The following is a 136,264-nucleotide window of genomic DNA, read 5'->3' as shown; positions in this document are numbered from 1 at the left end:
AGTCCGTGGACCACGTGTATATTGGATGTGGGCGTTTGCACTCCCTTTTTGATTTCCTGAAAAACCTTCTCCTCTGTTTTTGGCTGCACTTCAGTCCCACGCTCCTGATCTTTGGGCACCCGGTACGGAGGAAGGAGGGCAGGTCTGAAGACCTCCTCGTGGGTCTGCTCCTGGGCCTGGCCAAACTGGCCATTAACAGGTCCAGGCAGCGGGCCGTGGAGGGGGTTGATAGGGCCGACTGCCTGCCCCTCTTCCGCGGCTACGTTAGAGCCCGGGTGTCCTTGGAGAAGGAGCACGGGGTGTCGACCAACACCCTGGGGTTGTTCAGGGAGAGGTGGGCGCCGCAGGGAGTGGAGTGCATCATTTCTCCCTCCAATTCTATTTTGATTTAGTCCCTACCCTCCCCTTCACTGTTTTGATCACACAGCACTGCCCTTTGATGTGAAGGGCAGTGTTTGTCACTGGCCACCCGGGTGTTTTCCTATCTTCCTGGTGGTGGAAATTGAATAAAGATTGGTGCACTTTGTGTCTTTCACTGTGTCTCACACCTGCACACACACACACCATGGGTGCTGGGGATAAAATAAGCACTACCGCAGTTAGGTGGTAGTGTATAAAAGAGAAAAAGAAAAAAAAATATATATATATAAACAGGAGATAACAGAAGGTTCTTCCTGGTAAAAAAAAATATAAACAGGAGATAACAGAAGGTTCTTCCTGGTGGTGGAAAAAAAGAAAAAAAAAAGAACAGGAGTGTTAAAGGTTCTGTTCACTCAGAGAGCTGGCTCTGAAGGAGCTGGATCAGTGTCAAGGACTCACCATGTGTAAATAAAGAGCGAGTTGGTGATGGGACACTGGTCTCTGTGCAGTTATTTCAGTGGGCAACAGCTTCCTTGTTCTGATTAGGAAGCTAGTTAGAAGCATAATGGTGTATGAGTTTGCAACATCCACAGGCACGTACTGTAATCTCAATCTCTGTAATCTCACTTGGATGACATTTGAGTGCCATTTAACTACTTATCCAATACCTTTTGAACCTGCTTCCAATGCCCTTTCATACTCTGATTTCAAATCGCAACAAAATGCTGAGTAAAATAGTTCTTATTACATGGCCTGTGTCCTCTGGATACAGTTCTTCATTGAGTCCATCAAAAGTTTACATGATTTTGAACATGTCAGTCAAATCTCCCCTCTGGTCTCAAAAGAATATTACCTGCTTCTGCAGTGTCTCCATGGAATTAAAGTCCTTCATTCATTAATCCAGAAATGAAATTGGACCTCAATATATCTCATGCCCATTGATAGCTCCCCATCAATACTGTTCCATGTAGAAATGGTTGCCATCATTTAATTTGATAGTGTAGATCAACATAAGGTTTCTGATTCCCTCAATCTGCCAGAGTTGTGCAATGACCAAAAAATTATTCTCCCTGACGTGCCAAATACATAACATCAACTGATAATTGTTTCACTTTTAACAAGAATTTTAGCCCAGTTGGTTTGAACAGGATGAATCAATATTGGACAGCTTATTTGGAAAATCACTACTTAAGATCACATTAAAACACATCAAGTGTAGGTAAAACCCAACCAACACATGAATGTAAACCATCACAAAACAAGATTTTGGCTCGCTTGATTGGAGTACTTTAAATGTTCCACGTATGCTAACCTGAAAATTGAGAAATGCAGATGAACAGTTTCAAAGCAGTCACACAAGGTTAACAACTGTGGAAATTACAATACACAACTGAAAACAGCCAGGAACAAGTTTCAACAGGCAAGTGCTACAACAAGGTAACTGAACGAGTAAATTTCATTTTCTTTATTAAAAACAGAAAATGCTGGAAGAGGAAACTCAGTATGTTTTGTTAATTCTATTTCTCTCTCTCCATGCAAATGCTGCCAAACCTACTTAGCATATTTGCATTTTTTGTTGTTTTATTTCAGATTCCCAGTATCTACTATAAGATTCCCTACAGTGGGGGAACAGGCCCTTTGGCTCAACCAGTCCACACCGACCCTCCAAAGAGTAACCCACCAAGACTCATTTCCCTCTGACTAATGCACCTAACACTATAAACAATTTAGCTTGGCCAATTCACCTAACCCGCACATTTTTGGACAGTGGAGCGCCTGAAGGAAACCCACACAGACACGGGGAGAATGTGGAAACTCCACACAGCAGTCACCCAAGGCTGGGATCGAACCTGGGTCTCTGGCGCTGTGAAGCCACCATGCCACCCCATATATGCTACTGTTCTTTTTACAGCTGTTTAAAGGGTTTGTTCGTGTGTTTGATCTGTGTTTATCCAGAAGCATTTTTTGATTCCTTTGTGATATACTGTCTATAATTTTGAAGTATTCTAGAAGACTCATGCTTGATCACCTGTCCAATATCTCATTGTGTGCTAAGAAAAGAGATGAGAGGTTATCAGGAAAGGTACTAATGAGTAATTACATCAGTAATGATCTTATGGAAAGACAAGCAGTTTCAAGGAGCCTAATGGTGCACTTTTTTCCCAAAATATTTAGTTCTTTTGTTTATATGTTCATGGGTAGCTGTGACAAATTTTGTCTGAAAGCCCCACTCATAAGCACGTCAGGATGATGTACAATATTTAAGTTATAATGGACAGAATTTTACCAAAAAACAGCCATATGTCAATTTCAGAGTGTTTTATGGAAGATGAGGAGGAGGGCAAATGGAATTTTGCCACTCATTGCGAAAGGAATGGAGTATAAAAGTAGGGAAATGTTTTTTGCAACTGTACAAGACATTGGTGAGACCTCATCTGCAGTGCAGCATACCATTTTTGGTCCCCTTACTTGAGGAAGGAAATAACTGTATTGGGGACAGTTCAGAAAAGTTTCATTTGATTAATTCCAGAGATGAAAGGCTTGGTTTAAGAGAAGAGATTGGGTAGTTTAGGTCTATATGAGCTGGAGTTTAGAAGAATAAGAGGCTATGGTATATTAGGTGCTAATGGGGATAGACAATGTAAGGTAGAGAGAACATTTCCCCCTCTGTGGCAAACGAGAGTGATGTCATCGTTTTAGGCTAAGGAGTAGTAGATTTAAAGCAGAGATAAGGGGGAATTACTTCTCTCAAAGGGTTGTGAATCTGCAGAACTCATTACCGCAGCACATGGTGTACACCAACACAATAAGGAGAAGTAGGCAGTTTTCTACTTAGCAAATAGTTAAAGGATTATGGGAATAGGCAGGAAAGTAGAGACCAACTAAAATGAGATCAGCCATGATCATGTTAAATGGTGGAACGGCTTGAGGGCTTAATTGTCTATTCCTACTTTTCCCAATTCTTATGATTTTATATCTCCCTCTGAGCTTTTGCAAGTTCTCATTGCATTTTCCACAACTTGCTTCATTATGTATGCCTCGATGTCACCCCAGTCGCATCTGCTGGGACCTCTCAAGGGGAATGAAAAATAAATGCCTTTGAGGAAATATATGAGCACAGATGACTCTTCTGTGAATCCAGTGTTGATAGAGCTCAGGTCTGGAGCCTGTCGGGTCCTCAGACCTGTAAGTAGGCTTAAAAGAACGTTATTTGTAATTTTTACAGACTTCGAATTTAGGTTTAAAAGTGTTAGAAGAAATTTTAGAGTAAGATCTGTTGTAGGGAGCTCACAAGGAGTCGCCCAGTGTCGGTGCTATCTTGAATCCCTCCTGGCTCACTCCTGCCATAGTGACTGTGCCTTGCAAGCTGAGGGGTTCTCCATATATCAGATGGACCGCATGGTGTCCTCAGATAAGGCAAAGGGCGGTGGGGACTGTCTCCTAATCTACACCTCGTGGTGTTCAGAAATGGCGACCCTGGTGAGCCACTGCTCACCAGACCTAGAATACCTTACAATGAAATGCCATCATTACTATCTGCCACCTGAGTTCACCTCTACCACCCTGACAGCAGTCTACATCCCACCCCAGGCAGAAGTGAAGAATACCCTGGATGAATTGAATTAAATTGAATTTATTATCACGTGTACCGAGGCACAGTGAAAAGCTTTGTCTTGCGAGCAATACAGGCAGATCACAGAGTTACGTAGCATAGATAAGTAAAAAATAGGTAAACATCAGCAAAAACAAAAACACAGGTGCAGGTGAATGTTAAGAGTTTGTGAGGTTATTCAGTATTCTAACAACAGTAGGGTAGAAACTGTTATGAAACTGGCTGGTGTGGGGGTTCAGGCTTCTGTACCTTCTCCCTGATGGTAGAGGTTGGAGAAAAACATTGTCAGGGTGGGATGGATTTTTGAGAATGCTGGTGGCCCTTCCTTGACAGCGGGCTTGGTAGATGGATTCCATAGATGGGAGGTTGGCCTTTGTGATTGTGCAGGCCGAGTTCACCACTCTTTGTAACCGTCTCCAATCTTGAATGGTACAGTTGCCATATCAGGTAGTGATGCATCCAGACAGAATGCTCTCGATGACGCACCTATAAACATTGGCAAGGGTATTCGCCATCATGCCAAATTTCCTCAGCTGCCTAATGAAGAAGAGACGTTGTTGGGCCTTTGTAACCAGTGCGTCCACACGAACAGTACAAAAAAGCTTGTTGCGGATGACCACACCCAGGAGCTTAACACTCTCCATTCGTTCCACCTCTGTGCTGTTAATGTGTCGGGGAACATGAGTAACATCCCGCCTAAAGTCAATAATGGGTTTCTTGGTTTTGCTGGCATTGAGAGCTAGGTTGTTCTCAGTACACCATTTTTCCAGGTCTTCCACCTCCCGTCTGTAGTCTGTTTTGTTGCCATCTGCGATTCAACTGACTATGGTGGTGTCATCAGCGAACTTGTGAATGGCATTAATCTGGTATTGGCGTCACAGTCATGGGTATGCAGTGAGTACAGTAGGGGGCTGAGTACACACTCCTGGGGGGCTCCAGTGTTGAGTGTTAGTGAGGATGAAATATTGTCCCCAGTCTTCACTGATTGTGGCCTGTGGGTCAGGAAACTGAAGATCCAGTTGCAGAGAATGGGGTTTAGTCCGAGATCACTAAGTTTAGTAATCAGTCTCGAGGGGATAGATTAGATTAGATTAGATTAGATTACTTACAGTGTGGAAACAGGCCCTTCGGCCCAACAAGTCCACACCGCCACGCCGAAGCGCAACCCACCCATACCCCTACTACTAACACTAGGGGGAATTTAGCCTGGTCAATTCACCTAACCTGCACATCTTTGGACTGTGGGAGGAAACCGGAGCACCCGGAGGAAACCCACGCAGACACGGGGAGAACGTGCAAACTCCACACAGTCAGTCGCCTGAGGTGGGAATTGAACCCGGGTCTCTGGCGCTGTGAGGCAGCAGTGCTAACCACTGTGCCACCGTGCCGCCCACAATGAGTACAGTAGGGGGCAGTAATAGTGTTGAAGGCTGAACTGTAGTCAGTGAGTAGCTGCATTAGCTTCTGGGAGTAGACAGGGTCTGCTTGCATTTCGAGCAACAACATATTTACAGACAATGAGTGCTCACTGTACCCAGCTCATATCTATTGGAAATGGCTGTCCACTCGGTCCTGTCTGATTTATTACACCTAACATTGCAATGCTATATCAAGCTGAAGGTCAATTCTTCTGGCCAATAACCACATTTTCATCCTGGGAAAATTATTGCTACTCTCCCAGCTTTTCAGAGTATATCACATCCTTCTTTACCTGCTCCAACTGTGCTGATCTCAGAATGCTAGGGTTACGCAGCACTCTCAGTCTGCTATGTACTGCAAGATCTTCCCAGACCAAACCAGTCATCTTCAGGAGGTCTATTGTCTGCTCCACCATTACCCTGGTAGTTGAGTGGGCTGCAATGTATCTACACTCGGTCTCACTTTGGGGGTTGAATAACAGAATCAACAGCCATGGTCATAGAGAGTAGTCCTTATCTCACAGTAACCGTCCATGTAAGGCACCCATCTACCCTTTAAATGAAGCAAAAACATCAGTGTTCTTAAGAATGTAGACATCTTGTCCACTCACAGGGATTTTTAAAAAATTTATTCACTCATGGAACATAGGCATCGCTGGCTGGCCAGCATTTATTGCCCATCCCTAGCTGCCTTCTTGAATTGCTGCAGTCCACATGCTCCTAGCACAGACCTCTAAGATGTGCTACTAATCTATCTCAAATAATTTGTATATTTGTGGAGAGGAAGGCTTTAAATTGATAAAGACTCCCACTTTGACTTTCATGTCAGGAATAGTTGCTGTTTAGTTTGTGTCAAGCAGATGGGAGAATAGGAAACTGCATATCAAATGAGGTGAGATCAGGTGCTAATGGTATGTAAATACATGCAATAGGCCTCTCGCAGCTCAATAGCGAGACTGTCATCTTCCCATGCAAAACCTGGTTCCCGATTAGGACTTTGTATCGTCACTGTCAAACATCTTGTGTTCCTGACCTCACCATATTTTCCTGACTGACTTGCCATTGTTCATGTCATTCAAGGGCTGGAAAAATTCATTGCAATCAAGGTTTTATGACATTTTTAATCACCCCATACACCACTGGAGGAGGTGAGACTTGAACCTAGGTCTTCCAGGCCAGAGATTATCACACTATCACAATACCACAAGAGCCCTTAACAAATTTCCAGCATTGCCTTCTAGTCAATTCATCCTGCATTTTTTTTTGACAGGGTGTTGACTAACACAGCTGGTCTAAGTAGCCAACATTTTGCAACAAAGACTAAGAAGAATCACTGGACTCAAAACGTTAGCTTAGTTTTCTGTCAACAGATGATGCCAGACCAGCTGACCTACATCGCCATTGAAACATTTTCGGTGTAGTTGCTTTACTCTTGTGGGAAATGGGGGGTAGCCAATTTATTTATAGGAAAATCTCATAAATACCCATGGTCCTACTGGACCAGAGTGCTGTTCTCTCATTAAATAGAGACAACTGGTGGTGATTTAACCCAACGGTCACCACACCTCAGGTGAGGGGAGAGATTGAGAAGAAGAGTCCTTCCTGGTAACATCAGCCAGTGTGGGAATTGAACCAACACTCTTGATATCACTCTGCATTGCAAACCAGCTGTCCAGCAAATGGCAACATGATAGTGAACAGATAATCTGCTGTTTTCTTCTTGTGATGTTAATTGAGAGAGAACTATTCATCAGGACACAGGAGAGAACTCCCCTTCTCTGCTCAAAAAAGGTACCATGGGACTTTTTATATTTACATGAGAGAGCTGGGGTGGGGAGTGGACATCACTTAACATGTCATCTGAAAAACAGGCACTCCCACAGTACTTCCCAGTCAAGCTTAGGAGTAAATGTTCAAATCTTTTCAATCCTTCTTAACCAGAGGCAAAAGCAATACCCACAAAGCCACAGTTGACAGAGCAATTGATTACCAAATAATCTAATTGATCCCAAATTAAATCAACTATTTGAGTCAAATTAGTCATGCAAATTAAACTAATGTTGCAAGAAGCTTTTTTCCATCACTTCTGCTCTTCTGTATATTCTGTTTGTTTCTCACACAATAATTCCCATATTTGAAAGATTTATTCTGCAAGCTAAGCTTAGTTATCCAGCAAGATTGTTAATACAGCTGCATTTGTCGTTTTGCCTCACTGACATAGTGTAGTTTCTCCAACTGACACTACTTCACTTACTCTCAATCCCCTGCTTACACTGTGTCCCCAGGTTACTGTGCTCTGGTGCCTAGAAATATATGTGATTATTAGACTGGGACTCCCGTACAACTATTACACCAGCTTCCCTGATGTTTAATTTCTCAGTGTGGAATTGTGTGTGCTTCGATGTCGCAGTGGTGTCAGAAGACCAATTTCTGCATGGACCAACAGTAACAGTGTAGATGTCATTACTAAACCACACAGAAATGAATCATACACTCTGGCAATGATTCGAACATTTTGTGAATAGATATTGTTAATTACATCAAATTTGATCACCATAAGAGTCACTGCTACTGGTTAACAAGGAATTAAAAACACAATTTGAAATGACTGAAAACTTGGAACAATAAATCTGCAAGGACTGTTAACTAAATATTCTTTTAGAAGAGTTTTGCAGATTTGTTACATACTCCATCAATGGGTTTGGGGTAACTTAATGGCTGTTGTTACACAGAAAGTATGAAGAAGTGAAACATGGTTAGATTGTCATTTTAGGAATACTTGCATGTAAAGTTTCTGTCTCTCAAAGCACCTCATTGAGAAGTGAATGTGTTAAGATATTTCTGAGAGATATTGGAAAGCTTTTAAAAAGTACAAGACCTTCTGGTCAATGTGTTATCACTCTTCTCTGCTTCCTATTGTAGTATTATAGAAAATAATTTCCACATACCTATTATTGAGAAGTTTCAAATGATTTAATCCAAAGTCTGAATCTGGCAATGTCAATATGAACTCCTAACCTGGTAACCTAGAAATTACCAGTAACAGCAATTCGGATTTATGTAGCACTATTAATGTAGCAAAACATCCCAAGGTGCTTCGTAAGAACATTAACAAACAAAATTTGACACTGATCCACATACGAATATATCTGGTCTAGCGACCAAAAGCTGTTTTTTTAAAGATAACCTTAACTGAGTTCAAAATAATTAGAAAGGAAATTCCGAAGATTCTTATTCAGGAAGCTGATGGCATAGTTACCAATGTGGGACTGCACAAAATCACATACAAGATGACGCTATTGAGATTGTAGATAACTAAGACAATTGTAGGGATTAGAAGCAAGTTCAGATATGGCAAAGTTTGTAAGGTGAGATGAAATTACAGGGATAGAAAGTACTGCAGGGGCAAGAGGAGGTTCCAGCGATCAGGAAATTACAGCGATAGGGAGGGATGTAGACTTACAGAGGTTACAGGAACAGGGAGAGTTGTAGGGACCAGTGCAGGTTTCATAAATAGCAAGTACTCTAGGGCCAAGAGACATCACCACCTGCAGGGTCTCCTCCAAGCTACTCACCATCCTGACTTGGAAATATCTCACCGTTCCTTCAGTGTTACCGGGTCAAAATCCTGGAATTCCTCCTTAACAGCATTGTCGGTCAACCTACAGTCCACGGACTACAGTGGTTCGAGAATACAGCTCACCATCACCTTCTCAAGGCAACTAAGTATGGACAATAACTGCTGGTCCAGTCAGCAACACTCATATCCCGCCTGTGACTTGAAATATAATTACAGAGATAGAGAAGGTTCTAGTGAATGGAGGAGGCTCCAGAGATAGGGAGGGCTGTAGAGATGGGAGGATGTTACAGAGACATTCTTGAATGGATTCCTTTGGTATTCTTTCAACATCAGGTGCATTGCGTATTTAATGATACCTTATACTCAGATTGAAATATATTGTAGGTGATATCATGAATTTTCACTTGTTTCCCTAAAGTTACAAAGAATATATTTTTAAAAACTTTTTATTTCTATTTCATCTTTCACAATATCAGATGTCCTAAGGTGCTTTAGAGCCAGTGCAGTACTTTTTTTCCAAGTATAGTCATTGTGGGAAATACAGTTGCCAACCTTTGCACAAGTTCCATCAAAAAGGAATGAAATAGTGATCTGATAATGTTTTGGTGATTTTGGTTGCTAGGTAAATAGAACTCACCCATTCTCTTTTGAAATGGTGACCACTGGTACTTTTACATCCATTTGAATGGCAGAGGGGACTTTTATCTGCACATTACATACAAACAAACACAACCAATACTGCAATATTCCTGCAGTCAGCGTAAGAGCGGAGGCGTAATGCTCAAATCCCTGAGTACGATTTAATTTGATTCAAATGCATAACCTCCTTAACTTGGGGAGAAAGGCAACAGCAACAGAGAGACAGCTCATGCCAAAAATATATTGAAAATACTTTCATATCATACATGCAAAGCCTGTTAATAAAATGAAGCTACAGTGTTGTGGCTCTGGGGAGCTGTCATTCGTTGATCCACTGCAGACTAACGCATTGTCATGAATGACATCAAGTGTCCTGCCCAAAATAAAAATGGAAGATGGATCAAGCCAAAGTCAGCCCTGCGCATTTCATCAAAAGTAATTACAACTGGGCTGCAAACCCCACAGCTCAAATTGAAACTGGCACAAAGCTCTCTGCAAGTGAAATCAGAATGCGATTTATTTGAGCAAATACTCTGTAGACTCATAACCAGACCTCGGCTGCCGCAGCTGCATTAGTTCTGTGCGCTCCTGCAATAAATCTCTTGTTGATTTTAGATGTGCTCTCTCTCCTGAATCAGTCTCTGGGTGAGTTATAGTGAGCAAGCTCCTGACAGAGTTACAGTATCATTCAGCACAAAGAAGGCCATTCGTTCCATTGTGTCTGTGCTGGATTTTTGAAAAGGTATTCAAGAAGGACCCAATCTGCCTGTTCAATAGAGGTATCATTCATGTCACTTAAGTGCCAGAAAATTACAGCGTCTGACAAGAGACAATCTGATCTTGTCTCAATGACATTCAATGGAATTACTCTCATTGAATTCCCCATCACCAACATCGTGGGGAGTTACCTTTGAGGAGAAAATTAACTGACCCAGCCACATAGCTACAGCTACTACAAGAGCAAGTCAATGTTGTATGTAAGTAAATTGCTCTAACTGAGTTAACGATGAATTTGGTCTTAGGCTCTACCCAATCTGATGACGTCTCACAGTCACAAATAGAAAACCAAGGAATCTAACACAAGGTCCCAATGGTGACAGATTTTCATCTTTAGTTTTTATAACATTAGATATTATTACATAAGTTCTTATAACTTTAGTTATTATTACCAATTTGTAAAAATGGCACACCTATTTCCATCTTCTATCATTTGATTTTAGTGCCTGGGAACATTCATGGACTAATATGATCTTTTCAATAAAAGAGAAAATCACTGAATAAAGATAGCAATGGCAATTACCTGACCAGGTTGAACCAAGTTCACAGAACCAACAATGAACAAACCCCAGTTTGAACTGAAATTGACATACCAGCATCTGTACCTCCCATTTCATTTACACTTTTCAGTACATTTCACAGCAAAGAGCTTATCAGCAACAAAAAGTGTGAATTTTCCAAGAAATCTGTTCACTTCTTGGGACATATTATTGGCAAAGATGGGACAAGACCCACAGAACATGAAGTCTGTCAAAAATATCTTCACTTTGAAATCAGTTCATGACCTGCAAAGATTTCTAGCCTGATGAAACACTTGGTGAAATCTTTGCCTCATTTGGCACAGAGGCTGAACAAAGACTGAGGAAAGACCTCAAGAAGATACAGGGATGGTGCTGGGACTTACATCAGGATGACATGATGGCTGAATAGTTAGCACTGCTGCTTCACAGCATAAGGGACCTGGTTCGATTCTATCCTTAGGCGATTGTGTGAAGTTTGCACATTCTCCCCATATCTGCATTGGTTTCCTGCTACAGTCCAAAGATGTGCAGGTTAGGTGCACTGACCATGCTAAATTGCCCATAGTCAAAACCTCTACACATCCATGTGACCATACAGTCATAGGGTCATAGAGATGTACAGCATGGAAACAGACCCTTTGGTCCAACCCCCGACCCCAGGGAAAAGACTTTGCCTATTTATCCTATCCATGTCCCTCATAATTTTGTAAACCTCTATAAGGTCACTCCCCATCCTCCGACGTTCCAGGGAAAACAGCCCCCGCCTGTTCAGCCTCTCCATATAGCTCAAATCCTCCAACCCTGGCAACATCCTTGTAAATCTTTTCTGAACCCTTTCATATGAATTAGAACTTTCTGACATTAGTCTTTTATTTATAATTTAAATTATTGTGCTTTGTCAATTTCAAATGGAGTGAGTTTGTGGAACAGCCTTTTCTGCACCCCTTTAACTCAGACTCCTCTTAACAGAAAGACCTCTTAATTGCCTTTAAACTAAAATCCAGTTTTTTTCAAAGTCTTGTGTTTGAGCTAAAGATTTAGACACGTCTTCACTACATCTACAACACTGAGAACACAACACAAAATCAGGCCATGTGACCTATTGAGTCTGAATGGTTTCTCTCAAAGAGGAATCTGTTTAATCCTATTGGTTCATTTATTTTCAGCAAGATAATTTTCTTATTGTTTTAGAACCAATTACAAATTGGTCAGACACATCTTCCAGGTCATTGTCAAATGGAGTATAATCAAAAAGGCTAATGGAATGTTTATTGTTTCTATATAAATCGTAAGCTATGAACATGTAGAACAAAACTTGTAAGTTGTTTTGTTATAGACATAAGCAAATTTCTAGTTAGACCACATTTTGTAGAGTTCTGGGCATCGCATATTTGAAAACCTTGAATAACCATCCCTGTGCCACGTCTCTGTAATCGCTAAGATATCCCAATCCCATGTTCCCAACTATATCCCGAGTTCATCTGCCTTATCTGTTCGGCCTCTTGCATTGAAATAGTTTATCAGTCATATCTCATTCTCTGCTTTGTTCCTGCCTGCCCTGATTGTTTGACTTGCTCCTTTTCCCCAACTGCACCAGTCTCAGACTGATCTCTTTCCTCACTACCTGTCTTGAACCAATGACCTCAGGATGACAGATTTGTGGCACACTAGTCCTCCACTCTTCCAGCTGTGCTATCGAAGGAGAACCCAACTTTTCCATTCCAATAGGATAATTGCCACCTTCTCTCAGAAACTTCACACTTACTCTGCCACTATACCCAACTCCCACCATGACTCATGCTCTACCGCTCTCAGTATTGTCTACATCTGCCATGCCTTGCTTTCACCTACCCCAACCACCAACACCACTAGCTCTGTACGGTCTTCTGTTGTTGCTGACTCACTCACTCATGACACCTTCCCATCTGCAGATCTAGATTACAACTGATCCAAGTGGCTCTCTGACCATTCTCAAGCCCCTGGGCAGGTATTTGAGGATGCCCTTGACTTACTGTGGTAGGACAACTGACCGGAGACCATCATCCTTGACTTGGCTGAGAGCTGCTGATAACTATGGCAAAATGCCTAGCTTTGTGGCTGTACTAAAAGCCACAGCAATGCTGCAGTACTGGGATAATCTGGTAACTCTGGTTGATGACCAAGATGCAAAGCATCAAGGCAAGGCAGGGATGCTCCAAGAAATCAGGCAAGCTCAAAGTGTGTGAGCACTAGAAGAACAAGTTAACAAGCTTGAGGTACTGCCCAGTCCAGTCCAGAAACTGGTACCTGACACGGAGTACAAAAAGTCCTTGCGGCAGCATTACATTGATGGGTTGCCCTTGGCCCCTGTAGCGCAGTGGTGAAGTGCAAACATTTAAGTGGATTGAAGATGTGCCACAAAGGTTCTTAAAGGCTGGCACAACAGGTGCTAATATTTGTGGATGTGAGTACGTATGGCCAGTGCCCATAGAAGTGTGCCCAAGATGTTTGGTGTTGAGCAGTGTGGAAACGCCTTGCCATCAACAGAGTAGACACCAGTATCTGCTCCAACTTCCACATCATGAATGCTCAGTGTCGGGTTTGTTTGGGGAGATGGGAAACTGCATATTAATGGTGTCCAATAAATGAGGTCATTAACAAGCAATAATCCCCCTTGATAGGCAACTCTCAGCTGCCGAGGGAGAATCCTGCCTTGACGTTCGGCATTTGCAAATTGGAATACTGCATTTGAAATAGACTTCATCGAATCTTGTGCAATTCTGCCACAAATCCCACCATTGTCATGCAGATCTTCACAGAATTCTGCCCAATAAGAGGACAGAATGGAGGAACATGTTCGAGGGGCTGAATGATCTCTCCTGCACCAATGATCCAGGATTCGGGAAGGTGGAAAGAATGGATCCAACAGCCTTTCCTCATTCCAAGCAGTGTAATATTAAAAAGACAGGATTTTGCCATCCACATAGATTTATCCATAGGTTTCGAAACTGCACGTTTGAAATTGGACTTTAGAGCTGAATGCCAATTGACATGAAATACAAAAACACACTTGGAATCATTTGCGCAACATTGAATGTAGAACTTCACAGAAGCGCTTGGACTGTACTTCTGCCCTATGACATCATGTTTGTTTTAACATCACATAGAAAATTAGAAAACTATAATTTGGTTACTTTCATGCAAACCTACTATCCCTTTTCCAGTGGTCAGTGGGTCAATATACACATTATGGCTTTATTTAACCAAAGATAATTATACCCCAAATTGTAGCTTGTGTGTTTAAATCAAACTCTTGTCATTAATTACCTACAGTTGAAAAATTCTTAAGGTTGTTTCGTGTTGGTGAGCTCAGTTCATTAAAACGGAATTCCCATCTTTCTATATTGAATATGTTTGTGAACAGATCAATTAGATTCCCTAGAGTGTGGAAACAGGCCCTTCGGCCCGACAAGTCCACACTAACCCTCGGAACAGTAACCCACCCACACGTATTTCCTGCTGACTAATGCACCTAACACTATGGGCAATTTAGCATGGCCAATTCACCGAACCTGCACATCTTTGGATTGTGGAAGGAAACCGGAGCACCTGGAGGAAACCCAAGCAGACACGGGGAAAATGTGCAAACTCCACACAGTCGCCCAAGACTGGAATCGAACTTGGCTCCCTGGCGCTGTGAGGCAGCACTGCTATCCAGTAAGCCACCATGCCGCCCCAAAATGTCTCATTATATTTCATCTGCACAAATGATATCTTTGTAGTTTCTTGTAACTCTTGTCATCATGGAAGAAACTGCTGTCCATTATTAAAGGGAAGCACACAAAGCTCCCAAGATTATAGAATTTAACATGATATTGGTTGGGCCTTAACCAAAAATCCTTTTCTAAGGGTTCTACTTCAAGATACCAATGGCCAACTTCTGGGCATGGTGTTCAATTTAGTTGAAAATGTGTTGCTGGAGAAGCGCAGCAGGTCAGGCAGCATCCAAGGAACAGGAGAATCGATGTTTCGGGCATAAGCCCTTCTTCCTGAAACGTCGATTCTCCTGTTCCTTGGATGCTGCCTGACCTGCTGCGCTTTTCCAGGAACACATTTTCAGCTCTGATCTCCAGCATCTGCAGCCCTCACTTTCTCCTCGTTCAATTTAGTTGACCTCAGTCTCAAAACGTATGACAACTAAAGGTTAAGAACATACAATTTCTCAGCTAGCTTGTTGGTGTAGTGCACAACTGGGAAAGAAACAAATCTCCTAAGAAAGTTACAAAATTAAAAAGGAGTCATCACTTTTTATTTATCAAGTCAGCAAAACAAAATACCAGGAAGTACAGTATTTACAGATCATTCTAGAAACTAAAGCAGCATCGCTGAGAAGCTGCACTATCAAAATACAGAGGAAGGCCAATCAATTTTGGTAATGTTTACAAGAGTTCATTTCCTCAACCCTTACAGTTGTTTTAAAATTACAACAGGCTTCCAATGTACATCCTAAACAGTCAACTTCGAAAGTATCTTAGATAACAAAAATATTTAAAAGTTTCCTAAACTACAATGTAGACAACAGAAAGAACACAATATACATGGTAATCTGCAATATCCCTGTCTTTTTCACAGAAACTGCTCCCATTTTGCCCCCTGTTTTCAACATGAAAATAGGTGATGTTTAATGAATTGCTTCAAGGAACAGGGTATTTGCTGCTGTTCTCTGAAAGCATCATTTCAAATATACCGTGATCACAATAATATTTCATTTGAAAATGCAAACACCTGGATCCAAACTGAGCTCTAAACAAGTGTGCTAAACTGAAAAGATCATTTAATGAGCAATGAGCTTTCATAACCCATATAGTGATTTAATTAAAGTGTTTTATATAAAACAGGAGTAGAATAAACTGTAAACTTGGCAAACAAAATCTAACCTATGGAATTCTTATTCACGTAAAGTAGTCTCACTACAACATTGTAACACACATCTCCATACAGATGTGTCAGGAAAAAGAAAAGGAAATCTACACAGTTTATGAACAGATATTACTGGTACAGAATGAACATTCAGTAAAGATTAATGCTGAGGTACTGCAAATCATATCACTTTTTGCACCAACTTTTCCTACATTAACAGTAATCGTTAGGACCATTTCTGCTATACAAACAAGTTTTTTTTAAATAATCGATAACCGATAAAAAAAATTTAACCAGATGCATTAGTGCAAGAAAACAATGTACTCTTAGTATGGTAAGGTTTGTTTAATTTTGTGTTAAGCAAAACTTAAATATATGTTGGTGCTTTGAGTGACCTGGGCTCAGTATCTGCCAAATTATAGCAACTGCATCCAACCTGGTCCTTCATTCATGATTTGGAAATGTCTCCATCACTCCATGTTAACACCAGTTTGAAGAGACACTTATAATTCTCCTCTTATCATCGTAAGCCAAACAGGAAGAGAAAACAACACAAGTGATGTTTCCATTTCGCAAGTGTCCCTTTAACTCGTGAGGTACAGTTTATTATCTCTAACTGGGTGCGTGGCTGGACAAGAGTTTGAGCAGTTACAGCTTGCACGGTACGATCAATGGAGAATCAAAATAATCAGTTAAGAATGGTGCTTTGGACATGAATCAAACAAGAATCTTGTACTTGACCAGTTGTAGGCTACAATACAGCAGCTGCAAAGAATGTCCTATTATAACATAAAACTCACTGAATCACAGATGCTTGATTGATCAATTTCCAGGACCCAGTGGATATGCATCAATGGATTGATTGCTGTATCAAAGTCAAAATTTGGGGGTTTATTTGGTTCTCAATGCACACGTTTGATATTTTGATTTTTTTTTAAAAAAGAGCAATATGAAAGATTACTTCAATGAATGTCACAATTGCTAGTGAAGTAATGACATTCCCACAAGACCATACTAAGTTCTTTTCAAAAAAAAACACAACTCACTATATTAATGAGGCAGTGCCCAATATTATTTTTTTCTTTTACACAATTTACTTGGAAAAGAAAAGAACAGGATAGGAAGGGGAGAAGAGTGGAGTAGGTGGGGGCTGGAACCATGGCGGGAGGGGGAAGAGAATGAGAAGGGGCTGGCACAGGAAGGTAGGCAAGGGAAAACCTGAGAAACAAAAGCTGAGAAGTTAGGAGAGAAGAGTGGAGGGAGGAAGAAGGCAGAAGGAAAGGAGAGCAGAGGGATGTGGAGGACTGGAGAGCAGAGAGGTGGGATGGGGGGGATGTGAAGGAGCAAAGGTAGAATGGGGAGTTGAAGGAGGTGGTGTGTGGGGATTTGGTGGGTGAGAGCTAGAGCGAGGATGTTTAGAGAGCGGAGGGGGAAGACGGGAATAGCCCTCCACAGATGGCTCAGTAGGTGAACACCACATGGTATATGACCCAGAGCTACACTGTCCTGAAGTGTTCAAAAAGCTTATTTTCCCCTCTGAGTTAACTGATTTCGCCTAGGAGGCAGCAGAAGGTTCTACAGTTAGTCTCAGACAAGGAAGAGGTAACGATTAGCAGAGTTTCTCGATCTCGATCACACTCCAGTGCCCGTGTGTGGAGACATGGCAGATGGCAGGACTGGGCTGCACTGTGCTTTCACCTGATAGTCGACCAGTACTTACCACTCAGCCTCACACAGGAAGAGCAGACACTTCCATGAGGTACCGATAGGTCGTGTGGATCCATGGAACTTTGCGCCAACATGAACAACCATTTTAGATAAGGAGTGGAGAACACGGGTTGGGGAGGGGGAAATTAGAAGGGAAGAATGAACTTGCACAATGCGTCAAAATACTAACATAGCTCAGACTTTTTGTTTTTGGTCTCAGTATCTAGATCCTGGGAGTTCTCCTTTATTGATGCTATAGAAATTGGACAGGATGGAATGTCCTGGTAAGAGACTTCTGTCTGTAAATTGTCAGCCGAGTCTAAAAGCTCTGTCACTCCTGAAGGTGTAGTGTTATTCTCTTCACTGGTATTCTCTGTTACTAGACTGTTTTCAGTTTTTTGATGGTTGCTCTCACTTAGAGCCCTAGTTTAAAAAAGACAAAATAGTAATGTGAAAGAGATATCACAGGTAAGGTAAAAAGCCATCCAATGCATGTGTCTGCTTAAACCGTGAATTCCTTGAGCATGTTGTGAGACAAGTTTAAGTTCTTACATTTCATGTCGTTGAATATGACGTTCCCAATCAAAACCACGAGCAAATGTTCGTCCGCAGAATTCGCATGGGAATCTTTTCTCATTGTAAATACGTGTGCCACTTCCTGGGCATGTTTCAATCCCTGTAATACAAATGATCTCAAAATTAACAATTAAATTTGTTTTTGAACAAATGCAATGATGCACAGATTACCCAAAGTTTGGAGGGATGGTTGGAATGGTGTGGTACAAATGATCTTTTGAATTAAAAGCAGGTTTAATGAAATTTCCACTTAAACCATTTGTGTGTTTTTTTTTAAATGCCACAAATATGTTCAAACAATGGCTTTGTCATTTGTTCGTTAACAGATTTTTTTTGTTATTACTGGATGGGATGTAGACACCCAGTTCTTAATACAAGTCATGCTGCACAAGGAAATGCTAACAGAAAAAGGTGTCCAGTTACTTTGCACATCTTCTATTTTTATTTTCAGGACATCTGAAAGGGCCTCTGTTCTAATGTGAAAAAACGCAGCAGTCAATTTGGATTCAGGAAAATTCTGCAAATAGTGAGATTATATTAGGTTCCCTACAGTGCGGAAACAGGCCCTTCGACCCAACCAGTCCACACCGATCCTCCAAAGAGTAACCCACCCAGACCCATTCCCCTCTGACTGATGACCTAACACTATGGGCAATTTAGCATGGCCAATTCACCTAACCTGCACATCTGTGGACTGTGGGAGGAAACCGGAGCACCTGGAGGAAACCCACGGAGAATGTGCAAACTCCACACAGACAGTCACCTGAGGTTGCAATCGAACCTGGGACCTTGGTGCTGTGAGGCAGCAGTGCTAACCACTGAGCCACTGTGCCACCCCATAAAACGTTATAAAAATCAGTCAGGGTTTGCTGATCCACTTTGGCTCTAGGTCAAGTGATGTCTCGACTTTAAAATCCTCAAAATGATGTACTGCTCCCTTTATGGTTTCATCACTTTGCAGCTCTGTAATTGAAGGGAGCGAGTGCAATGTCTCTGGACTAATAATCTAGAAATCCCAGTTAATGCTCTGGGGGACAAAACAGTGGGTGGAATTTAAATTACAGCAAACTTTGGATTTAACCAGCACCTTATGAACCAGCACTCCCAACAAACTGGAAAAAAATACACACCTCAAATAGTGCAAGTTTACTGAAACATTGCAATGTCCGAGTAGACAGCTGAGGGTGCGAGTGAGAAGGCTCTCTTGCTGGTAAGGTTATTTAAGGCAAAGTTACACTAAGAGATCTATGCTGTAAATAAAGTAGAACATTGATGTATATACCCCCTGCATTATGTTTCTATTACTTATCGTGTGTTTTACATCAATTATGAGGACCTCTTGATCAGCCAGGACACTGCTGGTCCTTTCGGTGCTGATTTATGAAAAGGTTTATAGTAATTAAAAAAATGGTGTGAATGAAATTTATTATCAATTGGCGGAGGCTGGTACAACTGCAACATTTAAAAAGCATTTGGATGGGTGAATTGGCCTTGCTAAATTGCTCGTAGTGTTAGGTGAAGGGATAAATGTCGGGAATGGGTCTGGGTGGAATGCGCTTCGACGGGTCGGTGTGGACTTGTTGGGCCGAAGGGCCTGTTTCCACACTAAGTAATCTAATCTAATCTAATAAATAGGAAGGGTTTGGAGGGATATGGGCCGGCTGCTGGCAGGTGGGACTAGATTGGGTTGAGATATCTGGTCAGCATGGACTGTTTCACTGCTGTACATCTTGATGACTCTATGACTCTAATTGTCATTAAAAAAAACTTTAGGGAAAGGAATGGACCATCCTCACCTGGTCTGGCTGAAGTGTGATTCTGAATCTACAGCAATCTCAACTGCCCTCTGAAATGGCCTAGTTACTCAGTTCAAGTTCAAGCAGAGGTAGGTTATAAGATTCTGTTTTTTTTTCATCAAAACCCACATCCCATGAAAGAACAAAAAACAAATCCCCTCCAGTCCTACAATCCCCAATGCTACAGAAAGTAGTTGAGACCAAAATATTGACTGTTTCAAAGGTGGTGTTAGGTATAGTTCTTAAGGCTAAAGGGATCAATGCATATAGGGAGAAGGCAGGAACATGGTACAGAGTTGGATGACTAGTCCTGATCATATTAAATGGCAGAGCAGGCTCAATGGCTAAACGCTACTGCTTGTATTTTCTATGTTTAATCACTCCACTTAGCTACTGGACTGTATACTCTGGAATTCCCTCTTTAAACATCCCTTTTTTTGTTTCTTTTGAAATGCTACTTAAAACCCACTGCCTTGACTAAACTAAAAAAGATCTGTGGAATACAGAGATCCGAAATAAAAACCAAAAATGCTTGAGAAATTCAACAGGCATAGCAACATCTGTGGAGAGAAAAACAGTTAACTCTTCTAATCCAGTGACCCTTTGTGACCCTGTTCTGACAAAGGGTCACTGGCCTTGAAACATTTACTCTGTTTTTCTTTCCACAGATGCAGCCAGACCTGCTGAGTTTCTCTAGCACTGTTTTTGTGCCTTGACCAAATCTTTGATGATGTATCCTAATATCGTCTTAGAGCACCTCAAATGCCAAAATTCATTCAATAATGATTTGGAAGGAGCTTGGTCTATTTTATTACACTAAAAAAAGTTTATAAATACAATCTGTTTTAATGGTGTTGGATGAAGGATAACTATTTAGTAGAACTTCTCTATTCTTCAAAATAGCACCACATGATCTGTTACATCCACCCAGGGTCCAGACGGAACATCTCTGAAAAAGTGGGTCACCCAGAATCGTGTTTGTGTCTCCCTGGATTGGGATTTGAACCCATGACCTTTACTCCCAGACTGCTTCCTACTCAGGTACAGCTGGCACTTGGGAAACTATTAGCTGAGGAAGGGGTTGTTTGCTTAAAAAATATATGGTATTAACAGTCCTTCAATATTCATTTAGGGGTTAAATATACTAAAAATGGGTATTGCGCAATCACACTGAAATGAAACCAGGATTCAGTATATCCAATTTAGTAGACTAAAGCTTGTTGCAAGATGCATTGAATTCTGATATTGGTTACAGATATGAGAGGGAAATTGCAATTAGCTACACAAATTAACAGATAATTTATCCTAACATTTCTGTGAACAAGAATGAATACTCTGAATCACTACCAAAAATAGCCTGGCTTCCAAATCGGATATGTAATGCACTGCCTCAGGAGCAGTGGAGCACTTTCAGTCCCCAGGCAGGATACCCTTTACCACCATCTGCCACTCTGTCAGCTTAACAATGTCTGCATACAGTGGCAGCACAACAGTGGAAACACTGGGCTACCCCCATCTGTTGGCCACCTCTGGAAGTGACCAAGATTGATTTAACGCAGACCATTTGTGCTTAGGAATTGTCCCTAGCGATTTATTTGAAGTAGACAATGCAAATAGACGTGGTTCGCTTTGCTCTTTGGAAAGCACACTGTTTGCGACAAGTCTTGCAGGATGTCCCAGTTTTCGTTGAAGCCAGTGACTGGCAGACTGGTCACTGCCAAAAAATATGCGCTTTCCTATGGGTGCTAGGCAGACAATGATATATTTGGATCTGTTTCCTTCTCACCTTCTCTGTATTTACAAACCACCTTGAGACAACATATTCAGTGGGAACACAAGACTAGAATGTCAGGGTAAATTTATTTTTAAAATAAATTCTTGAAAGTACGAACCCCTTTGTTCAACGATGTTGCCCTTTTCCTCCTCTCTAGCCTCTTCTTCACTACTGAGCCAGTCCTTATCTTTAGAATCCAACTGGTCCAAGTTTACACGACCTACCAATTCAAAGTTGCGAACCACCTGAAAATCGAGAAAAGGAGAGCCTACTGAACCTTCAAAGGCTTGAATGGAATTTACAGCAAAGCAACAGGACGTTCAGCTGAACTGGTCTGCACTGGAGTTAGTGTGTCCTCTCATATTCCTCCATTTCATCCAATGTGACAAATGTTTTAAGATTCTCAAAACTCTAAAAATGCATCAACATTACAGATGTGACAAAGAAGCATGTATTTATACAGTACCTTTCTTGACCTCAGGACATCTAAAAACCCTTTACAACCGAGGAAATGCTTTTTGAAATGTAGCGTCTATTATAACGTAAGATAATGTGGCAGTCAAAGTTGTGCAATGCGAGTACCTGCCCCCAAAAAGCAAAGAATCGGTGCAATTAATGACATGATAATTAATTTTGTCATGTGGGTTAACAGATAGATATTGATCTGGAAATGGAGAACTCTCATGGTCCTCTTCAAAACAATGATACACCCAAGGGGGTAATCAGGACATTGGCAGCACTCCCTCAGTACCATACTAGGAATAAAAGCCTGGAAATGGTGTTCAAAGTTTCCAAAGTGAAAGGAATTCTAATCCCTGCCTTATGCTTTTAGCATTACCACACAGTATCAACATCAGGTATGCAAACCCCAAGTCGTTTGCAGAGTCTTAATTAGGGAAACTACAATGGCATGAGGCAAGAGTTGGCTATGACAGATTGGGAAATGTTACTGAAAGGAAAGACAGTGGATAGGCAATGGTAAACATTCAAAGAGCAAATGGCTGAACTAAAAAATTGGTTATTTCCGTTTGGCGGAAAGATGCAAAAAGAACAGTGGCCGAATTATGGCTTACAAGGGAAGGTGGAAATAGTATCAGAGGCAAAAAAAACACATACAAATTGGCAAGAGAATACAATAGACCTGATAATTGAGAACAGTTTAGAAGTCAGCAAAGGAGGGCCAAGGGATTGATTTAGAACAGGAAAATAGATTATGAGAGTAATCTTGCGCGGAACACAAAAACTGACAGTATAACTTCTACAGGTATGTAAAGAGAAAAAGATTATTGAAAACTCATGTCAATCCCTTAAAGTCAGAAACAGGGGTACGGAAAGGGAAGGCTGGTAGGTATAGGGAATGCTGAATGACTAAAGAAATTGAGAGTTTGGTTAAGAAAAAGAAGGAAGCAAATGTCAGGTATAGACAGGATAGATCGAGTGAATCCTTAGAAGAGTATAAAGGCAGTAGGAGTATAGTTGAGAGAGAAATCAGGAGGGCAAAAAGGAGACATGAGATAGCTTTGGCAAATATAGTTAAGGAGAATCCAAAGGATTTTTACAAATACATTAAGGACAAAGGGGTAACTAGGGAGAGAATAGGGCCCCCGCAAAGATCAGCAAGGCGGCCTTTGTGTGGAGCCGCATGGACAAAGTCTTTTCCCTGGGGTGGGGGAGTCCAGAACTAGAGGGCATAGGTTTAGGGTGAGAGGGGAAAGATATCAAAGAGACCTAAGGGACAACTCTTTCAGAGGGTGGTACGTGAATGGAATGAGCTGCCAGAGGAAGTAGTGGAGGCTGGTACAATTGCAACACTTAAAAGGCATCGGGATGGGTATATGAATAGGAAGGGTTTGGAGGGATATGAGCCGGGTGCTGGCAGGTGGGACTAGGTTGGGTTGGGATATCCGGTCGGCATGGAGGAGTTGGATTGAAGGGTCTGTTTCCGTGCTGTACATCTCTATGACTCTATGAATCTATAATGGGGAGCAAAGAAATGGCTGATGAACTGTGTTTATACTTCACTTCAGTCTTCACAAAACAGGACACAAGTATTTTCCCAGTAATGATAGGGAACACAGGGTTTTAGTGAGATGGGAGAACTAAAGTAAAACTGCATTAGTAAAGAAATGGTGCACACAAAATTGATGGGATCAAAGGCTGATAAATCGCCAGGGCCTGATAACCTACAACCGGAGTATGTAAGGAAGTGGTGGATGCATTGGTGGTCACCTTTCAAGATTCTTTAGACTCTAGACTAAATCGTACAGATTGGAGGGTAGCTCATGTAACACCGCAATTTAAAAAGGAAGATAGAGAGAAAACAGAAAATTATAGGCCAGTGAATCTGACATTAGTATTAGTGAAGATACTAGAGTAGATTATCAACGATTTTATAGCAGAGCACTTTGAAACAAAGATAGAATCAACAGTCAGCATGGATTTAGAAAAGGGAAATCATGTTTGACAAACCTACTGGAATTCATTGAGGTTGTAATGAGTGAAGTTGATTGAGGGAGCCAGTGAATGTGGTTTATTTGGATTTTAGGTAGGCTTTTGAAAAAGTCCCACATAAGAGATTAATCTGCAAAATTAAAAGGATGGGATTGGGGGTGGTGCATTGAGATGGACAGAAAATTGGTTAACAGACTTTTCCTGACTAGCAGACAGCAACTAGGAAACGAGGCTATTCACAACATATATTAATGATTTAAATGAGGAAACTAAATGTAATACCGCAAAATTTGCAGATGATACAAAGCTGAAGAAAAGTGAACTGTAAGGAGGATGCAGAGAAGTTGCAGTGTGATTTGGACGGTTGAGTGGGAAAATGCATGGCAGATGTAAAATAATGTGGATGAATTGGAGGTTATCCACTTTGGTAGCAAAAACAGGAAGGTCAATTATTATTTGAATAGCTGTAAACTGAGAGAAGGAAATACTCAGCAAGACATGGATGTCCTTGTGCACCAGTTGCTGAAAGTAAGTGTGGAGGTACAGCAGGCAGTAAAGAAAGCAAATCGTATGTTGGTCTTCAGAGAGAGAGGATTCAAGTACATGAATAAGGATGTCTTTCTGCAACTATACACAGCATTGGTGAGGTCACACTTGAAATACTGTGTGCAGTTTTGTTCTCCTTATCTGAAGAAGAGTGTTTTTGTTTTAGAGAGAGTGCAGCGAAGATTAACCAAATTAATTTTTGGGACAGCAGGGCAGAGTCAGATAGGATTGTATTCACTGGAATTTAGAAGAATGAGGGGAGGAATCTCAGAATGCCATTAAAATTCTAATAGGACTAATCAGGGAGGATGTTCCTAATGTTTGGGGCTGTGCAGAACCAGGGGTCACAGTTTAAGGAATAAGGGGTTAAACTATTAGGGTTGAGATTGAGAAATAAATTCTTCACCCAAAAAGAGTGGCAAATCTGTCGAATTCACTACCACAGAAAGTGGGTGAAGTGGAAACATTGCACATTTTGAAGGAGGAGGATGTAGCTCTTATTGAGCTGAAGGGATCAAGGAATATTGGTGGTGGGGGTGCGCAGGATTAGGGTTTTGAGCTTGATGATCAACCATGATCATATTGAATGGCTGAGCAGGCATTATGAGTCAAATGACCTACTCCTGTTTCTATGTTTCTACATATGTAAGACTATTATATGTGAAAATGTAGCAATTAATTCTGGGAGGCTTTCCAATGCAGATTAGAAAACACTGATTGGCAGAATTATAGCACTAAGTGCCATCACATCAATTACTTTTCCATTGTGTGCTTTCTCATTTTTGTTTTCTTATCAGAAAAATCCTAAATATAGAAATGGAAAGGTTGCCAGCATAAAATAAACACACAAACATTGTCTCTATATTTGTTCATCCAAACAAAATGCCATAGGCAAGGAAGTTATGCCAAACCTTTGTAAATAACTGGTTAGGTTTTAGCTGGAGCATTGTGTTCAATTGTGGGCAGTACATTGTACGAGGAATGTCAACACATTTGAGAAGGTGCTGAGGAGATTTACAAAGTGATACCAGCAATGAGGGACTTCTATTACATGGAAAGACTGTTCCCCTGAAAGGAGAGAAAATTAATGAGATATTTAACAGAGGTGTTCAAAATTATGAAGGGCTTTAATACGGTAAAATAGTTGGTAAAAGACCCAGAAAGGTGATGAGAATCTTTTAATATGTATTGCTATAATGTGGAATACACTGTCTGAAAGGGTGATGGAAACTGATTCAATTGTAACTTTCAGAAGAGAAATTAGGTAAATACTTGAAAAGAAAGCATTTGCAATGTTTTAAGGGGTGATTTAGTTGAAATGTTTCTTCAACCATGGTTCAATTGGAAAACAAGAAAACTGCAACGCTGCATCATTCCTTTTCAAAGCAGCTTTCTTCATGATAAGACTAGGAGGCGGCCATCAGCCGTTCACACTAGTGTTTTTGCTTTGAAAGGCCTATCCATTTAGTCCCACTCCTTGCCAATTTCCCCACAGCTCGGAAAATCTATCTCACCCACCTTTAGAAGTTGCTGTAGCAACTGCTTCCACTCTCCCTTCAAGCAGTGCATTCTAGATCACAGCAAAAAACACTGCATTAAACAAAAGACTTACCTGACTCTGCTTCTTTTGTAAGATTTTATAAGTAACAATTCAGTTTTACCAGTTTATTTTAAGTGGTAATCTCTGACTCAACACTGAGCTGGACAATGCCAAAATATTCATAATTCTGGACAATTCTTCCAAGACAGCACTGTTCTCTAAAACTCAAAAGATTGGATCCTAACTGTGGAAATTAGCCCAAGTTGCATTAATGGCACAAATTGACTGAACTACCAACTTAACCTGCAGAGTTTAAACCCCATAACACACATTTCATTACCCATTTTGTTTAAAGGCTGGTCAATCATTAGTTTTCCCAGTTTTAGTTATCAGACAGAATCAAAAACATAAGAATATATTGAAGGTTCTTGATTCAAATCATACAGAACAGATTTAAACTAACTGGCAAAGTTCCAGATGGGAGTTGATGCAACAAGTCACTACCTGACATTTGTTGCTGGTAAGGGCAGGGGAATGGGACTAATTGGGCAGCTCTTTCAAACAAACAGAGGAACAATGGACTGAGGGACTTCTTTCAGTGATGAATCAGTCCATGATCCTATCATGCCAAGGGGTCATGAAAAGCAAAATACTGCCTTCGCTTCTCAAGGACAAGCATGTAACTTCTGCTATTTTCCCCCCATCTTCCTGAATGAATAATACTAATACTATAATTTTAGGTGCAATTTTGGCAGACTTCTTCTGATATCACGGTCTGAGCATGGAGTTCAGTAAATCCTTGAACTGGCTTTGAACTGCACTGGCCATTCACAAGGCAACTGTAAAGGTTTGTAATTTTCAGACTTCAGGTCATTAATCTGCATTCTTTGTAGCTTTTCCCATCAACCACAGTATGCATTTTTCCCCTATCAATAATGCAGTTACTGAATATAAAGATACTACACATCAGGTGCTTCCAGACCCAATTTTTAAATGCCACGATCTAAAGTTTGGAGTATTTATCTAGGTAAATTATTCCTTTATCTCTACAGTTGTAGCATATAACTTATTTGGGTATAAGGTATACATGCTTCGGGCATGAGCCCTTCTTCAAGAATCCTGAAGAAGGGCTCATGCCCAAAATGTCGATTCTCCTGCTCCTTGGATGCTGCCTGACCTGCTGCGCTTTTTCAGCAACACATTTTCAGCTCTGATCTCCAGCATCTGCAGTCCTCACTTTCTCCTATAAGGTATACATAATAACTAACTATATTACCACACTGTAGTCAAATGAAAAGGGTGCTGAAAGTTACATATGATGTTTGGATAATAGGCTCATAAGTTTAGGTGACATCATTACAAATTAGTCACTACTAAGTCAAAAACTTAGGAGAAATTTCTTTACTCAAGGTCGTTTCAAGATTGTGAAACTCATTAACACATTGAGTTGAGAGAAACAGCAAAATGCATTTGAGAAAGAGCTAGATAAACACAACAGAGAAAGGAATAGCTTTGGGATGCATGGGGGCTCATGTGGAGTGTTAAAACTGGCATTGACCAGTTTCTTTTCGTATGTTCAATGTAAATTTGTGAAGTCACCATTCACTAGTTAAAGCTTGTCAACAATTAATCTGAATTAGTAGGGTGGAGGTAACTTGAAGAGTTCAACGCTGTGCTTAATGGTAGGAAAATACTTAACTGGAGATTGTTAATGGGGTGGTTTAATTACTAAATTATAGACCAGGAGGAAGACACAATCCATAATAATAATCAAAGTTACTTTGTGCTCTTCCTGAAGGTGGTTCTCCAAATCATCATTTATTCTGCTCTCATAATAACACAGTTGGCACTTGTATGGTTTCATTTCCTTGTGTTTTTCCATATGCTGTTGCAGAGTTTCGTCACTGGAGCAGGTGAAGGTACACTTATCACAACGAAAAACAATTCCTTGCAAGTGTCTGGACAGCTTTGAACGACGGACTTCAATGGGCACAACTCTCTCCTCTGTTGAAAGATACAAGATGAAAGAACATACGTCATGACAAGCCTCACAAATTGCCACCTTTAGACCCGAAAGGATGAAATGCTGCTCACAAATGAACACAAAAGCAACGCATTAATTTTTCAAGATTAAGATTATTATGCTCTGGAGGCAAGCATAACATGAAGATTGAAGTCTGCAATTAATTTGAGGCCAGCAATTAGACATACTTATTAAAATCAATGACATGAGAATTCAGTTTCCCCAAGACAAGAATATACTGGCATATTTCGGAGAGTAGTATGATGAGCTGTAAAGGGTCTATTGCTAGCAGAGACAAAACACTTTATTGTCATCAGACTTTACAACTACAAAGTTTTGTCAAGAGAGATGCAATCAGTGTGAAAATATTTCAAAATTCAGAAAAGATAAAGTGTTACAGATGCTCTGGAACACTGACAACCAATTACCCACCCTTTCCCATTCCATTAAAGCTCTGACTTGACTTATCTCATGTCCCACATGCCCTCGCACAAAAGGAACCTCACCTCTGTGAAGGACGATATGATCAATCATGCTGCTTTTGTATTTCGTGTGGTACAGACAGAGAGGACAACGCAGGTCCTTAGGACCCTCAACAGGAGGAGCGGTGTGGCTCCCCTCAACATGCATAGAAAATGTAGACCTGCAACACAAACATAAAACATCACCACTGACTTTTAAAGCCTGAAACAGGAGAGGCGCACCTTCATTTCGCACTTGGCATCTTAAAACATACTTATACAACACAATGGAGGCCATTTGGCTCTTTGTACCCCTTCTGATAGAGCTATTCAATTACTCCCACTCCCCTGGTCTTTACACAGTCCTGAAAGTTTCTCCTTTCAAAAGAGAATTGGTTAAATACTTGAGCTTAGTTACTGAATCTGCTTCCACCACTCTTTGAGGCAATGCATTCCAAATCATAACACAGTGTAAAGTAAAGAATTCCTCATTTATCTTGGTTCTACAAAAGAACACAAGAAATTAGCAACTGTAGATCATACAGCACCTCAATGTCATTACTCTCCTTCCATCTTATTTCCAAATTCCTGCCCTATATCTGCACTGTCCTTTCTTATCTTAAATCCTCTTGGATAATGATCTTCCTACCATTGAAAACAGTTGTCACTATTTACTTTATTAGAACCTTTCAGAACTGGGAACACGTCTATTTAATCTCACTGTGGCTGTATGTGAAACAAAAGAGAGAAAGAATATGATCTTAGCAGCACAGTTCACCCTCCAGAGCCTTAGCAAAAGACATAGGCTCAGAAGGAGGCCATTAAGTCCATCGTGTCTGCTCCACCATTCAACGAGATCATGGCTGATCACGTTTCTACTTTTACCCCATAACCCTCAATTCCCTGAATGATTAAGAGAATCAGTCTAACTTGGTCCTAAATATCCTTCAAATGAGCAAGCCTCAACAGCTCCCTGCAGTAAAGAATCCCATAGATCCATTACTTCTCATAGATGAATTACTTTGCTCCTGGATGTCAGGCTGATAGTACAGAACACGTATGCACAGCAGGATTTAGTCATTGGCAGTGAAGTTACTCACCAACAGTTCATAAATAGAATACACAGTTTACACAGTGGGCTGGAATATAGAAAATTGGTGCTACCGAAGGAGAGCACTTGGCCCACCCTGTCTGTGCCAGCCCAAAAGACAGCCATCAAAGCTAAGCCAACTCTCCAGCTCTTGGTCCATAGCCCTGTAGGTTTACAACATCTCCAAGTGTTTTAAATGTGATGAGGGTTTCCACCTCTCGCAAGTCCCACTTTCAGGTAGCAGGTTCCAGACTGCCACCACCCTCTGAGAAAAATAAATTCTCAACTCCCCTCTTATCCTCTCCACCAATTATGTTTCATTTTGTGCCTCCTGGTTATTGATATCTCTACTAATGGAGAATAGAATGAATAAGATGCCATCTCAGTCCCTCACAATTTTATACCCCTCAGCACTCCTTGTACCAAAGAAAATAACCAACCTTGCCGATCTCTTCTTACAGGTAAAATGTAAATCAAATTACAAATGGGCACAAAATTATTGATTTAATTTGATGTCCAAAATAAAATGTTTGTGTTTGGAAGAAGCACATATATTCCATCTTTATATAACATCCCCCTTGCAAATTTACTGTGATTTTGGATAGCGTTATTCTCAAAAACATCAACAGAACCTAAAATCTGGCAGATTTATCAGCAAGATCTTAGGAATATGAAGGGAGAGTTGTAGTACTAAATAGGGATTTGGCTAAAGAGGTTTCTGTTGAGTAGAGATAGTATAGAATAAAACTAGCTGTAATAAACATCACTTATGGTCTCAATGAATGGTCCAGCAGGCTCAAGGACTGAAAGGACTGCTGCCTTTTATTATAAACACCATACAAAACTTAAAACACGTGTTGTCCTTTTTGCTACTTGCCATCTTATTTTCTTACCTGAACCCCGTGAAGAATGGGCAATCCTTGCATTTGTAGAGTTTCTTGCCGCAATGTCTGTCTCGATAGTGGCGCCTCATACTTTGGATGTATTCAGAATTAAACTGGCAAAACTCACAACTGAAATAGCCCTTGGTTGTCTGTTCACAGGAAGTGGTTGGAGATGGCACCGGGATGGGACTGGATCGGTTTCTTGCCATCGCAGCCGTTTGGTAATGGTTAAGCTGTTGTTGGACATCTGGTGGCTCAGAGTATGAAGAATCTGCACATGAAGAGTTGGTGCACATAAACTGTGTAAAATCCAAAGCTGTCCACAAGCAATTTCCAGCCTCCCCTCACCACTTGCAGATTGTGGATAAAAGCTTGAAGCACAACAACCAAGGCCCCAGACAATCCCATTATCAAACCAATAATGGCCAGTATGAAATATTTGCAACAGAAAGCCTTGGGAAAGCAAGTACAGCATCTGAAACCCTTTGGGAGTTGCAGGAAAAGCAAGGCAGAACAAGGAAGCAGAATCAAACAAAACTGGGAAGAATTTCCCTGTCCCCAATGGACATCAGAGAAATTCCAGCCATTACTCAGGTGAAGAGTGTTCAGAGGGGCAACATACTTTAGGGATTTGAAACAGTTATCAATTTCAATCTAAAAATTGCGTACAGGACAAAGCAGTGCAGACAATTGGTTTTGTTAGGCTGCAGAAGCAATTTGGAAGAGCAGACCATAATTTCATTATTTATTCATATTAATACTGAATTTTGTACAATTGTACATGGCCAATAAGGGATTGTTGACAGATAAAGAAAGCGCAAAACAGAACGTTGACCATCTCCTACCTTTGTTTCTGACGAAGGGAAATTTTAAGAAGGTGGGGTCTGGAATAAGGACACAGAGTAATAACTGGGTCTTACACGATTTCCGAAAATGCTCTTCTAAAATGAGCTAGAAACAATTCTTAACCAAAGAAAACTAAAAATACATCAACAGCAGTAATTGCTTTCCCCATAAGTTTTGAGTTATACAATGTTCACTGAAACATTCTCCTACCCTTTTTAACTCTTTAAAACCAAGAATGCTGTGTCTTATGGTTGGGGTGGTGGTGGGAGGGGAATGTGGCAGAATTTGAACGCAAATTCATGCACAGTTATAATACATAAGATGGAATTTTTTTTCAAAAAAAAAATCACATGCGCCTTGCTTCTGTTCATGAACAGTTTGAAGGCATTTAAAATAACTTCAATTTAAGACTTGCATACATCAGAGATAGCCATGAGCAGCTTACCATCTGATTCTGCTACTCCCTCAGCCTGGGACTGAGTCTGTGTTGGGCTTTCGGCAGAAGTGAAGGCTGCTGGAAGGTCAGTGTGGAGTTTGGACACGGTCAGTACGTGGCCGTGCACTTTCAGTGCATGTTGTTTCAGCTGATTTACCATCAGTGTGGAAAAGGAGCAGTAGGAACAGCTGTACGTGCACTCCACTGGCAAGACACAACAAAATGCAAATGCTTTTTTTGAGAAACAAAATGCTGCTTTGGGCTCCCCTAACTATTCAGATCATTATGTAATTTTGAAGTAGCTATGGGCAAATGGTACGTAAAACTGTTAGTTGGCTTTCAAATGGCAAAACACAGCTCAGGTCACTTTAAATGTCTTTATGTCATCATAAATTCATTGCCTAATTATATTGTAGAATGTAGTAGTGATAGATATAAACACACACCCACACACGTGAATCTTTATCTAAACAATAGAATATGCCCTCTGCTCCCAGGGCACATTTTCAGTTAAACAATTCGCTCAGGGAAGCATATACTCTCAGCGCCAAAGCCAAGAGCAAACAAACAGAGCTTTTGCACATTAGTAAATAGCTAAATTAATGTGCTAGATCCTTTACCTTTACCTTTGACTTTGTATCATGCATTGGTAATGCCTTTTTTTATTCACTCACTGGATGTGGACATCTCTGGCTCAGGCAGCATTTATTGCCCAGTCTTAATTGCCCAGAGGGCATTTGAGAAACAAGCACAATGCTGTGGGTCTGGAGTCACATGTAGGCCAGACCAGGTAAGGATGACAGATTTCATTCCCTAAAGGACATTAGTGAACCACATGGTTTTGGCTGTTTTGGGAAATGTTCTCTTTATGTGCAAAGTGCAATGAATTACTTTTCACAATTTGGATACCTATCTAACTTGATCTTTTCAAAAAAATCAGCTGTTCATATCCCAGCTTGCACCAACTTCTGTGCACCTATCATCTATGCTCACTGTCTGACATTGGCTCCGAGTACTGCATCACCTTAAATCTCTTTAGTTTTAGCCCTCCAGGAATCTCTCTTATTCTCACTCCTTACATTTTCCCAATTTTAAACGCAAGCGTCTTCTCTTTTCCCCATTTGACACACTCCTGAAAAACTACCTCACTGACCAAGCGTTGAGTCATCTGCCCTGACATCTCCACACGCATCTCAGTGTTGTTTTATTTTATAATGCCTCCAATAAGCATCCTGGGATATTTATTGTAGTAAAGTTGATACAGAAATACAAACATATGTTGACCAATGCTCAGTCTTAGACAATTGGCTAAAGATGGAAGAAAAAAATAAAAATCAATAGAGTGCAAAAGATTTCCAAGGTTTATCTACTGTGTCCCCACTCATTAACCACTTGCAGATTCACAAATATATAGAAATTATTCTCTAGTTTCTGTCTTTAAATCAAACTGATGAATGGAGGTTTACGTGTCCTTTCTTACAAACATCACACAAGTCATATTCCTTCTGGTATATAGAATGTTCAGCATACAAGCAAGCCCACCTGGTCCATGCCAGGGTTCATATCCCATAAGCATCCTCCCAACTCGGTTAGTCACATTTCATCAACATAGCTTTCTATTTCTTTCTCCCTTATGAATCTATTCAATTCTCCTGTAATTGCACCTGCAACTATTCACCTCAACCACTCCCTTTGCTAATGAGTTCCACATTTTGAACATTGGGTAAAAATGCTTCACTGAATTCCACATCGCATTGGCAGTGACTATCTTATATTGATGTCTAGTGATTTTCATTTCTACTATGAGTGAAAACATCTATCCTACTGAAATCTTCTTTAAACTTAAAAGCATCAGGTCACCTCTAGAGAATGGAGCCCTAAGCCGGTACAATCCCTCCTGATAGCTATGCCTCTTAGATCTAGTATTATTTATGCGGCACAGATGGAGGACATTTGGAGATAATGTTCGCCAATTAAGCGCACTCCTCTTTTCCTTTTTCACATTCCTGTAAAATGGTTCCTTCCAAGTGTTTATCTAATCTCCTTTTGAAAGTTACTGTTGAACTTCCTTCCATTGCTTTTACAGAGAGTGCATTCAGAGGATAACAACTCATCAGCTAACATTCTCATTTGTCCCATGAGCTTTTTGCCAATTGCCTTAAATCAGTCTCCTCAGTTTGCCCACCTTCCCATGCATGGGGGCAATCTCTCCTTAATCAATTTATCAAATCAGAACACAATTGTGAACACCTCTCAAGAATCTCCTTTAAATCTCTGTGCTTGAAGGGGAGTAACCCTAACTCCTCTCATCAGACCAGCAAAACCTTACTAAAATGGATGAAAGATCCATTGAAATGATGAAAGAATTCACAATAGCATCGGATGCTGCTAGTCATGAGTTTCTGACTAAACCAAACATTGTGGACAGGGTAGTGATCGATTTAGAGCAAGCTTCTAATTTCCTTTAATGCCAATTAATCATTAGAACAGAGAATGTGAAAGCTTGACAACTAGTTAATAATAATTAAAGAGGTGTCAAATGTGATTGAATGCTGCTATACAATAATCCCACTGGTTTGTATACTTTGAGCCAGTCTGACAGAGGCACTCGTGAAGGTGCAAAAAGATTCAAAATTGGCAACACTAACCAAATGGGAACATTTTAAAAGTGATACAGGAACAAAGGGGACTGGAATCATTTGCAGAAAAATATTACACAAGGTGGTAGGACAATTTGAGAAGTTGTAAAATGATACGGTATTATGGTCTTTATTAATAAATCTCAGAATACCAGATCAAAAAACCTAATCTCTGGGTGGACCCCAGCTGGTTTGTTTTCAGCTGGTCTGGCTTAAATTCTGGCATCATGATTTATGAAGGTCACATGTTCAAGTATCATATTATGTCAAAACAATAACACTCTTCTGAAGCACCTCAAACATTATACATTAAATGACCCTATAAATTCTTCTACCTCTAACCATCTTTTTGTGGTGCTGTACTTCACACACACCCCTTCCACTGCAGACTAAACATTCTCTTAATTTTTAAGAAAATATTAGATAAAGATTGCTTTTCTTGATGTCACAGCAGCAACATTTGGAGAAAATCCTAGTTTGAAAAATAGCCCCAAGGTGCACATAAGCTAAGCTCACGAACAAGCCAGAAACTGACATTAGATTCTGATACCAGTTCAAAAGCACAGTAAATGAAGCAGTCCCTCAGTTATTCAACCCAATTAAGAGAAAACAATCTTTTTAAAGAACTGACAATGACTGTTTGCACACTGCAATCTAAAGTTATCGGAGATCATAGCTGTTTAGATTTACAATAGTTAAGGGTATATTACAAATAAATATTAATAGCTTATATATGTGTGACACAGAAGCAGACCACTTGGTCGAACCAATCCATCAGAGTTTTTATGGTCTATTCAAGCCTCCTACCATCCTCTCAACAAAATCTACCATCATTATTATCTATTCATTTGTCCCTCATACTTGCTCAGTTTCATCTCAAATACATCTTTACTATTTACTTTGACCACTCCCTATGGCTGTGAGTTGCATATTTACATCATTCTCTTGGTAAAAAAAATTCTTTTAAGTTTTCTATTGGGCTTCATGATGACAATCTTATATTAATTACTTCTGGTTACACTCTTTCCTGCCAAAAAGAAACAACATCTGTATCCACAATAAAAACTTTTCATCATTTAAAGGATCTCTATTAGATCACTCCCTGAGACTTCCCTTTTTTTACCCCAGGGCAAAAGGAACCCAACCTGTCAATCTTTTCCTGGTAGTATTCACGCATTTCTGATATCACCTTTGTAAGTCTTCGCTGCATCCTGTCTAGGGTGATACTCTTGTTAAATTGTCAATCAAACTGCATGAATTTCAATTAACTCCCTAGTTTTCAATTCTATTTCTCCAGAAATAAAAGTTGCTACTTTTTGTGCTTATTTTTAAAAATGGCTTCTAATCTTTAATGCCATCCTGTCTGGACATGCACCTTCAAAGTAATAAGTGACTTCCCTATTCTTACAACCCTACTGTATTCCCGCATTTTTATCTGTTGAATTTAATTAACTTGCAGAAAGGATAAATAATTGGAAATTAAAGTCTTCCTGTATTTTATGTCAGTCCTTGTCTGGATTGATTATTCGCCACCAATTGATAATATGCACAAATTTATGACAGTCTTTCAGGTGTCTTTTCAGATTTTCTCCCCAGTCTGTGCTGGGAGAGAGATTTTTGACTCCAGTTAAGAACCTTTAGATGATTTTATATGCAATACAGATTGTGCTAATAATATAAACTTTATGACTTTTAAATATTTTAAAAATTCTCTTCGAAAAAGACATTAATGTTAATCTAACTTGCACATTCTACTTACAATTCATGTTGATCTATCCATCTTGCACATAATCTAAAACTAGTGGCTAACAAATTCAAGTGTGTGTTAAGCACGAGCACATAAATGAAAAGAGATAATCAAGGATCACGCCGTACAACTGAGCAGAGCACAGTCTCTGATCATATGCAGATCCAATAAAAAATTTAAAATTTTACCACCAAATCTCACCACAAATTAAGTTCTGGAATTGCAGGCCATCAAGTTGAAATATGAAACAAACTACAAAACACTACATAGTAGTGGTTGGGCGGCACATGAAGAATTAATTGGGTAACGCGGTGATAAAATGATGGGTTTAATGGGCATGATGTTCCTTTGTAATGTGGTTCTATTACAGTTGGAGACTGAGCAAGCTCATTAATCCACTGCTGTGAGATGCCAAACTGGAACATCTATTGTCTCGAAAAAACTGTTTAAGGGAATGTTAAAAACAACTGTTTCAGCATGTAAAAACGGTGGTTGTAATTGCTAAGCAAATTGGAAAAAAATGAATGCTACTGCTACACTTCCAAGTCTTTTTTTTACAAGACAGACACAGTGATCCTTGGTGAATCGGAGACTTCATTGTTTTGTTCAAATGCAAAATGGTGTTCAATCTCAATATAAATTTCACCCAGTTCCAGAAATGCATGAGACGTTCAGGCTTCATTCTATTTTGAATAGCCAGTTAGCATAAATCTGTTTTTTAAACTTTCAGTTGGTAATTACTGCTCCAAGTCGTACAATAGAATCTCTTCTTCTCCCAATCATCCTCCCAAAAGAATCATGTCTCTTAATTTGAGATTTATTGTTCCTGGTGTTTATAGTGGATAGTTTTAAACTAATAGGAGTTTCCAGCCATTCATAATTTTCAGTGTCTGAACCAGGTAGTCCCTGGGTACTATATCAGACAGAAGTGTAACAATATCCTTGAAATTGCTGTGTGTAGATTCAATTATTCTTAGCTATCTCAATACTGTACTCGTAAGCAATGAAAAAAGAAATGCTGGAAATATTCAGCAGATCTGCCAATATCTGTGGTGGTGGAAAGAGAGGTGGTGTTTTAGATCTGTGTCTTCTCTTCAGAATTCAACTCAACAAGTCACAAACCTGAAAATGCTATATTTTTTTCTCTCTCCAGGGGTGCAGTCTAATCTGCTTGCGCCAGCATTTTCTGTTTTTCTTTCAGATTTCCAATATCCACAATACTTGGCTTTTGTACTCTGAATTTACACTCTGAAGACTGTTAATTTTAGGTGATAACTCCCTGACTGCCTCAGAGTTGAGTTTTACTTGGTGCACTGCTCAAACATATCTGAACAGGCATAAATAAGCAGGGGTCACTGAATCCCTATTTTAGGGGCAAGGGATGACAAGCTATCTAATACTCTTCCCTTTCCAAAAATAATAGTAGAGGGGAAAAATATCTGGATCTGTAAGAGGTAATCAGACTACAGTGATCACATTAACACAAAAAGTCAGAAAGTGGTCACGGCTTTGACTCAGCCAGAAAGACTGTACAAGTGACATGAGGTCTGGAGTCTGATTGGGTTGTGGGAGTATAAATTTAATGGTGGGTAAACGTGCGGTTTGAATAGCTGCTTAAAATTTCTCAAAATGTGCTTAATACCGTTTAAGTAAACTGAACCAGAACCTGCATTCACATAGCAGCTCTTGCAAAATTCCAAAGGTGCTTCCGTAGAAGCATTAACTTTGGACACAGACAAATTTAGAACAGGTGACTAAAACCATAGGCAAAGAAATGAGTTTTAACAAGCAATTAAAACAAAAGGAGAGAGGTAGAAATGTTCAGGGAGTGAATGCCAGAGTCTAGGGCAAGGGCAGCAGTAGACATGTCCGCCAACAGTGGCACACTGGTAATCAGGGCTATGGTGAGAGATGTGATCAGCACTATTTGCTTGTCAAACATGGTGCCTGAAATCTGGAGAAATGGTGTAAAAGAGGGGGAGGGGGCTAGATCAGTGAAAGAAAAAACCACGTTGTCGTTAAAGATAATAATTCTAGTAGTTGGTCCAAACAGGCTAGTCACGAGCAAATCAATCAGTGACTAGAGAATTCATTAAAACAAGGTCAATTGACTCGGGGTTCTAATCATTTTGAAGCAGACATTAGGAAAATGTTTCAAACAAATAGAAAATTATAAGTTTGCGTTTTCAAATATATCTATTTGACATTAGATGGGATGAGAATGATGTGGACAAGAGAAGCATTAATTTGCTTATCCCTTCATGCCCTCGAGGAAGTGACAGTGAACTGCTTTCTTGAACTATTGCAAGAAAATGCAGTTTGCTACAACTGAACAGTTTGGAAGGCTCTTTCTGAGGCCAATTAAGAGTGAATCACATTGCTTGCATCTGAAGTCACATGTAAGGCAGACCAGGTAAGAACAAGAGACTTTGTTCCATGATGAACAGTGAACCAGATGAGTTTGAAGAGAATCCACTCATTTCATTATTCCCTGCAGATTTATTTTGCTAATTGAATTTAAATTTCACACTTTCTGCTATGGGATTTGAACTGTTGTCTTTGGTTCATTACATCAGCCTACGGGATTATTAATCTAAAACATAACCAGTAGACCACCATATTCCTAACTGGAAAAAGAGTCATAGGGAGACTAGGAGACATTCTGGTGTTTAAAATGCTGATGCGCTATAAGAATCTGAAATGTTGAAGCAAATTCAACAACACTCAAAAGGAAATTGAATCAATTTTCAGGGCTAGGAGGAGAAGGAACAGGAGTAAGTGCAACCAGCTGGATAATTCTTTAAAAGAGGCAACATTGGCATGATAGGCTGACTGTGTGTATCATTTAAGGAGACAGTAAAGGTCCTTTTGTGGTGCAGTGGTAGTATCCCTATCCCTGAACCGAGAGACATAGGTTCGTCCAATCAGCTCCAGAGGTGAATTATAACATCTCTGATTAGGTTGGTTAGGAAAGAAATTGGTCAGGGACATAGGAAATGTGAACACGATTATTAACTTTTAGTTGAGAAACAAAAGGAAGTGACCTTTCATTATAATTTCAAAAAACACTGGATCAGCATAAAACAAAATTTGTGAAGGAGCCACTAGGTATTAAGGCAGCTAACCTAAAACTTTGTCAAAAACGCTCAGTTTAAAGGAGTGCCTTAAAGGAGGTGAGAGGTTGGGAGTAAATTTCAGAGTTTAGAATTTATTTAAAACCAACAAAATGTACTGATTGCAGTCTTACCAACTTGGTTAAGCATTGAAGCACTTGTGCATTTTAATGTATATTAAATGCCGTGCCCCAGCTATACGGAAACTGGAAGCTATTATGCCAGATGAAAAGATTACAAGGTCCTAATTCCTGAAACTGTTTTGCTGTCAGGCCATCACACCAAGTCATAGATCTTGTCAAATTGCTTTTGTAAAATATTAACTGAACAATGGCTGCAAGCTTCACTGATATTTAAAACTCTACATAAATGAGAAGATCACAACAAAAGTTTTACTTCCAGTGTCAGTTTAAGAGACTGGAATTAAAAGAATGAATCTTCAGTGAAGTATTCCAATCAAGATTTGGAGGTGCCGGTGTTGGATTGGGGTGTACAAAGTCAAAAATCACACAACACCAGGTTATTGTCCAACAGGTTTACTTGGAAGCACTAGCTTTCGGAGCGCTGCTCCTTCATCAGCACTCTGAAAGGTAGTGCTTCCAAATAAACCAGTTGGACAATAACCTGGCATTGCATGATTTTTAACTTTGTATTCCATTCAAATACACATTAAAATGGGACACAGATGTAAATTTAAGAGATTGTGCTGCCTGAATATTTACAGCTGCTACTTAGATACATGCAAAAATGTAAATACATAACTGCTATAAAAATACATTAGATGTTTCATACAATACAGCATTGCATTTGCTCACTGTACAGGCGCTTACATATCATTCACCATCCTTACCCTGACAGTATTCTGTTGTAAAATCTAATTACTTTTAAATGGATGCAAATTATCTGCTTACTTGAATCTGTTACTAATCTCCCACTGAACACATCTCAACAACATATATATGTACAATATATATTGTGTATTAAAAAGCAATCTTACCAGCATGAGCTCTCTGTATGTGGCTCTTGAGGCCACTAATAAAGGCAGTCTTAAATGAGCAAAGTTTGCATCTGAATGGTTTTTGGTGCCCGTGTTGGTTCTGCATGTGGCGTTCCAAGCTGGGAAATTAAAAAAAGAGACACGATTCAATTGGAGAAAAACAGTAATGACCAAAAATGGCAACTTGAGATTCCTAGCTTAGAAAGACAATCACAGGTTAGTTACAATATCAAAATAGGGTGCGTAGATGCTGGAGTTGGACAGGGAGGGTGGACAAGGTCAAAAGTCAAATGAGACACAATATCAAAAAAAGATAGGAATGTTAGGGTAAACCTGTTAAAATGTTCACTTCAGCTTCAACTGGAGTAGCAGGTGCAATTTAGGAAGGATGTAAAGGCATTAGAGAAAGGGCAGAAAAGATTCCCAAGAATTGCTTCAGGGACAATGAACTTCAGTTACATGGATAAGATGGAAAGGTTGAGGCTTTCACTTTGGTGAAAAAGGATTGAGGGGATCTGATAGAGATATTTAAGATCATGAGGGGTTTTAACGAAGACACTGTTCTGTGGTTAAGCAATTGAGAATTAGAGGGCACGTATTTAAGAAGCAGTGCAGACATGATGGAAAACGTCTTCACTGAGTGAGAGAATAGGATCTTTCCATGGAAGGCTTCGGTCTGAAAGCATGCTCAAGGTAGCAAAGGCTTCAAAAGAGAAATGGATAATACTGAAAGCGAAAGCAAACTTGTCACGCCACAAGGAAAGGCCAATGAGGCTAGTTGACTTGCTTTCCAAACAGCCAGCACAGATATGATGGGTCAAGTGGACTCACTTCCTGTACTGTAACTACTCTATGATGCATGAAGTGGTGGATGGTCTGCATGCATTAAGCTACTCCTCGGAGTGAGACCAACATCATCTTACATGCACAGAGCAGTAAAACCCATTAAAAAGGACAATAAACTGAGGTTAGAGACAAAAAAATTGCAGATGCTAGAATCCAAAGTAGATAAACAGGAGGCTGGAAGAACATAGCGAGCCAGGCAGCATCAGAAGTTGCAGAAGTCAATGTTTTAGGTATTCCTGAAGAAGGGTTATATCTGAAACATCAACTTCCCCACTGCCTGATGCCGCTTGGCTTGCTGCGTTCGTTCAGCCTCCTGCTAGTCTACAATAGAACTGAGGAACAGAATCAGGTACTAATTTTTAATTAATGTAAAAATTGTGTGTGAGGTCAACTGTCACTGAAGCATAGTCTTGTGGGAATTCAAACAATAAAATGCCACCCTCGCCCTAAAATTCCTTTCCCTAGCACTTTGTAAGTAGCTAACATAATGAATGTGATTATTAAACAGCCAAGTCAGTCATAAAAGCTCTGGCCCAAAAGCAAATGCAATGAGTGGAATATGAGTGCCAATGTAGAACCAATGCAGAGGGTTGAAGCTACAGTCAATAAGGACAACAGAAATCTACAAGTATTAAAAATAAAATAAACAATTAGGTAATTAAAATTACAGGTTATTAATTGACCAGTATTATAAGTAAGCTTTAGTAATTGAAGTTATAAAAGAAAATTAGAAAATTGTTTTGAAACAGAGGGCCTTTCGTCTCTTGGTGACAAATTGGGAGTTGATCAAACAACCAAATATTTGTTGAACCACCCTCCCATTTTCATTTTGGTTAGCTCAAATCTTACTGATGCTGGACACAGCTTTCTTTCATTGTGATTCACTTTTGCTGAATATGGATATATCTTTCATGTACTAAGAGGTAACAGAGTCACTCTCTCCGACAGAAAAATAAAGATGGGATCAATCAATCAGCCTACTATATCACCAAACAGTTCATGCTCTCAGCCACAGTATTATGGGAAGTTTTGTGTGAAAACCAAGCTATTGTGAAATAGATGATCTGAGAGTTCTGAAAGTGACAAAACCACATACCACAGAGTTGACAACTTAAGGAATCACTTCAATATATATTTGTCACTTTGAATTAGAAATGGGTCTAAGAGAAGCATCAAGGATAGAGCTACCCGCTAACAAATCTTTGATAGATTTTCCCTTCCCTTGATGAAATGGATCATTTACCTGTGCAAGCAAAAGTCAACTAGCAGGTTACCTGTTATGCTACAGGATAGAGAGAAAATGATAGGGCCCTCAATGTTGACACAAGGACTTGAAGCCCAGCCTCATTCAATGTCAGCTAGTAATGCAAAACAAAACCATGTAGACTATTATCAGAAACTTAGTTCCTTGATAATTGGTAGTTTGACTGTCAAAAGTTCAGGAGTTCCCTCTTGAAATCTCATCCTCTCCCTTTCTTTAAGATGCTCCTGAAAAAAACATTCCTTTGAACAACCTTTTGGTGATCTGCCCTAATATACTGCTCAGATGGTTAAGTGTCAAATGTTCTTATTTTATTTCATTACGGTGCTACATAAATAGAAACTGCTGGCCTGTTAAAAAGGTAGAGGAACCCAAAGTCAGGATTGTAGGATTGTTAAAGCAGAGTTTTAATATATATATATATATATATTATTGATAAATGATGAATTGCGCAAATACTGATGGACGAAGTTAACAACTCTCACTCAATAAATCGATTCACATTACAAAAGCTAAAAGTAAATACGTCAGAGCCCACTTCAGTCTAACTGTGTAGCAGCTGTGGTATTTTTGGCTTGCCTAGTGAAAATCATCCTACCACATTCCATCCCTAGTTCAGGCAGTTCCACTGGTGTGCGGACGCTCAGTAGGAGCATTAACACCATGGGGCCTGATCATCCACATGCTTACTGTACAATCGTAGTGAAATATGACCTCTACCATTCACTTACTTCTGCCGGAAGGCAGTGACAAACAGACAGTACTGGCAGTGATGTTTGCCTTCACGACTAAACAGTGCAGAAGCCGTGTGACTCCTTTCATGGGAACGCAAGCCTTGCAGGGACATTAGAATCCGATCACACTGAGTGCAGGGGTAGCCTCCGATGGTAGCATCCACCCCAGGGGCATCTTCCTCTCCCTCCAAGCTCTGCTGCTCTGGTAACATCTCCAATGATTTTTCAGCTGAAGATATCGAATTGTTATCTCCATCTTTATCCTGTTGGGAAAGGAACAGAAACATAATAAGTAGAAGCATTCAGCCCCTTTGAGCAAACTCAAAGCTGATCTTCTCCATCAACTCCACCTTCGCATACTATCCCCAAATCCCTTCCTTCCTTTAAGGGTTCAAAAAAACATTTCATTCTTGGATATAGTCATTGGTGGAGATACACATCCCAATGGGATGGAAAGAAGAGAATTCTCACATATCTCCATATGGAGAAGCCTTTCCTCAGTCTTAGATAGTTGACCTCAGGAAGATGTTCAAAAGGTCAACGAATGATACGTTTCTGTTCAAGTACAAACATTTTTGAATGAAACAATGAGGGAACTCAGTTAATTAGGAAGACCAAAGAAGCTGGAATAGTTCGCTCAGGAACGGAAGCGGTTATGGAAAATTTAATCAATATGTTCAAAACTGCGAGGCACCTTTGTACAGTGGATGGGGAGAAACCATTTCTGGTAGCAGGGAGGGTCAATAACTAGAGAGACATACTTATTTGGCAAAAAAAGAAACACACTATGCAGGGAAGATGCGGTGAATTGATGTCATTTGGAAAAGTGCTGCCTGAAAGGGTTCTGGGAGCACAGTCAATTAATTTCATTAAAGAGAACTGGATAAATCTGTAAAGAGGAAAGGGAGCAGGAGGCAGGAAGTAAGGCATATTAATAGCTGTAAAGCAGATTTGTAGGGACAGTCCCTCTATTTCAGCCTGTGCTTCTATCTCACTGCTCTGAATCTTTGGCCACTTGGTGAGGAGGAGGGTAGATGTAACATGGGAGGATCTTTTCCTGGATCTGTCCAAGATACTGCCAACAGATCCAGTAATGGGACGCCTTTGGGGAGGTGGTTATTCAGACTGACAGCCTTCCTCCCTTCTGTACCTGTCTGCGTGTCCTGTGTTATTGCAAAGGGAGTCTGTAGATTTAAACTGAAGCCTCTTACCACCAGTGGGCACCAGAGGGACATGAGGACTTGATCAACACCATGGACAAAGATTTCTCTAATGAAAAAGTTTCCTTTTGTCGCCTTACAATTTACTACTGATTGTTTGGGTCTCATTGGCGATTTGGTTTTGAAATAACATTGAAAGGGCAGTTAATGCAAATTATTCAGTGAATGTAATGAATGGCATCAAAACTTATCGGCTGCAATAACGATTGTTCCAATCTTAAAAAACATTGCTGAGAATCAGTGCGTACCTCAAGTCAGATATATTAGTGCTAATTACGCCATTTGATTTGCAACCTCAAGCTGTACGAACAAGCAGTTCACTCCAGGGTACACAGAGGGTTTAAAAAACATCTCTTACGCAGCCCTTTTAGTCACAGGTGTTAGAGAACTCCATGACAAACAAACACATCTTATTCGCTGTCTTCCTGTGTTTAAACAGCGCAGCATATAATGGAGAGAGCTGCTTACTAGCAGAAATGTTCCACATGCATTCCACATCTGACATAAAGGTTGACTTATTCTTGTACCCATTACATTTATTCAGGATCGTCCAAACTCTCTAGAGATTAATGACGTATATAAACGATTAACTGTGCATGTGTGGCTAAACTGTATAATAGTGCAATTTAAGAGCTGGACTGCACAGCCAAACAATGAACAAGTCACCCTACCTCTCCGGCACATGAATTTAAATAGCTGAGGGAAAAAAAAGAGCAACAACTTCTTATGACGGCTGACTTGACCACCTTTTCAGGCAATTTGTTTAAGATCTTAACAACGAGTTAATAATCTGGGGACCCAGGTTCGAATCCCACCATGGCAGATGGTGGAATTTGAATTCCATAAAAATCTGGAATCAGGAGTCTAAGGATAACCACAAAACTGTGGTCGATTTTCAGAAACAAAATCATTTAGAGTTCTTTAGGGAAGGAAATCTACTGTCCTTAGCTGGTCTGGCCTACATGTGACTCTAGATCCACAGCACTGTGGCTGATTTTTAATTGCCCTCTAGGAATTAGGGTTGGCCAGCGACACCCACAGCTCATGCGTTAATAAAAACAAACACTCTCTAAAGATATGTCTCATGTTTTCCTCTGATTCTCCTGTCAATTACAGTCAATGCATGACCTTCGTGGACTGACCCACTTGCCACAGGAAGCATGTGTTTTCTCCATAGTTACTTAACTGAGGCCCTCAATTTTCAAATTCCTTAACAATCTCTGCCTGGAAATGTACAATCCTAGCTTCTCCAGTCTTTCCACGTAACTGATTGCTAATAGATAGATGCCCAGATTTTGCAGCAGAAATCAGTGTTCGTGTTCATGATACTACCGAAACTGACAATGTCTGCAGAGTGCACACGTGCAGTTAAATGCACAAGTTGCTGTCAGTGATCCCACCTCCTCTTGAGGGGCACCTGAAGTCTCTGCAGGCTGCAATTAATGAGAAATAGATTGATGAGAATTTGAAGTCCTAATGCTGTCTGCCTTAAAAGGCCTTGAAAACATTACATCTTGTTGAATTCATGATCTGTCACAGATAAAAGAAGCCATGCACCAAAAACATAGAGGATATCGGGGCTTGAGGTGACAAGTGGCAACTAACATTTGTGCCAAAAAAGTACCAGGCAATAACCATCTCCATTATGAGAGACTAAAATCATTACCCCCGACATGCATCACTTAATCCCCTATTATCAACATCCTGTAGGTTACCATCAACCAGACGCTGACCTAGACTGGCCATATAAATGCAGTAGCTAAAAGAACAGATAGAGGCTAGGAATTAAGTATAAGTGACTCACCTCCTGACTCCCCAAAAGCCTGCCCACCAGCTACAAAGCACAGGTCAGGAGTATGATGGAATACTCCCTACTTGCAGGTAGGAGTGTAGCTCCAACAACACTCAAGAAGCTTGACACCATCCACAACAAGCCAGCCTGATTGACTGGCACCACTTCCACACAAATCCTTTTAAAAGGTACCTGGATCTGTACCTAAAGTGCTGTAAGCAGGACTATGGGCCGTGTGCAGGCAGATGGGATTAGAAAGGCCATCCAGGTGTCTTTGGGCTGGCATGGATAAGATGGGCCAAACGGCACCGTGTACTGCATAATTTCTATGGTTTCTATCATCTAACATCCGGGAGCAAACGTGTGCAATTGCTATAAGATGCACTACAAAAATATCACGGAGTTTTTTTTGGCAGCACCTTTCAAACCCATGACCAATTACATCCAGGACAATAAAAGACAGAGTGTGTGTGTGAGAGAGTGCGAGAGTGTGAGAGAGAGTGTGAGAGAGAGTGTGAGAGAGAGTGTGAGAGAGAGTGTGAGAGAGAGTGTGTGAGAGAGTGTGTGAGAGAGAGTGTGAGAGAGAGTGTGAGAGAGTGTGTGAGAGAGAGTGTGAGAGAGAGTGTGAGAGAGAGTGTGAGAGAGAGTGTGAGAGAGAGTGTGAGAGAGAGTGTGAGAGAGAGTGTGAGAGAGAGTGTGAGAGAGAGTGTGAGAGAGAGTGTGAGAGAGAGTGTGAGAGAGAGTGTGAGAGAGAGTGTGAGAGAGAGTGTGAGAGAGAGTGTGAGAGAGAGTGTGAGAGAGAGTGTGAGAGAGAGTGTGAGAGAGAGTGTGAGAGAGAGTGTGAGAGAGAGTGTGAGAGAGAGTGTGAGAGAGAGTGTGAGAGAGAGTGTGAGAGAGAGTGTGAGAGAGAGTGTGAGAGAGAGTGTGAGAGAGAGTGTGAGAGAGAGTGTGAGAGAGAGTGTGAGAGAGAGTGTGAGAGAGAGTGTGAGAGAGAGTGTGAGAGAGAGTGTGAGAGAGAGTGTGAGAGAGAGTGTGAGAGAGAGTGTGAGAGAGAGTGTGAGAGAGAGTGTGAGAGAGAGTGTGAGAGAGAGTGTGAGAGAGAGTGTGAGAGAGAGTGTGAGAGAGAGTGTGAGAGAGAGTGTGAGAGAGAGTGTGAGAGAGAGTGTGAGAGAGAGTGTGAGAGAGAGTGTGAGAGAGAGTGTGAGAGAGAGTGTGAGAGAGAGTGTGAGAGAGAGTGTGAGAGAGAGTGTGAGAGAGAGGAGCGTGAGAGAGAGAGCGTGAGAGAGAGAGCGTGAGAGAGAGAGCGTGAGAGAGAGAGCGTGAGAGAGAGAGCGTGAGAGAGAGAGCGTGAGAGAGAGAGCGTGAGAGAGAGAGCGTGAGAGAGAGAGCGTGAGAGAGAGAGCGTGAGAGAGAGAGCGTGAGAGAGAGAGCGTGAGAGAGAGAGCGTGAGAGAGAGAGCGTGAGAGAGAGAGCGTGAGAGAGAGAGCGTGAGAGAGAGAGCGTGAGAGAGAGAGCGTGAGAGAGAGAGCGTGAGAGAGAGAGCGTGAGAGAGAGAGCGTGAGAGAGAGAGCATGAGAGAGAGCGTGAGAGAGAGCGTGAGAGAGCGAGTGTGTGTGAGAGAGCGCGAGTGTGAGAGAGAGCGTGAGTGTGAGAGAGCGAGTGTGTGTGAGAGAGCACGAGTGCGAGAGAGAGCGCGAGTGTGAGAGAGAGCGCGAGTGTGAGAGAGAGCGCGAGAGAGCGAAAAGAAAAGCTGATGATAAAACAATATGAGAAAATGGGTGAACTGTACTGAATGAAACCTATACAATGTGATAATGGGTCTCGGTGTAGGTGAGAATAGGTGACTGTACTAAAAGCAATGAATGTCATAACAGAACCAGGTGTGGGGTGGTTAAAAAACATGCAAGGATGAAATCAGGCTCTAAAGTTATTGAACTCGATGTTGACTCCTGGAGGCTGCAGGTTCCCCAAGTGGAAAATAAGATGTTGTTCTTCGAGTTTATGCTGAGGTTCAGTGGAACACTGTAACAGGCCTCAGACAGAGATGCTGGCCAGGGAACATTGTGGTGCGCTGAACTGGCAGAGAACTGAAAGCTGTGTGTCATTTTTGCAGAAGAACATAGGTGTTCGACAGAGCGGTCACCCAGTCCGCTTTCTGTCACCCCAGTATTCAGGAAAATACATTGTCAACAACAAAGACAGCAGACTAGATTGAATGAGGTACAGGTAAATCGCTGATCACCTGAACATGATGTCTGGGAACTTGGATAGTAAGGAATGAGGACATAAATAGGCAGGCGTTACCCTTTCTGTAATTGCATGGAAAGGTGTCATGCAATTACAGGGAGGTGTTGGGAGTGGATCAAGGTGTCCCGGAGGGAACGATCCGTGCAGAATATTGACAAGTGAAGGAAAGGGAATGTGTATCTGGTCGTGGCATTCCACTGGAAGTAATGGAAATGACAACTTACAGTCCTTTCAATGCAAAGGCAGGTAGGGTGGTAAGTGAGAATTATAGGGACCCCATCATCATCATTGTGGGAGGGAAGGGAAGGGGAAGGGGGCAGATGCAGTAGATAGTCGAACACGACTGAGAGTTCTGTTAACCATGATGGCACGAAATTCTCAGCCTGAAGAAGGCGGCATCATCAGGTCAGATGTGACAAAGACACTGGGACAATGGGATGGAGTCCTTATAGGAAGCAGGATGTGAGGATGTATAGTTCAGGTAACTGTGGGAGTCAATGGATTTGTAATGGATAAAAGGTGCCCAGTCTATCCCGAGAAACGGAAACAGAGGTGTCGAGGAAGAGAAGAGGGAAGTCAAAGACGGGTCAGGTGAAGGCGAGGGCAGGGTGGAAATTGGAAGCGAAATTGATAAATTTTTCCAGTTCACAAGTAGAAAGGGAAAGTAGCACAGATTACATTGTCAATGTGCCAGAGAAAGAGCTGTGAGTGGGAGCCAGAGTAGAACCGGAACTAGGAATATTCCATGTACCCACAAACAGACAGGCATAACTGGGGCCCATGGAAATACCCATGCCCACCCTTCCATCTGAATAAAGTGAGAGAAGTTAAAAGAAAAGTTGCTCAAAGTGAGATCGTGTTCAGTCAGGCAGAGGAGGGTAGTGGAGGATGTGGACAGTTCAGGCCTTTTGTCCCCGGGGAGAAGTGGAGAGCCCCGAGACCATCCTGACAGAGGGATGGCTATGTAAAGGGAGTGACCATGGTGTAAATGTCCATGGTGGAGAGGAGGCAGCTGAAGCCCACAAACTGGAAATCCTGAAGTTGACGTAAAGTGTCAGAGAAATCCGGGAGAAAAGACTGGAAAAAGGGAGAGGAAATTTGAGTCGAGGAAGGAAAATAAAATGGGTTTTGTGAGGCAGAAATAGACAGAAATAATGGGTCTGTCTGGCCAGTCGCGTTCGTGGATTTTGGGAAGAAAGTACGAGTGGGTTGTGTGGGGATGGGGGATGACGACAATGATCTGGAAATTTCCAGGGAAGAAGAGGTTGGTGACAGTCACAAACACAATGGCCTGATGTTTGTCGGTGGGGTCATGACCTCTCTCTCGCTTTCTCTGGGCTCCATCTCCACCTATCCACTCACCTCTACCACCCAAACAACAAACGTAAACACTTCAGCGTAAACACCACTGTTTCCCTGCTGCTAACAATTTTGATGACGAATCACTGGACTTGAAACTTTAACTCTGTTTTCTTCCCACAGATACTGCCAGACCTGCTGAGTTTCTCCAATAATTTCTGTGTTTTCGTACAACCACCTATTTGTTCCCCTCCAAGCTCTTCACCATCCTGAGTTGGAATTATAAATTCCTTCATTGTCATTAGGTCTAACTCTTGGAGCCCCCTTCGTAAAAGTACTGCGCGTGGACCTAAACTGAAAAGGTCAAATTTTTGCATTATGATAAAAATTCCACGAATTTAAAAATATGTTTAAGCTTCTAACCTAATCCCTTGCATAGTCTAATTTATTTATTTTGCTATGTAAAATGAGAACAAATTGAACAACAATCAGTGTTCATATCATCCTGGCAAGCTGAGTATACTTCAGTGAGAGTAGCGGCTTACCTAGTTTACTGTCATCACAGTTGCTGGTCGCCTGGTCATCCCTTTGACACCATGTCAGGTTCAAATCAACATTGAGAAAAGGGAAACCAAGTCACAAAGATGGACTGACCTCTGTGGAAAACCTTCTCCAAGGTCAACAGTTTCCAACTACTCCCGTCTGTCTATCATTATGAGTCAGCTGCTATAACTCATACAAGTTGACACAGTTTAGCCGTATTATTATTTGTGGTCAATTTTTGGAAAATGTTTATACAAAGCTCCCTTCAATGTTCACAACTTTGAATTGAATCCAGCCCAAGTAAAGTCAGAAGTAATGTCCACAAGTCTGACAACTTGAACATTAGTCAAACTGTTGAAGTACAACTTAGAATTATGACAAAGGACATGAGAACCTGCATGAAAAAAAATGATCAATAAGGTTAGTGCATGTTTTATTCCCTGCTATTATACAAGGTTGAAGAGCAACCTGATCAAAGTTTCCATTATAGTAACAGGAACTGATAAGGAGAAGCTATTTCTACTGTTTGGTGGGTGGAAAACTAAAGGATTTGCATATTGATTCTTTCAAGAGACGTTAGTGTCACTGACGAGATTAGTACGCATTGCCTCTCCCTTGTGGTGAGCACTTTCTTGAGCTACTGGAGTCCACATAGTGCAGGTAAAGTCCGTCATGCTGTTAGGAAGGGAATATCTGATTTTGAACCATTGTTTTAAAATCAGAATTAGACCTTTCAGGAGTGAACTTTGAAAACACTTCTGCACAAAGCTGGTCAAAGTTTGGAGCTCTGCTCCACACATGGCAACTGAACTGGGATCAATTGTTAATTTTAAATCTGTAACTGAGATTTTTGTCATCTAAATGAATAAATGGGCATAGGTAAAGGCAGGTACATTGAGTTAAGTCACAGATGTCACATGATTTCAATGAATGGTGAACAGGTTTGAGAATCTAAAATGCTTTCTCCTGTTCTAATTCTGCACAAAAACCCAAAAACAAGTAATATGCACAGCTTTCTTTTTCTAAATAAGGAAGCTAATTCACAGGAAAGACTAGCGACGTAGAACAAAATTTTCAGTTTGGAAAGTCAATCGAGTGCCTCTCAATGCATGCCCCAAAGCATGCCTTGTCTATCGTTCAGTTGATTTATGGGATAACTTCTTTGGATCAACAATCAGTCACATGAGCCTTTGTTTGAAGGTAGCATAGCCAAGGGGAAGTTAGAGGAGAGCCTACACTACAGGACAGATGGTCAGACCTAGTTGAATACAGCTTTCTGTTGACTGACCAGACTAATAATGATCATTTTAGTCATGATAACTACATTACATCAAAACAGAAACAGTAAAAAAAATTGTCAATTCTATACATTGCACAACTTTACCATACTTCACACAACAGCGTTCCATATTTCAGATCCGGAAGCACATAAATGGCCCAATTGAAACAAATAAACAAGTATACAAGTAGTAAAGCTCACCTCTTCACCACTCCGAGCAGTATCTATTGTTTCGCCAAAGGCAACGTGCTTGCGAAGGTGGTTCGATATAGCTCTGGGTGTCGGATGGACTTCGAAGCAGAAACTGCACCTGTACCCCACCACATTCCGCTCTTTAACTAATGACACAGAGCTTGTTGTCTGGACAGCATTCAGCTGCAGTCGTGAGAAGGAACATGAATATTGAACAGTTACACATTTACATTGTTTTTAATTTCTTTGATCCTCTGCATCTGTCAAAGTGTGGAATGGCTTTCATTTTCTTATTTTGTGTCAGGTGTCGCTCAGCGTATAGCACTTTCACTGAGTCAAAAGGTTGTGGGATCAAATCCAACTCCAGAACCTGAGCAATAATCATACGGCAGAAGAATTGCACCAAAGGGATCCTCCTTCAGATGAAACATGAAAAAGCCTTATATGCCCTCTGAGGTGAATTGTAAAAATGTCCCATGTCCAAACTTCAAAACAGTATCAGGGAGTTCTCTTTATTGTTCCAGTCAATATCAATGCTTCAATTAACATCACGAGAAAAGACTTTATGGTCATTAGAATGGTCATGGGACCAAAAGTGGCCACCGTGTTCTCTATATTTCAAAAAATGTTTAAACAGGTGTAAGGCATGGTCTGGGATGACCTGAAGTCATGAAAGGTGCTAGAGAAACTAAAGTCTTTACTTGTCAGTTATGAAATATTTGCAAGCATAAACATCAGATGTACCAATTCTATTGAACAGTTAATTAACATATTTTGGGTTTATTCAACTGCATGTTTTGTTTTGGCCTTCCAGCCAAATCACCCAAATTTCAATTCATGAAATGAACATTTCACTTGAAGAAGGGAACTGTTTTTATAAGTAAAATATCATCTTATAAGCCATTGTTAAAACTTCCATGTTAACAACTTGCATCTATCTACTAAATTTAACCTAGGAAAGTGTTGCAAGACACGTCAGAGTAGTCATTAACAAACAAGACTTGACAACAGACCACAAAGTAGTTGTACAGCAAGCAAGGTGGTTTTTTGGGGCGTCTTAACAGTGGGGGAGAGAGAGAGAGAGAGAGTGAGTATAGGAGGTTTAGACAGGCAATTGAATAGTTTAAAGGCCCAGGTAGCTGGAGGCATTGTCACCAATGTTGGAACAAATAACACCAGAACAGGAGGAATATATTACCTTAGAGCTCTGTCAGAAGATCATCATGTTGAGCAAAACTGACAGCTTAAAAAAAACAATGCAAAGCTCCAAGGGGTCTCATTTATTCAGGGAAGGACACTGAATTTGTTTATTTGCTGAATGTATTTTAATTTGCAAAAGAAAGTTACAGGAGGAGGCGATGCCCTAGTGGTATTATGCTGGACTGTCAATGCTGAGACACAGATAGTGTTCTTTGAACCCAGGTTTGAATCCTGCCACAACAGATGGTGGAATTTGAATTCAATCAAAGCAAAAATCTGGAATTAAGAGTCTAACAGTGACTATGAATCCATTCTTGATTGTCATGAAAAACTTATCTCGTTCACTAAAGTCTTCTAAGAAATGATACTGCCATCCTTGCCATCTTGTCTGGTTGTTCTTGACTGCCCTCTGGGCAATTTGGGATGGGCAATAACTACTGGCCTAGCCAATGATGCCCTTCTCCTGTGAATGAATCTTTTAATAAGTTTTGTTTGGAAAAGCAAAGAATTCATCTCCGATATCGCTCTCAATTCTTTAGGATTTGCATCGTGCACAAATATTTTTGAGAATCATTTCTAACTTCTCATTAACCTGGACTTTTTATTTCTGTTCTACTGTCACGCCTGGAGGTGCAATCTGCTCAGCAGGTACGTGGATCCAAAAATAAAACTGCCACTTCATTAACATTCAAAAATAGGCATTTTCACTTTATTACTAATGCAGCAATTCTGTCACACTGCTCTTAAAAAAAAACACCTCGGAACACAAAGATATAATCACCATTTTCTCCCAACTAATCTCAAAAGATATTTATCCAGGTTTCATAATGCCCTCCCATTATCAGTTCCTAGTTTCTACACCTTCCTCGATGGTTTAAGGGTCAATCTGCAAATTGGAGAAAGTGAGGTCTGCAGATGCTGGAGATCAAAGTTGAAACTTTATTGCTGGAACAGCAATCTGCAAATTACCATAGAAGAATGGGATTCAATGTTGTGCATTAAAATTTCTTTTAAAGCATAATTGCTCCATCACTAGAATCACATGCCATTCACCTATTTGATCATAATCACTGTCAGTTAGTAACAATTGGTCAATAATTTCACCATGCCAAAAGAAAACCTCCAACTTTTACTTCCTTTACGCTTCTATCAAGTTATATCTATTGTCTTCATATCAATGTACATTACCTTACACAATATCTACATTAGATATTCATCCTTGCATAAGTGTAAATTCCTTTGAGTAAGCTTTGCCTCAACACAATCTAATATGCCACACAATTTGCACGCAGCAAGATCCTATAAACAAGAATGGCTAGATAATTCCAATGATCGCTCAGCCAATACCTAAAGACCAGTGAAGACTTTTCTGCTCTTCCTCAATATAGTCTTGGTAGGATCTGTTACATCCACCAGCAAGGGAAGACAGCCTCGCTTTAAGTTCTCATCTGAAAGCCAGCACCTCCAGAAGGGCAGTAGTCTCTCAGCATTTTACCAAAAGGGTCAGCCTTGATTCAGTGAAGAGACAAAAAAAAACTGCAGATGCTGGAATCCAAAATAGACAGGCAGAAGGCTAGAAGAACACAGCAAGCCAGGCAGAATCAGGAGTTAAAGACGATGACGTTTTGGGTATAATCCTTCTTCAGGTCTAGATTTAGTGAAGGCACAAACTTTTATTGCTAAGGTGGAGTGCTCCCAAACACCACAGTTGGCACTCACCTCATCCAAGTGGCTAAAGCTCAGAAGCTAATCACAATATTAAAAGTCAAGAACTGAAAGTAATCCTTGACTTAAAATACCATTAGATAGAGGATGATTTAAAAATCAAACTTTGTCCATAGAGTCCCTCCAGAGTGGAGACAGGCCATTCAGCCCAACGAGTCCACACTTACTCCTCAAAGAGCTTCCCACCAAATCTATCCCCCTACCATATCCCTGTAACCCTGCATTTCCCATGGCTAACACATCTACACATCACTGAACACTATGAGTAATTTAGCATGGCCAATCCACCGAACCTGCGCATCTTTGGACTGTGGGAGGAAACCGGAGCACCCAGCAGAAACCCACGCAGACATGATGACAGCATGCAAACTTCACACAGACAACTGCCTGGGGATGGAATCAAACCCGGATCCCTAGTGCTGTGAGGCAACAGTGCTAACCACTGAGCCACCATGTTGCCCCTTAATTTGACTGAATTTGTATTCTTACAAACCCATCAACATCTTCTGTTTCTTCATTCCCCAAACTGAGAGTGAACTCCAGGGTAAAAGACTGGTGTAGTGATGGGAGGCCACCAGTAGCTAAGCAAATACAACACGACCTAAAGGCCAAAGGCTTCTCTGTCATACTCCTTCACCTCCAACCCCCACCCGCACACAACCAGAGATTCAGGCAAATGCATTGGAAATCCACTACTTTTAAGTTACCCTCCAAGTTATCCACCAACCATATCAATGTTCCTCCACTGTCGCGAGGCCAAAATCCTGATGGCCCCTCTCTAATAGCACTGTGATGTAACTACACGTCAAGGACCACACCAAATCAGGAAGGCAGCTCACCATCACCTTCTCAAGGGGAATAAGAGATGGGCAATAATTGCTGGCCCAATCAGTGACGCAGACACACTATTAAATTTTAAAAAGTTTAAGAATCAAATGACTGCAGGATTGCTCTTGTGCCATTGCCACACCATTCTAGTTCCGATGATAACAAGTCTCAGGTACTTTCTACAGCGACTGGGATTCGCCCTCAAACTAGAAGGTCGAACCAACAAACACTTGGCCAAATCATGTGGGTTTAGTTATCCTTACAATGTACCTCACCTTGGTGATCAGACTGTAAGTGTAATACGGAGACCAGACTTAGCACTTTCAAATGGTGACTTGTCAAGTGATCTTGGAAATGATCTAGAGGAGATCTACAAAGAATGATTCCTAGCTTAAAAGAACTTTAGATAGACCAAACATTCTAGCTGCATTCATACAACAGTGTGAACTTAAGAGATGCTCCATAAAATAAAGAAAGGAATGGATCAGGAGACATTATTTGAAACTGTGTAAGAAGAGAAATAGATGGTAGATAGTTCTGCTTTTTCACAAACTAGTAAGCTATTATAGTGACGTGTTAGCTGGTACAGTGGGTGCTAGATCTCTGTTTCCAAGAGGGTGCTCGACCAGTTCCTGATTGAGACATTACACTGAAGGTCATTGCCCTTATATAGACTTTATCCATCTGATCTCCTGGACAGGTCTTCTCAGGGAGTCAATGAGGAATTTTATAGAGTCTCTTTTTCTATTACTGGCACTGTTTCTTCCCTGACTGCTTCTTTCTAGAGGTAACTGGTTTATATGGCGGTAGGGGTGTGCAGGAAGAGGAAATGGGGAAAATAAAAGGGTTTCGATAGGATTGTCCAGCCATCAAGTCTAAGGGCAAGCCTGATAGGTTATGTCAATTGGTATTTGAATTATTTTCCCCTCTGGCTTATGCTCACAAATGGTGTAACATTTGCTATATTCTAGTCCCTCCAAGATCTCTACATCTTCCTCCCTGCCTTTTCAAATTTTCCTGTTTCATCCTGCATTTTTTTGCCACGCCTGTCAGTGGAACCCAATACTTCACAGTTTCAAAAGGTCTCATCTCCAAATAAGCACTTTCTCCGTTTCCTTGACTTTCAATAGATGCTACTGTACGTTGATGCCTCAAGAGACCAGATTACAAGGTTTGGCATATTGCCACATATTTTTCATGTGATTAATGGAGAGAAAAGAATTCAAAAGCTCTACACTGATCTTCTCAGCACTAAAGTCTCCACTGAATCCTGCAATTTACCTGTTTGTTCTTTAGCTTTGTATCCAACAAGATTAAAATATCATTTGCACTTTTCTTACTTATCACAATGAGTACTTTCTCAGATTTGACTATTCCCTGGTCAATTTTCAATTTAATGTACATCCTAAAACAGAATGATATAGCCCAGGAGTCCATTCCATCCACAACTGTATCTGTGCCAGTTCTTTGAAAGAGCTAATAGTCTCACTTCCCTGTTCTTTTCCCCATAGCCCTACAAACTCATTCCCTTCAAATATGTTGGTGAAGTTACTTCTATTCAGCCTCCTGTTGCTTGCATCAGTACTGTGATTGAGCAGATATTTTAAGATGCAATGTTGTTAAGAAAGAATTAGAAACAATCAGAAAGCTGCAAAAAAGAACAATTTGTTCATACAAAAGGAAAGCAAGAAAAGATGACAACGCTCCAGTGTCCTGCAAAAGCAGAGCAAAACAGGGACAGTATTAGTTATAAAATTGATTTTTTTTGTTCCAGATGCAGTTATCATGGGCAAGGTCAGCACTTCTTGTCCATTTCTAATTGCTCTTGAACCCAAATGGCTGGCTTGGGTCATTTCACAGGGCAGATAAGAGGCAACAAACCAAATAAGGATGGCAGCTTTTCTTCCCTGAACAGCATTAGTGGACTAGATAGGTTTTTACAGCAATCAGAAGTTGTATGCATGTCATTTAGTGTGCCTTAGTTCCAGATATTTAGTGAATTCACATTTCAGCACCTACCATGGTGGGATTCAAACCCATGGTAGGTGCAGTATTTTAGCCTACTGCCAGGTTTGGAGGTGGTGTTCTGGATTTTCCAGTCCAGTGACATTACCACTACACCAGTGCCTTCTCTAACTCTCAGGAAAGATATTATGGCATTGGAAGGGAAATGCCATGCTGTTTCACAAGAACTATACCAGGGGACAAATCGACAACGTCACAAGAACAGTTTGCTTAAACAGGTTTCTGATTCTGAGTAGTGCAACGGAAGGCTGCTGTGTTTAAATTGACCAAAAGGAATTGATGGATTATGTAGAGAAGCATTTCCTTTGATTGGGGAGCAGAGGCAAAAATGATCAGGATAATGCATTAAAAATTATAGCACGGTATTTATGGGTAATATCTGGAAGCACTCCTTCACACAAAAGCCAGAAGACTAGAATGCTCTCCCTCAAAAGGATCAACAGAAGAGGGGGTCAACTGAAGGCTGCCAGGCCTGGAGCATTAGTGGATTCAGAACAAAGGACTGAAGTCGAGAAAAAAAAGCGATCTAGGTCAGGGGTAAGTTTGAAGGCTCACATCAAGTGCTTAGAGGAATTCAGAGTGTGGAATCCAAACAGCGTGCAACATGCAACCTACATAGCAGGAATAGAAACTGATGTTGTTCAATGAGAAGGAAAAAATAAAAAGTGACAATGGATGGATCTTCCACAAGGTCGTCAGAAAGGGAGGGGGAAAATGATCATACTAAATTGGACCAAACCAAAAAAGCTCGCAACTGAAAAGATTAAAAAAAAGGAAGGTTAAGGAAGACTGGCTTTGAAATGACAGCTCTGGCAAAACCCCAGAAGGAGCAGCTGCTCAGAGGGCCAAAGAAGACAGAAACTCGATCATCGTTTTGATGCAAGTTATGCTTGTGATGTTAATAAGTGTATTGGCAATAAATAAAATTTGACTCAGGACACTTCAGGCCAATCAGTCAGGTACAAAATGAAAGGCCAAGTCTTTAGAGAAAGAACGAACGAATGGTGCAGGTTACTTCAGATGGAATTTGCATCAAATCTGACTGAAGTTGAAGGGAGAGGGTGGGGAGGGGAGGAAGGGGGAAAGGAGCAATGAAAGACTCCTCTTAGGCCAGCTGAAGTATCAGGATCAGGAGAGCCAGAAGAGTGAAAGCAGCAACTGGTCTTATGGAAGCAAAGGATTCTTCAACACTTGTTGTGCCAAACAAGATATGGCTGGTTAACAGAGGGTTAAGGGGCAAACAACAGAATTTGGAAACAAGTTCTAGAAGACTGTCTTCTTGATCAGCAAATATGATAAACAGATCAAGGGTAACAGAGGACTTCAGCGATTTCAACAGTTCTTGAACCCAATTCTGTTTGGTGAACAGTTGTGAAAAAATGCTATTTAAAAAAAATGGCCAGGATGAGAAGTGATCGAGCTAACAAATTAATGTGAAAAGGTGAGGTGACACTGAATCCAGGAGGCCCTCAGAAACTGAGAGAGCAGGTGGAATGTCAATTTGGGGCCAAGTGAAAAGGGGAAAAGTGGGTGAACGATGATGAGATAATATGCAATGTAAACGAGAAAGAAAAACCATGTGACAGATAGCATCCATTCAAGCCCTTGCAGCAAGTTGCACCAAAGGATGCATGGCTGATCTTTGCCTTAACTCTGTCTACCCCACTTTCAATAAGTGTATAACGTTAAGGAGACTTAGCACAAACGTGATAGACTAATGCATCAACTATGGCTCAGTGGTTGTAGCACAGATCTGGGTTCAAATACCATTCTAGATACCTGAGCACAAGGTCACAAAATCATTCCCAGGGAGATACTAAACTTCCTCTGCTGTCACCTGCCCTCTCAGCTGGATGTAAAATGATCCCATGGCACCATTATAAAAATGAAGAACAGAGGGTGTTTGCCCCAGTGTTCTAAGCCAACACTTATCCCTCAACTAATATAGGTTATCAGGGTCATGATGGTTCCTGGACTGCAGCTTTGGAGAGGTTGGCTGCCAAGTTTCCTAGAATACAACAATGACTACACTTCAAAAATACATCAAAAGCTCTAAAGCACTTCAGAATATGTTTATGTTATGTGATGCAGGTTTCTTTCTTCCCCAAAGAAAATAAACAGCTCTGCACATCTTCAGGGCTGGGACAAGTTCTGAATATTTCGACTCATGTAGTAGATACACATAATAGACTGCAACATCTCTTAAACGCAGGTGCACTATGACCAAGCTGATTTTTTTTTTGCAATAGGACAGCTTTCTCAAGGCTCAACAAGCAGATGGTCACACAACCAAACTGAGATTGAAAGAGGACATCCGGGTTATGGACAAGTTTGACAGGATAGATACACAGACCCATTTGTGGGGTTGTAAATATACTAAGATATCCGAGAGGGAATTCAGAGAAAACCTCCAACTAAGGAATGATGAGAATGTGGAACTCACTACCACAGGGTATGGTTGAGCAAATACTGCAGACACATAAGATAGTTAAAAGAGGGAAAGAAAAGAATAGAAAGGTATGATAATGGGCTGAAATGAAGGGGAGTGGAAGATACATCATTCATGCATAATAAAAAAAGAAAATGATAGTTGTACCAAATAGCTTGTTCTGTAATTTAGTCTCAACATCACTCAATGGTTTACTTAAGGTGCAATCCACTAAAGGCAACCCTCATGACTTTGGACCCTGATGGACATCCGGAAACTGGGAAAAGAGCAAACACATTTAAAGAAAGTGACTGAGTAAAAAAATGGGAGGATGGTGCAGCAGCCAAGAGGTTTTATGACACAGGTAGGACTGTCAGAGTGAAACTCCCAACAAGAAATGTAGCCATCTTTGGGACAAAGTTCAACTGTCTAAAGGATGGGTGTGAAAAACACATTCATATGCATTGGGTTAATACCAACAGGTTGAGATGACACCATTATCCAATATTGATAGTGCAAATAAGATTACAATATATTGCCCACAGGTATAGACTGCAGATAATGAAGTCTAATATGCACAGAGTTCTCCCTCTGTCCTGACATATTGAGAATTAAATATTCATAGCTTCACTTAATACATTTTCCTTTTGAACTTCTCCCACTGCAATAGTTTGGATGGTTGCAAATATCAAGTTAGAATGATCAGTTATGTTGCTATCTTATGTGCCTCTGCATTTAAAAGAAGTGTTATCTTATGAAAAGGTTTGTAGAAAGTGACATTAGTGTCATGTATTATACAAACATTGCATGCAAATGTTCAGTTCCCAACACACCTGATTCTTGTCATTGTCTACTTCTGTAGATTCTGGTTTCTCCTCTTTTAATGTCTCCTCTTTAGCATTTTCCTCCTCTTCTGGGTGCTGGTCCTCTTTAAGATGAGTATCCTCTTCAGGGTGGCTTTCCCCTTTAAGTGGATCTTCTTTTGGGAGATCTTCCTCTTTCAGCAAATCTTCTTTAAGTACATTTTCCTTAGCGTTATCTTCCTCTTTAAATAAATCATTCTCTTTGGATGTGTCTTCTTCAGAATGGTCGTTCCCTTTAAATGGATCTCCTTCAGGGTAATTGTTACCTTTGGGAAGGTCACCTTCAGGGTGATTTTCCCCTTCAGGTGGATTTCGTTCAGGTTGCTCTTGCCCAAGCATCTTCATCTTTTCACGGTGCAGCTTTGCTCGTCTGCTGAAGCATTCATTGTGCTCCGTGAGATGAACACTCAGTTCAAATGTGCTGAGGATCTTATTGGAGCAGTGGTTGCACTCATAGGTGGGACTGTGCGAGCGAGTACTGCCAGGAAGTAATGTGAAGTCCAGTTTCAGGTCCCGACTGTGATGGTCTGTGTAATGCATGCAAAGAAGCTCTGGTGTGTTAAAAGAGAGTTTGAAGCACTTCACACATTTGAAGGGGAGCCATTCACTCTCACGTCCATTAGTCATTCCAATAGCCTCAATAGCAGGAACCTCATTCTTTACATCACACTCCTCCTTATCATCAGAATACACAACAGTGAAATAACCATTATATTTGCTCACGTACTGTTTGCGTGGGTAGACTCCAGGGTGTCGCTTCATGTAATGGGACACCAGACCCTTTTTCGTGTATGTTTGAAATGAGCAGAGTGAACACTTTTTCTTCTCCACTGCCCTCCTGAGCTCCTCACTCAGGGGCGGAGACTCTGGCTTGGACTCGATGGGAAGGATGAGCTTTTCTGGTTTCTTGTTGATCATTGTTTTAGAGGCAGCTAGGCAATGAGTGTAGTATGAATCAATATCGTGGCGTTTTTGGTAGTGAGCAGCCAGCCCTTTGCGGAGCGGGTGAGTGTACGCACACAAGGCACATCTGAAGATATTGTTCTTGCCTTCTGGTTGGGCTCGGACATTGTTGTGCTTATTACGGTAGTGTCTGGCAATGCCCTTTCTGGAGGAGCAGAAATATTTGCACAGTTGACATTTAAATAAAGTACTTAGATCTGAGCAGCCACTTAAAAAAGGAGAAATCCCTGGAGGAGAGTCGCTCCCTACAGTTACGTTTTGACAATCACCTTTATATTCTTCAGAGGTATTTGGTTCCTCAGGCTCAACCGCCTCAGTCACGGAATCAGTGAACATGTCGATGGCTGGCTGCCTATGGTACTTCTCATAGTGAACTTTAAGTTTTTCCAAGGAGCCATGTGCGTACGAACACAGCTTACATCGGTAGGCACCAAATCCTTGCTTTGGGACTTTGGTCATCTCTTCCAAATCATTGTTCTGTCCATCTGGGAGCCTCTCAGCCTCATTCATGAAGTCATCAGCAGTGACCTTTATAGAAGGGTGTCGCTTCTGGTAGTGTGTCAGGACGCCATGGATACGTGTGTTAACATATGGACAATGTCTGCATTTATACAGAGTGCTGGGCTTCTCATCTTTTTCCAGGGCAAACTCAGCTGCCTTCACCTTTACACCCGGGTGCTTTTTCCCATAGTGCGTTAAAAGACCATGCAAATTGTTGTACTCAGATTTACAAATCTTACATTGGTATGGAGATGTGGTGGGAGCAGCATTTGGAGGCGCACTAGGGGGAGGATTAATCAAAGAAGAAACGGAGCCTTTTGAGGGCATCTCATCCTCAACAGGATTGGATTCAGGAATGCTGGAGGAATCCAGGGCAGAGTAATCATGTGCAGTCGGGTTGTTTTGCTCTGACGCGTCTTTCCCCAGGATAATGTCAAGCAGCACGGATTCATCCCCACTCACAGCCCAGGGATGCAAGGCCTGATAGTGGTTTGTAATGTCCCAGATGGAGGCAGCTTCAAATACGCAGTCTCTGCATTTGTAGTGCTTGAGGTCAATGAGAGCAATCTGAGACGGGTTGGCTGAAGGATCCGGGCCAGCCCAAAGTTTGCTGGAAATGTAAGTGTAATCGACAGGGTGTTCCGGATGCCTCTTCTGGTAGTGTATTAACAACCCACTGGGTTCCTGATGTGAGTAAATACACCATTCACAGTGATAGCCAGCACTCACCACCCCATCCTGAAATGCCCACCGCAGAATAGTGGTGACAGTAGCCTTCACACTTGGATGCTGCTTCCTCAGGTGTTTCTTCACGGCGTACAGGTAATGGGCGGTGTAGGAGCAGTGCCGGCACTTGAAGAAGCGAAGCTGCTCACCATCCGTCTCTTGCTGCGTGCTGACCGTTGGAACACTGACACCTGCCTGGTTGTTGGTCGCCCGTTCCCGCTGGCTTCTCACTGCTGCCGTGTGCTGGCGGACCAGCTCAGCCGTCGCCTTGATGTCACGGTGCTTCTTCCGGTAGTGAATGACCACCCCCTTAACTGTGCGATTCCCATAGTTGCAGTGCTGGCAGAAGAACATCAGCTCTCCCTCGCCCTTCTCTACCAACTTGGAACCTAGCTCCCCTGAATCAAAACTGCTTTTGTTGCCTTGGCTTGGCGGCTTTGTCATCAGTGGTCTTGCTGGTGTAATCTGCAGCTCTTCCATAGTCTTCTTCAGGGCTGGAGTTGGAGGTGCATGCTTGATATACTTTGCCGTTACCTTAACCTCTGGATGCCTTTTCTGGTAATGGACAAGGACACCAACAACTGAGCGATTACTATACACGCAATGCTTGCAGTAATACAACTGTTCATATTCGATTGGCTGAGGAGTGATTGGAGGGTCGTTTACCAATGACGTAGGGGTCATCTCAATGTTAGGAGTGCTGAGTGCAGGATTCTGGACAGAAACCACACGCATCGTCTTCTGAATTCGAAAATAGGATGCCTTTTCCTCCGGGTGTTTTCTTTGATAATGGACCAGGACTGAATGCATGTTTGGGCTTGAAAACGAACAGACATCACAACTGTATACGACAGCGCTGATCATGGATGCTTCACCCTGCTTTGGGCTCACACTCTTGGGGGAGTTCATGTTCGAAGGGCTGGAGGGAGCAGCACGCTGAGATAGCGGAGTGGACGTCCCGATATTCTTCACACCAGAGTTGAGGATTTCTCTCAGGGTCTGAGACTCTGCACTAATCTCATTGGTTTGCTGGACCACGTAACTGGAGAATATCATGGAGTTGTTAATCTTCACGGTTGGATGCATTCTTTGGTAGTGAGGCATGAGACTGCGGACGTTTGGGCTGGTATAAGAACAGAAGCGACACCTGTAGGTCAAATTGGCTTGATGAAAGTTTAGGATATTCTGAGCTTCGGGGTGGAACTGAGCGTAATGCTGCCGCAAATCTTCAAATTCCGCATACTCTACAAAACATTCAAGGCAACGGTAGACTGCACTGTGATCTGTTGGATCTTCAATGTACCTGAAGCTATATTTAATGTAAGGATGCATGCGCTGATAATGAGTGCTCACACTGCGTGCCACTTTGTTACTGAAGTTGCAATGCTTGCAATAGTAAATCTTACCAGAGTCTTCAGCTGCCTCTGAATTTTCCTGAACAGTATCTCTATTTTCCGAGTTCGCTTTTTTGTAAGCTGCATTCCCAACATGCTTGCGTGACACTCCATCGCCCTTTCCTGTTGAATTGGAACTGCCATAAAAATCTTCATCATCAGAGAGAGTCAATTCAATCTCGGCACTATTGCTGACAGAATAATCCTGCTCCAAAGTCCCATAAGAAACCTCTTCACGTATTCCATCATTTCCTTCAACCCACATCTGGTGGCCACTGTAAGGGTAATTCTGCATCTCCATCAAATGATCAGCCTTCCCTTGCTCCTCATCCAGATCGCCATCTACATCCAATTCCACTTCCACATCTTCTTCCTCCTCCTCTTCCTCCTCCTCTTCCTCCTCCTCTTCTCCCTCTTCATCCTCCTCCTCAACTCCAATCACTGATTCCACCTCACTAGCTTGCTGGTTGGCCTGGCTGATTTTACTCTGTAAATTGTTTGCTATCTCATCGATCCGTGTGCGCTTCTTTGCCGGAGACAGGTCCAGTGGACTGTCTGTCACCAACCTCTTGCCTTTCTTAAACAGAAAAGAATTTTTGGATGTTGATCCGAGGATTGAGGTCTGAGTTTTCACAATACCTGGCGATGGAAGAGCTTCAAATTGTGATGTTTCTGAATCCTGTAATGTATCAGTTGCCTCCTCATTAGCTGACAGCAAGGCATTGTCACAGAATGAGTGCTTATGCTGCTGGTGTACTCGCAGCCCCTTCAGGGTGACTGTAGAATAGTTACACATGGTACATTTGTAAGGATATTGCTGTTTTGAATCCCCTATCAGGGCTGGTTTTTCTCCGTTGACCACTTGGCTCTGATTCGCATCCACAGTGACTAAGCTGTCATTCAATGGAGCTGCGGTACTATTCTGCAAGCTCACTGTGTCCCACTCAGAGGAATGGGATTGCTTATGGGTCACCAATTTCTGGGCAGTGGTGCAAGTGAAAGGACAAAGGTTACACTTATGGACGATGGTCCGGCCTGATAAATGAATGTTCTCGATATGACGTGAGATACTGCGACGGTGCATTGTAAGGAACGAGCAGAAGGGACACTGGAACCTGTTCATATACTTCCGGAAGGGAATTCCCTTGGTTTCCAGTAGCTTTGTGTTGCCAATGGTCAACAGCTTCTTCCCAGAGCCTTCGGAGCTCTGGGACGCCAGAGAGTCCATCTCATCGATGTCCTGTTGCTCATCCTCTTCAGAACTGCTCCGGTCGTCACTTAGCAAACTGGAGTCCAAACCAGAATTAACCACATTCAGGTCTCCCATTCCGAAGGAGGATCTCCCAGTTAATCCAGCTTCACCAGGATCAGGACTAGCTTTGGGCTTCATTTTAGGAAAGGGAAACTTTATTTTTATGGGAGCAAACCTAGGTACGGCAGCAGAAGCTGGCTTCAAAGCAGAACCTCCCACAGAGGCTTCCAGAGCAGGGTACTGAGAAAGCTGCATTTCCCTCTCTGGCATCTTCATCGACAGATAATTAGAATTAGGAGACGCCTGCTGAACATCCTTTTGTTGGGGTTTCGTGGGACTTCCACTGGAACCAGACTGCTGCTGCCTCAGGGACGAAATTATCTTTACCAAACCCTGGGCCAAAAGGTTTCGATGTTTCTTCATCAAATGGTCACACCAACGTTCTCTCCGGGAGGTGTGGTAGCCACACCATTCACAACAAAAGCTGCCTCTCGATTTGGTTAAGGGCTTCACCTGTGCTTCTAGGATGCTGCGCTCCACCGCATCCATTGGCACATCGCCCACTGTCTCCTGCACCTTAGTGGCAGACCTGTGGCACAGCTTCTGGTGCTTGATAATCCGTGCCCGTCGGGGACTCTTGTAGGTGCAATACCTGCAGGCAAAGACTTTGCCGAAACCTTCGTGCAAGAGCACATGGTAACTGGAAGGAGGAGGAGGTGGGGCCATGTCTGATGTCTCTCCACCAAACGACGACCCTTCAACCTGACCATGGATCTTCCTTGTATGTTCACTGAGAAGATTCCTGGACCGAAAGTAGCGGACACAGTACTTGCACTGGAAAAACTTGTTGGCAGGTCTCGACTGTTGGTCAACATGATGACTGAATAGAACTGATGGGCTGTTACTGACGAAATTGGAAGAGCCAGGATGAAAGGAATTTTGGGCTTTAAAAGAAAAGGAGACATTATCAAAATTTAATGCACATTCTGGCACATGGTAAACCAGAGATAACAATAACTGCTATTTTTACCTCCATTCCTTTGTTACTCAGGGTTCAATCATGAATGGCAGCAGTGCTTATGACAATTCCAGAGAACGTTCTTAATAAATTTTGCTGAACAAGAGAATTTGCTTGCACTTTGTTTTTTAAACAAAGCATTAAGTGAAGGCCACTCAGCCCTTTTTTTTTAAACTGGGCCGATACTTTGAAAGAGTAGTCCATTTAATTCCACTCCCACTGCTGTCCTTGAAAGTTTTTTTTAACAAAATGTATGTATTTCTCAAATTTCCTTTTGGGAATTAGCAATTCTGGTTCATCTATCCCTTCAAGTAGCTCAGACTGGATCAGAATGATTCTACAGCAAGAATTTTACTACAGGTAAATCTCTCAATTAGAGATGTGAAAAATAAAACCCGGCTTTATATTATAAAAGTCTTCTGGCTTTAAATTAATTCCAGAAAACTCACTCATACATTTATAGGATTAAATGAAATGGGGCACAATTTGTCATCTTTACCCAGACTACCTTTTTTTCTTCATTCACAGCAATATGAGTGCCTAGATCAGTGATGACTGGCCATCCCTAATGGTCCAGACGGCAGCTACAAGTCAAGCACATTGTCATGAGTCTGGAGTCACATGCAGACCAAACAAAGTAAAGATGGCAGATTTCCTTACCTGAAGGGCATTAGTGAACAAAATGTGTCTTTTTGCAATGAGAATCTGCATGATTGCCATTAGCCAACCTTTTATTCCAAAGTTTAACTGAATTCAAGTTTTGGCACATGCAGTGGGCTTCAAAGCCATGTTCCCAGAATGAGACTCGAGATTGAAATCCAATGACATTACAATGATACCACCGCCTCCCCTCTGAAGTGTCTCAAGACCCAAATTAACAGGATTGACTCTTCACTGCCCTCTGAATGATAGAGTAAGCCTTTCAGTTGTACAAAGCTGCTATAGAAAAAAAGCATGTGGTTGTACCCATATCACATGGAGTCCCGTTGTTCAAGCACCACTTTCCCAAAAGACAATGGGTAAGAAATGCTGTCCTAACCAGGTACACTTTCATCCCTTGAATAATTTTTAAGGTGAGGAAACGGAGTTCCTTTTGTGCCTGTCTTTTTACAAAACCTTTGCGTATGCAGTTGGTCACAATGAGGCATCACTGTTGCTCAGTAGTTAGCGTTGGTGCCTCAGCATCACAGGCAGCCATTTTAACTGCTCGTGTGAAAAGGATAAATACATAACATGAGACAGAGAGAAAGATTAGGGTACTGGGAATGGTAAGGTGCCAAATGGGTAGGTAGTAGTGTACCAGTTTGCGGGGGGGGGGGGGGGGTTGGGGCAGCAAGGACACAATGAGAGAGAAGGACTAGGTGAGCGAGGCAACATTCAGAGCAGGTAGTGGTGCATGGCAGTCGCTTTGTATGTAGAGGGAGAGATATGGTTGGCAATAGATCCCTGGGAGGTCAAGGAGCCAGGTTGGTATAAGAACAAGGGTCTAAAGGGTCCCAAGCAGAATGTTAAATCCCAGAGGGGCAGGGTGTTCGGTCACAGAGCGTTGCTCTTATAAAAAACTTGCACAGACATGAAAGGCCATATGGCCTACCTCTATGCTGTAACCATTCTATGGCTCAATTAAGGAAAACTCACAAAAGATAATTCCTTACAGGATAAGGGTCATCAGATAAGCCAACTACGTGAGAAGGTGTTGGCGATGAGTACATGCAATAGTTGTTTCTCAAAAACAGCTTACATGGTTCACAGCAATAACAAACAGAAGCACTTAAATTACAAAGAAACTTTAGATGCACAATCTTTTATAATTGTATGCTGGTTCCAGGTAGCCATACTGGAATTCCAGTTTGTCCTTCAAAATGTAAAACTGAGAACTGGAGCGTAGTGAAATTCTAACCGGAACTGGCAAAAACCAACCATTTTGGCTGCCAGTTCTGCAGGTCTAAAGTACACTGAACACAAACAATGCAAGGCACCTGCTGAATGTGTCATCATGGCTGTGGTTGGAAATAATTCACCAATATGTTATTACAGGGAGTAAAGTTACTGTCTCTTTGGTGTGCTTTCAATTAAAACAAAAACAAACTCACTCGATGCTTCCACTGGGGAACCAAGTTCAGTCTTCACAGCAGAAAGGCTCACATCAGCTTCAGAATCTTGGGATGGTGTAACAGATCGAGGTTGATTATCATCTTCCTCAGTAGCTTCCACATGGGGCAAAAACACAGTGTGAACATCCTGGATGTGAGCTTTAAGATCATCATACGTTTCTGCTCGGTAATCACATCCATCGCACTGCAGTGCCTCCATTACTTTCAAAACCTTTCAATTAAAGGGATCTGGAACATAATCAAATTAGCAACTTAGTTATTGACTGAAACCATGCAAAAAGTCAAATTTCACACCAGAGAATTGAGGTGCCGACTTTCAAATGGGACATTAAAGTGGGACCTTGTCTGCCCCTTCAGATGGTTTTCAAAGACCTTTTGATCACCATCATTTAAAAAAAGCAGGAAAGTTTCTGCAGAGTCTCAAGTCGATATTTATCACCTAATCAACATCACACAAAGAGATTATCTAGTCATTACTGACTAGTTATTTGAGAGAGTATATACACATATATGCACAAACAAACTCTCTCAAGTAACTAGTCGATATGGAGCACAGATTGGTTGTTACACTTCCTACATTACAACACCAGTTACACTTCAAAGTACATAATTGCCTTTAAAGGGCTTTAGACTATCCTGAGGTTATGAAAAGTGCTGAATAAATACAAGTTTTTCTTTTAAGAGCATCACTATGGATTTGAATAAACCAACTTGCAGTTATTTCTTTAGCACTTTGTACGCAGAGGTTCACAATTGCTTAAATCAATAGCAAAAATGAATCATTGCTGTTCAATGGGCTTCTATAGTATGGCACTTCCTAAATCTCAAGTGATCAGAAGTAGTTACTTCATATTACGGAACTTGAGCAATGCTTCATTAAAAAGAAAAGCCGTTTCAGGTTTTTTTGTCTTGCAGTTATCAGAACAAATGGGCAACAACTTATACCTGCAATTTATTTTATGTTGTTCCTTTTAAAATTCAACATTCATGCATCTGTCCCAATGAGTGCTTCAAAATCATGTCTACTTCATCAGCAAGAGTGACCATACTTGAAAAGTACTTAACTGACTGAAGCAGCAGGGGGTATTGCTGAGATGATGAAAGGACTATGGCAATGCAGCTTTTATGCCTGTCAGTCATGTGACAAAACATGTTGCTGTGCATCTGTCCATTCAACTGTTCCAATCTGTAGCGTTTCCTTTGGCCTTCTTGCTTCGAACCTTCCAACTTTCAATCCACAAAGTGATCAATTGTTTTTTTAAAGGCATCATCTTTCACACTGTTATTTTTAAAAGTGCAACATTACACTGCTCATTTGCAGAACCAGTGTTACGCTGTGGTTCCCAGAAAGTTGAAAATCGTCACACTCTTAGACAATTACTGGAGCTGACCTGGAACACAGTTTGCAGATCTCACCATATGCTGTGTGAATGATACATTGTTAATTTGGTGCACTAACTACAGCGCAGCAGAGTGTGTGAAATCCCATTTATTCAGGAATACATATGCATGGCTATACAGATCTGAAACCTTTTTCAAACACATACAGTATAGCCCCTGCTTCCGCAGATTCGGTTTCCGCGGTTTACCGACACCCAAAAATATTGCATGGAACATTCCAGAAGCAATTAAAGGGGGCTGCTGGGTAGGTAAATTTCCCTTTTAATAATAGGGTTTGCTACTCTCCATAGTTTTGGGCATCCACGGTAGGCCTTGGAAAATATCACCTGTTCACACAGGGAACACCTGTACTGTAATAGGATAGCCAGGATCCAAATTTCTAAGTTACCTTTAAAACTTTGCATTCATAAAGCATTTTAACATAGGAAATGTTCCCAGTTACTTCATTGGTGCTTTATCAAAAGAAGCTCACACCAAATTGCATCAGGTGATATTAGGGCAGGTGGCTGTTAGGATCTGATGAGAAGATGATGCTGGTAATCAAGCCCTCCCCCAACCTCCATTCCGCCAGTCACACCACTAGTATTAATTACTATAGGGAGAAGTATTTGTGTTGTGGTAAAGTCACTAGAGTAGTAACCCCCAGAGGCTCAAGCTGATATGCTGCAGGGGATATGGGTTCAAATCCCTCCCCCCCAGAAGTTATTGGAATTTAAATACAACTAATAAATCTTGAATATAAACCTAGTATCCTTAATGATGATTATCAGAAAACCGATCTGGTTCACTAAATTGTCGTTCAGGAAAGGAAATTGGCTATCTTTACTTGTTCTGGCCTACATGTGACTGCAGACCCACAGCAACATGGTTGACTCTTATCCACCATCAGAAATGGCCTAGCAAGCCAGTCGGTTCAAGGGTCATTACGGATGGGTGACAACTGCTGGCCTTGCCAGTAATACCTGTATCCTTACAAAAGAAAAAAGAAGATTAAATGCTTTGATTCAATCTTCCAAATGGCCAATTGTTTCCTTTTGGTCCTGCTATCCAATTAGGGACTTTCATTAGGTTTCTTTAAATCAAAACAGAACAACCCGTTTTTGATTAAATAAAACAAGTGGCAAATCTGGTTAACATCTAAGGTATAACCTGGAATTAGAAATATATCTGCTTTAATCCCAAAACAGACACGGCCTCACAACACAAAACATTTTCATCAAAAGGACAAGGGCAGTAGATGCATGGGAACACCACAACCTTCAAGCTCCCCTCCAAGCTGCCAGACATGGAAATGCATCTCCGTTCCTTCAAGGTCGCTGGTTCAAACCCTGAAATTCCCTCCAAGGGCATTGTGGGTCAACCCACAACAGGTGGACTGCAGCAGTTCAAGAAAGCAGCTCGTTGTTGTGATTGTAGTGAGGTTGGCCAGGTGGACTTCATAGAATACCAGTTTCCTGATTGGACCAGGTTAACAGCCTAGTCAGGGAACGCTGGCTGAAAGATATAAAGTGTCAGATGTTCTACTCAGAGCTGGCTCTATGGAGTTACTTGATTCTCTACCACCTTGTTAAGGACAACAAGGGACAGGCAATAAATGCTGGCCAGCCAGCGGTGCCCAGATCCCACAAATAGACTGGAAAAAAAATCCTTCAAAAAAAATGTCACTGCACCACAAGACCCTTCAAAAGTACTCCTCAGTGGCCTAGGCCTTGCCAAAGGTGGTAGCAGTCTTAATAGGAGGTTTGGGGCACTAACCTGGTCTGGTACTGCCTTCTGGCATCTCTGATGGCTTTGTGGAGGTCCTATCTGGATTTCCGGTATTGGTGCGGGTCATCCCACTTGAATGCTGCACGTCTGGTCTTCAGTAGGGAGTAGATTTCCTAATTCATCCAAGGTTTACGTTTGGGGAAAACTCAGATTGACTTCTTTGGTATGCAGTCCTCCATGCATTTGATGATAAAGTCTGTGACACTGGTGGAGTACTCATCTAGGTTTTCTGCTGAATAGTTGAACACACACCAGTCCACTGATTCCAAAAGAACACCATCTACAAGTTCGCTGGTGCTACCACCGTTGTGGGATGGATATCTAACAATGATGTGTCAAAATAGAGAGGAGATAGCACCATGTCACCAAGCTTTCTATGAGAACAAACTCTCTCTCAACATCGGCAAAATTAAAGAGCTGATTGGTGACTTTACAACATGCTCCCATCTACATCAATGGAGGTTCAGAGGGTGGAGAGCATCAAGTCCTTCAGAGTGACGACAACCGGTCCTGGACTTCCCACGTAGATGCAATGATCAAGAAGGAACAGAAACGCCTCTTCTTCCTCAGTCAGCTCAGGAAATTTGCCATGTCCATAAGGACCCTCACCAACTTCTACAGATGCACCATTGAGAGCATACTATCTAGGCACATAATGGCCTGGTATGGCAGCAGCTCTGTCCAGGATGATAAGAAACTACAGAAGTTGGTGTGCACAGCCCAGACCATCACAAAAGACAACCTTCCATCCATGGACTCCATTTATACAGCTTGCTGCTGAGGAAATGCTGCTATCATCATCAAAGACCCATCGCACCCTGCTAATGATCTCCTATAACCATTTCCGTCAGGCAGAAGATACAGAAGCCTGAACATGTGCACCAACAGGTTCAGGAACAGCTTCTTCCTGGCTGTTATTAGACTGATGAATGGACTCTCTAGCCTCAAATAATGCTGACCTTGCTAACGCTGATCTCATCTATCGCATGCCTTGTGCAATGTAATCTGTATGCCTCCAAGTCTTTTTGATCTGTACACCCTTGCTAGCTATGATCTGGTGTACTGCCCGTAAACAAAGCTTTTCACTGTATCTTGGTACATGTGACAATAAATCAGTGCTCTCTCTTATTTGGAAAATTGCACCTCAGACCCTACCACTGTTCAAAGTAATCAAAACACAGAAATATTTTGCTGGGAAGACATGGTGGCTCAGTGGTTAGCACTGCTGCCTCACATCGCCAGGGACTTGGGTTTGATTCCAGCCTCAGATGACTGTATGAATTTTGTACATTCTCTCCCATGTATCTGTGTGGGTTTCCTCTGGGTGTTCCAGTTTCCTTCCACAGTCCAAATATGTGCCAGTTAGACTGGCCATGTTAAATTGCCCCACAGTGTCCATGAATGTGCAGGCTAGATGGGATAGCCATGGGAAATGCAGGTTTACAGGGATAGGGTAGGAGTTGCATCTAGGTGTGATGCTCTTCAGAGGGTTGGCGTGAACTTAGTGGGTCAAATGGCCTGCTTCCACACTGTAGGGATTTTATGAAATGAAGACATGTTGTCAGGTTCCCAAATTATTCATACAAGAGGAGGAGAGATAATCTTGCAATCACTCTAGTTTGGAGATTTTTTTTCCCCTTCTTCAATTCCCTAGATTTGTGAAAAATGGAAAAAAATTAACTCAAGAAGGATTCTGTGATAAGTCAACATGGGAGGCCCCCCCCACCACTGGCTCTTCCAAAGCCAGGTTTTCCTGCAATTAAAAGGGTAAAAAACCCTATCTCTCACCTTCCTAGAAGCCTTGCTTGACTACTTCCCCAAGGTCATTTGACTTTCCGTAATGAGCAGGTGGATCATAGCCCATATTAAAGCATTGACCTCATTTTCAATGAAACCACAAGGGCTTCCTTCCAACTCTTGGTTTTAAAAAAGCTTTTTAATCCAGAGAGTGTTTAAACAATTCTATACATTCCCATTCTCTGCATATTCGATAAAAATATGTATGTACTCCCAATACTGCCCAACAGCTTGGACAAAGTAGCATTTTTTAAGGAGTGCCCTAAGGGAGCAGAAAAGGTGGAGAATTAGAAGTGGAATTCTGGTGCTTAGAGTCCAAGCAGATGAAGGCCCAGCTGCCAATAGGGGAAAGAGGGAAAAGGGATGCTCGAACCACTTGAGGCCACCTCTAACTGAATCTGGCGTTCAGAAGGTCACAAATATGCAATTTATCTCTTCTCCACTCCTACCCTCCTCTTATTCAAATCACTGCAGTAATTGAAATTTCAAAAATACTCTACACTGCATCCTTTAGAACAACAGTTCAACCCATGCATCTCTCCTCTGATAATTGAGCAACCATGACAGGTTTATTACTACTTGTATATGCAATTACAACAAATCAAGAATTTTGCACTAGGTTCCCTTATTTTTGTAAATTCACTCTACATTAACATTTATTACGGGCTTTAGCAAGCCATGGTTTTATTACAACTTGAAACTGAATTCTAAAATGATGCTTTTAACTTTGACTGTGTGTGTGTGGGATTTTTTTTTTAAATCAGAAAGAGGCCATTTGGTCCATCATGTCTTGGCTGACTTTTTGAAAGAGCTACCTAATTAGTTCTGCTCTACTCTACCCAATTACCCTGTAAATTTCCCCCTTTCAAGTTGTGCTAAATTCCCTTTAGAAACCAAGTTTACTTGCACCATTCTTTCAGGCAGTGTGTTTCTGATCACAACAACTCACTGCATTAAGAAGTGCACTCATCTTCCCTACAGCTCTTTTTCCGTTACCTTCAAACTGTGCCCTCTGGTTACCAACCCTTCTGAAACAGGAATGTTTCCTGTCATTCACTCTAATAAAAGCCTTCATGCTTTTGAACCTTACTCTTAAATCTCCCCTTAACCCACTCTGCTCTAAGAGCAACCCAAGGTACTACACTCAACAAACATTTCTGATGCCATCCAACTTTGGAGCAGTGACCCCAGCCCTCCCTTAAAACATAAAAACTGAAAGAACTGTGAATGCTCAACATCAAAAACAGAAGTTGCTGGAAACAGCAGGACTTCAGCATCGGTGGAGAGAAATCAGAGTTAACATTTCAGGTCAAGTCACCCTTCCTCAAAAATTATGGTAGCTAGGAAAATGTCAGTTTATATGCAGAGATAGGGTGGGGGAAAAGAGGGTAAGGATTAAACGATAGGCAGGGACAGAGCCCCAAGAGAGAGGAACAGTTGCACAGATAAAAGTGGACAATGATCTGGCTAGATGGGTGAATAGGTATTAATGGGGACTGTTAGTGGCTACCAATGAGTTGTGTGCAAAGGCAGACTATGATAACAAGTTGGGGTAAGGACATGGGAGAGCTCAAGCCCGAAACTTATTGAACTCAATATTGAGTCCAGAAAGCTGCAGGGTCCTGAAGCGGAAAATGAGGTGCTCTTCTTCCACTTGCACTGAGCTTTGCTAGGGTACTGAAGCAAGCCTGAGACAGAGACGTTGGTCAGGGAACAGGGTGGGGTACTGAAGAAGTGGCAAGCAACTGGAAGCTCAGGATCTTTTTTGTGGAAGGGTCACTCGACCCAAAACATTAACTCTGACTTCTCCCTGCAGATACTGTCAGACCTGCTGAGCATTTTTCAGCAACTTCTGCTTTTGGCTCCCTTAAAAATGTTCAACATCACCGGCCACTTATATGCTCATTCCACTAGTGTATTTTTAAAATTAATTCTCAGGATGAGCATCGATAACACTGGTAGTGTCTTCCCACTCATCCAGATTGTGGAAACACTGTCACGCAGAGGCAGTTAAAATATCAGAATCAATCACATTGCTGCAGGTCTGGAATCAATATTGGCCAGACAAGGACAGCAGGTTTCATCCATAATAGAATATACAAGTTTAAATGACAACACAACAGCTTTCAGGTTATAACTTGCAAGGGGGTTGTGATTCTCAACAGCAGGAAGGCAAATGAGAGGCTGGAAAGAGATACTGTAATCAGAAAATAGCAAGGTGAAGAGACAGGTCAGGCTGGAACATGACAGGGATCGAGGAATGCCCAGTGGATTAAGTTGCATCTATTTCAATGCAAAGGGCTGACAGGTAAGGCCGATGACGTCAGGATGTGGGTTGGTATGTGGGACTGGGATATTATAGCCATGGCTAAGGGAGGGACAGGCAGCTTAATGTGCCAGGGTCCAGGTGCTTTTGGCAGGATACAAGTCGAGGAAAGAGAGAAGGGGGAGTTGCATTTTGATTAAGGGGAGTATCACGGCAGTAATCGAAGATGAAATAACTGAGACATCATCCAGTGAGGCTTTGTGTGGAGCAAAGAAATAAGGAGGAAATGGTGACATTACTGAGGTTGTACTATAGGCCCCCAAATAGTCAATGGGAATATGCCAAGAGAGTCATTTGGCTATCCATTTTGGTCGGAATAACAGTAAAAAGGATTATTATTTGAATGATAAAAGAAAAATTACAGCATGCTGCTGTTCAGAGGAGCCTGGGTGTCTTTGTACATGAATCACAGAAGGAGAGAGAGAGAGAGAGGGAGAGAGAAGGACCCCTCAAGGACCAAAGCAGACATGTATATGTGGAGCTGCATGAGATGGGGGAGGTCCTCAATGAATATTTTTCCTCTGTTTGCCATGGACAAATACAAGATGACTTGCCAACTTGGGGAAGTTAGTGGTGATATCGCGGGGAGAGTTCATATCACAGTAGAGGTGATGTTGGATGTATTAGAGAATGTATGAAGTTGGATAAACCCCCTGGTCTTGACTAGATATATCCAAGAACCCTGCAAGACACTTGAGAAGAAACTGCAGGAGCCCTGGCTGATTTATTTGCATCATTAGCCACAGGTGAGGTCCGGGAAGATGGAGGGTAGCAAATGTTGTGCCATTATTCAAGAAGGGCTGCAAATAAAACTTGGGAACTACATATCAGTAAACCTAATGTCTGTGGTAGCTAAGTTACTCTAGAAGATTCTGAAGGATAAGATATACATGCATTTGGAAAGACAGGGTGTGATTATAAGTAGTCAGAATGGCTTTGTGCATGGGAGTTCTTTGATGAAGTGACCAGGAAGGTTAATGAGGGCAGGGCAGTAGGCATAGTGTATATGGATTTCAGTAAGGCCTCTGATAACATTCCCATGGTAGGCTGGTCTGGAAGGTTAGATCGCATGGAATCCAGGGACAGCTGGCAAATTGGTTACACAATTGGCTTGATGGTAGGAAGCAGAGGGTAATAGTGGAAGGACGCTTGTTGGACTGGAGGCCTGTGCTTAGTGGCGTACCTCAGGATTCGGTGCTAGGCCACTGCTGTTTGTCATCTATAACAATGATTTGAATGACAATGTACCAGATATGATTAGTAAGTTCGCAGATTACACTAAAGTAGGCAGCATCGTGGACAGTGAGGAAGATTATCAGAAATTGTAGCAGGATCTTGTGGGCCAAGAAGTGGCAAATGGAGTTTAATATAGATAAGTGGAAGATCTTGCATTTTGGAAAGTCAAATCAATGTAGGAGTTTCATGGTGAATGGTAGGGCCTTAAGGAGTGTAGTGGAACAAAGGGATTTTGGAGTTCAGATGCACGGTTCTCTGAAAGTGGGGTCACAGGTAGACACAGCAGAGAGGAAGGCTGTTGGCACACTGGTCTTCAGTCAGGGCATGGAGTATAGAAGTTTGGAAGTTATGTTGCTGTTGTACAGGATGCTGGTGAGGCTACACTTGTTGTAAAACTGCAAAGAGTGCAGAAGAAAATTATGAGGAAGTTGCTAGGACTCAAGAGTTATAGGGAGAGGTTGGACAAGCTAGGACCTTTTAAGAGTTTATGAGACTGAGGGAGGGTGGGGGGGAATCTTACATAAGTGTACAAGAGACATGAATAGGGGGAATGCATTCAGTCTTTTTCCCCGATTGAGGAATGGAGGACGAGAGGGCAAAAGTTTAAGGTAAGAGGGGAAAGAATAAATGGGAACTTGAGGGGTAAACATTTTTACGCAGAGGGTGGTACACATATGGAATGAGCTGCCAGTAAAAGTGGTTGAGGCAGGCACATCAACAACATTTAAAAGGCATTTGGAGAAATACAGGAGTAGGAAAGGTTTAGAAGGATATGGGCCAAGTGCAAGGAAATGGGGTTAGCATGGATGGACATTTTGGTCGGCATGGACCAGTTTGGCCAAAGGGCCTGTCTCCGTGCTCGAGGACTCTTTGACAGGGAGCCCTGGTAGACTTTGAATACCTGCTTTCTAGAATATTAATGCAGCAGCATAACTGCTTTATTAGGAAGCTTTGGAGGTTCATAAAACCTTATAGAGGTTTATAAAATCATGAGGGGTTAATGATAGGTGTCTTTTCCCTAGAATGGGGGAATTTCAAGACTGGGGGAACATTTTGAAGGAGAAAGGAGAGAGATTTTAAAAAGAAATAAGGGGCATTTTTTTTAAACACAGAGGGTGGTTTGCAAGTGGAATTAACTTCCTGAGGAAGTGGTGGATACAGGCACTGATACAAGGTTTAAAAAACATTTGAATAAATACATGAGTAGGAAAAGGTTTGGAGGGATATGGGCCAGGAGGAGACAAGTGGGACTAGTTTAGTTTGGGATTTAGTATGGTCGGCATGGATTGGTTGGACCGAAGGGTCTGTTTCCATGCTGTATGGCTCTATGATTAATTGTGTTTAACCTTGAGAAGTCCCAGCTTCATCAGAAACTCTTACTGGCTTCCAGGTTTCTGTGTTTGGATCCTCTGCGTACAGACACATTATCCTTATCAATGGAGGGATTTAGCATTCCTGTTGAAATGTTGACCATCGACTACCTGTGACTCAGAGAATCATGGAGTCATAGAGTCACACAGTACAGAAGCAGACCTGGGTAACCAATGGAAACCTGATCCTGGTGTAGCATTATGCTGCTAAATTGCAAGTGTGAAAGATCAATAACAGCTGGGTGAGTTCATACAAAGTGATTGTTTTGTTCAGATGACTTGTCCATACCACAATGTGTCACATGTACATTGGACTCTGTCATATGATGTGCTATGGACAGGAAGTACATTCACAAGTGTTTATAATTGATATGAATCTGCTTTGATCATTGGTGTAAGGAAAGAGTAATAACTGCCATTTCAGGTTCTGCACAGCAACTTGAGGAACAAGCTGTTCTTCGACAAGTTAATGGTGCTGGGGCAGCCGGAGGTGCAGGAAGGATGTGGAGAGGAGTGTAGTGATTCGGATTGTGGTGAGCCTTCTGTACCACTGCTCATCATGTTGTATGCTATTGTTCACCGTGACACAGACTTGCTGCAATCATCCTCTAAGTGTAGAGATCTACAGGATCTGCTTGATCTAGTGTGGTAGAGGAAGGCCACTTTGTAAATAATGAAAATAAGACTACTGCCTTAAGCAGGATGTAGGTTTTTGCATGTTAGTGACTATGTACAAGTCTGCTTAAAATACTAGACATTGTTACAGACACCATGAGGAAGATCTGTATGCAGGCCCTTACAGAGACGTCCACATCCCATAGTGAAAGGGAAAAAAAGAAATGGTGATCAAATTATGCTCAGAATTTATTTTCTGTACAAGCTCACAGATGCTATAAGGCTAACTTCTAAAGTCTTTCTGTATCAAAGAAGTTTTAATTTATTCAGAAAACTGACAAGTGTACACTAATTGAAACTAAAAATGATTCAAAATAGTTTTTAAATCAGTGTTTAAATTGAATTACTTACAGGTGGACAACTAGATACCTTCCCGGTGTTGAAACCCATTTCCCACCGTATTAATAAAACTGCATCACGTTATACTTAAATGCATTCCCTGATGCATTTATGAACAGTACAGAGACAATTATATTCTATGACTGCACTGATTATTGGAAGATTACACATTTGTGGTCAACCCAATCAGTTTTATGGGAAAGTAATCTAAGCAGTGCTTTTGAAGTGAGTTTTGTGTACAATTTTCCTGTTGCGCCAAAAGTGGAAGCTCCCTCGTCCGGCAGTCTTACACACTGAAGAGCCTTCTTTACTAAAAATAAATGCTTAAATAAAATTTATTGGGAACTGCAAGATGAAAATTTGGTGCTTCTAAACAAATACAAGGCAAAGGTTTGTGTGTCTCTGGTAGAATGCATATTTTACTGACATAATATGTGGACTGATACGCAATAAAATAAAACAAATTAACAACCCATCTCGGAATTTTCACTTTGATACTTTTGGCTCCTTTGATATCTTTTTATGTCTAGCTCAAGCACATACGTCACTAGATGCTTAGAATCATCGAATCTTTAGTGTGGAAACAGGCCATTTGGCCCATCATGTCCAAACAAACCCTCCAAAGAGCATCCCACCAACACCCACCCTCCCCGTCACACCTGCAACCTTGCATTTCACATGGCTAACCCAGCTACTCTGCACATCCCTAGACACTATGGGCAATTTAGTATGGCCAATCCATCTTACCTGCACACCTTTGAACTATGGGAGGAAACCACAGCACTCAGGGAAAACCCTTGCAGATACAGGGAGAACGTGCAAATTCCACATAGGAAAGTCACCGGAGGGTGGAATCAAATCTGGATCCCTGGTACTGTGAAGCATTGCTAATCAGTGGGCCACCATTCCACCCATTTGATGAATATTTCTAATCCTACAATAAAAAGACAGTATTCTCACGTTTCTTGACTTTTCCTTAAAATAATGTGATCAACACGGAAAATGTCGGGAGCTATAAATGAGATTAAAGAGTCTCACATGGCCCAGGGACCATGGGTTTCAATCACACTTTCTCCACAAGGTTCCCCCTCCGACTGATCATGACTGAAGACACAGGCAGTTGGCACAGATTTGGTTTGGGGATGCAATTTCAAATTTTAGTCACCCGCATTAAAAAAAATTCTTAAAGAAAAATCTACACCATTTACAATTTAAAGAAAATGTTCTTCTGTTTTCCCCAACCCTGCCGACATAGCAATAAACTCTTGTAATTGAATTTGAGCCTCAAAAATATGTCAAAAAAGTTAAGCCTGACCTCTAATTGACCTGACTATCTGCCAAGTACAATTAGCCTCTAACTGAGGCAGGAAGACAGTAATTACACCTTGTAATCTTAAAGGGACACAACTAATGTTGCACACAGCTGCATTTTCTGCAGCAGAATGGTATACTTAAGGAATACGGTGTGATGATCCTGACCATAAAACAACTTTAATTGGGGCTTTTGTACAGTTGTAGTATCCCTATCTCTGAGCCTTAGTTCAAGTCCCACTGACTCCCGATGTGTGAATTAACATGACTTAAACAGATTGATGCCAAAATATCAATGAAACGATTACAGCTTACACAGGATACCAAGGTCAACAGAAGTCTTCTCCAACCACAGACAGAATGGATTGTTTTGGGAACCAAAGAAAATTTTGCACATGTAATTCTGAAAGCAGACCTTCCCCCAACTCTCCAAAAGCATTCCGCCAAAGGCAGAATTCAGAATTGTGATGGAATACTCCCTTCTTGCCTGAACGAGAGCAGCTTCAACTGCACTTGAGAAGCTCGAAACAGTCCGCTGGACTGACACTCCACCCACCAACTTCAACACGCACTCCCTTCACCACTGGTGCACAGCGGCATCAGCATTTATAAAATGCACTGCAGCAGCTCACCAAGACTGCTTTCCCAGAGGAAAGAACCAGCAATGCATGGAAGCTGAATGTACTGGTTGCACTGAAACTCTTTGAAGTGTATAAGTCAAACCAGTGTATGTCTCATTCGCCAGTCACATTGTTTTGAATTTATTTCTTCTGGTTTGATAGCATTTTCCAAAAGTACAACCACTACCACTTAGAAGGACAGATGCATGGTAAGACCACCAGCAAGTTCACCCCAAGCCACACACCATCGTGACTTGGAATGGGTTCATCATTGCTTATGGATCCTGTATACCTCATGCTCCTTTCCTAACAGCACTGTTAGGATGTCTAAACCACACAGAATCGAGTGGTTCAACGCAGTAGCTCGCCATCACCTTCTCAAGGGCAGTGAAGGATGGGATAGAAATGCCAGCCTTGCCAACGTTGCTAACATACAAAATTGATGGGAAAAAAAAATCAGAGGAATTCAAGAGGTTGAGAGGTGGTGATGAAGATCCAGAATGTACACGTGACACGCAACATTGTGACAGTGAAAGTGCAACGTCCAACGTACACAATACAATATAGGAGTTATTGGTTAGTATGGACTGGTTGCATTAACTTTAACAACGACAAGGACAGCAATGTTTCCTCTATTTTTTTTTAATATGTAACCCAGCATAAAAGGGCCAGTCATCAGTTGTCTCTCAGTGAGGAGCACCTGCACCTGAATCGGAAGGTTTGTGGTTTCAAGTCGTACTCCGAAGAATGGACTCCCACAATCCTAGCTGACACTCAGTGCAGTAGCAAGGGGACACTGCAAAATCAGAGGGCCAGTGTGGCAGGGTTGTTGTCTTTTGGAGGTGGATGTACAAATGTATATTAATGGATAAGATCCATTGCATTACTTCCGAGACAAGCAGGGGGATTGCTATCACGTGTCCCAGGCAACAGTCATCCTTCAACCAGCATCACCGAAAGGAAGTTCAGCTGCTCATTTATGTCGCTAATGTTCAATGGGAGCCTGTTGTATACAAATTGGCTATTTTGGCAAATTTACAGAATGCATCTGAATTAAAAAAAGGGTGAGAAGACAGACAACTCTCCTACAAGTCTTCAGAAGATTGTGTAACTAAAGAATACATTAAGTTTCTCAGATAGGTTTGACCATCATATTACCACAGAGTTCTGTCAGTTATGCACAACTTGCTCAAGAGCAACAGCGATAATTAGTTAAAAATAACACGACAAATGCTTTGATGAGTTTCAGCAGAGTGAACCTATTTCACATTGCACTACACTTCTCTGACCACCCTTTGGTCATTTACCCTAATATCACCTTATATTGGCTTGGTCTAACCATTTTGTCTGTTAACTGTTACCATAAAGCTACTTGCAATCTTTTACCAAGTGAAAGGCTTTACATAAATACAAGTTTTGCATAAACAACAACACCCGCTCAAATTTTCATGGTTTTGGACAAGTAAACAATTGAATATGGAAAGAATAGACTTTGAGGGTTTAAGCTCCACTATTGATAATTATTGATTCAAAATATTTTTGTGAAAGTAACAGCCAGCAGGAGCGTCGGAGGCTGAGGGGTGACCTTATAGAGGTTTACAAAATTATGAGGGCCATGGAAAGGGTAAATAGACAAAGTCTTTTCCCTGGGGTCGGGAGTCCAGAATTAGAGGGCATAGGTTTAGGGTGAAAGGGGAAAGATATAAAAGAGAACTAAGGGCCAACCTTTTCACGTAGAGGGTGATACGTGTATGGAATAAGCTGCCAGAGGAAGTGGTGGAGGCTGGTACAATTGCAATATTTAAAAGGCATTTGGATGGGTATATGAATAGGAAGGGTTTGGAGGGATATGGGCTAGATGCTGGCAGGTGGGACTAGATTGGGTTGGGATATCTGGTCGGCATGGGCGGGTTAGACTGAAGGGTCTGTTTCCGTGCTGTACATCTCTGTGACTATGACTCTATAAATCTCCAGGCTTTCCTTTTCAATAAATCGACAGATGGCAATATGGCAGACATTGCTAGGTCTGGAAATACCACACAATCATTTTCTGTCATATGATTTACTGGGCAACCTGGGACAAGTTAAGTTAATCAAAAATGTCCAAAAATTCTTTTTTGCCCTTCTTTCTTCAAAAGCCCAGACTAAGACAATAACACAGATGAACAGTGTCATTACTAAAGGCGATGGAGGGTCACTATACTTAATTGTGTGGGTGGAAAGTTCAATGGGCTACTTAAAGTACAATTCTACAGTCTGTCAAAGGGCTATCCTCCCATTCCTGGAATGACTCTTCCTCTTCAGAAGCTGACATATAGTTTGCTTTTTCAGTGTTTTCTGTGGAACATTTCGGTTGTCAAGTTTCACAGCATGCTGCAAAATCACAAGATCATTTGTATGAACACCCTCTGTATTACACCCCAACACAATGCATTTCTTCATAATGCCTTCTATGTCAAAAATATACTTGCTTTTACCACTCATTCGCAAGATCTCAAGCGGTGTCACTAAGGTAACATTTTGGAGCACTGTCAGTGGTTAAGTAACAAACAATATTCTGATTTGAAAAGCATCATCTCTCCCAAATGGCTTTAGATAATATTATGCTGTTATGTAATTCATAAAGAGCTCAGAACCAGTTGTTACCTTACTCTATATCCTGGTGTGCCATGTTTTACTGCTGCACTACAATATTGCACCAAGTGACAGTATATCAGTTCACCAGCCACATGGAGACCTGCAAGAAAAACACCCAAAACTCCAGCATGAAGTCGAAAGTTTGATTATTTCTAACGCATGGCATTCAGAAAACATAGCATGGCAGCGGGTCGTTAGAGTGTAAAAACAAAATTTAAAGCAGAACTAAACTGAAAAATTAAAACAAATTAATGCCAGAGAGGAATGTGCAAGAATACATTGACCAGCGCAGTAAACTAAACGTACAGTTCCAACCCATGATGAATTGGGATAAGCAAAACCCTTGAACATTTTAAACTCAAAATCAAAATGTTGGATCTACCAATTTGATATTCAAAGCCTGAGGCAGGAAGCAAATGAGCCTGTCGACAATTTCCTAAAAAGACTTAAAAAGAGACCCATAAATGTAAATTTAAGAACATACATGGAAAAGCTGTTAAATCAACTCATCTAGGGTTCTGCATACCTTAAGTTAAAAAGAGATCTAACCTGAAAAGGTCAGATTCAGAATATCGCAGGCTACAGACACTCTCAGATCACATGAAATGGGAAGTTGAAAGGCAAAGACTTTCCAAACAGCTCATTCAGTTAAGTCACGAGAAAGGCATGGGATTGTTGCAGTGAAATAGCAACAAAAGAACGGACAGCAGAGAGAAAAGATGGGCAAGAGATGTGAATGATCATGAGCTCACAGATTATTTACAGGTATTGTCCCACAGTTGGATCAAACTGCAAACCTTTGGAAAGTCAAAACACTGGGAAAAGATTTGCAGAGCAAAGAAAGAAAACAGTGAGACAAATTAGAATAATGTGATATGGTGTATCAGAAGTAAAAAGGACTCAAGACATCTGCATTCTGGAAGAGAATAATGAATCAGGACACAAGAGGCATGGGAACCACATAACTTCATGGAACGCTGGAGACATGCCACTTCCCAGTTCACACAACTATTCAGAAAAAGGAAAGGATTAGAAACAAACCCGCCAGAACAAATCTGAAGCTGAAGACCGATTGTGGAACACAGAGTAAGCTCAGCCAGCATGGACAACATCAGATGATCTTTCCTGAAAATTTTAATAATGGTTACCCAAGGAAAGAGTTTTGAACTGAGCGTGCAAAGGAAACAGATGATTCAACAGCTAGCAATAACCCAACTCAGAGAGAGACTCAAAAAAAAAAGGAAAGATATTAACAGTACGTTCTACGTCACTGAAACAGATGGTCCTGCTATTCTGGGATTGAGCAGTGTGAATCTGCAGCGAATCTCAGTAAAGCAAGGGGGTAAAAGATCAAAATATAAAATCACTTCATGAACGTAACACCACCAAAACCAAAGCAAATTACAATGAGACCAACAGAGTTGTAGAGTTACAGATGCTTGCTTAGAAAGTGATCCAGCAGTGACTTGGTAAGAAACAGCAGCACAGCCAGCAGTACAGCAGCTTTGGTCTACCAGGAATGAGATCTCAGTAGAAGATGGTCTTTTGCTTGCCAGATCCAGATTGTACTTGAATCAATGCAGGAACAATTTCCCGAGAAGGGCTTGCGTGAATATAGAAATTTAAGCTCATAGTCAAACCCACTGTGAACCTAATAGGCATGTATAAGGACATTGAAGAAATAATGTCTACATGGAAGGTATGCTGAAATAAATCAAACACAGCAGGAAAAGATGATACCCACTGATTTACCAGCCAGACCATGGCATATTGTGGGAGCTGATTTATCTTGTTCACATCTCATTCACATCTCTTGCCCATCTTTCTGTCTGATGTCCATTCTTTTGTTGCTATTTCACCCGAGAATGGTGTATTTAAGGAACAAACTACCAGTCATAAGTTCACTTTTATCTGTAACAGGAAAGATTTGAGAGCTACTGCAATTATCTCAGCAGTACAAGCTCTGTTCACTGAGCAAGAGATTCCTTTTTGAATAGTATGTGACAATGGAACCCAATTCACCTTCAAAGAATTACCTGAACAGTACAGACTCAACCTTACCACCACATTACCCAGGGGGAAATGGTTTTACAGAAAATCAAGTCCAGACAGTGAAGAGAATAATCATGAAATGTGAGCATAAATATGCTATTTGAAAGCACAGAGGATTGTAACTAACACTGTGGATTTACAGATGCGGATTGCCATGTCAAATATGATGTTGAGAATATGAGGGGGGCATGGCACAAGGAAGGGCAGGATTGGGGGTTAAATACTCCTGGATACAAGGTGCTCTGAAAAGATAAGGAAGGAAAAAGAAAGAACATAGATGTCCTGCAAAAAGAGGTTGTTTTAGGGGGTTCAAGGACAGTAGTCAATTTGGCTAAAACCGAGGAACAAAAGGCAGAAATAAAATCGCTCAGTGTTGTGCATAGTGGAAAGAATGTAGAGGAACACATCTTCTTGTAATTTCCTCAAAGGGGTAAGCTTAGTAGTTATAATGGGGGACTTTACCTAAATTTAGACTGAGACAGTGGTGGTCTAAAAGCAGGGAGGGGCAAGTGTTCTGAGACTGTGTTCAGGAAAACGTTTAACTAATCTGGAGATATCTGAAGACTAAACAGAGCGTGTTGATGAGGGCAATGCTATTGATGTGGTGTACATGGATTTCCAAAAGGTGTTCAATACAGTGCCATAGAATGGACTTAGAAAAAGTTGTAATTCATGGAGTAAAAAGAGATAGTAGTTGCACAGATAGAACTTGGGCAAAATGACTGGAAACAAAGTGTAATAGTTCAAGGATACTTTTTGGATGGAGGAAGTTTGTGGTCGAGTTTTCCACGGCTTGGTTTTGGGATCACTGCTTTTCCTGACATATTTTAATGACCGAGCTCTTGGAAACTGTCCCCATGCACAAGTTTGTAAATTACACAAAAAAACTTCAACTGGGAGGAGGATAGTGCAAATTTACTGAAGGATATTGACAAATCGAAGAAGAAATGTGAGGGGACACGTTTTGAAAGAAGATGACAAAAGAACTTAAATTAAATGGACACAAAGGGTACACAGGAGCAGGGCAACCAGAATAATTATGTGCATGAATCTAAAGATGGCAGAACATGGACCGTGAGCAGTTGATAAAGCACACAGTATCCTAGGCTTTATTAACAGAGGCAAAAAGTGCAAGAGCAAGGAGAGAATGTTGAACTTGTGCAAGACCTCAGCTGGAGTATATGGTGTACAGGTCTGGGCAGCTCGCTTTAGGAAGGATGGAAACACGTTGGAGGGAGTGGAGAAGAGATTTACAGAAATGGTTCCATAGATGAGGAACTTCAGTTATGAAGATAGATTGGAGAAATTGGAACTATTTATCTTGCACAGTGGAAGGCAAAGAGCAGATTTGATTGAAGTTTTCAAAGTCATGAGGGGACAGGACAGAATGGGTAGGAAGAAACTGCCCCTTCTAACACAAAGATCAAGAATGAGAGTGCACCGATGCAAGCTAATTTTCAAAAGAAGAGAGAGTGTGATAGGAGAACATTTTAACATAGTGAATAGTTACACATCATGACAGAGGCAAGTTTGATGAAGGGGAGTTCAATTGAGGCAATCAAAAAAATTAGATGATTATTTCATTGGGAACAATGGACAGTGTTACAGAAAAGGTGGGAAATGGCACTCAATAATAACTTTCATATGGAGAAAGGTGTAGACACAATGGGCTGAACAGACACCTCCTGGCAAAAAATATTTCATTGAGCCGGGGGCGGAAAATATAGAGGTTTATAAAATCATGAAGGGTATAGATAGGGTTAATAGAAGGTGTCTTTTCCCTAGGATCTGGATTTCAAGACTTGGGGATGTACTTTTAAGGATAAAAATTTAAAACAGAGGGTGGTTCACTTGTGGAATCAACCTCTTGAGGTGATGGTTAATCTGGGCACAATTACAACATTTAAAAAGACATCTGGATAAGTACATAAAAGGTTTACAGGTATATGAGCCAGGAGCAGGCAAGTGGGACTAGTTTAGCTTGGGATTATGTTCAGCATAGACTGGTTGGACCGAAGGGTCTGTTTTTGTGCTGTATACTCTATGACTCATTGAGTCACAGGTAGGTGGTCAACACTTCAACAAGAATACTAAATCCCTCCCTATTAAAAGGGCAATGTGTCTGCACACAGAGCATCCAAACATGGAAACTTGGACCCAATAAGAGTTTCTGATGATGCAGGGACTCCACGGTTAAACACCACTGAGTCCAAAACTGATAAGCAAATGAGAAGAAACAGAGTCCATGTTTGACCTATACTCAAACCGGAAAAACAGAAAAGATCATCAAAACCATCAAAGAATATCAACAGCATTATCAGCTAATGGTGCACCAGCAAGTGACAACATTAGCAAGATCAAACTCCTACACCATCAAGAGCGACACACATAGCGTTATCTATGCCAACTCAGAGAGGAATAAATGCCAAATCAACAAGATGGTGGCACATCTTACCATCTAAACAATGCAACGAATTATGTTTTTCCTTGAAAAGAAAACATTTGGTTTTGTAAAAGTTAATTGTTAAAGCTTTAGAAAAAATGTTAGCGATTGGAATGGATTTTGATAGATCCATTAGATATGGTAATATATATCTTTTTTAGAAGATAACAGAAATGCTATATTGTGACATCATTTGTAGAGAAATAGGAACCAACGCATATCAATGTATGTCATAGGGTGCCACATTTACTGTCAGACTGCTGTCATGTGCTGAGTGACATTGTATCACGCTCAGTCCAACAATGATGGACAGCAACAAGTAAAAAATGCTAGATGTAGGTATAGCATTCAGAGTCCAAAATGTGGTTATTTCAAACTTATGGAAACCAGAAGACAACAGTTAGTAAGCAAGATATAGACACGGCTTTCATGAATGACCTCTCCATTCATCTAGTGTTGCATTAATCCAACATCAAAGTAACAGATTTTTTCACTCCTTCCACAATAAACAGACAGCTTCTCCCCTAACAACGGTTTAAACTTTGTTACAAATGAAAGAACATTTAGAACTTCGAAAGTACAGAGGGTTTTGGACACCGTGCCTTCACCTCTGGATCTCATTTAGACACAACTCTCTGCCCAAGGTGCAAGGATGTATGAAATGATCTTGGACAGCCTCCCTGAAAATACTGAGCATCCAAATACATCAAACTCCCACAAGAATTAAACTGGCAGAGTCTCACAGAGATGCCACAAGGTTATCTGATGATAGAAAGTGAAAACAAATCTGTCAGGAGATGGCCTAGAACAATGACTGGGATGCAGTGGAGGTTTGAAGAGGATGACGGAAGCAGAAATATTTTCTTCTTTGTATTTTACAGTTGACACAGTGGGTGGGTGCCCTCATAGGAGAAATTGTACCCGAAATCTCCAGAGCAGACACCCTGTTTTGGATAAGCAGAAAACACATTCCTGCAAATTATAAATTAAGCATCTACATATTGTTCTGACTCCTCAGTTTTGTGTACCAGGTTCTGTGCTCACAGCACCCACTCAAGAGGAAAAAAAAGCCAAGAGTCTCAGAACAAAACAACAATGTCCTGAACAGTGATATACAGAACTGAGAAACAACTGCATTTGAACAGTTTTGTGCTCGGGTTTCTGATGGTCTTTTTGCAGTTTACAATAAATAAAATGTAAGAAAACTAATGAGTTTTTTAAAAAATCATTGCAGTCTATTGAATAAACAAGGAAGGGAGAAATTTGTCCTTTTAGTCCAGTTCATCTATTTTATTGGTGGAAAAGCATTTTTTTTAATTAAGTGCATCTCAAAGTGGTAATAACCGTGGCTGAAAGTTGCAATCATCTACTATAATTCAGCATCATCTCCTGAAGTCAAGGCAATTTGTTCCATGCTCCCCCGCATCACCTCCCCTCCACCCCAGAACCAGGGTCATGATGTGCAGAGGGTTAGAGTAGAGCACTGGACCTGGCTGCAATATAACGCATGGAAGTACAGCACAGTCAGAAACACAGGGTCATCTTACATCTTCTCAAGAACCTGCTTCTGCGAGCCAAGGTGTGGGAAAGGCTAAAAAAAAAGACAAGATGCTTTTCTGCTTCAGATCATCTGTAAAATCCCACACTGGTGATCCCCTGCACATTAAAATCCAGCAGCACAGCAGGGGTGTTGTCAAAGAACGACAATTCCTGCTAATTTGTAACCACGTTAGCTTTACTTACTGTTGAAATTCAGCTCCATTTCCCCTTCATCTTCATTCACCCTCCTCCATCTTCTATAATGGTGTTAAAACAAGGAGGCTAAATCTTATGTAGCTCCACTTGAGAGAAATGCACATTGTACCATTTTATACAAGATGATCTGACATTGCTCATAACAAAGAAAACAAAGGAAAAAGCTGCACAAACACCTACAGAGCTGAAGGTTTATTCCAGACCTGTATCTACAAAATAAAGAGAGACTGGAGAGAAAGAAAGAGAGAAAGCTGTTTCCAACTGAGATCTGGATCAAATTACAGCACAGAAAAAGGACAGGCCCCACCCCATTCTTCTTCAGGGCAGACCAGCACATCACTGAACAAATCTCAAGGCTCTGTCTCTCGCTCTCTCTCTCTCGCTCGCGCGCTCTGTATGTGGCTCCTGCACTTAGAGAATTAGCAGATCATTCAAGTCTTCACTTCCCCACGCACCCACCCCTTGTTCTCTCCAGCTCAAATGAGACCAGCTTCGAGCAACCATCAGATGTTGAGAAAGAGAGAGAGAGAGAGAGAGAAGCACACGGTATCTGCTGCCTCATCACTGCAGCTTTAAGACACACACAATAAAGCTGCCTAGTCCTACCAGCTCCAGGAGCAGCCATTTTACCTCCAGACGCTCCACCAGCTCTCAGTAGCAGAGCCTCCAGCCAGCAACACAACATGGCCCCACTTATCTACCACTCATCAGAAGCAGCTGAGGCAATGTAAAAATGCTGTTCAAATTCCAGCTAGCTCCTCTTGCCAATACCTTGCTGAAAGGGATGTAATTGTCTGGGGAGATTTTTAAAAAATATATATTCTCCTTCCTCTCTGAAGCTATTAGAATTTGTCACATTCTGCAAAAAAGAACACACAACTCTTTTCCCCTTGAAATGAGCAAATTACCCCAAGAGAGACAGTAACAGTTGCTTACATGAAACAAGTTGGAGAGAATCGTTTTAACAGAAGGAAACTCTTTCTCTTCACCACCCCCTCACCCTTCCAAACCAGGCTGATCTTATTGATTTGTTGGTAGCAGCAAGTAGACACAAGCATTCCACAATGCCTACACCACCCTAGAGACTTTCAATGGCTCTCACGAGGAGAGAGAGAGAGAGAGAGCCCATCTAAGTCTGGCTCAGGAGGCTCCAAAGTTTACAGTACTGACCTTTGTTAATCACCAGCCAGGCTGTCTACAAATCAGCAAACTCTTCCAACGCTCGCACCCTCCCTCCCTCAGCACGTATACATACACACACACACACACACAGCTGCAGCTGCCCTGGTTCAAGAAGGTCCTTTATCAAATAGACAACAGCATGCACATAGAAAATGACATGAGTTTCACATCAGTGCTGGTGATCTCCTCTCTCCAGATTAGAAAAACTAAAACTGGCTGCTAATGTACTCCCCCTCCCACTCTACCACCCCCCCCCAACCAGCCCCTCACCCAACACATCAGTGGTACAGTGCACAATGGGTTAAAGCACAGCATCTACAAGATGCCTTCAAGAGATCACTCAACAGTCTGGATAAAAAGCTCACTGTTCAAGAAGAACTGCTAATCAGCGAGAATGAAAACACAAGGGGTCAGCAGATCCACTTCCAGTCCTTTGTCACATTAACCAGTCTTTTATTATGCAATACTTGCTTTTTAATTCCCATTTCTTTTCCTCCCTTCCTTGTTTTGGAAAACATTCTTATTCCATCCACAGATGCTTCGATGTTTATCGGACAGAGATGCTGACAGTTTGCATTGCTGCACCGCCAAAGCATTACAGTAATAAACCACTCAAGAAAAAGCCTACACAGTCATCTCAAACACCATCAATGCAATTTCTAGTGAATTAAATGGAGTGTATTTTTTAAACAAAGCATGGTTGACCTGGCTTAGCAACATTTCTTCAAACAAGAGAGGGCAAACAACTGAAGTACTTTAATACAAATAACTGATCTTGCAGTAGCTCAAATTGATCCTCTGCAGGATTCCTGAATGCGTGCATCCAGGACCCCTCACTGTTCCATTTTAACATTTTGGTGCATACTTCCAACAAGAATTCCAAGTCCTCATTAGAAACATTAAAAATGAGAAATAAGCATATTAAATATTTAAAATAATAAGCATTAACTGATGCAGCCAAAGGCCTAAGGAGAACTTTACCTGGGATTTCTGGAATCATGCTGTAAAGAGGTTAGATTGGCCATAACAATGCACAGAATGGAGCAACATAAAGGTACAAAAACCCAATAAGCTTTCCCACCACCTTAACCCAAGGGCAACAGTTTACAAACAATAACAGGAAAATCCAGTCAAGGTCCTCGGTTCCAATGCAATTGTGCACTGGAATGTTTTTGCTATTATATAATAGAAATTAATGAAGAACTGCTAATAACATGAAGAATGGGCCAGTTATCGGGCAGCAATTTGCACCAATGGCAGTTTCTCTTCACAGAGAACAAACTGTTTAAACAAATTTGCTTCTGAAAAGGATAGTGCCCAAAAAAACCCCTCAAAATCCAACATTTTAAGGGGAGCCTGCGCAAAATAAGGTTGTAAAACAATTCTCCGCGCAACTTTTACCATACCATTCCGTACGTCTGAAAGAAGTCACATCATTTGCCCCAAAAATATGGATTTATACTATTGTCCCTGATATTAAACAGATCTTCAATTTGCAGAAAACGATCACATTTTTACAAACGTGAAGATAAATAGAAAACTTTACCTTTCTCTATTGTTGGAAGAAGAATACCCAGTATATTCCCTGCAGTTTCTTAGGCTAGAGGGCAAAAGGCACATTGATAAAACTTGATCTTTACTGTCATGAAGTATGATATGCAATCCTGGTATGTATACTGCATAGATATGTGCAAAGTTCAGACATTTAATAAATTATGTATTCCACACCTCTCAAAATTTTGAACGATTTTATAATAAAACCACCATTAACAAACTATAAAAACCTCAAGATGCAGGTTGCAATCGAATGACATGGTGCATTCAGTCAGCATATTTTCAGTTCTAGGCAAGTGGCTCCTCCTCGTCTACATCCCATGCCACTGAACCCAGAGCCCCTGTAAAAGATGAAGCCAAAACCAGCCTTGCCAGGATACAGCTGAAATCCCTACAAATTGCTCTTTAGATCTGCAGCCCAGGTTTACACAGACACGATTTTGTACCGTGCACAACGGTCCCGATCAGTGCTCTATTTCCTGTATCCTCTGGTATTATTTCACGAAAGTCTTTGCTGCTTACAGAATGTGGTCTCCCTCACCGCTGTTTGGTCACATCAAGGCCAGAAAGGTTTTAACTTTTCAACCACACAAATAGGGCACAGTTGCCTAGTTCTTATGCTAAATGGAGTTTATGAAAAGCTTAGTAAATAACTAAATACTTTTACCTACCCTCTCCCATCGCTTTCCTTAGCGTATCAATTCTACCGTGGTCAGTGATGTTTGAAATCACGTTCATTCTTAGAAATTGACAAATGGTTATTTTATATATTACAAAGAGCTTATAGCACATAAACAGGCTATTTGGCCCAACTGCTCAATATTGGTCTTACTGTTTCATTTGAGCCTCCTCTTATCATTTCTCTTTATTCCTTTCTCCCTCGTGTTTATCTAATTTCTTCTAGCATTCACTATACCCATTTCTCATCATAGCGAGTTCCACATCTGACTACTTACTGGGCAAAGATGTTTCTCTTGCATTTCTCACTGAATTGTGAGTAACTACAACCCCTATTCTCTGTTGCAATCATGACTCATGCATATTATCCCCAAATGCAGCTCACCACAAACCTGGGGAACTCTGCTTTCAGATATCATCTAAAATAATGATGCCATTAAAAACTAAATATTGGTTCCACAATTTGCTAAACCCTCTATTCTTTTTCATAGGTTTCTTGCATTGCAAACCTTGTTTGGCCCTTCACTTCATCTAAAAAGACATCCATTGAACTGTATGGTATAACATGAATATCTAGCACTACCAATGCCAAAACATTTCCATTGAAAATCCTATTCACAGATGTCACCAGTCACACCTTTTCCTTTCTCTAATCTCCTCCAGTTCTGCAGCTCTTGGAGATCTTTGCATTCTTCCAACTGTGGCCTCTTGAGCAACCCCAATTTTCATTGTTCCATCATTGGTGGCTGTGCCTTTTATTGCTTAGATCATAAGTTCTGGAATTCCCTAAAATCTTTGCCTGACATTCCTCATTTAAGGTATTCCTTAAACCTCCTCTTTGACCAACTAAGCTTTTGCTCATTTGTCCTACTTTCTCCTTAAATGTCTTAATGTCAAATTTTACTTGATAATCACTTCCGTGAAGCACTTTGGGACTTTTTCTATTAAATATGTTTCACAGGCATAAGCTGCTGTTTAACTGCCCTATATTACATTGATGTTGTATGTATTTTCTCTGTGCCAATTCTACCCTACACTCCCTTACCTGCGCCTTTCTTGAAGGTGTCAGTTCTTGAGCTGGTTATTCCACATGCAAGATTGAAGTGCTTACAGAACTGTGACCAGTAACTGCAGGCCCATGACACATGCTGTCCTCCCTATTAATATGTTAACTATATCAAGATACACCAGTGAAGGGTATTGTTTAATTAAGTACTTAGAGCACATACAGAGACTGCTGTTTAAACTGGTACGTTTTCTTTTGGGATTTTGTTTTGCTACAGTGTTCTTGTAGGGCGCAGTCATCTGTTCAGTTTAAATTCGTTTGATTTGGTTTAATCGGAACAGGATAGAGAGGAATGGTACGACTTTTGTTGCAGTGATAATTGTGTCCCAACTTCCAGTCTAGAAGGCTCACATTCAACACCTAACTGCCCCAGAAGTGTGTCATAACATATCCGAACAGGTCAATTAAGAAATAAACAGAGACTGCTGGTTCACTGGATTAGTAGGAAGAAAGTAGACATAAGGAATGCCACTTATTCTAAGATTAAACCCATTATCACAGAAGTATTAGATTCTGGCTTCATATTTTGCCAACTGACCGGGGATCGATTTGACTCTCCCGCCACGTCTAACCTTTCCGGCATGATAACCAAGAGAGTGGAAAAAAAATATCGAGGCATGCAGAGACCAATTTTAGCCCTCATACTGCCTCAAATACACAATCAGAGAAAATCCCAGCATCTCACTGACCAAACCTGGAAAATATTTGCTCTTCTGAGCTTGTGAAATCAATTTCAGAACCACACAGGAGAAAACTCCAAATAATAACATCTTGGATTTTCCAAAGAGACATGCCAACGTTCAATTTGGCAATTTCACAACAAAGAAGTGCCACACCTCATTTACACTAGAATATAAGGCACATGCTTAGCATCAGAAGGTATCCCAAACTCAAGTGTATTTAGAGGCTCACTTACGGTCATAAAATTGAAAATAATTAAAATACGGTGGTAGATCCTTCACTGGTGATGTTTGTTGAATGTAAGATGTTAAACTGATTCATAGAGCAGCAATTGTTTTTCTTAAAAGGAAAATACATTGGCTTGATTTTACTTTGAAAACTGAACACATTAAATTCCTAAAGTTGTATTTTCAAGACATAATGCAAAAGTAGGGTGGTGCCGGAGCAACAAAGATATTTGAACAAGAGACTCCAAATTTGACAAAGCAATCTTTCTTTAATACTTTCACTCATGAAGTCTATTGCAAATAAAGTCTAGTTTTATTACATGGTCAACCTGTCCAAAGTCCAGTGATAATACAGTCATTTCCCTCGATATCATTTTCTCCGTACAACATTTCATTTATTTTAAAACTATTTCAATACGTAGAATCAAATATGCATCTCAGCAGAAAACAAAAGTGTGAAAACTAAACAAACAAACAAACAGATGAGAAACACGGTAGGAAAATGAGAAATCAAATTCTAGAAGGGAACACCAAGAAACAGACAAACATTAGCTATCACAAGAATATATGTGGAACAGTCAACAACTACAGACTGTAAATATAATACAATGCCTAATAAGCCCAAAAAAGAAATTCAGGGAAGCATTTCTACCAAGAAAGAGATGAAAATGTGGATCTCGTTATCAAATGAAGGAGTTGGAGGTAGATGGCAGAGATGCAATTTACAGAAAGTTAAATGAAGTGCCGAAGGGAAAAAGGAATAAAAGGATATGTTGATAAAGCAATATGAAGGACAGAGGGAGGAGGGTGTAGGTGTTCCCTATATACTATCTTCGTAGTGCACAATACTGCCTCTGAACTGTAAATCCTAAGTAATTCTAGTTGTTAGAAACCCAACTAGTTGTGTACCACAGAACCCCTAGGATATGGATAAAGTTATCTTGCTGAGGTTCTCCTGAAACCTTTCCACCGAAAGTACAATGAATTCAGATATATCTTAATTCACCATCTTCTAGAACAGACTTATTCCTCTTTAAATATCAAGGTAAACAAATCAGAACATCAGACCTATTAAGAATGATCATAAACACAGACGTTGAGGTATTGAAAATAATGAAGCAATTTGATGGACTGAATTCAGCATCTACTTCCTCTGGTGCAGGCAAGTCCAGAACAAGAGGCAACTTGAGCTAGGCCAATTAGCAGTGAGGTCAAGAAACACTTCTTCACACATAGAGTAGTTGAAATCTAGAAACTCTTGCCCTCAAAAAGCTGTTGAACCTGGGAGTCAATTGAACAATTTCAACATTGATCGACGCACTTTTGTTAGGTCAGGGTATTAAGGATTATGACGGAATATGGGGTCACAATACAGATCAGTCTTGATCAAATCGAATAGCCAACAAGGGTTGAATGGCCTCCTCCAGTCTTATGTTCCTGATTATGCCAGGAATAATAACACTGAACTCGACATTGTTATGAGTGCTTTTACATGCGTTACACATATTGTACTGAAACCTCAACATTCGCTGCTCACATCTGTGGAGCAAGTTGTACTGTATTTTGTATTGAGTTGGCAATGCCTCTGGAAAACCTACAGGGCATTATAAATGGCATCAGCATTCCTGGACATGGCAGCAGAATCACCAGCCAGGATTCTCCTTCCTCATCAATGAGCAGTTCTCCCTCCTGGAGGCACACATCAAAATAATAGTGAGATGAGAAATCTAAATGAGCAACAAAACTAAAACAGAATACTGTCGACAATCATCCATGACTAGACCACAGAAAAATAAACTGGAGAGTGGACGTCAGCTAATGAACCAAAGATTTAGAAGGATTGGAAAATTATAACTTTCAGGGAAGATTAATTGGGCCGGAAGCTCTTTTCTTTAGAGAAGAAATTTGAGGAATAGCTTGACAGCAGTCTTCAACATGATCAAAAGATTTGAAATTGGTAGATATAGAAAACCTGCCAGATTTGGAGGAGGAAAATGTGAGGACTGCAGATGGTGGAGATCAGAGTCAAAAATTGTGGCTCTGGAAAAACACAGCAGGTCAGGCAGCATCCGAGGAGCAGGAATATCGATGTTTCGGGATTTGGAAGAGACCAACAATAGTCACCATATCAAAAGAAACAATTGTTAATCAAGTCCAAAAGGAAATTCAGTGAAGTATTTCTGTAAAGAGCAAGTAGAACACGGAAATTAATACATGGAGTAGTTAAAGCAAATAACATAGATGCTTAAAAGGGGAACTGGACAAACTGATGGCAAGAAGAGAGAAGAATGTGCTGATTGGGTGGGAGGAGCTTCACATGGGGCATAACTACTGCATGAGAAAGTTGGGCTGAATGGCCTGTTTCATTGCTGTGCACTTAGGGTAGTATCACAGGTAGGGATCAGTTAAATCAACAAAAGGGAGAATGAAGGGGCGGCACGGTGGCCCAGTGGCTAGCACAGCTGCCTCTCAACATCAGGCATCCGGTTTGACCGTCTGTGTGGAGTTTGCACTGTCTTCTTGTGTCTGCGTGGGTTTCGTCCGGTTATTCCAGTTTCCTCCCATACAGTCCATACGTGAGCATGTTAGTTGGATTGGCCATGCTAAATTGCCCATAGTGTTCAGGGATGGGCAGGCTGGATGGACTGGCCATAAGAAATACAAGGTTACAGGGATAGCATAGATGGGTGGGTCTGGAGGGATGCTCGTCATTGTGTTAGTTTGAACTTGATGGGCCGAATGGCCTGCTTCCACTGAGTAAGGTTTCTATGAATAAAATGGGTGGGGAAAAAAAACCTGGGATGCAAGAAAATGGATCATTTACAGCCCAGTTGTTGCGCGCCCTTCATGATTTTGGTTTCCTGTTTCAAGCTAAAGGCAGGCAACAAATCAACCTCAAGGATCCTTAATTCTGTGTGGAATGCTGTTAAATCTAGAATGACAGAGGACATGTTTTCGCCCCACCCACAGTAAGCAAATTTATCCACTTGTTTCAATTAAGCAAACAGTAGAATGTATAGGAAATGGGCCAAATGCCCAGACAAACACTGAAATTGACAGCATGCTTGTGTTAAAACAGTTCATTGAACTGACACAGCTTGAAGGCCTGACAAATGCCTCAAGATCAAATGAACTTCTTTGAAGTTACCAAGTTAATGCTGAAAAGTTTGCACATCAAAAAAAGTATGTTTCATAAAACTTCTATGAGGAGCAATGGTTAGAAAAAAAATAGTTGCAGTGCCAATGCAGTACAGAATGGGTTAATTTAGTAACCTCCTTGACAGGAATGTTTCATCTCAAGAATTGCTCTCAACTTCACACTGTTCTCATTTTGGAATGCTGCATGCTTGACTCCATTTTCCTACTCTTGAACTCAGCACAGCTACTAAAACACAAAGTACTGCAGGAAGCATATGGTAACAGAACTAGGTCAACCATTAACCAAGCAAGAGGAAGTCCAACTGCATACACCCTACACAAGGATTTTAATCTCCTCAGTGCATGACCTTCACCAAAGTCATGCAGCGTGTTCTGAGAATGCCAGGCTGAAATCCCTCTGCAACACTCAAATGCAAAAGGTTCAGTGCATGAGCATTCAACAAAAGGCAGCTCAGCAAATGGAATCCTGCAAATGCTGAACCATGCAAAGCAAGTCACAACACTTTTAAAAAATAAATTCAAAAGGAAGCCTGGTCACTTCAGGAGCAAACAAACAAGAAATGTTTTCCCATATGTTTAAAGAAAGTGATTCCTTCCAACAGTTTTCCTTACACCATCTAAAATGAGAGGATAATACAATAGTTAAAAGCTTCTATTAAAATGCAGTCCCCATCCGGCCCTCAGAGATCTCTGCACACTTCCAATTTTGATCGTTTCACGACTGGCAGTAGAACTCTGCTCTCTATCGTCTGAAATTCTCTTACTAAACCTGGTCACCTCTTCAGGATACTCCTTAAAATCTACTTCTTTTACTGAGCATCTGGTCATCTTGTGTTAATGTCTCATTATGGGGCTTGGTGTCAACTTCTATCTGATTACATTCCTGTGTACCACTTGGAACATTTTGCAGCGTTAAAGGCGTTAATCAAATGCAAGTTGTTGTAGTATTATGAGTCTACATTATGGCACTCTGACTGGCTGGGCTTGACAGCATTAAACAAGCAATCATAATCACCACTCCTCTTTGGAAATTATCAGAACATTAGAACTTTGAAAGCAAGGAACTTATCCTCCAGAGAAAAAAAAACTGCCTGCAAACCCATTCATTGGATGTTTAAAAGACAGACAAATGTAGAAGCATTCAAGAACACCTATCCCACAACCCCATTTCAATGAGACAACAGTAAAATGATGCTTTTTCTATGGAATTATCAATTAAGGTATTTAATTAGACTGCACATTTTTATTGAAGACTATCTGAATACAGGATTGAAAAAGTGAACAATTATTTAAGATCTTCCAAACGCTAACATACTTCAGGGGTCTTTGGGGATTAGGAACAACCTTATTTTTAACAAACCTGATGAAGTGCTTCTGCCTGAAACGTTGACTCACCTGCTCCTCAGATGCTGCCTGACCGGCTGTGCTTTTCCAGCACCACACTTTTTGACTTTGATCTCCAGCATCTGCAGTCCTCACTTCTTTTTTTTCCATTAGTTATGGATATTGCTAGCAAGACCAGCATTTACTACCCTCCAGAAGTCCTTCAGAAAATGTTGGTGTGTCACTTCAACCAGATGCCTCTCTGGATACCTCAAAGGACAGTTGAGAGTAAACTACTTTGTCATAGATCTGGAGTTACATATAGGCTAGACCAAGTAAGGATGGCAGATTTCCTTCCTTGAAAGGAATCAGACAACAAGGTAGGCTTTTCTTCTTTCAGAAAAATCTAGTCATGATTATTAACGAGACTGGCTTTTATTTCTGAATAATTAACTCATTGAATTTAAATGCCTCAGCAGCTAAATGTGACTTGAACAAATCTGTACTCAATAGTAGGGAGTGGAAATGCACTGCCCACAAGTGTCGTAGACTCACCAATTTTAAGGGCACTTAAAATGGTCACTGGATAGGCATATGGACAAGAATGGAATAGTGTAGGTGAAATGGGCTTCAGATTGGTTCCACAGGTCAGCACAACATTGACAGCCGAAGGGCCTGTACTGCACTGTAATGTTCTATGAGACTGGACCATCGAATTGCAAAGGCAACAGTACTTTTAGAATCAAAATTCCAATTAACTACTTGGGAATTTTTACTATACAGTAAGTTTTCTTCATAAAATCTAGCTTTCAAATCTTAGATTATTGTCTGTTAACAAATGACCACCCTGCCAAGATAAAAGTTTGTATATTTAATTCCCAGCACATATTAATAATCAAGACTCCTTTCCTCTAAGGACAATCTTGCCCAACTTTTCAATCTCTACTTAAAAGTTCCTGATATTCAGAATCAAGTTGATTCCAGGAATCATCTCAGTTGCTAGCGCATGTACCTTCTCAAAATGCATTACATCCTTACATGTGATAAATGGACAGTGATATTGATTCCAGGGATAGAACTGCTTCTGTACAGGAGAATGGCTTGAAGTGACTGCAGCTTTTCATTAAAAAAAAATCAAAACTCTCAGGTGAACCACCTATCTTGCAAACATTGTTCCTTGGTATTACAACTTGTAGTTATACACTGACGTTAACACAGTGTAAACAAGTGAAGGCACAACACAGGACTTTTAAGATTCCAATATGGAGATTTTAGAAACAAGAATCAAAAGAGGTTGCCTTTAACATAGTACTAGTATGAGGCCATTGAGCCCCTCGAGCCTGTTGTGCTATTCTAAATACTGTATCTTAAAAGGAACTGAGAGAGGTGGAAAAATTTATTGAGAGAATTCCAAAGATTAGGGCACCTGCTGCTGAAGGCTTGAGAACCAATGATGTGACAATAGAAATCTGGAATATGCAAGGGTCCAGAATTTGAGAACAAATGCCTCAGAGGGTTTTAGAATTGGAGGTGATTACAGACTTCAGAGTGGCAGGACTTGGATGGATTTGATGACATGGGTGAAAATGTTAACGTTAAAGCATACGCTAACCAGAAGCCAATTTCGATCAGTAAGCACAGAGCCAGCAAGAATTTGATTAAGCTCCAATTTACCAAGATAGGAGAGCATTGGAATAGTTGAGTCTGGAGATAACAAACTATGAGCACACAAGGGCAATAGTGATGAGGTCAGATGATTTGAACAATATGAAATCTGCTAAAAACAACAAATCGATGACTATACACAATGGAAAGAGGCATGTTCCTTGGTTCTGACCACCATATAGAGCACACCACAATGCAGTCATTAGGAATGAATCACTTCATGCAATTTGAAATGCCTTCCCAAACATGGATCCCTTCTTGGAGATTATATTAATAACACCTCTTTCATAAATCATTGGATTTCAATGTTTAACGAATAAAACATCAACTTATTATATAAATGTTAGTTCCTTACGATTTGGCTTTCTGCACAGTTGGACATTAAACACTTAAAAGGTAGGGCTAGCATTTAAGTGTTGTTTATATTAGCCATTTTTTGACATTATGAAGGTGGGATACATTACTAGGTAATCTTGATCAGTGCACCCGAATCCACAACAAAATAAATCATCTACATTTCAAATTCCACTATCTTATAAGAATTATTATTGTGTTTATATAGATTGGAAAAAAAAACTAGATGAGTCTCCAAAACATTTAATGCTTTTTCCAAAATAATTCCATCTGCAGGTTGTTCCTCCCTATTCCTGATGTGTCATGGTTCCTCTGGGAGGAACATGTACTCCCCCCTCAGTATGAATTGCATGTTATCGTGAAGAATCAACGAAATATGATGTAGTTCCTTCAGATTTTATGGCTGTGATCTAATCTACTCATCTGCTCATTCTACAAACCTGCATCAAGAGTCAGATGAAAGTGCTTTTGAAACAAAATTACAGTTATCCAGTTTTAAGGCAGTTGTTGATGTAATAAATAACCTCATGTGTTCTATTGTAACTCTGGTCATTCATTAGAGGCATGACTGGAGACTCAGTCACTGAGCAGAGAACAGGAAATGACTGGTGTTTTCCACAGGTGCAGGGATAGCATGTTAAATACTCAAGACACTATGAGAGATAGGCTATTGTTGTTGGGTTCCTCCAGTGAGGCCTACACAGAATTTTAGACCCAAGATCGGATACAACGGTCAGTAACTCGTCCCAATTTTTTCTTTTGTGAATGAATTTGGGATCGGGAAAAGTTGGAATTTCTGCAAGCACCTTGCCGTTAACAGTGTAATGTAAATAGAAGAAAACAGCTTAGTTGTGGGCTCCAGTACATAACTCCTGAATCTGTTAGCTACAAATCAAAATGTTGTTTAAACAGGTGCAGAATGTGCAAAATAACCACAGGAACCCACCAAGAAATGGAAGCCAAATGGCAGGAACAAGATACAGATTACGCCAGCCGGGGGAATGTTTGAGATAAGACAGAATCAGAAGCATTTACAGCAATCCCAATTATTGGAAGATGAGAGCTTTGAAGGAAAATCTTTTCCCTAATTCAATCCTTAAATAATGGTTTCAAATTCACATTAAGAATTTATCTACCTGCACCTTCCAAAAATACAATTTGCCCGACACTTCTTTGTTAAAGAAACTCTTTGTGATTGATTTCAACAGTATAATGTACCTTCAAATATAAAATATCTGAAGCTGTTAAGAGCAACATAACTGGACAAATTTTGCCATTGAACCATAAGGAAATATTAGGGATTGGTGATCAATATCTTGGTCAAAGAGTTAGGATTTAAGAAGCACCTTAAAGAAAGAGATTTAGGTGGAGGTTTAGGCTGGAAATTCCAGACTTACAGCTCAGGCAGCTGAAGGCTAGGGCACCAATGGTAGAAAGATTGTTGTGGTTCTGTTCACCGAACTGGGAATTTGTGTTGCAGACGTTTTGTCCCCTGTCTAGGTGACATCCTCAGTGCTTGGGAGCCTCCTGTGAAGCGCTTCTGGTGATCTTTCCTCCGCCATTTGTAGTGGTTTGAATCTGCTGCTTCCGGTTGTTATCGTATGTGGCGCTTAGGCAGTTGGCACAGGTTTCCCATTTCCTGGCTTGTCTTAGCGTCTCTCGCCCGTAGGTGTTCAAAGTTTGAGAGAAGATTTGTAGCTCGGGTGCTCGTTGTTGTGGTTCTGTTCGCTGAGCTGGGGATTTGTGACAACCGGAAGCGGCAAATTCAAACCACTACAAATGGCGGAGGAAAGATCACAGAAGCGCTTCACAGGAGGCTCCCAAGCACTGAGGATGTCACCTAGACACGGGACAAAACGTCTGCAACACAAATTCCCAGCTCGGCGAACAGAACCACAACAATGAGCACCCGAGCTACAAATCTTCTCACAAACTTTGGTAGAAAGATTAAAATCGGAGATGCTCAAGTGGCCTGAATTGGAATACCCACAGAGATCGGAGAGTTGTAATACTGGAAGTGTGGTGAAAGAGAGAAAAGGGGAAACAGAACACCTCAGGAGGGATTTGAAAGCAAGGATGAGGATTTTGTTTTTAAATCCAGAGGTCGTTGCAGCAGGAACCATTGCAGATCAGTGAGCTTTGGGCAGATGGAGAAATGTGATTTGGTGAAAGTTCGGACACTGGCAATTAGATGGGGTCAAGTCACTGGAAGGCAAGATGGTTGAAGAAAAAAATTAAAATTCAACATTAAATTTGCTGTGCACTACCTCTGTCCTACTACACCTCCTCAGCAATAGAATCTAAGCTAAGCTGTTTCTTTAAGTAAAAAAAGAAAGTTGATTTTAATCTTTAATTTATTCTATACATAGAAGCCCACTATGGGTAAGTGAAACTAAGGACTGGTTTTTATACTGGGCTAGCACCTCTCCTCCGACCACTAAATTATGTAATTCACACTGTGGGAAATCTGATAATGATGTTGGTTTTTCAATCAATCTCAACAATCACAGTTTCTGCTACAAACCTAGATACTGTACTACCAAACTTTATGTAAAACAATACTTTTGCCAGGCTCTTTTCTCATCCTTTGGTTATTTACAGATTATAATAAATCTTGGGATTGTCATCCCACAGTTCCATTCTTCCACAAACATGTATCATTTTGCTTTAGATTGTTGTCCTAGTTTTCTCTATTTACTGTGATGTTTTAATAACAAACTATGAATCTTTCAGAATGCACCAGTGCAACACATTGAGAACAACAACAAAAGCGGACTACTGAAAAACTAAGATGATTTTTTGTTGCATTTCTCCAGATCAGACTGTACATTTCTCTTTCAGGCAAAAATTATAAAACATATGCTCAAATCTCAGAAGTACGTTCGGCGGGGCATGCTTGCAGCTCACACACAGCTACACCTGTAAACCTTAACATAGGCACATGCAAAGCATGTAAAATCATGGAGCATTTTCCCCAATTTGCACAAGCACTTTGCCAAGCGGAGACCACCGTCTTTAAACCCCAGTGCCCACTTCCCTCAGAAACCAAAATGTTTGAAAGGTTCATTTTGCAATTTGCTGCTAAAGGAATTTTTGTTCCCACTTAAATATATTGTAAATTATATACCCTTTCAGCTTACTAAAGGCTTCCTGCCTGACAATGTCCAATATGAATTGTTCAATAGTCAGATTTTCACTTGATTTCAATAGGTTTCATCCTCTCAGTTAAAACACAAGATGGTTCTGCAATTTTGCTTTACAAGCTGGAAGTCTGAATTAACAGTATAATCATATAGTATAGTTGGAAGCCATTCAGCCTGTCATGGCTCTCTGCAGGAGTGATTCTGCTAGCCCCACACATCCACCTTTTCCCTGTAACTCTGCAAATGCTTCGTTTCAAGTGAATATCTAAATATCTTCTGAAAGCTACAACTGAATTGGCTTCCACCACACACTCAGATAGTGCATTCTGGATCTGAACCACTCACTACATAAAGCAGTTTTTTTGGGGGAAAATAGCCCTTGGTTCTTTTGGACTGGATAAGTGAAATGATCTATAGCAAAAAGTCTCAACAACAAGCACAGCTAAGATAAAAAATTCAATGCATCATGTTAGCACATGTCTGACACCTTCACACTAAATATTTTAAATAACAGTAGTGAGCAGATATATGCAGAGAAATGGATCAGTAGTTCATCAGTGTGCTTCACACTCTGAAGAACATGGCGTTTGCCAGAGGAATATCATGCAAAGATCCCTTCCCATAGAAATTGATGGTACAAAGCATCAGTGCTGTTTGCGAGGTGCAGAGTCAGCTGGTACAACACAACAATGGACCTTCACATGCATCGAGGGTTTAAAGAGCTTCAAATGGCACAATGTGATGGCGCATTGTCTGTGTTCACAGGCTCGAGATGCTGTGTGACGGGAGCAGCATACAGATGAGAGGCAGTGAGACACCGCACTATGTGGAATGCAAATAACTACCATTACTTGGGAGCACTCCTGGAAACAAAGGCACTGTATTGCAATGCACTTCCTCAGAGTGCTCTCATTCCTACTGCATACAGTACATCCCTCAAACAGAACAGAGTGTGGGCTACAGACTGCACTAGGAAAAAAAAGAGCCATTTTGGTGAAGCCAATTTGAACCAAAATGCCAATTTCTTGTCACTAAGAGGAGACAGCTGATCTGAACCCATCAGATTTTAATTTGCAAAGTGTCACATTGAGATGGCCCAGAGTGAAAAAAGCATATTTTTGACTACAGAAATAACGGAGAGAAGGTGGTCGCGTTGTTAGAGAGATAGCTTAGTCATTTTCGTTTAAAACATTCATATCCTAAAATGTACATTTCTGTAGCACCTTGCACTTCAGAACATCTCAAAGCCCTTCACACCAAATGAAGCACTGTTGAAGTATAATCATGGTTATAATACAGGAAACGTGGCAATCAATTTGCCAACTGCAGATTTCAAAATGATTTAGTGATGTTGGTTGAGGGATAAATGTTGACCAAGACATTAAGGAGTACTCTCCTGATCTCCATGGAAATAGTGGCATGGCATCTGACAAGAAGTAGGTGACAGTTTAAAAATAAGAGGATGGAAGGCAACTCCCTTTTAAGGTGAGATTAAGATAATTTTTTTTCTTCAGAATGGTTAGTCTGTGGAATTCGTTTCCACAGAAAACAACAGGGCTGTGTCATTGAATTTATGCAAGGTTGATTGAGATTGAATTTTGATCGACAAATGAGTAACGCTTCCTGGGGGGACTGACAAGAATTTAAAGAGTGGAAACTACCACCAGATCAGCCATGATTTTACCAAATGGCAGAGCAGGCTCAGAGGGCTAAATGGCATATCCTCTCTTCCAAGTGCAATATTCCTTTGTTTCATCTGTTACACCCACATAAGAGAGCACAAACAGAGTCTCTGCTAGATGCCCAATCTGAAAGTTAGCCCCGGACAACAGAGCATTCTTTCAGGAATGAACGGTTAGCATTGAACTGATAATTGTGTTCAGGTGGAACCTCAACCTAAAACGTTAGGGCACAGAGGGGACAGTGCTACACCACTTTTTGCAGGAGAATAATGCAGTCCATTCTTCGTAACAATACAGATGACGTTAGAAGAATGAGTTCTGCAAGTACATTGATTCTAAGTAAGTCAATCGTGATCACAGAACCTCTAAATTGCAGTAACAGGTGATTTGGCCCATCGAGTCTGCACCAACCCTCCAAAAAGCACCCACCCAGACCTAATCCCTATCCTCATAACCCTGCATTTACAACACTTTACTTACACATCTCTGGACACTATGGGCAATCTAACATGGTCAATCCACCTAACCTGCACATCTTTGGACTGCAGCAGGAAACCAGAGCACCCGGAGGAAACCCACGCAGACACAGGGAGAATGTGCAAACTCCATACAGATAGTTGCCCGAAGTTGGAATCAAACTGGGTCCCTGACACTGAGACAGCAGTGCTAACCACTGAAGCACCGTACTGCCCTTTTCCAAAAAAAATACACTAGTGGTGCATCAATGAGTAGCACTCTCACCTGAATCAGTCTAAACGTTATGGGTTAAGATTTGACATGTCATCAATGCCAACAATAACAGAGTAGTTGCATTAATAGGCATTGTTAAAAGACTTCGTTAAAGAACCAGCTGGTAAATCTTACTCTTCAAGACCCTCAGCTCATTCTCTCCAAGTCATTATGTGGTCTCATTGTGGGTGGCGTTTAAAATACTCCTCTGCAATAATTCTTTCATCATTGTACAACATCTCCTCCCCAACCTTTATATCCCCCATTATGGCTATACACATCTGTGTATGTAATTCATTTACCACTTTCAATCTCTTGGATTTTCTTCAGAGGACAGCTGCCCCAGTTGAAACAGGCAACTGTTTTCTCCCCGCCATATTATCGTTCATCTCTGAACTGGGCAATTTTCTTTTTTGACTGTCTTAGAATTATTGGAGATGGGTCCGCTCTCTCTCACCAGTGGTTTCCATGGAGTTCTGTGTGTCACATCTTCAATCTGTACGAGCAAATTGTTATTCTTTTTCTTTTATTCGTTCACAGGACATGGATGCCCACTGGCTGGGCCAGCATTTACTTTCCAGAGGGCAGCTGAGAGTCAACCATTTTGTTGTGTGTCTGGGTCAGACGTAGGCCAGTCCAGGTAAAAATGGCAGATTTTGGACGGCACGGAGGCTCAATGGTTAGCTCTGCTGCCTTGCAGCACCAGGGACCTGGGCTGGATTGCACGCTTGGGCAACTGTCTGTCTGGAGTTTGCACATTCTCCCCATATCTGTGTGGGTTTCCTCCACATGCTCCGGTTTCCTCCCACAGTCCAAAGATGTGCAGGTGAGGTGAATTGGTCATGCTAAAATTGCCTACAGTATTCAGGACAGTGTAGGTTAGGTGCATTACTCAGGGGGAAATGTCGAGTGATAGGGGAATGGGTCAGGATGGGTTACTCTTCAGAGGGTCGGTGTAGACTTGCTGGGCTGAAGGGCCTGTTTCCACACTGTGGGGATCCTAATCCTAATTTCCTTCCCTGAAGGGCATCATTGAACCAGATGGGTTTTCCCAACAATGGTTTCATGGTCAGACTCTTAATGTCAGATTTTTATTGAATTTAAATTCCACCATCTGCCAGGTGGCAGGATTTGTATCTGAGAGAATTTAAGAAAAAAGGTTGAATTCCCTGTTTGAAGTTGTGACTTCCAAATTACTTCGGCATCAGATATCACACTTAAATCTGTCACCGACATTTGTTCATCCAAGCTGTGTTGCACTCAGTTATCTCAGTTCAACTTTACTATTCATTTGCTATCTGATTGCTTAGGAGTTTTCAGAAACTTTGATTCTTGAAACCCAAACTCCCTTGAGTTGATTGCAATGGAAAACATACCCGCCAATCCAGAATAGCCACAGGTCTACAACTGGCTGACAGGATGAAAAAAAAAGTCAATGGATTTTTCCTTAGGTTTGAGTTCCACCAGGAGTCTAAGAAGCCCTATCACATCTTGTCCAGTCATCCATTGACCGGTTGTTCAGTGACTGGCTGTTTAGTAACAAAGTCCTTGACCAGTCACTCCATGACTTCAGCTAACATGACTCCTTTTGCTATTTCAGGAAGGCCCAGGTCAAAAAACACATTTATGACAGCAAAGAACTTGTACATATGTCTCAATTCAATGAACTTGTGATGCAGAGTACTTTTAAACTTAAGTGCTACACCTTCAAGACCATGCAGTTGCAATGCTGCAGGATGCAAACAAACAATGTTTCTTCAAACATGACACACTAATAATATAATGACTTCACACTGGAATCAAGCTTAAAATCAGCAAGTCAACTATTGACATTAAATATCATCTTGTCAAAAAGCTGGATCTCAATCACCTATTTCACATTGGACTACTTCTGCTTTTCTTCCTTTATAGCCTGTTGTAGTTCTTATGGTTCTTCTGTGCTGTGACTGTGTACTACTTCAGAGTCGAGAGCATGCTGCTGGAAAAGCACACATCAGGCAGCATCAGAGGAGCAGGAAAATCGACGTATCGGGCAAAAGCCCTGATGAATCACTTTTGCCCGAAACATCGATTTTCCTGCTCCTCAGATGCTGCCTGACCTGCTGTGTTTTTCCAGCACCACACTCTCGACTCTAATCTCCAGCATCTGCAGTCCTCACTTTCGCCTATGTACTATTTCAGCATGTTTTCTGGAAGTGAGATGTTTCAGTAATGTTATTTGTTTCAGTAATGGTTGAAGGCTTTCAGGACTTCAAAGTATCAGTCGCTATTTTTTTACACTTTGGCAAGCCATAATGCCGTCAGCTTTACTCAAATATACATAAAAGATAGTTTACTTGTTCAGCTTTTGATTCTGTATCTAGTTGGAACCAATTCTGCATATTAAACATTGTTTTCTCCAATGTCCGATTCTGTGTTCTATGTGACTCAATTTTGAAATTAAATCATCTCTGCTGTCATGTCTACCTAAACTGATTGTCTTCCTTGGTTAAGTGCTTTTAATTTTGCAGTTGGGGGTTTGATTAGCTTAGCTTGCTGGACGGCAGGTTTTCAATGCAGAATGACAGCACACCATGGGTTCAATTCCTGTATTCGCTGAGGAGACCACGAAGGTCCAACTTAGTCAACCTCATTCTCACTTGGTGAAGCTCAGGTTAAACTCACCATTAATCATTTCTCTCTAGCAAGAGAGCAGTCCTATGATCCTCTGTAACAATGGTGACTTTACCATTATAGCAATGCTGTTATGTATTGTTATACTTTAGGGTTTTCCTCTGTTTGTGAGAGAGAAATGGAGGAATCCTGTCTTTTTGCAAGTTCTCTAAATGAACCCTGCTACTTGCAATCTAAAACAATTCCATTTCCTTAACAGCTTTAAGTGAATGGGAATTGTTGTTAACAACTTTACCAAATTAATTCTCTCTTCACACCTCTATGATGACTCCCGTTCCTTCCAATGTTTCCCTTGATGCATCCTGCTGACTGCAGATCAAAATTCTAATTCCCATTGCTTTCACTATTTTTTCATGGATACATCCCAATGTGGGCTATTTAAATAAATCCTTCTCCACTTTATTGCAGTTTTTAACTAATGGGACCTCCTGCCTGTCGCCAAAATAGTCTCCTAATTTGTTTCTTAGATTCTGGGTTTGCTTAGTTGTCCTTCTAAGTTGTCCTTTCATTATAGATTTGTGACATTCTCAGGTCTGTTACATCATTGAGTCAGAGTCATACAACATGGAAACAGACTCTTTGGTCCAACATTTTCACGCTGACCAGGTTTCCCAAACTCAATGGGTCCCAATTGTTTGCATTTGGCCCATATCCCTCCAAACCTTTCTTATTCATATACCTCTCCAAATGTATTTTTAATGTTATAACTTTATCTTCAGCTACCACTTCCTCTGGCAGTTCATTCCATATAAGCACCACCCTCTGCGTGTAAACATCACCCCTCAGGTTCCTCTTAAACCTTTCTCCTCACTTTAAAAATATGCCCTCTCGTTTTGAACTTCCCCCACCCTAGGAAAAAGACCTTTGCTATTCACCTTATCTGTGCCCTTCATGATTTTGTAAACCTCTGTAAGGACACCCCTCAGCCTCCTACGCTGTAGTGAAAAATGTCCCAGCTATCCAACCTCTCCTTATAACTCAAACCTTCCAGTTCTGGTAGCATCTTTGTAAGTCTTTTCTGCACCCTTTCCAATTTAATAATATCCTTCCTACAACTGGGCGACCAGATTGCATACAGTACTCAAAGTGTCCTCACCAATATCCTTTACTGTCTTTTTAAATTCTAGGTCTCTTGATGCTCGATTGCAGTTACATTCAAAATGTTGACTTCTCCACCACCTGGTGCTGCCGGGCTTGCTGCGTTCTTCCAGCCTCCTGTTTCTCTACCTTTGATTGCAATGGTACTAGCATTGAACCTGAGATACTTTGCTTACTCCTAGTTTGCTCAGTCCTTGAAACTTCTTCATTTTTCAAAGCATTCCCATTCCCCAGTGTGGATTTCAACTTTACTTGCAAATCCTCTGATATCTGTTCGCCGTCCGGCTAAACCGCTCCTACAGACCATCAGCACCTAATGCAATCTGTAACTTCCTTGGAGAGACCAATTTTTCAGCTCCATGATGCTGCTGCTGCACATCGCAGGTCAGGAATCCTTTTTTCCATCAACATGAGATCCTGCTTTGTTCAAACTTTACACCAGTTTCTCTTCTCTAGGGCTCTCAAATGCTCAGCTCCTTCAGGTGCTGACTGTTTGTTGAAGCAGCCATCTCAAGGCTGAGCCTGTAGAATGTTCAGACCTCCTGTCTGTAGGAGGCAGCCAAATGGAGTCTGGACTGTTTGTCACCATGTTGTAAGATAAATCCTCACCATGCTCCTCATTGGTGCCTCAAGGCTCCTGACCCCATTAGGGGTCGTGACCAGTGGTTTGGGAATGGCTGTTCTGTATACAGTTTCTGAATTGAGATAATCACGAAGTGCAGCAAGAGGACATTAAGCCCATCCAAGATGAGCCCCATTCTCTGCTGTTTGTTTTACAGATTACGACTCATTCCACAAAAAGAAATTGCCTGCTCCAGTGTTCAATGGTTACCTAACCTTCCTCCCAATTGAAACCATTTCTCCTCTACTTACACCACCAACATCTTGATTAAATCTTCACATACTTTAAAGAGAACAATTCTAACCTCCGCACATCATGGATTTCTGTTGCACAATTTGATCCATTTGAAAAAAAAACAGTATTTTAAAAACATGTAAAACCTTGTTTAAAAAAACTAAAACTATGAAATTTTTGCAACGTTACACACTTCACAAAGCAAGTGTCCATTTATCAAGTTCAACATTAGCTTCAAGCTAAGGAGCACTCTTATGAGGCAGGTCCTGACACAGTTTCATTTAGAAATGATATCAAACTCTCACTACAAAGCAGACTGATCACCAAGCCTTAAATCATCTTGCAACATCCCCATGTGGAAGAGTTCCAGGCCACATACTAACCTCTCCCTATTCTCATGTCACAGGGAGAGATTAAATTCAAAAAAGGGTGCTGTTCCATCTGCAAAAAGCTCATCTTTAAACTATGTCGATGAGGATATGACAAAGCAGAATCATTTTAACCAATCAATCCCATCCACACATCTTCTCAGTATATCCCTCAATCTCCCTCACACATATGTCCCACTAACTTGCTCAATCACCATCTCCATGAACATATACAACCATCTCAAAATGGCGCTCCCTGACAAAAGGTCTCCTGTTCACTCACTCTAACGATGGTGTTGTGGGAGCAAACTTTCCACTTCACTTCCCCTTTACACGTGCCCATAATTTTAAACCATGATCCCTAATACTTGAGCACTTCAATGGAGTGAATCATAGCCCACATGACAAATTTTTAATAATGCATTAGCAATTCACAATGGTCTCCCTTTGTCCAGCATGAGATGGAATTTATTGCTGTGCTTCACATTACAGCAATAATGCTGCTCATGTACACGTCATTCTGACAATTTAATAAGGACAACGATCTTTAAAACAACCAACACTTGTGTACCAAACATCTACCATACTCACTGCCAAACAAGAATAGTTCCACAAGCATTCTTCTGAATTTCATAGGCACTGTTTCCTTTGGAAACCCTGACAGATTGAAGGTAAAAGCAAATTTTAAACAACTCTCTCTACATTTTCTATATAAAATGTAAAGCATTTCCAGCAAATTCATTTAATACATTCACACACATTTAAATATTCAAAACCCTTCTTATTTTAAATATTTGCAAGGGAGAATATTTGCAGGACTATGGGGAATGGGCAATGGGAATGAGACCAATTAGATAGCTTTCTCAAAGAACCAATACAGAAACGAAGAGCCAAATGGCTTACATCTGTACTTGTCTGACACTGGAAGATTCCCTTCAGTGTTGCAGCCAATTTGAAAACGGTCAGTACAGAAAAGAGAAGAACGCTTGCTTACCCTGACAGATATGCTATAAACTGAAGGTCCCCAGGCAAGAAGTTAGGTTCTAAGATTTCAGGCAAAGAGGAATTTTTCAACTCTTAAACCTAGCACTCTGAGAAACCTGTTCTGTTCTCTAGGTACAGAATCTTCCAAACATATTGCAAAATAAGCATAAGGCAGCCACTGTTCTGTAAACTGAGCCTGTATAAAATATTTTCTTAAAAAGGTTTTGATATGTTTTCTTGAGCACTTCTCAGGAAACTGGTCCCTCTTTGCATCAATCGCAGGGTTTTCAGAGCGATCTCATGCAGCTCTATTTTTAAATAAACTCTCCAAACTGATCAAAAATATTCCCCATACGTTTATCCGTTTAGTCCTGTCTGACGCATCAACATCTACAGATAAAGGTCTTGTACTAATCAAAGGTTAATTAATAAAAAAGTGAGAACAGTGAGCAAGTTGGAACAAAGCGCAGGATAGCTGGGATCATGACTTGCTCTGCCAATGCAGATCCAATGTCAGAACAAAGAACACTTCACTCCTCTTCCTCCTCCTCCTCTCCCTGTCCCACTTTATCCCCAACCTTCTAGCCTTATCTTCACATGCAATGCATTTACCTGGGTGACACTTTTTACACCTATAGACAAGTATTTATATTTCCATAAGTAAATGCTAATTACATTAATGATTGTGTCAAATTTGGTGCCTCTGGGCCACTAATCTGACACTTTTGACAACGTGGTTTAAGATCTACAGTTAAATAATACAAAGGATAGAAATCACCAATATCAGCATTTCCTAAAATTACACATCTACCCCTAACCTTTTACAGTTCCCAATAATGATAATAAAAGTAAATGGAGTTAAGGTTAAGCAAACATTGCCTTCCATCAGGTAGATTAATACTGTAATGGTTTGATAGCACCCATCCAGCTCCTTTTCACTGACAGATAAAATATTCTGTCCAGTGCTCCATCTACAAGCTAGGCAGTGCGACTCAGTAACTATTCCGCATGCACTACACATTTCAAGCAAGTCTGTGAAGCTGAACACATTTACTATGCTGCATGCAAATCACCAGCCAGCACCTGAACTTTGAACAATTCCACCAGCACATTCGCTAGATAAAATATGGGATCTGAAGATAAGAGCTTTAATTATTCTTTCTCAACTGTTCTCTAATTGTATTCCACTCCCTACTACTGTTTCAGGAAGATACTTCCTCAAATTAGGTTAAACCACATTTTGCACAAACTGCTCACCATTGTTTGCTCGTCCCAACTTTGTTTTTAAAAAAAGTTGATCCGAGGAATACTTCGCATATCAATCTCAATATTACAGAAGTGGCCCACCAGGATCTTACTTATTGACTGGATCTTACTTAGGTTTAGTAAGTTGGGGACAAACAAATTAAGGATTAACTGGACAATAATGCACCAACAGATCAGATCTTTCAAAAAACACAACTGCTACTGTGGCTATTCCCCCAGTGGATATATTTCTTATTAAAACTCTGTAGTTTTATTAGTCCTAAGTCAGTGCAAAGAAAGGAAATGGTTCAGAGAGAGGAGGGGGAAAAAGGGTGACTAAATGAAATGGGTCTTTCATGAGGGGATTTTTTTTCTCTCAGAAAAAAGCCATCAAATTTGGACAGTTTTACCAGGTGTTTTTTTTAAAAAAGATTCTTGAAGGTTCTAAAGCTAACCTCATTCTACATTTTTCTTTTGGTGCTAGCTTCAAACTCCCTTAGCAACCAAAATTATAATCTGCTGAGATGAAATGGCTGCCTGCTTTCTGCCAAGCCAAGTTCTTCATGTAGACACTACATCCTTCTATGTGGACCCACCCCCCAGCTGCTGCTGCCCAACAGTTTTATCTTCTGCGTCACAACTCTGGCAGCAGGCTTGCTAGCTTTGCAGATCAGAGGCCCCATTTTGCAACTCTCCAGATGCAGATCTCTTTTTAAAAGAAAGGCATTGAACACGACCACAATGCACATGTTAGATCCCACAAGTTCTTTATCAAAATCTCAGTATGCCTGCCCTATCCACTTTGGAAAGTCAAAATGCAAAGCAATTTTTTTTTGCAACCTTGAGTAAAATGTAGGACAGCATAGATTACCCAGACGCTATCTTCTTTCAGAGTCAATATCCACTGGGTGCTCTCTCAGCAAGTGACATCAATCATCAATCCCATTATTTCCTTTAAAGGGGCAGGTCATGTAAAGCTCGTCGTGTGGACTTGCAGATGAAAGCAGATTGCTTCACATTTTATCTTCTGTTACACAAATAAGGAGAAGTAGAGATCTAAAATACAGCCAGGTTTGTACTGAACAGACTCAATCCCTCCATGGAAGAGTGCAGCTTTCTAGTTAAGTCTCAATCGCCATTTTCTGCTTCTATGAAACAAAACAAGATTCCTATTGGCAGACCTCCAAATATTTGGAATCCAGTTTGACAAGATTTGGTTGCTCCTCATTTTTGCTCCCGCACTTCAGAAGTTTGCACAATACCACATATGTACATCAGGTTACAGTCTGCACAATCCTGACTGAATTTAGCAAGAACATTAACTCCACATTTGCACCAACTGTCTCAGAAGCTTGAATTCTAGGAGCATCCACATTTGATATGAGATGTTTACTTTGAATAAATATACTTTCTCAGATCAAGATTATTTAATTCCTAGATGTTGTTGCTGTAGAACTCCAAGCCTCTAATTTTGGAAAGGATACCAGCTTCTATTTACTGGAACATTCTTTGAGCTGCCACACAACATGGAGCTTTTTTTCAAAAAGCAAATGATGTCATGTTTACCTGGAACTCTTCTCTACAGGGCAAACCTTTTATAAACTTGAGCTGCACCATTATTTAATCTTCTGCTGGTCTCTCTAATCAACAATCGTTATCTAAAGAACAGTTCCCTCTCAGATTAGCTCAGGCGTATAATAGGAAAAAGCAGTCATACACCATAATGGAATTCCCTAATCATGACTCTTTCCACATTTTTAACCCTTTCTGAGCATTATCTTTTCCTAAGAGTTGCTTGCATTGGTGCTTATTATTAATGAGAAAACGTAGATCAAATATAGGAAAGGGGTTAATTATCAAAGGGAATTCAATGCTCGCCTACAAACCCATCATCTCGAATCTTAAATAAAACCAGGAATATACCAAAAAGGAAAGTCCATCTGGTCACCTGGAAATTCTCTCAATGTGTTTTTTTTCATTAATTATTTTGAGTGTAAAAGACAGCTGGAATTAAACATTTCTGTGCACCATTCAAGTGACAGAATAACTACCAACTACTGTTCATTTAAATTAGGAAGGAATGAATCTCAAAATGTTAGAGTGCACAGCAACATTTTGTAAGGTGAAATAAAAGCAAAATAGCAAACATTCTTTGAGGTCTGACAACAAAGCCAAATTCTTTGCAAAGTGCAGTGCCAAAAACAAAGGCTGTGAATTACAATTTTTCACTTTTTCTGACAAAAGCATCTGCCTAGATGATGAGTATTTTTGATAACAATGGCAAATTAAACAACATACGCTTGACATTCTGCAACTCCCACAACAACCTTTCAACCATTAACCGTCAAAACATTGACCACATTGGCTGATTCAGCATTCTACAATTTTGACTAAGCCTTCATCTCCAAATAGAACCAAAATCTGATGACCTCTAATCCTAAAAACTATTAAAATCTCTAGTTGCACAAAAATAACCCATGTCCATTATTTCACGAGAAACATATTGTAATACTTTAGCCAGCTTGCACACTTGAAGACATCTTTCTTTACATCAATTTAATCTAACATTGAGGCATTTCACTAGCCGAGCATAACAGACATTCTACTGACAGTCCCAGTAAGCAGAATGAGACCATTGCCTATATATGCAGGGGCACTAAGGAAGCACAATAAGGTGACAGCCATTACAGATCTCAAAAGGCTACATTTGAAGACAGCCTCAGCCACCATCTTATGCTAAGTTCATTGGAACGCACCCAAAACATTAATTCATGGAATGAAGAGTAACTCATTGTTAAACAGTCCAGCGCATGGATACAACAATCAATCAAATGACTCAAGACCCCACTGGGACCTACATATTGTATCCCTGTTTCACCAGATCCTCAGCGTAGAACCTTTCCCCTGTGTTCAAATAAACAAGTTTTACATTTTTCTTGCCATCCACCACTACTACTGTTAGAATTCCTAAAACTGTCTATTGAAGATGGATAAACTTTGAAAGTTCACCTCTTCCAAGACTGATATTCCTGAATATCTCTTGATTACTACACAAAAGTGGCAGTTGGTACAGATTAACAGGGTTGCCCTCCATTATAACATAATTCTAACTTATATATATTTAAACTCAAGTGCTGAGAATCTCAAGTAGGGTCAGAGTCGAAATTGTAAAAAGCAAATTAAATGATACAGAGAGGATTCCAAGCAATGTGAAAAGGCTATGGGCATTGCAGTTTGCACTTGCATTAAACAACAAACAAAAAACACTTTTAGAAATAAAACAGGTTGGCATCACTAATAACATAGTCAGTTACATCTTGTCTATTTGGAATTTTTCATACTATCTCAGTTACCTCAATTAAGCCTTTTAAGAGCAACTGCTTTTCAAAAAGTATCTGTAACCCACATATACATGTTTGCAAACTGAAAGCAATGCAATGGCCAACATTCAAAGAGCAAAATGTGGAAAATCCTAAAAACTCAGAAGGAAATGACCACTGCACTTCAGAAGTGAGCAATAATCCATTTAAGTCAGATCTCATGACTGCCTTTGTTCACAAGACAGGACATGCGTTTCAGAATAAAATGGAGTTTGCAAAATTGGTGCTACTCAAAAACCTTATTGCTTGCAAACTGTCCCAAACTTGGGCTAAAATAAAGATGAATGGTGTCCAAACATCTCTCAGATAAAGTCTATCCTGTCACTTAGCTTAGTTAAAATTTCCTATCTTCAAGGTGCTTCCAAACTTCAGGTTCCTGTGCAAAAAGATGGAAGTTGCACAAATGTTGCAAAAGTATATCAGAATGTATTCTATTGTTACCAATATTACTTGTGCACCTTTAAATTACAAGGATATTATAGATCAACAGCACCTGTAATGTTCAAGGCTCTGGAACTTTTAATGCACTCCCAATCTTCAAATGAAACCCTTGAGCGTTCATGCTCTGCAAAATTATGCCAAGCCTCTGACAGCCAGGTCTCCACTGTTTCCAGAAGACATCTTAAAATGCCAGTCATCATTCTGAAAACGGTCCCTATCCTTCAAGAACATGCATGTAAAAGTCTACCTCAAACCCCCACATGCAAATGGACAGAAATCAGGTATATAATTAACTAGTCTGGATGTTCTACACTGTTTCAGCAAAACAAAGATTTAACTTACACCAAAACATTTCTAACTAGTAAACTCAATGGTAGTCCAGAAACCAGTGTTCCAAGAGACAGGCCAGCACACTCAATTTGATGCCTAAAAGCAGAACTAGATTTTGCAAAGGGGCGAGAACTACCTTACCTATTGTAGGCCTTCCTACATAGTCTTTTGAAACAATCAAGTCATAAAAAGCAATTTTTATTTAATCTCTCAACTAAGCAGTGTTGGAAATTAAGACAATTTGAAAGAAACAACATAATTGGGTGGCATTTATTCAAAAAAATGCTAACCAAACATTTACTCAAATTCTTAAGATAATTTGTAAAAACCCTGCAGAATGTTTGACTCTTCAATTAAATCAGGTCTTCTTTCTGAATGACACCACCACAGAAAGTACTCACATTTCTACTGGAAATCACACAGTCGTCACACTGAAACTAGTAAAATCTCTACACAATGGCTACCTTGAAGGAGGATCCAATGAGAAAAACCAACAGTTTCACAATCTTGTTATACTAATTTTACACAGGAAGGTACTATGGGCAATTAAGCTCAACGTGCCTTGGGAAATCACCCACAGAATCTTCAATCAACTGAAGAGAAGGAGATGCCAGAAGCTTACTACTATTCTGATGTGACTATTGTATTTCAAGATCTAAGCAACCATAATAACATAGCAAAAAGGAACTAATCAGATACAAGAGTAGGACCACATCTCCCAATTCCTCATTCTATTAAACAAGTGTCCCCTCAAAACACCAGAAAGAAGAATTAAGCTACTTACAAAGAAAATCCCAGATCATAAGCAACCTCCCTACAGTTATGTTAAAAGGACACCACGACATGACTGTCAACGCATAGGTATTCGTGTTTTGGCATCGTTGCTTCTCAATACATTTTTGTCAAGTAATAAATAATCTCAATTTTTTCTGCAAATCATTTTGAAATATACATTTTTCCCCACTGAGACAGGGTACAAGATCATTTATTTAATGATTATCTATGATCTCATAATTTAATTTCTAATACAAGGACACATTGCTTCTAGTCTAGCCATATGTAAAACAAAAATCCCATTCAATTCGGACTATAGTACTTTAAAAAAACGTTAAATTCACCAAACCATGGAAGCAACATCTTCAAATGTCTACAGAACATTGCTCAATTGTAGTTGAATACAAAGCTAAAAAATAATTCTATTCAATAAATGAGGTTCTCAGAAATGCACTGTCTAATTCCAGATGTGTTTCAATTCTCTATCCTTGAGATTTCAGAAGATACATGCAGACCACCACACACTGCACTTCCTCTTTTAGTCCATCTTATCTCTGCAAGGATCTGCCTTCAAAGAAGAATGAATTGCACATTTCCAAAATTATCCAAAATAAAATGCTTTAAAAGATTTAGCATGGTCAAAGAAACAGATCAACAGAACTTGGTGTCACAACTAAATCAAATTGGAGAACACATCGTAAAATAATCTCTCCCTTACCAAGGTCTCCTCCAGATTGCAGGGCTGAGAACAGTTTCTTTCTCCACCATTTTCTGTTTTTTTCTCTCTCTCTGTGAAGGACAATGCTATGGGCCTACCTGAATGCAAGAGGGATCTCTGGCGCTTCCAGTGGCAGTAACATCTAAAGACTAAGCAGTCGTTCTTCCTTCACACACAACTCACTCCCTGGAGCTGATTTCAAAAAAAAAATGGCTTCACATCAGGCTAGAGGAGGAGTCATTCCTATGGACCCTCATGGCGAGGAAGGGAGATCTCCACGACACATTCAACAACAAAAGAAACCTTGTAATTCAAGCTAAAGCGAGATAGACCTTCAAGAGGAGAGGAAGTCATGCATGTCTGAGGCACATTTAGAAGAGGAAAGAGACTAAGAGCAGGAGGGAGTGGGGGAGGTGGCCTATGAGGAAGTGCAATGGTTTGCAGCCCTGACTGCTGCTGTCGCTGCCTTTGTGTCTAGACCTGAGACCAGCTGCACAGCAGCTATGGGGCTTTCATGGAGAGAACGCTAGCATGTTTTCAGGCTGCTCCTCAAAAAAAAACACACCAGCCAAATAAAGCAAAAGCTCCCGATGTAATGGCTTCTGCGCTAGCTCAGAGAGAGAGAGAGAGAGTGAAGCACTTTCTCTTCTCAACTCAAAGGGGAGCCACGAGAAACATTCAAAAAAACAAAGGAACAAAGAGACCACTCACCTCTTGCACGGCCACAATGTCTTGAGGGACCCTCCTTCTTCCAGGAAAGCACAAGATCCATGCAAGGGGAAGAGGGAATGTTGAGAAATGTTGAAAAGATGTGGCTCTGGCTGCGCTCCTAGTCCTCCAGAGCTGCCTTCCCTCGCAAGCACTAGCCACCCCCACCACTGGAGAAAGGCAGAGTCACACATTAATACAACACAGAGACATGCAATGCAAGCCCGGCTCTCATTAACAAGCACTGGCAACTTGGAGGAGCAGTCTTATCCCGGCAGCATTCACTTACAAACAAGGAGCAAGATGTCCTTCTCCGGTTGCGAGCCCAAAGCTCCTCGTCTCTTTCTCTTTTCTCGCTCTCTGCTCTTGTGTTGAAAGTTCCTCCTTCATGGGTTTGTCTGCAGGGATCTTACAAGATCGCCATCTCTCTCATTCCTCGTCCTCCCCCCCACCACCAACACCAACCGCTCCAGCTCCCTTTTTTATCCCCCCCCCACCACCACCAGCACCTCTTTTGCTGCTAAAACTGCAGATGACCTGATCTGTGACGGGCACTTTAGCAGGAAAGGGAGAGAGAAAAAAAGAGAGAAGGCAGAGAGAGAGAGAGGGGGAATTGAAAAAAAAAGTTGATGACAAAGCGCTGGTGTGGGGGAGGTTGAGAGTTGAGCAGACCAGCCACAGGGGGGAGAGAAGAAGAAGGCTTCCCCGGGCAAAGTGCCAATCTAACAGGTGCCAGGGACAATCACTTGAACCCAATTTGGGAGGAAAGGAGTGAGGAGGGGTTAACACATTAATTATTGGGAAGGAAAATATAAAGTTCTGTATCTCCCGCATGCATAATTGCTTTGATAGCACAAAGCTGCAAAGTTCTAGGATTGTTCTAAATTGGGAAGATCCTCGGTCACCTTTGTATTTTGTTAAATTAACATGGTCCGGGGAAAGTCCCTTGCATGTCCAAAGGTGACATTTCACCTCTTTAAAATGAAACTTCTACAGAGATACTCTTTAATTTCCCTTCCCTCCTTGAAAAGTGAACTAGTCTGTGACGTAAGGCGCTGCCCAGAGAGATAAATTGAGTAGGTCCTGCTCCAACTCTGGTATTTTCCTGGCTAAAAATGCCTTGGACGTTAAGCTGCAATCCACCTTTCAACCTTCCTTCCCCTTCACTGCCCTGTCTGGATAGCAGATAAAAACGCTGCTTTGTAGGGGAGAGAGAAGCTTGAGAGCATTAATCTTAGCGAGTAAACAAGGGAAGAGGTTGTATTGTACGGCGGCGGCAGCAGCAGCGGCAGAGCCAGACGCTACTGGGATCTAATCTGCTGCGGCTGCTAAGTTGTAAAGCAACTGACCTTAAGGCAGCTTGTGATCTAAATACTAGGTTCAGGCTGGGGGTTGGGAGCGGGCGGGGGAATGCAAGAAAGGCTTTGGGAGCTTTGAAGCTATGCACATGAGATGAATCTGAGATTACTGGACGAAAGAACACAAGACAATGTCTTCAAATGGTGCATAAGAAAAATTCCATCTGACAATCGTAGCAATTCTTCAGAGCTCAATTTCTCCCTGGTGTTTCATTTTTTCTTTCTTCCACCTTACTGAAAAAAAGTGCTCAGGTTGTGGTTTTTCTCCAGATTTAGATTTGGTGCTGGATGAGGAGATCCATATCTGAGACAAAAATATCAAGGTATTTAATATACCCTCAAAGATGAAAAGAGGTGTGGCCCCGCTCCCTTTACATTCACTCATCCGCACACATTTGCACGAAGACATGTTCACGCACTGGCATTCACTCAATCACATTCACACACGCTTGAATTCACACACTCATTTCAAATTCACACATATTCAGACACATTCAAACTAACATACACTGAAACACACACATTCACACTCATTTATCCTCGCAATTCACTCAGAAGCATAGATTTGCAGAAAGAGGCCATTCTGCCCATCGTACCTGCACCTGTTCTTTTACGTAGTTCTAATGTCCTGTCTTTACCCCATATTCGTGCACACTATTTCTATACAAATAATTATCCAATGCCTGCTTGAATCTTTCAGTTGAAACTGTCTCCACACATTTCCAGATGGTCCACTCCAAACCATAATTGCCCACTGTGTGAAAAGGTTTTTTTCCTCACATCATTCTTGCTTCTTTTGCACATCACTCTAAATCTTTGTCCTCTTTTTTTCTTTTGTCAGCAGGCTTACCTTCTCCCTTTCCATCCAGCTCACTCATGATTTTGAAATCTCTATCAAATCTCCTCTCACCCTTCTCATCTCCAAGGACAATAGTCCCAACTTCTTCAATCTATCCTCAACTGAAGTTTCTCATCCTGGAACCATTCCTGCAAGTCCCTTCTTTACTCTCTCCAATGCATTTGCATCTTTCCTATAATGTGGTGCCCACAACCATTCACAATACTCCAGCTGAGGTCTAACAATTCTATACAAGATCAACATCACCTCCTTGCTCTTGTACTCTATGCTCCAATTAATAAAATTGAAAACACCATATGCTTTATTAACTGTGATTTCCACCTATCCTGCCAATGATCTGTACACTTACACACCAAGTTCCTCTGCTCCTGCAGCCTCTTTAGAATTATATCTTCTATTTTGTATTGTATTTCAAAATTGTTCTGACTAATTTGCATCACCTCACATCTCTCTGCATTTGAACCTAATCTGCCACTTTTCCATCCATTGCACAAATTTGTCAATGTCCATTTGACTCACTTGTACTAATTCACAATCATTCAATGGCACCCAGTCATCCATTCATAAACTCCCACACATGGAGACATAGGCTCAAACATATGCACATTTGTATACTCATTCTCTCTCACACACATTCACAAACCATCTCATACACTTTTTCTCAATTTTTCTCATACATGTTTTCTCAAACTTTCTTTTACATATCAACAATAAAACATTGGTGCTACTGATTACTTTGACACCAGGTTTAAAAAAATGAAATGCATCAATGAAGTATTGAAATGTACCTTAATGCAATTATAATTCAAAATGCTTATTGTGTTCCACAAAGACATGGTTAGATACTACATGGAGAATTGTGTTCAGTTCCAGTTACCAAAACTCAGGAAAGATATTTTGAAAGTAGTGTAGATTCACCAGACTAATACTAAGATGCAATGAGACAGTTTCTGAGGACAGGTCATGTAGACGAGGCTTGGGATCTTTTAAGTTTGAAAGGATTGTGGGTAGTCTGATGTTAAATTGCTAAAGAGTCATATTACTGTAGATACAGATATATTATGTCCTCTGGTGGGGAAATCCAAACAAGGAAAAAGTCGAGCAAGACAATTTAGAATTGTGACAGGAAGCTTTTTCTCGCAGAAAAGGCATTGGAAATCTAGAACTCTCCCACTGTGGAAGCTGGATGTCAATTTAAATTTTCAAAATTGAGATCAATAGATTTTTCAAAAAGTGTGGCACTGAAAAAAACACAACATGATGAAGAGCTATGCCCGAAACATCAACTCTCCAGCTCCACAGATGCTGCCTGACCTGCTGTGATTTTCCAGCACCACACTGTTTGAATCTGATCTTCAATGTCTGCAGTCCTCACTTTCTCCTCCTCAATAGATTTTTGTTGAGTAAGGATATTGAGGGGTTTGGCTCAAGAGGATAAGTGGGGTTGACATAGATATAAATCACAAACCAATAGAATGGTGGAACAGTTTTGAGGGGCTGAATGACCCCATTGTATTCCTGTGGCCCAAACAGCTTTGCCATTTTGAACAAGGCTTTTCTGAAGTCTACTCAAGTTACAAGGAAAAGTTTGATCATATTTTAACTTTATTCATTTCTCAATTCTACAACTTGTATATCATTAGCATCATTAATATCGTGAAATGATCAAAGGCGCTTGACAGTAGTGTTATTAAACAAAATTGTCTCTGAGCCCATAAACGCAAGAGATCAAAAGCTTAGTCAAAGAGTTAGATTTTTAGGAACACCTTAAGGAAGAAAGCAAGGCAGAGAAGTGGAGAGGAATCCAGACTTTAAGGACCAGGCAGCTGAAGACATGAGAGAAGAAAATAGCAAGGAAAATACAGGAGAGGATGGGGCAGCAGTGGGAAAGGAAAGAGAAAGAGGGAGCGTACAGAATAGTGGAAGGAGAGGGAATGGGGGAATCATAGGAGAATGAGGAAAACCATAGGGAGAGGAAGAGGTACAGGAGGTTGGAAGAGGAAAGGGTATAAACAGTATAGAAACTGGGAAGGGCCACAGGAGAGTATGTGGACCTTGTCACTTTTTCTTTCTTTGACTATGGCAGTGGACATATTGACAAAAAGGAAAGCCAAGGCAGTGGGTCCTTTGGGATGATATCTGGTAATGTTAGGAAAAAAAGAATTGAAGGAAGTTAGAATTAGTAATTAGATTGTAAGAGAGAAATTAATGGGGTTGAAAGCTGTTAAGTCCCATGACTTGATCATCTATGTTCCAGAGTGTTGAAGGAGGTGGCCGTGGAGATAGTCAATTCATTGACTATCTAAAATTCCATTGATTCTGAAATGATTTCTGCAGATTGGAAGCTAGTAAATGTCACTCCACTATTTAAGAATAGAGCAAGAGAGAAACCAAAGAAAAACAGACCCGTCAGACTTAAGTCAATACCTGTAAAAGGGAAAATACTAGAATGTATCAAAAGTACATGACAAGTGGACAGTTGGATTTTTAAAAATGATCTGATCGGGCAATGTAAGCATAGATTTTTGCGTGTTTGATTAAATTGCTGGAGATATTTTTGAGGATGTCACTAAAAATATCAATAAAGGGAAATGAATGTATGCAGTATATTTGAATTTTCAAAAGGCTTAGAGGGTTAGGACAAAACTAAAGTATGTGGGATAATGTATTGATATGGATTAAGGATTGGCTAACAGAGAATGGAGAGTAGAAACAAATGGGTCATTCTCATTGGCAGGCTGTGAGCTGAAAAAATGGCAATCCGATGTCCTATGGCAATTGACGTGCATAAGGGGCACCCTGACACCAAGAAACAGACTAGCCCAAGACAGTAGAAAAGGGCACCAAAGCAAGCACACTAAGTTTATTAGGATTCCTGAGGACTATGATTTTCCTCCCTATCAAATGTGTCTAATGGAATTTCTGAAAGTCTCCAAAGATAAGTGTGCACTCAAATTCATCAATAAGAGAGTTAGTTCTCATGTCCATGTGAAGAGGAACAGAGAAAAATTCAGCAATGTGCTGGTAGCAATGAGAAAGGCAGCTGCAAAGAAAGATTATTCTACAGAACGTTGTTACAATTTAAGTTCTTAAAGTTATATTAAAAACGTTTTCAACAGCAGCTGTGACTAGTGTGGTACTACAAAGATCAGAATTTGGGTGCTAGCTGTTCACAATGGACATCATGATTTCGACATGGGGACCAAATGTAATATTTCCAAATTTGCAGCTGATGTACTGCTAAGCAAAGGAATATGTCTTATGAGGAAGGTCTAAAGTGGTTTCAGGAGGATTTGGGCAGGCTAATTGGGTGACAAGAGCGTGGAAAATGGAAGATAATTTGGGCAAAATGTGAGGTTATTCACTTCGTAGCAGGAACAGATCTGCATTTTATTTTTTATTCATTTGTGAGATGCGGAAATAGCTGGTTGGCCAGGATTCTTTGCCCGTCTCCAGTTACCCTTCAGAAGGTGGTGATGAGCTGTTTCTTGAACTGCTGCAGTCCATGTGCTGTAAGTTGACCCACAATGTCCTTATGGAGGAAATTCCAGCATTTTGCACCAGGGAGGTACAGTGAAGGTACAACGGTATATTTCCAAGTCAGGATGGCCAGTGGCTTGGAGGGGAACTTACAGGTGGTGATGTTCCCATGTGCAGGCCACCCTTGTCCTTCTAAGTGGAAGTGGGGTGGATTCAGAAGGTACTGTGAGATATCTGAGGAGTCACGAATGATGCTAAAAATGGTGCAATCATAGGCAAATCTGCCCACCTCTGACCTTATAGAGGGAAGATCATTGATGAAGAAGCTTGAAGATGGTTGGAGAAGTCCTGCAGAGATATTCTGGAGCTGAGATGATTGATCTCCAAAAAAAATGACCATTTTACTACATGCCAGGTATGACTCCAACCACTGGAGAGTTTGCCCCAATACCCATTGATTCTAATGTTGCTAGGCCTCCTTGGTGCCACTCTTGGTCGAGTGTAGCCTTGATCCCAAGGTCTATCACTCTGACCTCACCTTATTTCTTAAATGGTAAGAGGTTGGAAAGTGTAGACAGAGTCATAGAGATGTACAGCTCGAAAACAGACCTTTTGGTCCAACGCATCCATGCCGACCAAACATCCCAACTTAATCTAGTCCCGATTTGGAGGTGCCAGTGTTGGACTGGGGTATACAAAGTTAAAAATCACACAACACCAGGTTATAGTCCAACAGGTTTATTTGGCACTAGCTTTTGGAGTGCTGCTTCTTCATCAGGTAGTTGTCACCTGATCAACCACAACCACCTGATGAAGGAGTAGCGTTCTGAAAGTTAGTTCTTCCAAATAAACCTATTGGACTATAACCTGGTTGTGTGATTCTTAATCTCGTCCCATTTGCCAGCAGTTGGCCCATATCCCTCTAAACCCTTCCTATTCATATTACCATCCAGATGCCTTTTAAATGCTGTAATTGCACCAGCCTCTACCACTATCTCTGGCCTTGTTCCTTATTCCATACATGCACCACCCTCTGTGTGAAAACGTTACCCCTTAGTTCCATTTTATATCTTTCCCCTCTCACCCTAAACCTATGTCCTTTAGTTCCGGACTCCCCCATCCCAGGGAATACACTTTGATTATTTATCCTATCCATGCCCCTCATGATTTTATAAACCTCTATAAGATCACCCCTCAGCCTCTGACACTCCAGGGAAAACAGCCACAGCCTATTCAGCCTCTCTCTATAACTCAAATCCTCCAACCCTGGCAACATTCTTGTAAATCCTTTCTGATCTCTTTCAAGTTTCACAACATCCTTCCAATAGGAAGGAGACCAGAATTGCTCACAATATTCCAAAAATGGCTAACCAATGTCCTGTACAACCACAGCATGACCTCCCAACTCCTATAATCAATGCCTGACCAATAAAGGAAAGCGTACCAAATGCTTTCTTCACTATTCTATCTACCTGCGACTCTACTTTCAAGGAACTACAAACCTACACTCCAAGGTCTCATTGTTCAGCAACACTCCCTACGACCTTACCATTAAGTGTATAAGTCATGCTCTGATTTGCCTTTCCAAAATGCAGCACCTCTCATTTATCTAAATTAAACTCTATCTGCCATTCCTCAGCCCATTGGCCCATCTGATCAAGATCTTGTTGTACACTCGGGGCACCTTCATTGTCCACTACACCTCCAATTTTGGTTCATCTGCAAACTTACTAGCTGTTCCTCTTATGCTCGCATTCAAATCATTTATATAAATGATGAAAAGTAGTGGACCCAGCACCGATCCTTGTGGCACATCACTAGTCTGAAAATCAATCCTCCATCACCACCCTCTGTCTTCTACCTTTTAGCCAGTTCTATATCCAAATGGCTAGTTCTCCCTTTATTCCATGAGATCTAACCTTGCTAACCAGTCTCTCATGGGGAAACTTGTCGAACGCCTTACTGAAGTCCATATTGATCACATCCACCACTCTGCCCTCATTAATCCTCTTTATTAATTCTTCAAAAAACTCAATCAAGTTTATGAGACATTATTTCCCACACACAAAGTCATGCCAGTATCCCTAATCAGTCCTTGCCTTTCCAAATCCATGTAAATTCTGTCCCCCAAGATTCCCTCCAACAACTTGCTCATCATCAATGTTAGGCTCACCAGTTTATAGTTCCCTTATTTAAATAGTGGCACCACGTTACCAACCTCCAGTCTTCTGGCATCTTACCTGTGACTATCGATGATACAAATATCTCAGCAAGTGCCCCAGCAATCACTTCCCTAGCTTCCCACAGAGTTCTAGGGTATACCTGATCAGGTCCTGGAGATTTATCCACTTTTATTCATTTCAAGATTTCCAACACCTTCTCCTCTGTAATATGGACATTTTTCAAGATGTCACCATCTATTTCCCCACATTCTATATCTTCCATGTCCTTCTCCACGGTAAACACTGATGCAAAATACTCATTTAGTATCTCCCCATCTTCTGCAGCTCCACAAATAGACTGCCTTGCTGATCTTTGAGGGGCCCTATTCTGTCCCTAGTTACCCTTTTGTCCTTAATGTATTTTTAAAAACTCTTTGATTCTCCTTAACTCCATTTGCCAAAGCTATTCATGTCCCCTTTTTGCCCTCCTGATTTCCCTCTTAAGTATACTCCTGCTGCCTTTATACTCTTGTAAGGATTCACTCGATTTATCCTGTCTATTCCTTACATATGCTTCCTTCTTTTTGTTAACCAAAACCTCAATTTCTCTAGTCATCCAGCGTTCTCTGCACCTACCAGCCTTTCCTTTCACCCTAACAGGTATATATGGTCTCTAGACTCTCATTATCTCATTTTTGAAGGCTTCCCATTTTCCAGCCATCCCTTTACCTGCAAACATCTGCCCCTAATGACCTTTTGAAAGTTCTTGCCTAATACTGTCATAAATTAGCCTTCCTCCAATTTACAACTTCAACTTTTAGATCCAGTCTATCCTTTTCCTTCTAATTTTAAAACTAACAGAATGATGGTTGCTGGCCTGAAAGTGCTCCCCCATTGACACCTCACACACCTGCCCTGCTTTATTTCCCAAGAGTTGGTCAAGGATTGCACCTTCTGAAAGTAGGTATTCCACAGACTGAATCAGAAAGTTTTCTTGTACACACTTAACAAATTCCCTTCCATCTAAACCCTTAGCATTATGGCAGTCTCAGTCTATGTTTGGAAAGTTAAAATTCCCTACCATAACCACCCTACTATTTTTACAGGTAACTGAAATCTCCTGAAAATTTGTTTCTCAATTTCCCACTGACTATTAGGGGGTCTATAATACAATTCCAACAAGGTGAGCATCCCTTTCTTATTTCTCATGTCACCCAAATAATTTCACTAGATGTATTCCCAGGAATATCCTCCCCCAGTACAGCAGTAATGCTATGCCTTCTCAAAAATGCCACTTCTCCTCCTCTCTTGCAATGCCCTCCCCCCACCTCCATCCTTCCTATAGCATTTGGATCCTGGAACATTAAGCTGTCAGTCTTGTCCATCCCTGAGCCACTTTTCTGTAATTGCTGTGATATCCCATTCCCATGTTCCTAACCATGTCCCGAGTTCATCTGCCTTCCCTGTTAGGCTTCTTTCATTGAAGTAAATGCAATTTAATTTATCGGTCCTACCTTGCTCTCAGCTTTGTTCCTTCCTGCCCTGATTATTTGACTCATTCACTCTACCAGCTTTACCAGCCTCAGGTTGATCTATTTGGTCACTATTTTCCTAGGTCCCACCAGCTCCTCCCCCCCATTTTACCAGTTTAAATCCTCCCGAACAACTGCCTGCCACTATATTTTTCCCCTTCCAATTCAGGTGCAATCTGTTCTTCTTGTACAGGTCACTTCTACCCCAGAAGAGATTCCAATGATCCAAAAATGTGAGCCCTTCTCCCATGCACCACCTCCTCAGCCACACATTCATCTGCCCTATCCTCCTATTCCTACCCTCACTAGCTCGTAGCACCTGGAGTAATCCAGATATTACTACCCTCAAGGACCTCCTTTTTAAATTCCTGCCTAACTTTCTATATCTTCCCATCAGAATCCCATCCTTTTTTCTTCCTATGTCTTTGGTTCCAATGTGGACAATGACCCTCTCCCCCTCAAGAACATTCTGCACCATCTCTGAGACATCCTTGATCCTGGCACCAGGGAGGCAACACATCATTCTGATTTTTCGCTGCTGGCCAGAGAAAAGTCTATCTGCACCTCTGACTAGAGAGTCCCCTATCACAATAGATCGCTTGGAACCTGATGTACCCTTCATTGCATTAGAGCCAGTCTTGATACCAGAAACTTCGCTGTTCGTGCTACATTCCCTTGAGAATCCATCACCCCCTACCTTTTCCAAAAGAGCAGACTTGTTTGAAATGGGGATAGCCACAGAAGACTCCTGTACTACATGCCTACCTCTCTTAGTTTTCCTGGAATTAACCCATCTATCTGACCGCATCTGCCGCTTTACCCCCTTCCTGTAACTGCCATCCATCACATCCCCTAGCTCTTGGAAATTCCTCATTGCCTCTAACCGTCGCTCCAACTGATCCATTCAATCTGATAGGACTTGCAACCAAAGGCACTTCCTGCAGACATAATCCTCAGTAACATGGAAACTCTCCCTGAACTTCCACATCCGACAGGAAGAGCATATCACTCTACTAAAGGTCATCTTTGCTCCTTCACAATCTACAGACCCAGAAAATAACTCCATCGTTTTGCTCTATTTAAAAAAAATGGTGCTCCAGGCTAACTTAGTATTAATGGTTTATATTATTAAATTTAATCAGGAGACAGATTTCAGCAAAACATATAATCAAGGAAGAACCCACTCTACTTACTATTTTAGACTTGCAGCAAGGTTGCACGTTAAAAAGTATCCACTTATCCGTTCCTGTGTTGTGAGCTCTCCCACACAGGTTCCTCCAAGATCAGTTGTGAATTTCGCTGTTCGTTCATTTTTCCTAGATGCAATGCCCAGTGATACATGAATTCAAACAGCAAAGGCAGTAGCTGCGCAGATTGACTGTTGTGTCAGTTAGCAGTGTAAGTTTCTTTCTCCCTCTCCCTCGCTGATCATGTGCTCGCTACCTTTGTCTCTCTTGTGTAAAAGGTTTGCCAGATATTTTTGCCAGGATGGCAGGATTGTCCTATAAAGAGTGATAGGGAAACTGGGCCTGTGTTCTCTAGAGTTTTGAAGAATGAGAGGTGATCTCATTAAAAGCTACAAAATACTTAAAGGGATAGGCAAGGTGAATGCAGGTAAGATGTTTCCCCTGGTTAAGAAATCTAGAACAGGGACATAATTTAAAATTAAGGGATCCCATTTAGGACTAAGATTAGGAGATATTCTTTTATTCAATGAGTCGTGAATCATTGGAAATCTCTATACCAATGGAAACTCAGTGTTTGGGTATATGTAAAGTGAAAGTTGGTAGATTTCTGATTATGGATGGCATGAAGGGTTATGGGATAATGTGCCTAAAAAGCATTGAAGTGTTCAAGCAATCATGATCGTATTAAATGATAGAGCAGACTTGATGGGCTGAATGGCCTACTCCTATTTCTATGTTTCTAATTAAGGGGAAAACAAAATCAGTTATCTCCAGTTCTTTTCTGATCACAGCAATTGGGAGAGAGACATACGGACAGACTATAATCTTTCGTCCTGTTCCTCCTGCCCCCCACCCAGGGTGTAAAAGGCACTTACCTTCTGGAGTTAGCAACTCTCATCTTCCTGTCACTGCCTGTTTTCCCAAACTCTGTGGCATCCAGGCAGCAGCTGTTAAACTTAAGTTGTGCTCCCATTAACAGTGCAGAAACCTGATGTGTGGTGATGTCTCAGCCTGTCTGAGATTCACAGTCCTCATTGGCCAGAAAGATCAGTTGGCACTGACAGTAACCTGTGAACACATTTCCCATATATCTGAGCATTTAATTCACTCCCTCAGACTATACACACACACACACACACATACCACTTCTGTTTGTCAATGTGTGTGTCTGTAGGGGTCTGAGGGAGTGCGGGTGTATGTGGTGAAGTGGAGGGGGGGGGGGAAGTGGGGAGCAGGGGAACGTAATGTGGGGGTGATGTTACTATCAACAGACATTAATTTTGCCACTATCCCACCACAATCAGGCCTTCTGAGTGTTTCCAGTATTTTCTAGCAACCTTAGCATTTTGTTATTTGACATAAATATCAAAATTGCTGAATAGGTTCAGCATCAGATGTAACGTTAATTTCAAATAAGTTCACCTCCCTCACAACATTAGGCCTAAGAAAAGCACAGTTAGCAACATGGCAAATTGTCCTCACCCTGTTGTATCTTATCTCCAGAGTGCAAGCAAAGATTTCTACACGACCTTTCTTCATTAATGCATTTAATCACCATCTCTTTGCTGAGCCCATTCTGTATAAAGATACTACTAATAAAACAGTGCATATGTTCTCTAGTCTTTTTTCAAAGCATGAATTATAAGTTTTTATATTCTTGTCCTCCAGCAACATAAGGATTTGAAGGTCTGATTGTTTCTGCTAAATGATTGGTTGTATCTGCATTAAAATACAATTATATCTCAAACGTTTAATCATCCTTATCTTCAACTCATAGTTATCTTTCCTTCATTTATCCTAACTATATATCTGAATCACAATAATCACACTTGCTGCAGGAATATAATACAAAGATAAAGCTTTCTGAAAATTCTGCATAGTTAGGTGTGAAATGTTAAACTGTTGGTGCTAATGGTACATTTAATTAAGATCAATACAGTTCAACTTCACATTTGCCACCTTGAGCTGTGAATGAAACAAACATCCCCATTTCCCCAGAGTTGGACTTCAACCAGGGTTAAAATGATCTGAATGTCAGTTACTGAAATGGCCTAGCTTTATCTTATCTATTTGGATGTTTGAGTTGTGACAGTAGACAAGCTATGTTTGGTTTGTCCAAGGTTTTAATCATTCTCCTACATCAAGGAATTTTCATTCTCATCAAATGATTCCTGTTCTCAGTTATGAATGATACTTTGTGTTATGGCTTTATTTCTCTGTTGGTCAGCTTTCTTACATCATAGAACAAGGATCATGTAACAATTGAAATAGTTTAAGGATCAGAAAACACTTAAGAGGCTGGAGGCTCTTTTCTCTACAAAGAGGTGATCATTAAACTTATGAAAGTGTTCAGTAGACAAGACGTCGAGAGGAACCTTCACTTATTGGTGAGACAAAGATCAGGGGGTAGAAATGAAAGGTAGTCACAAATAAATCCAAAAAGGAATTCACGAGTTAAATCTTTCGACACAAAGTGGTGAGAAAGTGGAAATCGCTGCCATATGAAGAGCTCAACAGAATAGATACATCTTAAGAGCAGTTGGATAAACATGGAAGTGAGAAAGGAATGGAAAGATATGTTGCAAAGATGACTAGAAGAGGGGAGGAGAGTTGTGTGGAACAAGAGCACCAGCATAGATCAGTTGAGATGAATGGCCTGTTTCTGTGCTGTAGACCTGATGCGATTTCATGTAAAACAGATTTTCTAGATGAAACTAGAAGAGAATGTGCAGTGGAATCTCTCTGAAACCTGACTCGGGCAATTGTAATCAGCTGGTAGAAAAGCTGATTTGAATCCATGCTAAACAAAAAAAAGCAAAAAAAAATCAGCTTGCAGCCAAAACACAGCAATACACAGCAGCTAGTTCCCTGTATTGGCTCCTCAAGTAGACAATCCTCAATGGCTCCTCAAAAGGCTCTCTGCATCGGACCCCTGTAATCACTCCATTCCTTGATCCCTGGAGTGAATCCTTGCACCTTATCTCTGCATTGACTCCCATGCTGGCTCCTCTCACTGACTTCCTTCACTTGGTTCTATAGTGACCCCTTTGCCCCAGTTCATTGCCCCAGCCCTCTGCACTGGCTTTCCACATCTGGGTCCCATAGTGACTCCATGCCCTGGTCTTACGCTTTTGCTGTCTATAAAGGATCTTTACATTAAACTCTCTGGACTGATAAAGTGCCACATAATAGCCCAGTGAGCAAATTTAGAGACTGTGGAACAAAAGGGACAGTAGCAACCTGGAACGGAATCTTATTCTTTTTGGTGATGTGTGAGTTGCGTCAGCTTTTTTAAGAGTGTTTCTCACTGTGGGATTTCTCACCATATGTTACCAAACTTGCTTCATTAGCTATCTACCTATGGCGTTCCTCTTATCTATTTCTAGGACCATCTTACCACCACTCCTGAAATAACTCACCACTCGATGGATTTATGCTGCAAGATTGACATTGTTTGTGCTCGTGCTATCTTTAAAAGGCCGCTGTGCACCCAGACAAGTGTTGGAAATCTGACATTGCCCCTCACATAATGGTACAACAGCCGCAAAACCACACTGCTCACAACATATAGTCGGAGAAGTTATTACTCTCTTACAAAATTCCATCCTCTTGTTGCAGTTTAACCACCAGGCCACAGAAGTTACCTGTTCATAGCTACATCCCATCTAAATATCCTCCCCATGTCAGCTCTATTCTGTCCCCAGTACCCATTGAAAATGCAGGGGTCATCATTATCCAGAATGGATATATCACATACAAACAGCAATCTGCAGCCATGAAATGTGAACACAAACAAAATAAAGTTAGCTTACACAGCGATAAGTAAATGCTTGCATCATAACCGATGATTATTTCACCTTCCATGATGGTCTGCTGCACCCAGCTCCTATCTACTGGAACCAAGCCCTCATAATTGATTCATTTTGGATGAAATCATAATACAAATCATAATAAAGGGTATAGTTCTAAAAAAGCATGAGTACAAAAGCAAGGAAGCTACCATTAGCCTGTTTAGAACTACGTTTCAATTTTTAATGAAATGTTGGGTCCAGTTCT

General features: G+C 41.0%; 1 protein-coding gene and 1 pseudogene across 6 annotated transcripts; one reads left to right on the top strand and one right to left on the bottom strand.

Annotated features, from left to right (window-relative positions):
* Positions 1 to 15,169: 15,169 nt before the first annotated feature.
* Positions 15,170 to 122,128, bottom strand: znf462 (zinc finger protein 462). Of its 6 annotated transcripts, XM_043717166.1 has the most exons (15): positions 121,920 to 122,127; positions 121,634 to 121,800; positions 68,863 to 69,111; positions 60,886 to 66,695; positions 51,856 to 52,029; positions 43,272 to 43,537; positions 40,434 to 40,552; positions 31,947 to 32,141; positions 31,501 to 31,539; positions 30,665 to 30,926; positions 28,727 to 28,863; positions 27,978 to 28,201; positions 21,779 to 21,905; positions 18,067 to 18,190; positions 15,170 to 17,937 (listed from the first exon to the last, which is right to left on the bottom strand). In XM_043717166.1, exons 3-15 carry the CDS (start codon positions 69,080 to 69,082, stop codon positions 17,700 to 17,702), a joined length of 7,935 nt encoding a protein of 2,644 aa, XP_043573101.1. In that variant the 5' UTR covers positions 69,083 to 69,111; positions 121,634 to 121,800; positions 121,920 to 122,127; the 3' UTR covers positions 15,170 to 17,699. The 6 variants fall into 6 exon arrangements, with proteins under 6 accessions (XP_043573101.1, XP_043573119.1, XP_043573123.1 ...); XM_043717184.1 differs by lacking the exon at positions 31,501 to 31,539; XM_043717188.1 differs by lacking the exon at positions 31,947 to 32,141.
* Positions 122,129 to 125,669: 3,541 nt separating this feature from the next.
* Positions 125,670 to 126,940, top strand: LOC122557969 (annotated as a pseudogene).
* The last annotated feature ends 9,324 nt before the right edge of the window (positions 126,941 to 136,264 follow it).

This window comes from Chiloscyllium plagiosum, chromosome 2, assembly GCF_004010195.1.
Source record: "Chiloscyllium plagiosum isolate BGI_BamShark_2017 chromosome 2, ASM401019v2, whole genome shotgun sequence".
NCBI classification, from domain to species: domain Eukaryota; kingdom Metazoa; phylum Chordata; class Chondrichthyes; order Orectolobiformes; family Hemiscylliidae; genus Chiloscyllium; species Chiloscyllium plagiosum.
Note: the sequence above shows the minus strand (reverse complement) of the source record. Positions and strands in the feature narration are given on the sequence as shown.

Coding starts and splice junctions, on each gene's coding strand:
- znf462 (XM_043717166.1), bottom strand. CDS start 69,082: ATGGAGGCACTGCAGTGCGATGGATGTGATTACCGAGCAGAAACGTAT. Junction 66,696..68,862: donor TTCCCCAGTGGAAGCATCGA/GTGAGTTTGTTT, acceptor TTTCTTTTAAAG/CCCAAAATTCCTTTCATCCT. Junction 17,938..18,066: donor CATATTCAACGACATGAAAT/GTAAGAACTTAA, acceptor TTTTTAAACTAG/GGCTCTAAGTGAGAGCAACC.